This window comes from Sodiomyces alkalinus, assembly GCF_003711515.1.
Source record: "Sodiomyces alkalinus F11 unplaced genomic scaffold SODALscaffold_3, whole genome shotgun sequence".
Classification (NCBI taxonomy): domain Eukaryota; kingdom Fungi; phylum Ascomycota; class Sordariomycetes; order Glomerellales; family Plectosphaerellaceae; genus Sodiomyces; species Sodiomyces alkalinus.
Genome location: NW_021167081.1, coordinates 2,385,284 through 2,529,462, shown reverse-complemented (window position 1 = coordinate 2,529,462; position 144,179 = coordinate 2,385,284). Strand labels below are relative to the sequence as shown.

The window sequence follows — 144,179 nt, the reverse complement described above, 5'->3', positions numbered from 1 at the left end:
ATAAATCTATAAAAATATTAGAAAAATCATAAAAGCTACGATTACGTGAATTAAACGAGTGCACTATCCTTTATCGACGGATACTACAACCACTACACTACAAGGGCTATTCTAGTTATACTACTAGGATACTTTTCATTACATATAAGTCTTTAGTTCATTTACTAAGATTTCTATACCTGTATATTTTCCGACTATAGAATCCTATATAAATACCGTGTTTTCTACGCGACGGTGAATCCCCTCGTTTCACGAAGACCTATTTTAGTATCCTCGCGAATATAGGAATTATACCGGCTTTACCTTAGACCCGTTAGCATAAAGGAATACTATCTTTAGAAATAAAGGAATTCTGTTATCTACACGTATAGGTATTATTTTCTTTATCTATAAAACAGTTTTTTCCTCTTTTAGAATAAAGCACTATATACCGGCTCCTTTTTAGACCCGCACGCATAAAGGTATTATTATAGTAACCACCCGTATAAAGAATAAAGATAAGAATAAAGAAAAGGACTATTTTCTTTATTTATATTATAACATCGTTACTTCTTATCTAAAATAAATAAAATAAATACCGTTTAAAAGCTCTTAAGATACCCGCTTAGGCAGAACTCAAAGATATTAACGTGATGAAGCTTAAGGGTACTTAAGACTATATCAAGGAATAGGCTATAATACCAGGGAAAAGATATACTGTAACGGATAACACTTTTTAGACTCAATAGTCGTATATTATTAAGACTTTAACTTAAGAAGGAAAAAAGAAGACTTTTCCCCCTTTACGCTAATATAGTAATCTTAGTCTTACCGAGTACTCGGCGATCCAAGCGTATCTCCGATCCTGTATAATACTAATCTACAGTGCCACTTAGTTCCTTATACTACCCCCTCTCTAATAGGGCTAGTCACTTAGGCCCGTTTAACCCCCCCTACCAGGTAAAATATATATATAACTCTAGCTTTATACGAATTCCACTATCTAGTTAGCGCTTATAATTAGTCGGCACCGGTAAGGCTATATACCTCCTTCTAAATATCATGACTTCTTTCTACGTATTATTAGGTAATCGGCAAACTATCGGCGGTAATTACGTAGCCGACTCGCTTACTAATTATTAGTCCCTTTTTAGTATCCCACGTAATAGCGGGCGATTACTCGCCGCGTTTTATCATATCACGCTTATCGCTATACCTTCCTTTATTATCGTGGTGTATAGTATTACTAAATCTATTCTTATTATTCTTTATACTTACTCCTTCTCTGGCCGGATTCGTAACTAAGGCGATTATTCGCCTCGTAGATAAAAGTTCTTATAGCTCCCCCGTAGTTATTTTTCTTTTCTTCCTTTTCCTTATATAATCTTTATTCTGTATATTACGTTTTAGTTTACAATACAATTATATTTATATCTATATTATAGCCGAGTAGTCGCTATTATTCTTATCTTATTACCTAATATCGACTACTCGCTAATATATCTCTTCCGCTTAGTATTACCCGAGAGTTATATCGTATACCCTATACTACTAATAATAGATAGTTACGGAGCTTCTCTAATAATTCGCCTTACGGCGTTATATAGCTTCCCTAGCTACCGATATTTGTATAGATTATATTAACTAATCTAACTCTAACATATATAGGTATATCGTTTATCTTTACTTATACTCGGCGTATATATCTATAAGTTTGTTCTTACCTTCGCCGAATATTCGGCTTTTAAAGTATTTAGATTCCGGAGAGTCTTTTAAGAGCTACCTAGACTATTTAGAATATTACTACTAGTATCCTTTAGAAGGAGGCTCACGAAGAGCTAACGCTAATTAGTCTGCGCCGCTTTTATTTACGGCTTTAGGCCGTATATAAATAGTTCCGTAAAGCTTTAGATAAAACCGTTTATCCTCCCGCCGCCGCTAATACTAACCGCCTTATACTCGATAAACTATTATCGATTCGGTCGTTTTTAACTATTAACCTAATAATACGGGTTTATACTTATCTTTCGCTGTGCACTCGGCTTATACTAACCTCTTTTAGGTTAATAACCTCTAGGCTAATAAGGCCTATTCCCTTATTGGAATAGTTACGCCCCCTAGGGGTCGTAGCCTTATCACTTTTATCACGCTATAGTATACTATCCGTGAGCTCCGGGGCGCGGATATTAAGGAGTATCCCGATAAGCGTACGGCTTAAGCCGTCGGTTATAACTAGCGCGGTATAACTTCGTTCCCTTATCTATAAGGTCTAGCCGGTGCCCTTAGTAGTATTAATAAGCCCCGCCGCCCCCTTATATCCGCCGCCTTTACCGGCCGCCGTACCGCCGCCTATAAGCCCTAAGTGTATATCTAATTAGACGATAAGGATAGTCCTATCGAGTAGTCGCCGTCTTTTACCGCTAATACCGCCTCCCCTACTGCCTCCCCTACCATTTTACCCGCCGCGCCGCCTACTATTAGTATTACTAATAGCGTTAGTAACGCTAATAGCGGTAGTAATATTAGCGCCGCTAAGTAATCGCCGTGAATCGTGTAGGCCGAGGAGTCTAAGGATAACGTCGAGATAGTTAACTCCGTTTATTCGGCGGAGGATATTAATCCCTCAGAGGAGGGTATCGTTATTAGTAGCGATAACGACTCCTTAAGGGTTTCAATAATTAAGAGGTAGAGATTCGGCGGCCGTAAGGCGTTATAGTAATAGGGCTAGGATTTACTTTTCTTATAGTCGTATTTCGGTAAATTTTCCTTATACATAGCCCGCGCTTTTACCTTATTTACTATTTCGCTATATAAGATAGTATTAACTTCCGAACCGATATTTAATTTTATATACCGGTCGTTCGGCGCTAATAATTGTCCTACTTCTTATATATATATTTCTTTTACTTCTAGTAATATTATATAATAGCTAAAGCGTTCCCTAAATAGTCCTCGGGCTCCTAGGTATTCTACTCTACTAGCTAGCCCGCCTACTTTACGAGGTAGAATTTCTATCTTTATTCCTCCTTATAGACTATAGTATCTTTAACTTCCTACTCGTTCTACTCTTCTATAAGCGGTAGTAGATTATTCGCCGACCCCTCGGCTATAAGCCCGTCTCTCCACGGGTTTAATAGTAATACTAAAAACATATTATATATCCTCGAGTATTATAGTAGTAGCCGAACCCTATACGTTAGCTCGCTAATCCGCTCTACAATCTTTACCCGGGTATACCGCGGTATAAGTTTTAAACCGGCTTTAAATAGGACATTAATAGTAATAAGCCCTATAAAGTCTCCTTTTTTTAAAACTCCTAGGCTTATACCTCTTATTATAGTGCTTAGCCTTGGTCTTAACCACTGCCGCCTAATAGGCGCGGATCTATTAGCGGACGTCCGCTAACTATTCGACGCGTTTCCTAATGCCTTATACCGTGGTATCGTCGCTAGGTTTAACGTACTCTACTATCCTCGGGTAATACCCGTAAAGTGCCTTATATAAGGACACCCTAATAGAATTATATAGGCTATTATTATACGCGAACTTAGCCTCTTATAACTAAATCGGCTAATAATCGGCGGCCTTTATACCTATTATCCGTAGGAACTTAAGTAGCGTCTAGTACGTCTATTCGGTCTACCTATGTATCTAAGGGTAGAATATAGTAGATAATCGGTGAGTAGTCGCCTTTTCGCGGTAAAACTCCTCCTAAAAACGACTCGTAATAAGTTTAACATATCGCTTATAATGCCCGTTAGGCTTCCGAAATAACACTTAACCTTATTATAGAGAATAGTAGCTAATTAGGGTACTACAATTATATTATAGGTTAGTATAAAAAGTATATACTTCGTTAAGCGGTTAACGATTACTAGCACGGCGTCATAACTTTAACCGTCCCTGCCCTTCACGGGTAGGAAACCCGTGATAAAGTCTATAGCGATCTTTTAAAATAGGTGCGACGGTAATAGTAGTGATTATAGTTATCCATGCCATTTATACCTTAGTACCTAAGCGCCTTAATAAGCCGAGTATATAGCGACGTATTTACGAATATCGTATGCTAGGTTAACCTAATAAAACTTCCTCGATACTACCTTTAGTATTTTATTTATACCTATATATCCTGTATAGGGGTTATTATAGTATTAGTATAGGATCTTTATCCGAATTATTGCCTTCTCGGGGATTACTAGTCTTCCCCTATAATATAGTATACTATTTTCGTTAAAAGAGTACCCCGCTCTTTTTCCGGTCTTTTATTAAATATTCGCCGCTAAAGATATATAATTAGGGTTAGTAGTCTATAGCGATTTAACTAATTACTTAAACTCTTCGCTAGATATAAGATAATTTACCGTTTCGCCCTTAGTAAGCTCCTGTATTATAAAGTGTAGGATATACTAATCCGGGATTATAGTAACCCTAGCCTTAGTCTCCTCCTCCGGCGTATAGTCGGCGGAGGCCTGCCAGGCCGTTATATTAGTACCGCGGGTCTTCTTTACCTATATAGTCGCCGCGATAGCAATATAAAAGGTGCCGTCTACTAGGCTTAAAGGTAGCTATTACCCTTATCGCCTTACTTTAGAGCTTAGCTACGCGATATTTTCGCTTAGCGGAGTAACCCGTTATCTCTTAGGTCTAAGGTCCTCCTCTCAGAGTAACCTCCGGGCGGCCTATACGTATACGAAAAAGACCGCCTTATCTCGGGCAGCGTGGATGTATGTAATCTATTAGCGAATACTCGTGTATATATTATTAATTAGACTAAGCTTACTATAGAGGGTAAGGAGGATATCGCTATAGAGTATTTCCCCCCCTATATAATCTAGCCTCCTAGATAGACTATCCGCTAGATTTATCTTCCCCGGGCGATAGTATACTTTAAGATCGAAAGATATAAGCCGATACACCTATCTAGTAAGCCTTCTAGAAAGGTCTCGCGCTAGCGCCTATAGCACGCCCTTTAGGGCTTTAGAGTCCGTTAGGACTATAAATACCTACCCTATACCTTTAAGGTAGTATCTCTAGTACTCTAAGTTTTCCACGATAGCTAATAACTCCTATTATCCTATAGCCTACTATTACTGTATATTAGTAAGCTTTCACGAGTAATAGGCGATGAGTCGCTATTACGAGTTATACTTCTAACTTAAAATTCCGGATACTGCTTTATCCGACACGTTTATCTTAACTCTAGAATCCAGCACGGGGTTTTAATAGCGTAGGATAGGCGCTAAACTAAAAGCGACCTTTAATCGTTTAAATACTTCTTAAGCCTCCGGCGGAAAATACAATAATCCTTTCTTTACGCCGGCCTTACTACCCTTTAGTAGCGCGGATAAGGGTATTAGAACTTTTATGTACCCCTTAATAAATCTCCTATAGAAATTCGCGAATCCTAGGAAACCTTATACGTTCTTAAAAGGTTCTAGCGCCGGCTGGTCGGCTACCGCTTATATTCTTTTGAAATTTATTATACTACCCTCATAGCTTACTATAAACCCTTAAAAGTCTACCTAATCCCTATAAAATTCGCACTTCGATAGTTTAACGTATAGTTAGTAACGCCGTAACCTTTTAAGGACTTATTATAGGTGCTTTATATATTCCTCCTTATTACGGGAGTAGATTAGGATATTATCGAGGTATATAATATAGTAAATATTAAGTAAACCGGCGAGTACCTGGTAAATATACGCCTAAAATATCGCGGGCGCGTTTATTAACCTAAATAGTATAACCGTTTACTTAAAATACCTATATCGTGTTCTAAATACGGTTTTCTAATAGTTCTCTTTCTTAATCCGGATTCATACGCCTCGGAACCCCACCGGGTACCGTGGGCGTACCTTAGAGGTACTAGGGTATATACTATAGCACCCATGGGGTATACTATAGCACCTACGAGGTACACCACGGAAGCTATAGTGTATACTAGGGTATCCGGAGAATTATATATATAGACACCGAGGATCTTACGGGGTTTACCCGTGGGTATATTAGTCTAGGGGCGCGCCCCCTTTCTAGCTTAAAGAAGATATCTTTATTATACCTTATTTACTATAGTACAGGTTACCCCTTTAAATCCTGGGTTTCCTTGGTCTGATAGTGCTAGCTAGCTAGAGTCGTGCCCGGCTAGGGCATATTAAATCCTAGATCCTTTAGGTCCTATAGTACTGGCTGGCTAGGGATTTACCTGGCTAGGGCTTATTAAATAGTAGTAACTAAGCTTTTAGGTAAGGTTCGTATACTACCGCCCGGTATAACCTGCGAGGACCGCGCCTATACGGACTACGCAGGCTCACTAGCGAACCCGCTAGCGTGTTAGGCGAAGACGCCTCCCCTTTACTAGGTTTAGGCGTGGAGTATATAAGGAATCTACGGTCGCTAGCCACGGTATAGGAAAGGCGCCTATACTAACCTATATTATAGTATTTACCGCGGATCCTAAGCTCCGATACTATAACCGACGTCAACCTTCCTAATAATTATCCTCCCCTCCCGCGATATGTAAGGGTAGCCTAACCTCTCCTAAAGTTTATTAACGACTACCCGCGCCTCGCGGAAAACGTTCTCCTCCCGGAGTAAATCGTATTACTCGTTATTATCTAATCGGCTATAAACGTGCCGGGGAACCCCGAAGCTAGTAGCGCCGTAACCCTAATAGGAAGAGCGTGGAAGCTAGTCTCCACGCTTAAGGGCGTGTATCTAAGAATCTAGATAACCTATCTTAGTCGTTTCGCCGTAGCGTTCGAAAAATAGCTTAGTCGTAAGCCGGAATATAAGGATATCCTAGTAAGTATACCGGAAACCGATAAGAAAAAGGGTAAGTAAGTCGCTAAAACGCTTACCACTAGTCTACTATCGCTAACTACCTCGGATAAGCTAAAGGATAGACTAGCAGAACGCGGTCTAATCGGGATAAGTCCTACCGGACCTATATCCGCTATACCCTTTATTAGTCGAATAACTATAGCGGGACCTAATAGGCTATCGCTCGATTTAGCGGTTTTAGGTAAACCTCCGTTTAGTAATATAGAACCGACTACGCTCCTTATCCGTTTTAGTGTAAAGATAACGGACGAGGAACCTATTATTAAGGAAAAGGAACTAATATACTCCCTGAGTAAATCCTCCTTATACTAATCGCTTATATCCTATATCCCTCCCAATAAGACTATTATCCACTATACTTCTACTATAGATCGCTAACCTTTTAACGCTCTTAGCCGCGCTTTCTTAGCCGATTACCCGGTTAATACCGAGAGCACGGCGTTTAGCGCGGGCGTACCCGGACCTAGCCGCGCTAATACCCGCTAAGACCGCGGACCGCCGGATAAGATACCTCCTCCTCCTTTAGCGCTAACCTAACCGCCCCCTATAGGCGGAGACTAAACGTATATACGCTAATCCCACTTACTCGCTATTATCGGAGAGCTTTAGCGCGGATTATAGCCGTAGTAGTCTTAGGTCCGTTTTAAGGCAGACGACCTCGGATATTTCGACCCGCCGGAGTACTTTACCGCTACTTAAGACGTTCGCATAGAAGGAACTAAGCTTATCTTCCTCGATATATTCCGCTTTACGGACGCTATAGAATAATACGCTAGTATAAGCCCCGGGTATCACGAAGCCCTTATACGTGGTATCTCCCGTTACCTCTTAGGTAAAGCCTCTAAATAGTTAATAACGATAGACCTCGGACTCTATAAATAGTATAGTAAGGAAGCCACTCCAAAGAATTAGAAAGACGGCCTAAAGAGCCGATTCTAGCTCCTACGCGAAGAAGCCGAGTATAGACTACGTAAAGAAAGGTATACCCTAGAAGATATCGTAAACCGCTATAATATCCGCGTGTTTACTAATAGTGTAGTCCGACTCGTTAAGGCCTTTAATAAACCCAAGGAAAAGTCCCTATCTATTATCTAGGATAAGCTTAACGCTAACCTAGCCGCTACTGTAGTCCGCCCAGGACCTAAGGTAAAGTAAGCCGACTTTATAAACTCCCTAGCTAGCCTTATACTAGGGTAGTATTAGAACTATACCTAAGGTGTATAGAAGCATTATATTAACCGATATAACCTGGTCAGGGCTAATTGAGGAACCCGCGGATCTTATAGTTCTATACCGCCTATTATAGTGGTATAGTAAACCGCTTTAAGGTACTATAACCGCCGGTCTAGTTCTAGACCTAAGTAATATTATATACCGTAGCCGGACCGCTATTCCCCTAGCCTTAGCTAGTTCCGTCGCTAAAGCGAGAACCGCGCACTGCCTATACCTAGCGCTAACCGCTTTACTAACGATAAGGGTTAACGACTCCTAATCTATAACGCTAATAAATAATCCTACCGTCGATACGGGGACTATCCTAAGGACCGCCCCTAAGACTAGGTAAACGCCTCCGCCGAAAAGACCGCCGCGGAACCTATATCCGGAGATAATACCGATATAAAGCCCGAGAATAAGTACTACTACGTTAAGGTAGACTCTAAGGGTTTTATAGATCCCGAGGATAATAGTAGCGCGGGTAACGGACAGAGCGACTAACTATACTAGGTCGCTAATAGACCCGGATATATAGCTAAGTATTCCGATCTCTACTAGGTACGCTAAGAGTATAGTAAATACTATATAACTATAAGATTTAACACGAAGATTATTTACCACGAGAAGTATTATCGCTAGCTATACTTACCGGCGGACTAAAATGGACAGGACTCTCTCCTAATCGATAGCGCTTTCTAGGAAGTACGGGATCCCGCTAAGGGTTCCTACGAGTATATATACGCGCGGATCTAAGCCCGTGGCACGCTAATAGGTAAGCCGTTCGAAATCTATATCGACTCAGGAGCCTCCCGCTATATAGTAAGCTAATAGCTCCTTAATCGATTTCCCGATAAACACGTCGATTCCACTAAACGCGCCGTTCTTTAGGGTATAGGATCGATAAAGACCCTAGGATAGGCTACCTTTACCGTGTTAGTTTATAGTATAGTAGGTAAAGATATATGGATCGGCCGCTTATACGTAGGAGCCTGGATTATTCCTAGGCTTAACGTTAGTCTACTCCTAGGATAAGAGTTTAATTATCCTAATAGCCTAGATATCCTTAATACGCGGAACGCTATTCCCGTTAGCCCCTATTAGGATCTCCTAGTATTAGCTCGAGTATTCGCTAAACGCTTACCGGTTTAGCGGAAGCTTAAATCCGCCGAGAAGACCGTGATTCTACCCCGGTAGTATAGATTAGTTCCGATTTAGAAGCCGGACGTTAATATTAACTCTATAGAGTTTACGCCAGATATCGCGAGATCCCCTAATTTACTCCTACGGGATTAGTTAAGTATACTAATCTTTAACGCCGGCGACTAGCCCTTAATTATTCCACGAAACGCTAGACTAGGCTATATTAAGCCCTTTTACGTAGACGGGTATTTCTATGCCGAACGCGATAATACTCGCGATATCCTAATAAAGCGTATAAAAGCCGTAGAACTCCCGGCGGAGGCAGCGAAAGGCGATCTCTTCTAAGGGTATATTACGCCCGAGGGGAAACTCGGTATCGCTAAAAGCCCCGATACTCCTACGGAGACTACTTAGGAAGGCGTGACGATCTACCGCTATAAGGGCCTGATTATCCGCCGTTTCGCTAAGATTATAGAAAAGTACCCTAAGGTATAGATAGACTAAGGCGTTATCGATATACCCCCCGAGGAATATATACGGATCCCCCTAATTAACAGGTAGTATAACTAAAAGATTAGTTAAAAGGTATACTCGCTTAGCCGTGACGATAAGTAGTTCCTGGATAAAACCCTTTACGAGCTTTATAAGTAAGGACGTATAGAATAGCTAACTTAGCCTACGCCTTTTAGGGTACCCGTCTTTATCGTGTAGCGTACCGTAAACGGTAAACGTAAAGGTAGGATAATAGTCGATCTTTATACCCTAAATAAGGTTGTAATCCCCGACGCGTACCCTATACCATTATAAGATAAGGTTATCCGCCGCCTTTATAGGAAGAAGTTTATTTCCGTGGTTAACGCCTAAGCCTTTTTCTATTAATTCCCGGTATATAAACCGTATCGCGAGTGGTTTACCATCGTCTTATACTAAGGATAAAAGCGCTCTAAGGTCGCTCTTATAGGTTTCTGTAACTCCCCGGCGCACGTTTAGCGATATATAGATAAGCTTCTTCGGCTATATAAGGATTTCGCTATAGCCTTTATTAACGATATTATAATCGCCTCGGATTTTAAGGATAAGCACGCTACCTACTTAGAGTCCGTTCTATCCCTCTTTAATCGTAAGAGGATCTCTATTTCCCCTACTAAGTCCTTTATCGTGTACCTATCGGTTTAGCTACTAGGATTCGAGGTTAACGCCCTCGGCCTATTGACTACTAAGGAATACACGGCGGCCCTCCGTAAGGTATTACCCCCGAAATCTCTTTAAGCTCTCGAATAATAGATCGGCATAACGGGTTAGGTTTAGCACTTTATCCCGCGGTTCTCCTACTGTATTAGCCCGTTATAGCGCCAGAAGACCGCTTTTCTCGCCGAGGCATAAAAGCTAGGAAAGTATACAGGCTAGGCTTATAAGGTATATACTAGGCGTGCCGTGGTTAACCTAACTACCGAGGAATTAGCCGCGTTTAAGGATATCACGGATACGCTTACCTCTAATATTTATCTTTTTTACTATAATCCTATAAAGATCCTCTTTATCTAGCTAGATATCTCTAAGGAACACGGCTTTTCCGCTATATTTTTCTAGCTTATTAACGAGTCTAAATAGCTTACTAAGGGAACCGTCCGTAAGACCTTAGTCTACCCGGTGCTTTATATTTGTAAGGGGCTTAACGCCGCTAAGCAGAAGTACTAGCCGATTAAACTAGAGGTCGCCTGCCTTATCTAGGCTATTCGTACGGCTTAAACTATTATTTAGTCTGCTCGCCGAAATCCGACCGTTATCCTAATAAACTATACTACTACTATAGGAATTATAAAGTCCACGGCGCTAGCTAGCACCGATAAGACCCGGTTAAATATATAGCTTATTCTCTTTTCCGAATTCCTTAGCTAGTTTGAGTTAGATTACTATTATATCCCTAGTAAGATAAATATAGTGGCCGATACCCTATTAAGGCTCCTTACCACGGATACGGTAAAAGAAGGAGGAGATAAGGGAGAGCTAGAAAGGATTTAGTGCGATTAGGTGGTCTACTACTTTAGCGAGCTAAGGATAGATCCGGATAAAAGATAAAGGATCTATAATTATTACGCTAATAATCTATAGTAGGCTCCTTTACTTACCTAAGTAAAGGACTATTCGTCCACGATGAAGATTCCTTTCGAGGAGGATAATAGCCTACTATATTATATAGAGTAGAACGGTAAACGCCGTCTCTATATACCGTTCGCCCTATATTAGGAATTTATTCGTGCTACCCACGATAAACGCTACCACTTTAATACTAAGCATACCTAGTATAACCTCGTTACCTAGTTCGCTATTCCTAAGCTACGTGGGGAGGTAGAGTCTTATATCGCTAATTATTAGATTTACGCTACTAACTAAACTAACCGCTAATATCCCCTAAGCGAAATACAGCTAATCCTAACACCGCTAATCCCCTTCTATACCGTTACTATAGATTTTATTATTAGTTTACCCGAGGTTCCCTTAGCCGGTTCTCCTTAGTAAAGGGAGGGCTTCCCTTTATTCGACTCGCTTTTAACCGTTACCGATAAGTTTACTAAGGCCACCTTGTTTATTCCGGGCTATAGCACGTATACCGCTAAGGACTAAGCCCTATTACTACTCTAGGCGCTCTAGTTAGGTAATTAGGGTATCCCCCGATCTATTATCTCCGACCGTAACCCTAAGTTCCTCTTAGTTTTCTAGTAGACGCTATAGAAGGCCACGGGTATAACGCTAAGGTTCTCCACGGCGTAGCACCCTTAGATAAATAGTCTATCCGAACGGAAGAATTAAACGGTCGAAATCTCTATCCGTATATTCCTCGCCGATAACCTAAAGGTTCTATAGACTAAGGTAATCGTGTCGCCATAGTTTAACCTTACTAACGCCTTTAGCGAGGTACTCGGCTACGCACCAAATAAGATACTATACGGTATAAAGACTAATAGTCCCCTTAACCTTATTGGTAAAGCTAGTCCCTAGGTCTCCCGCGAGATACTCTAATAAGACGCTAAGCTCGCTATCGCTATAGCCTAGATATATATAAAGCGGCTACACGATAAGAAGTACCGTAATATCCGGTTCGCCCCGGGTAACCTTATAAATATTCGGCTCGGTAATAGTTATAATCTGCCTAGTAAGCCTTCTACGAAGATTAGCTAGTAATAAATAGGTCCATTTAAGGTGCTAAAGCAGGTAATGCCGTTAGTATACCACCTTAATATACCTAGCACGCTTAATATATACCCGGTAATTAGTATCGCCTATCTACTACTAGCGAAGGACTTAAGTAAGGACTTATTCCCCGGCCAGAACGTCGACGGAGGCCCGGTAAACGCTAAGGATTAGGACGATAAGCGATAGCGCGACCCGTATAAGTACTATAAGGTTAAGGTTATTCTAGATAAGAGAGTCACCCGTAAGGGACGAAGTTAGCCTTATACGGAATGCCTAGTATGATAGAAGGGATAGTTAGCTTACTAGAATATATAGATACCGTAAAAAGCTATAGAGGCGTAGGCGCTAATTAATATCTTTAAGGAGAGATAAAAGACCTTAGGTGATCTAAGGATAGCCTTAAAGAAAATGGAGGCTCCGAAGGTATTATAGCTAGGAAACGTTAAAGGACTAAAGAAAGCACGGTATATACTAAGGGTTACCGAAGTATTACGAAACGCGCTAAGGGCGCGGTATAAGATAAATATTACCGCCGCCCCGCGTAACGCCGAATATATAGTAGGAATAGACTCGTAACCTATATATACCTTCTATTAACCACTATAATAGCCACGGTTACCACGGCGTTCCGCTAGGTAATAGAAAAAATAATATCACGCCTATAATACTCGAGTTATTTTCCTTCTTCTTTTCTCTTTACTACTATAACCGTAAACGCTAACGTAGTAAACGTAGTCTATTAGTCTTATATTTCCCCTTACTATTCTTCGTCGTTTTAGTACTATATACCCTTTTCCTTTTCTATTTATATAGGCGCGAGCTATCCTCCTTTAACGCTTCCTATAGTAAGCTAACGGAGAATACCGCGCTTTCCCTATACCGCCTTAGCGAACTAGACCCGCCCTGCTACTTACCTATTTCGCGGTACGGGCGCCGAGTTCCTATTAGCCGTCTAAGGATTAAGATTACCGTGATTACTTCGAACGCGCCTTTAAGAACCCTAAGAAGCTAGGTGCCGGCTTTACTAAGGCTGGATATTACTAAGCCGTTACCCTCTACGGCAGGGAGGAATATCTAGAATATAAGCTAAACGCCCTCGGTAAGCGGTTCGTAGCGTGGAAAGAGTCCTACTAAGGTAAGCTCCGGGAACTCCACGTATACGCGGAAGTATAAGGCTACCTCCGCCTAAAGACTAAAGACCTTGATCGTACCGTCTTTATACCTATAAACTATCCTAAGGAGAATATAGAGATTACCGAGTATAAGGCTAAAGATATTGTTAGATAGTTCCCGTAGCTAGATTACCTATTAGAAGCTAATAAGGAACTCGCCTTATAGGACTATTCTAATATCTTATTTAAGGACTATATCGAGATAGGCTATAATACCGATACGCCCCGCACCGCCTCGGGGAAGTTTAAGAAGACGCCTTAGTCTACTCGCACGGTTAGCTTCGATACCCCTAGCGTTAACTCGGCCCCCCGGTCTACCGTATACGTTAATTTAGAAGCCGAAGTTAGCCTAGTAGAATCCGCGGCGGGACTATTATCCGCCGGTGCCCTATAGCCTAAGACTCCTATAAGGCTAGAAAGCGCCTAGGTACTAGGGTTTATACTCTAATATATTCGGGACTATACGTATCTATCTAAGGCGGTTTATAACGTTATTCTATCGAAGATAGATATAGACTAAGTGTACCCGGAACTTAAGGTATACCTTATAGATCATACTAGGTAAGCTAATAATATTAATAAGCTTATCCGTAAGTATATACACGGTCTGCCTACTATTAAGGGTACGGAAGTAACGCCCGTTATACTCTCGGTTAAGGACTTCCTGGCTATAGTACGCACCGGCGAGGAACTAATAATAACGCTACCGATAAAGCGCCCGGCACCCACTAAGCCCCCTATTAAACGCCCTGCTAAGCGCGTTATCGGCTCCTCCGATATCGAGAAAGCTATATAGGGTATCGTAAAAAACTTCTCAGCCCGGCTAAGTATCGCGGGCGCTAACTTAATCGAGGAAGTCGTTATAGTGCACGACTAGGAGGTATTTATTATTAAGTAGCGCGGCTATAGTATAGCCCTACTATACCCGGCCGCTAAGTTTATCCTATTAGTACTCCGCGAAAGTATCGTACGGAATAACTTATAAAACGCGGTAGATTACTCCCTACTCCTCCGCCTTTAGCGTATAGGCCGTATAATCGCCCTTATACCCCTTACCGATAACGGGGACCTTACCGACACGCGCCGAGACACGCTATTAGCCCTCCTTATATCGGACCACGAGAAAGCCCTCGCTATTATCTAGTACTATATAGCGCTTCGATATATCTAGGCTAGCCGTCCGCTTATTAGCCTAGATAAAGTATACGTGCCTAACCGGACCGAGTTAGAAGTTATAGCTACCGAGGTTATTATAGAAAAAGCCGCTAAGGACTTATACACGCCGCTAAAAGAATAGGGCATCCTTACAGGATATATAGAACCGGCCGCCAAGGACGACGAAATTACCTTACTAGACTAAATCCGTGTAATAGTAAGGAGGGTATAAATTATATAGCGGAATCCTATAGCACGCGGTGGTTTATACTAAGATATAGTATATTTTCTTTTATTTCTTTTCTTTTCTTTCGTCTTACTCCGCTCTCCCGTTCTCTTTTTCTAGCCGGGATATACCCGGCGCCTTAGGTAGTAACGATAGCGGTCGCTATTAGGGCGCCGCTAAATATATACCTTTCCTTCTATTATCCCTAACTACACCACGGTCTACTAGTATAACCGTGATAAGCCTTTAGTAAGGTATCGTAGTTATCGGGGAAGCCCGCGGGACGCAGGGCTTTATCGCCCAGGGCATTTAATACGCCTCGGAGCCCCACCGGGTACCGTAGGCGTACCTTAGAGGTACTAGGGTATATACTATAGCACCCACGGGGTATACTATAGTATTTATAAGGTATACCACGGAAGCTATAGTGTATACTAGGGTATCCGGAGGATTATATATATAGACACTAAGGATCCTACAGGGTTTACCCGTGGGTATATTAGTCTAAGGGCGGGCCCCCTTTCTAGCTTAGAGAAGATATCTTTATTACACCTTATTTACTATAATAAAGGTCACCCCTCTAAATCCTGGGTTTCCCAGGTCCGATAGTGCTGGCTAGCCAGAGTCGTGCCCGGCTAGGGCATATTAAATCCTATATTCTCTAGGTCCTATAGTACTGGCTGGCCAGGGATTTGCCTGGCTAGGGCTTATCACAGATCCTATAATAAGTATCTCGGATATCGACCTTTGAAAAGTACTAGGGGCCCGAAAGGCGATCTAGTAATTCTCTAATTAGTAGGAGTAAGTACCGGTTTTTAATTATAACGGCGTTTAGCCTATGATAGTTAATATATAGGCGGAGGCTATTATCTTTTTTCGGCACGAATAGGACTAATAACCCTACTAGGCTAATTGATTTCTAAATATAACCGCTCGCTATATATTTAGCGATATACTGTTTTAGCTCCTTAAGCTATATAGATAATAGCGGGTATAAAAGCCTAAATAGAGGCTCCTTCCCCTCTAATAGGTTAATAGAATATTCTACGTCCTCTAATAAGGGTAGTTCCTTCGCTACTTCTTCCGAAAATATATCTTCGAACTATTATAGATTACAAGGCAAACTTACGTTTTTAGGCTATAGTTTATCGTTATCTACTAATAGAATCATTATAGCCGGAGCGTTATCCGTAATATCGGTGGCTACTATAACGTATATAATATACGCCTTCGTGCTTTATTCTATTACCTCCTGGGCCTAGGCCTTAGGTTCCGCGATAAAGAGCGGCCTAAAACCGAATATTTAATTAGCCGTGTTAATTAAGATACTCTCTAAACCTATTCTATGATTTAATAATATTAAGTAACTTGACCCCTTAGGCCGGTCCGTATAAATAAATACTCTCTTTAAGAGTTAGGGCCTCTCCTTAGAGTCTACTTATTAAAAGGCTAAGCCGTATACTCCGTGACTACTCGCCGCTTAGCTATTAAAGCCTTTTAGAGCCGGGGCCTAGATTCCGGCTAACGGCTATAACTTTAACTATTCTACTAGCGGTAGGCTAATAATATTAATTTATATACCTGTGTTAAGGTTAATGGTACGCTTATCCTCGCGCCTTTCTCGGATAATATACACTATACCTCGGGCGACTTCGCCGATTAGGACTTATTTCGGGGCTTTTACGGATATAGTGCTTACCCCTTATACTACGCTAATCCGTTTCCCGGGCTACTAAGGATCTTAGTAGTCTATATATTACTATTAAGGGCTAAATCCCCCTCAACCTAAATATTACTTATATTAGCGTTTTTCTCCGCTAAGCCCTTACCGCCGTCTTTACGGTTTTTACTATCATAGTCCTTAAACCGGTATCCCTTTTTATTATAATTATAGTACTCCTTATTAAAGGGTTTATCTAACCTAGCGGTCTTCTAAGCGCTAGGCGTGGTTATCGACGATAAAGCTTTCTTCGCTTATTACTACCCGTTTAAGGTACTTTCCGACGATTTAGTGGATAGATACTATCCCCTCTACGACGGGTTATCTTTCTAATAGTAAGAGTAAGACCTTTTCCGGCTATCGGATCTATTATTCAAGTTGTATATCTCCTAAAATAACTACGCCTCCTATACTACTATATAAGCCTTTTTAAGCTTAACCCGCCGCTCGCGAAGCTTATCGCAGAACCGTGCTGGTAATCGTTAAAAGTTATTATACGTATACGCTTCGCTATTATACGTCTTTTACCCTAATAGACGGTAGTAATTATTCTATTATTCGAATTACTTTATCGGTATTATTTCGCAAATAATATATAACTTCTATAGCTCCTCCTAGTCATAGAAGTGCTATAAGTTACGGGATAAGTAGTCTCGCCGAATAAACGCCTTAAAATTATCCTTTATAAGCGATAAGAGCTTCCGCTTATAGCTCCGCTATAATATCTAGTAGGAGTATTCTAGCTTAGTTAAAGCCTATTTAATTAGCTAGAGTACGGGGGCCTTTACCCGAAAACGGTTACCGGCCTTAACCGCGGATACCTAATTATTAATCTTAGTACCGGTTATAGTGTCTCCTAGTATCTTATATTTATAAACCGGTAGCTTCTCGTATTCTCGCTGTATCGCCAGTTATTTAATAAGCCTTTATAGGGTAGCCTTATTCTACCTTTTTATCTACTAGTTAAACTGTTACTACTACTATATCCAACGCGCTAGCAGGGCGAATAGGTTCTTAGTTATTATCGGGTACGGTTCCCCTATATAATCGGAAAACGCGTAGCTCACCGACTATTCGGCGCTCCTTACCCGCTTAATATTAAGCCTCCGTGGACGATTATCCACGGATAGCATCCGCGTTTATACTAAACTAAGGCATAATAATAAGGCCGTAATATTATTATTATCCTATTAGTTCTAACGCTTTTCAGTGCCTCGAATAGGCTCTTCCTATTACACGCCTGTATCCGCCCACTCGGCATTAGTAGTGCTTCGTAAAGTCCGCTTTAGTAGTATCTTCGGCCCGGTAACCTCGTAGGTATAAAAGTTAAAGAATGTATTAAGGAATAGGCTATGATACCAGACAGAAGATACACGGTCACGGATAACACTATTTAGACTTAATAGTTGTATATTATAAAGACTTTAACTTAAGGAGGAAAAAAGGAGACTTTTCCTTCTCTACGCTAATGTGGTAATTTTAGTCTCGCCGTGTACTCGGCGATCCGAGCGTATCTTTGATCCTATATAGTGCTAATCTATAGTACCACTTAGTTACTTATAGACTACTAGACCTAGATAATAGCTATATATACCTACTGTATATATAAGGGAAAGCTTCTCAAAGAGCGTATAAAACCCCCGCTTTTAAATACCTTTAATAAAGTAAAAGAGGAAGATTCAAAGACTATTAGAGATTTACTCTCCACTTTATAAGATGGGCCCCTAATATAGGTTTAGGACCTTAATTTTACTTTAGAAATCTAGGAAAAACTTCAATCTCTATAAGAGAAAAAGGGTTTTTAAGTAGACTATATTATCCTTACGTTGTTTTTTAACCTAGATATCTCAGAATTCCCCACGCTCGAGGACTTTCTATATAAGGTCTAAGAAAGACTAATGATTCTTTAAGGAAGGGATATTATACTACTAGATAAGGTGGTTTTTACCTGGACTCTAAACCGCCTAAATAAGCATTACGACGTAGTCACCGAATAGATTACGTAGGCTCTTCGGCACGATATCGAGAGTTATATATTCGATAAAATTGTTACGGAACTAATAAACGCATCGAAGAAAATCGACTCTTCTACCTCGAAGGCCCTGCTTATAAAAGCCCAGAAAAATCAGAGAAATCAGTCTAATAGAGGTTTGAAGTGTCGAACAGACCACAGTCTTTTCGGTTACGTAATGGGCAGGATTGCTAAGGGTATAATCCGGGTGGACGCGTACAGAATCTGCACCATATGAAATACGGTGGTAGTGGTTCCCTGACGGTCTGAGACAGTTATAATTATACATAATTACCTTAATTAATTTTAACCTATTTTATAACGATTGTAACTACGCTTTATCTGATAATTAAGAGTCTTAATTACTAAGTGAACCACCTACCTTTTTACCTCTACCACTACTACCGATTTGATACGCTATCTAGCTACGCCAATATAGCGTGTTAATCTATAAATAACTATTAAGATATCGTATCTTAGCCCTATTACGTATAAAACCCATAAGGATTAGGAGCTCTAACGACGCCTATACGAATCGGTTACCACCTATAATAACGTGTAGAGGTTTCTCCGCCTAGTCGATCCGACTTAGTCCCCCGAGGAGCCTATAATACCGGATTACGGCTCTTTCCCCTTTATAACACCTAGGCGTACGCCTACGTAATATCTCGACCTAACGGACACCGGCCAGAAGGCGTACGATATCGAAATCGCGCGCTGGAAGATTCTATAAGCGTAATACGATAACTACCTAAAGGGGATTAATGCTATACTAACCTAGCAGGTTAATACTATCGACTAAAGCCGTAGATAACTACTACGAGGAGGTATACCTCGTAAAGTATACGAAACCGTTAAACGCGATACGGATTAGTACCTAGCCACCCGCTAAACCGACACCCACGAAGAGTATATCGAGCATACTCGTTATCCTGCAAATAGCCTTAAGAAGCTCGGGGAGTAGTTAGATAAGTAGTAGCTACTGCTATAAAGCTATAAAGATACCGGTTTAAAGCCCGCCGCGTATATATAGGTTATAGACTTCTTTAAAGGCATACGCCCCTATACCGGCCGCGATTAGACTAAGGCCGAGGGCCGCCTAGTGGATAACTAGGTAGTGGTACCCGAAGACCTTTACACCCTCGGTCAGAAGTATATTAACACCAGACTTAAAGACTAAGGTAAACGCGGTAGCTACCGCACTATAGTATTCCCTACACTATATACTGGAAGCGAAGAGGGTGAAAATACCTTAGAGACCACGGCTAAGCCATATAAGAAGGGCGGCCGTGGGAAGAATAAAGCTAAAAATCCCACTACCGCGGTATCTACAGCCACACCTTCAGTTCCTTTAGCTGCTTTACCTGCTTTAGCTAACTATTCCTCTTCTAAACGCCGCTAATCTGCTCTGCAGAGAGGTTAGATCTGCCGCGTGTACGCTATACCTGGCCACGATATTAACGCCTGCTTCTATCTATTCCCGGATACGGTATATAACGATTAAACACCCTTCGGGAGCACTAAAATAACCGTCTAACAGATCCTTAAATATAACCCCTCGCTGCGCGCGGAAGTGGAAGAACTACGCGCCGTAAAGAAGGTGAAGAAGGATATAAGCCGGGACTCTATACAGCTTAAAGAGGCGTGACTTAACTATAGCAGCGTCCGTAACGGCGTCTCCCACGCAGCCACCTTTACGGCTGGCACTACTGCTAGTTACCCTCTTCGAACCTCTGCTGTCCTTAATTCCGGCGCCACTATTTATATATTTAATGATTTTTCCCGTTTTTCTGAATCTATACCCGCCACGCCGGGAGACTACGTGGTCGTAGGCAGTTTATCCCTGCCTATTAAAGGTTACGGTAACGTGACTATAAGATTAAACGGACTAATAGGAGGCCTTGATTTTAGGCTATTAAACGTCGTATACTGCGAGGATTGTACCTATAATTTAATCTCTAACTAACGCCTACGTCTTCGAGGATACTAGTAGGATTAGAAGCCACTAAGTAACTATATTCGGCGTTCCGATAGATCTATACTATGCTAGCTAAGTCACCGCTTCGATTAAACCGTTATTAAATACGTGCCCTCTAACCGATCTACGGCTGCTTTTCTAGACTCTTCTTCTTCTTCTACCACCCGAGAAGTCGTCTATAAATCGACGGTACGATATCTAAGCACTGTAAAGGGTATCCTATAGTATCTGCGGCTAGGGCATATAGGCCCTAAACCACTTCGGCACCTAGAAGAGCAGACGCAGGGGGTTAAAATCAAGGGACTAATAACTATTAACTACGAGGCCTATAAGCTTATAAAGATAAAGCGGCACGTTAGTAGGCACCCTTGTAGCGCACCTACTTCTGCAGGGGAGCGGTGGGCGATTAATTTCACGGATTTTAACCGAACGTCCGACGGAGACTCACGGTTTATATTTTTCACCGACCGTTATAGTGGCTTTACGGCCACCTACGTTATAAAGAGTAAGCTAGCAGTGGATATCCTTATAATAATTAAGGAATTCCTCGCGTGGGTAGACCGCCAGTTAGGCTATAAGGTGCGCGTTTTCGAATCTAATAATAAGCTAACTTAATCCCACGATATCACCTAATTCCTGCATAAAGAGGGCATCCTTTTAGAGGCCTCTACTACCGATACTTAAGCGTAGAATAGGGGTGCCGAACGCGCTGCTACCGTGGTTATTTCGAAGGGTCGTGCGATAAATATCCACGTAAAACTACCGCCGTTTATATAGCCTAAGGCTATTCCCACGGCCGCGTACGTCTATAACCGAACGCCACGAAGGCAGTATAATAATAAGGACTAGAAAACGCTATACGAGGTCCTCTTTAAAAAGAAGCCGATTTTATCACACCTTCGAGCCTATAGCTATAAGGCGTACGCGATAATAAAGGACGCCTAAAAGGCGGCTAATAAGCTATTAAATCGTATTGCTCTACGCGTATATATCGGCTACCTTATCGGCTACGATTCTACTAATATCTTCCGTATCTGGGTGCCTAGCCTACGCCGCTATAACCGCGTTATTCGAACGCGCGATATGGATTTTAACGAACGCGCCTTCTTGAACGGCGATATCGCCACCTTTAAGGACGACCTCCGTTAATTAACCGAGGAGTAATTAGAAGACCTAATTAGTTAGATCGAGTAGGAGAGGGCTAGAGATTCACGGCCGTTTATGGACGTATAAGCTAAAGACCCCCCCCTTTATATAAATGCTTATTTTAAATTATTAGATCCGGGGATAAACGCCCCTGGATCCCCTTCCTCGACGGCTTTACCGTTAAGGTTATAGTCCGTAATACCCGGCCGTGAGGGGGTAGAGAAGGCTATCTCGAGTTAATCAGGATAAGATTTAGGTCACGAATAGTGTGATTTAGCCGGTATAGCGCCTAATCACCGTCTATATCCGCCCGATCTATTACTTCCTACTCTACTAGTAACCCCGCTATCGATTATAGCGCTAATAGTAGCCGTTATATTAGGAAACCGTGATACCCCTACGGCCGTAGGGTTCTAGGATAATAGAACACGGTAGTACGATGCCCCTATAGCTACGGCTATAGGGCTCCGATTAAATAAAGGAGCGTAACTAATTCGGTAAGGAGATAGCTGGAAAAGAGACTATTAGGTTATAGTATTTAACGCTAGCCGTTACGCCCCTAATATATATATATTAAATAGGACTCTGCTAACTAAATTATGGTTAAAAAGGTCCACGCCTATAGCGTTATAACGACGCTTAATAATACCCTACGAATCCACGGCCCCGGTAATAGCCACTAGAAGTATATCTCGGGAGGCTATCTCGGGAAATATAACTCCGGCGGTTACCCCGGCGGCCGTAAAGATCCACCGTAAAGACCTCCTTCCTCCTCCGAAGAACCCTCGCGATATACCCTCGCACCCTTACAGCCACCTATTCCGATAGGCATAAGAAGACTTCCTACGGAGCCACGAGGAGATAGGGTCGTGGATACGGGTACCGGCGTCCGTAGTAGATAGATATCAGGTTCTTAATTCGATATAGGTGATAATATATAAGTTCGATAAACATAGATTTCTATATAAATATCAGGTAAGGCTTGTGGTACGAGGAGATTAGTAGTATTAATCCTCGCTCGAGGAGACGTACGTAGTAATACTAGCCGGACGGTTATTCCGCGCGTTAATAGCTATCGCCGCCCGATTTAACCTTACGCTATTATAATTTAACGTTATAAACGCGTTTATACACGCGCCCCTCCCCTATAATATCTTTATATACCCGCCGCTAGGCTTGCTAGCCCCTAAGAGTCGTTTACACCTAAAAAAAGCGTTATATAGACTTAAGGAGTCTCTACTACTTTAGTAAAAGCACTTTTCGGCTATCCTTTTAGCGGACGGCTTCTAGATAGTGCCGTAAGAACCGTGGTATTTTCTACGCCGCGGTTTAATCCTGTTCTTCTACGTTAACGATATCGTTATTACTTATAAGGAATATTATAAGGCGTAGATAGAGCAGGCCGTTAATAACCTGTAATGCTACTATAACCTATAAGGTGGCGATCCTCTATAGTGGTTCCTCGGTATTAAGGTTATTCGCGACCACGTCGCCCGTAAAATCTAGCTATTATAACGCGACTATATTACTAAGTTAGAACGCCTATTAAAGCCGAATAGTAAGCATAGCAGTAACTATCACCTAACGCACCTAATTAAGGTTATAGAGCTACTACCCTATTTAGGGACCTCGACTAACGTTAAAAGCTATTAATAGAAGATAGGATCTATACTATACGTAGTAGTGATATCGCGGCCTGATATCGCGTTTATAGAATCTAGGCTATACCGGTTTAACGTTAAGCCAGGGCCTATTTACTATAAGGCCGCCAATTATCTAATCCTCTATCTAATTAATAGCTAATCGTTTACGTTAGAACTAGGGGGTAGCGATACTATCGAAATCTACACTAACGCCTTATTTTCGGATAATACCCTTGATCGAAAGAGTAGTTAAGCGTACGTGATACGCTTATTTAGCGGTTTAATAGCGTGGCGCGCTAATAAGCAGGATACGGTCACGACGTCTATAATGGAAGCAGAGCTATTAGCGTTAGCATAAGGTATAAAAGAGGGTATCTTTATATAACGCCTATGACTTAGTATAGCAGTGGAATTTAACGATCCGGAATTAAGGATCTTATACGATAATAACTAAACGATTCGATTAGTTAATTAAGAGATCAGCACGTTGATAACGCGCCTCCGCCACGTCGATATCCACGGCCACTAATTACGTTAAGTAAAGGAATAAGGGTAAATACTCGTAACGTACGTTACGAGCGTGGAAATAGTAGCTGACGGATTAACGAAAGCGTTATACGGCGAGAAATTTAAGATATTCAGGTCCTAGGGGGGCGTGATGGATATACGGGAACGGTTATAGCAGAAATAGCTAGAGGAAGTCCGGATAGAATATTTAGAGGACCTGGAGGATGAATTTAAGGGCGGATACAGCGAACAGATTATATAGCTAGATTATCTACCAGTTACGAATAGCTTTAATCGCCTAACTAACGTTTTAGGGCGATTAGGAGGTATATCGAACAGACCATAGTCTTTTCGGTTACGTAATAGGCCGGATTACTAAGGGTCAAATCCGGGTGGACGCTTACAGAATCTGCACCATACAAAATACGGTGGCAGCGTTTCCCTGACGGTCTAAGACAGTTACAATTATACATAATTGCCTCAATCAATTTTGACCTATTTTATAACGATGTTGACTACGCTTTATCTGACAAGAAGAACCTTTTCTGCAGTAACTGTAAAAGGCCTGGATATCGGCCGATAAATTATTATTGTTTATACCCTAAAAAAGCCCCCGTAGGTTAGGAGCGTTTAGATTCATCCAAAAACACCTAAAATCGGGTAAATAAAAATAAAAAGCCTCCGAAGAAGACGGTACCGTCGAAGGTTTCGTTATAAGAGACTAAAGTACTTAATTTCTTCCGTTAATACGAGTAATAAAGGCTCCTAGGGAAAATAAGTAATAACGAAACTATTACTTTAGTTTATAATATACCGTGTACGGAGGAGCCTTTTTCGGAAGAAGAAAAGAATCATAAATAGAAGAGGAAATAAAAAAAACAAAAAGAAATAGAAGATTAGGAAGAAGAAGAAGAAGACTCAGATAACGAGATTCTTTTTTAAGATATGCCTATTATGCCTAAGCCCTTACGTCTCCCGGACCTCTACGCGGAAGACCTAATAGATATAGAATAGATATGTATCCTTTAAAATAAACCGTAAATAAATAAAACCCCTATTAATATAAATATAGGACGGGTAATAAAAAGACTTAACAGGATTTGAGATATTAAATTGAATTTGAATTTTTATATTGATAGTAGCACTATAGTATATATAGTAGTGAATAAAACGCTCTTTTCTACGTGTAAAACTACTTAAAGTTTTGCTAGTTAGGGTAATATACATAAAATAAAAATAATAGGTACTCGTGACTACTATATTAAATTCAGGGATTTAGAAAGAATATTATTACTTTAGAACTGTCTATATATTCCCGAATTAGGAACTAATATTATCAGTCTTCCCTTCCTATATAAAAAGAAAATCTACGGCCTTACAGGAAATAACCAGCTTATTCTATTCCAAAATAACTAAAATACAACCACTAACGTTTCTACTAGAGCCGTTTTATATAACGGCCTTTACTAGGCTTCGGCACGGGCCCTAACGTACGGGGGGTTAATAGGGTTATCGTCACGGTCCTCGTAGCCCTATATTGCTATAAATATAATAGGAATAAAAAAGACTATTCTAGATAAAAGAAAAGGAAAAAACAAACAGCTTCTAGGAGTAAAGGAACAGATTTCACGAATAAAGGAACAGTCAGGTATAAAGAATACGGTCATAGAAAATACCCAGTTAAAGACCCACCTTTTAGCGGTATAGGTCGTGGAATAAACAAAAGAATACCCGGTGTTATAAAGAGAACCGATAGAATAAAGAACAGAATAAAGAGACCGATATAACCATCGGAAAACAATAAACAATAAAGAGAGTATAACGCTATGGCACTATACGATAGGTCATATTAACCCTATTACTGTAGATATATAAATAAAGATACTATAAATATATCTAAAGAAGATATAGTAGAAATACAGAGCTATAAAGGATATAGAAAAGCAAATTAGCCACGCTTACAAACAACGAATTTATAAATAAATATAAGAATTTTTCCTAAGTTAAAAAGGTTTACATGGATTTATACGGGCCTATAGACCCTATAACGTATAATAGAAAGCGTTGGATTCTATTTATAATAGACCGTTCTACACAGTATCTATAGGTAAAAACTGCTTATAGATAAATTAGAAATATCTGTTATAAACGCTCTAAAGGAGTGGACAATCCCCGTGGAAAATAATAAATATAATATAAAAATAAAAGAAGTTAATACCGACGGCGGGAAAGAATTTACGAATACCTTATTTAAAAGACTGTTCGTCGGTGTAAATCATAATATAAAACCCCTAGATACCAATAAGACTTAAGGCTCGATAGAACGGGTTATAAGGACTATAATAGATAAACTCCGGTATTTTCTTTTCTATTTAGGCCTACCTAAATACCTTTAGCGGGAAGCGGTTTATTCAGCTATTTATACGTATAATAGAACACCTAATTTTGTAGTAGCTCTTAAGACGCCCTACGAATTAGTAGAAAATCGTAAACCTAATATAAATAATATTCTGTTATATATTATGAAAATAACGACCCGAAAACAAAGAAACTGGATCCACGAGCACTTTAGCATGCTTTAGTAGGTTATAACGATTATAACTATAAAGTATATAATCCTTGATCTAGGAAGACTACCTGGTATCGTGACGTATATATACTAGAAAATCAGTTTCTCACTTCTTCTTTAGATACTATAACTAATACAAATAACCCTATAACCTATATAAATAATAAGTCTCCTACTTTAAATATACCGTAGGCAGAACCGGTTTCTAACCCCGAGTCTTACCTACTCGGCGAGTACTATAATAATACTAAACGTAGGTTTAGGTCTATCTAAACCGAAGAAGAAGATAATAATAATAATAAAAGACGAAAGGGTCTTCGAGCAGCGGGTGGTATTATTCTAGCCGAAAACACCGATAATATAACTATAACCGACCCGGTTAATAACGGCCTTAAATCCAGGTTAGAAATTTAAATCGCTTCTAAAAAGGAAAACCATAACGATTATATATCGTACGATAGTAATAAGCGCTTATTATATATAACTAAAGATACTATACTAAGAAACCTATAGCTTTAAGACAATCCCCACTTTCTTTTAACTGTAAATTCTTTACAAGAACCAGCTACTTATAAACAGGCTATAAACTGCTCTGATAAAAATATGTGGATAGAAGCTATGGTAGCTGAAATAACAGAACTTGAAAACAGAAGTACCTGGGATTTAATAAATACAAAAGATACGCCTTAATATAATAATAAGAATAATAATGAGGATAGAAATACCTTGAACGTCTTAGGAGGCCGTTAGGTATATAAGATTAAATATAACAAGAAGAACGAGGCTATAGAATATAAAGCATGTTAGTGTATATATGGGTTTAATTAAGTACTCGGTATTGATTATTTAGAGACCATTTCTACCACCTATAGACCCGAGAGCTATAGATTAGCTTTTATACTAGGCGTATTCCTAGGCTAGAATTTTAGATAATTCGACGTAAAGACCGCTTTCGTTTACGCCGATATAGATACCCACATTTATACTATATAACCTATAGGCTTCGAGGAAAAAGAAGGCTCGAATAAATTAGTTTATAAACTAAATCAAGCTTTATACGGTGTAAAATAAAGCCCCCGGCTTTAGTATAACTTTTTTATAAAAGTACTCCGCGAAATCGGTTACCTAGTCTCTGATTTCGATAACGTTATATTTACTTTTTATAAGAATAAAACAGACCGTGCTATACTATTATGCCACGTAGACGATATAGTGGTACTAAGCCCTTTATATATAACGATACAGTATTTATTTACTAAAATATCGAAATAGATCTCTCTTAAAGATCTAGGTCAATTATATATCTTTTTAGGCCACGAAATCACTATAAATAAATCTAATAAGACCTTTTCTATAAATTAGTTACCTTATACGAATAAACTCCTTGATAAATATAATACACGAAGCCTTAAACGCGTTAATACCTCTTATATAAATAAAAAGGTCCGTATACTAAATCAGGAATAGGTATTAAAAGCCGATATTAAAATATACCAACAGAAAATCGGTGCTTTCTTATATTTAGCCCTACACTTAAGACCAGATATAACTTACGCTATTAATAAATACGCTCGATATATGAGTAATCCGTCTTAAGAGTACTCTATAGCTTTAAATCGAATCTAGGCCTATATAAATAGTTTTCCTGATATCGGGCTTTTATATAACTATTTAAATGAAAAAGACCTTAATATATACGGTTATTCTGATGCTAGTTTTCCAGATTTAATCAAAGACAGGACTTCTACGTTCGGGTATATATACTATATAGGTGTAAATAATTTAATAAGCTAGACTTCTACTAAACCGAAAGTCGTTACTTTACTTATAAGAGAAGCAGAATATATAGCTTTCACCGAAGCTTCTAAAGAGAGAATCCATATATATCTTATATATACAGACCTAGTAAATAACCGAAGGTTGTCTACTGATATAAACTTTGGTTTATATAATAATAATAGGAAGATACCGATTCCTACTATATGAATAGACAGCGAAAGCGTAAAGAAGCTTTATGAAAATCCTGAAATTTATAGACGGGTAAAGTATATAGACTGTTAGTATCACTACTATAGATAATAGCTTTAAAATAGTAAAATAAAGGTCTCTTATATAAATACTAAATTTAATATAGCCGATATAATAACTAACGGTCTACCTAAAGACCTATATAGTATACTATACGGTTATATAAATTTACGCTATAAAATTAACACGTTACCTAACTACTATATGCCATCTTATACCCGAATTTAAGAACTAAAGTACTAAGGTCTATAATAGAACGAGGTTTCTTATCTTCGGATTTTGGTAGATATAAATACTTATAACTAGGGTTTTTACCTACAAGCTTTCCTAGTATTATAAAAAGGGGCTTTCGAATGTTCCCCTTAATAAGACATTAAGGGTTGTTAATATTTTCCCTTAGAGGTTTTATTCTTTCCTCTTCTAATTAGTCCTAGTTGGTTAACTAGGGTTTCTACGCTATAACTATATACCTATATATACTTATTCTAAGCTACTCCTTCTTATATAACAACTAGCTTACGGGGGGGGGTATTAATATTACTATTAATATCCTCGGAGTACCTTCGTACTCGAATAAAGGATATCTTCCCTGTAACCCTAGATAATAGATTACGTTATTATTACGATCTCGATCCCTTTATAAAGAAGGAAAGAATAAAGGATATTAACCCGTCACTTCGGTTCGGTTCTTCCTTTCTTTATTCTTCTTCTTTATCGCTTTTACACAATCTATACGCGCGCAGAAATCCTACCTTACAATCCCATTATTACCTATATATTTTTCCACCGCTTTTCGTGACTTCCGTCCCTTCCACTTGTCCGCAATCTTGAAAAGTTTTTAATAAAGTTAAAGTAATATATTAAGTAAGAGATCAAGTATATAGACGATAAAGATACTAAGCACTTCTTTAAGGATAAGGACCTTAAGTACGTCCCTACGCCCGGAGAAAAAAACTTGGCGAAGCCTAGTTTCTCAGCCTATTTTAAAAGCTTAGTGGAAAAGGTAGTGGCTTGTCGCCTCGGCGACTAGCTCTAATGGCAGCAGGAGTAGTAGCAGTATATTACGCCGGCCGTAGTCTCCGCCGCCCCTTAGAGGGAAATTATTACGCCGGTTATTAAGACTAGCGCGGGTGGTGGTGGTGGTGGTGATGTTATTACTCCGAGTACTCCTAATAGAGTATAGTAATAGCTTTTAGATTCTCCTGCCGTTTATTTTTAAGTTTTAGGGTTTTGCATTTTAGCTTAGGCGTTAGGTTAGTACTATAGCGAGATACTATTAGTTACTTTTCCCCTAATCTTACTATTCCACCGGCGCGCGGTACGCCTCCGGCCCCTGACTTTTAACTTTAACTTCTCCAGTCCACCGCCTCTATACACTCCTTATATTAGAATATACACGGAAGATCTCGAACTTTTATCGTCGGAGTGCCTTCGTTAATCCGTCTACCGGTCTAAGGCTTATAGCTAAATAGACCAGCCTAGAGGTCCCTTTACTATACTCCTATTAAAGCTATAAGCGTTAAATATCCATATATCTAAGCCGGGTTTTAATCCTATGGTCGTTATCTACTATAAGCCTAATAACTTAAGTATTATCGTAAGTAATATCCTATAGAGATTCGGAGTCGAAGCGTATCTCTACGAATAGACGCTGTAATCCTATTATTTCCTTCACGACTTACTCTAGAGCGAGTAGCTCTGCTTCGGTTATAGACGTCGTAACGGTTACTTACCTAGTTATTTTCTATATAACTAATCCCCCGAATAAGGTAATAAGATAGCCTTATAAAACTCGTCGTATATTAATATCGTTAGTAAAAGAGGCGTCGCTCGCAATTACTATAGCCTATAAACTAATACTTGATCCGTACTGAATTACGAAGTCCTTAGTTATATATAAATAATGGATAGCTTAGTCCGCTACGTTATAATACTTCGGGGAGGAGTTTCTAAGAAAGCGGGAAAGGATAGATACCGTAAAAGCTATATTAGGATATATTATTAGTACTATATATAGCACTAATCCGGCCTTTTCCTAGTACGATTTGCTTTCTTAGACCGTGGCTTTATGTTCTCTTTTCTAGTATTCCATAACGGGAACGAGAATTGCTAAGTATATATTAGTAGTATCTAGACTAAATCTAGCTACGATCCTCTCGATATATAAGTCGTGACTAAGCAGAAGCTTATACCGGGGACGATCTTGGGTGATCTTAATCGCTAGGAACTATTCTACGTTACCTTTTTCTAATACTTCGAACCTTTTATTAATACTGTTAATAATCCTAATGGTATTTATAGCCGTGTTTTTATAGAATAAGTTAAGGATATTATCTATAAAGAAAATACTAAATATATCCTAAGCCGCTATATAAAATAGGTATATCTCTTCTTTACTAGCCTTTATCCCTAGATTCGATAATATCGCTATAAAGGTCTAGAACTATTATTAAGGTGAATCTCGTAAACTATAAAATGCTTTATCCAGCCCTAAGCACTTATCTAGCTGCTTAAACATATCTAAAAGCTCGTATATAATAGGCGTACCTCTTCTATTCCTCTCGGCGTTAACGAAGACGTTAACGATATCTAGTTACTTAATTTCTAGGTTAAATTAAACGGCTAAAGCTATAATAATACGAAAAGACCTCGTAGCGAGCGTTACTACGTAGGTTCCCTTAATAGTTAAGCTCTTCTACGGATTCCCTCGGATATATAGCCTTATCTTATATCTCTTAAGATACCCGCTTTAGTCGAACTTATAAGTAAATACCTATTTAAGTAGAAGAGGCTTAGACTTCGCCGTTACCCTATTAATATCCCTCCACGTGCGTTTCTTAATTAGCTTATTAACCTCCTTCTACGCTGTGTCTTTAAACTAATCGCAGACAGGGTGATTATAAAGCTCGCTCTAATACCTTAGTATAGCCTTAAGGTGGTTATAATAGACCCTGCCGTCGAGTAAGGACTTCGGTTCCTCCGTTATTTTTAAATAGGGTTTTATATTAATATCGGCTACCCCGAATATCACTAAGTAAAAGGATAGGAGCCCTTATACCTTATTGTCGCGCACTTCTTATTAATTAAGTAGGAAGAACGTGTACGTTACGGGCATATTTAGCCCTACCGCGTGCGTCCGTGGATTAATCCTAATAGTCGTCCCCTAAGTATATTAATCTATAATTCGGGCGCTAACTCTTATTATCTCCTTAACCTATATACTCCGTTTATATTAGTGTGTGGTTACCTTACGGTTACTAGTTCGGGATCTAAACGTAGAGGGCTAGTTAATACTATAACCTGGATTAGGTGTAGCTAATTCCCATGCCTTAGTCTACGTGTTCCTCGCTCCTTCTTATTACTCCGGATTATCTATATTAAGCTCTAGTGTATATAGCTCTAGCGTGTTTATAGCAGTATCTCCTTTGGGTACCGCCGTATATTATAACCGCGTAGATGCGGCGTTAGTGTGGTGTCGGCAGCCGGTCACATGACCCCCCCTTTTCAAGGCTGCGGGATCCGCCTCCCACTTATATATTAAGGACAGGCTCTAGATATCCCAATCGAGGGACGATCATTCAATTATCACCATCTTTTGCGATTACTTATTCTACGATTAAGGTATCTTTCCAGTTCAACTTACGTTGCCCCGATCAGAATAGTGACTACCGATCTACTTCTTCGCTAAAGGTTATAGCGGTGTTAGTTATGTTTTGGTTATGCATCGTGGTTTTGCTGGACTGACCTCTTTGTCTGATCTTTGTCTTAACGATCTAGTGCCACTACGTCTTTATCCAGGTATAATATATATAAGATAGCTTAATTCAGAGTTCCTCCTCTAATAGCTACGGCCCGGCGCCTTAGTTCTAGTTATTCCGGCTCGGCGGATTAGGTATAGCATATAGGGTCTAGAGTCCTATTAGCACGGGCGGTTCGGGTAGCCTATTATTACTATTAGTGGTTATATCAGTATTTAGTAGTTCTAGCGCCTCCAGAATAGTACTAGCTACTCTTACTCCTAAGTCTAAACCCGTAAACTTTGCTTAATCTTTAGAAGGTACGCTACTAGATAGGCCGGCGGGGGGTTTAACCTATAGGATAAATTCGGTATCCTTATCTTCGTAGTCTTCGTATGTTATAAGCTAGTTCCTTGCCTCCGACTCCGTAATCTACTCTGGTTTTTCGAGCTTTAAGTTATAAGAAATCGCCGCTTATTAAACTATATATTACGTGTCGTTATAACCTTCTAAAGCTATGGGATCTATATCCGATAGATATTATAGGTAACGTATACTATAAGATACCCAATATAGCCCCTAGGTTAAATGTTAGATATCTTTCTCTCCCTTCTAGCCTCCTTATTCCTATTTAAGGGATAGGCGCGGTAACCGTAAGTATAAATACCACTTTCTGTCTAGCCGTAGGTCGGTGGAATACTCTCTTATCTTAAACGGCGCGTGGTTTTTAAACTATAAGTCTAGCATCTCTATTAGAGACTTTTAACCTAGGCGCTACGATAGACTTATATTATACAGTTACGCCGCTACTCTTATACTCTCCAGCTATATAAAACCCAGAATACCTACGCTATTTAGTATACTATTAGACTTCGTGACGATAGCTTCGCCTACCCTCTTAATAACGCTATTCGGTTCGTGAATATATAGAGGCGCGATCTCTATATAAATACTTTTCGGGCGCGCCTATAGCTAGGTCCGCAAATCCCCTACTATATACACGATTAAAGGCTTATTATTACTATGTATTTTATAAACGTATAGGTTAAACTAACGCGTAATCTATATCATAAACGCTTTAAGGGCGTTATAGACTATAACGCTATTTTTCGACGTTAAAGGCAGTATATAAATCTAATCGCTATACTCCTCCTTAATAGTATAGAGATAACATATACTGTTATAACTCTCCGGTAATTTCTATAGGTTCTAATAGATACTCTAGAACAGTCTAGGCGGGCGGTAATCCATTAAGCGATAAGACACTACCTAGTAAACCTATATTTAAGTATAATTCTTATACTTAATCCGCTTAATGCCTTATATTAACACGTTCCGGGCGTTATAGACTAGTGCTTAAAGAGCTTCTAGTCCTAGGTGGCCGGCCCTTAGGTGCTATAGTAATATGCCCTGACTAGGTATATATCTGGCTAGCTAGTACTCTTAGACCTAGGAGCCAGGCTTTTCTAAAGGGGTGACCTTAGGGTGCCGTAAAGAGTAGTAAAATAAGATATATTCTCTAAGCTAGAAAGGGGGTATACCCCTAGGACTAATATACCCACGGGTAAACTCCGTAGGATCCTTAGTATCTACGTATATAATCCTCCGGATACCCTGGTATACGCCACAGCTTCTAAGGTATACCCCGTGGGTGTTATAGTATATACTATAGCACCTCTAAGGTACGCCTATGGTACCCGGTAGGGTCTCGAGGCGTATTAAATACCCGGGGCGAAAAAGCCCTACGTCCCGCGGGCTTCCCTAGTAACTACGATACCTTACTTAAGACGCGTCGCGGTTATACTAGTGATCCGCGGTGTAATTAGGAGATAATATAAAGAAAATAGTGGTTCTCTACGGCGCCCTAATAGCGGCCGCTATCGTTATTACCTAAAAAGAGTAGAATATACCGGGTATATCCCGGCTAGGGAAATTAAAAATAAATAAATCCTTAAGCTAAATCTCGTCCTACGTTACCCCTAGTAGAGGTGATCCGGCCTAGCGAGCTATTACGCCTAGTTATAGAGTTACTCTAGAATAATAACCTTATAGTCGTCGTTATCCTAGGTGGAGGGCTTAATGTTATCGGGGAAACCCTACTAGTTAAGATTAGCCTATAGAATAGTGGCCGCGTCTTACACCGTTATCTTATTCGTTAGCCCGTTAAGGCGTTTAGGGTCAAGGTCGGCGAAGACTATTAGCCCGGATAAGCCATACTTAGTATACTAATATTAGAGAGCCGCGCATGCGAGTATAGTATAGAGGGAGAGTTCGCGGTCGGTGGTAACGTGCTTAGTAAACTAGTTAAAGTAAGCCGGCGATAACTACCGATTAACTCCTAAAGGAGTTAGGGGAATCGCCCTTCTAAGGCAAAGATAGCACATGACTTAGGTAAACTCTATAGCGTTCTAGCTAGTACTCGGGGCCACGACGTCTCTAATAAAGCCGTAAAGCTAATATCCCGCTAGGACGGGGAGTATTATTCTATAGTCGCGCTAGCGTATAATTACTAGAGTCTATATACCAGTACCCGTCGAATTAAAGGAGGGCTATTACCCGTTATTCCGTAGCCTAAGACTATAGCTCTTAACTATATCTAGGAGTATCCTTTTCTTAAAGCCTTTTATAGCTATACGCTTAGCGGGGGTAGTGTTAGGACCGGCTAGGCCTAGCGCGGGCCGCTTAGTTATCTTAGTAGGTGTGGCGAGACTTAGCGCGCCGCCTAGGCGTAGCTGGCCTAGAAACTCCGTGGCTAAGAGAACGTTAATAGACTATTCCTCCGGCTAGTTCGAGCCCGAGGTTACTCCTTTAAGGTATTTACGTGCTAGCTTATTATATTTCTCGGTTTCCTTAGCGTATTTCTATAACTTACGGCAGAACTCCTTATCCGTGATAGTCCTACCCCTTTTACCGATAAGGTTATATATCGCCTACGATAGGAAGGTCTACTCCTACTAGTAGTTAAGTATAAACCTAGGAACTAGCACGGAGCGACATATACCCTAGGAATCCAAAGCGATAGCGGGACTACTACTAGCTTCCGTATCATTTATAAGGTTAACGTATATAGTAGAGCGGGGGCCGGCTATAATAGCGGGCGTATCGGTATAAGATGTATAGGCTTCCTAGCGAGCCTTTGTATACTTCACTGTATAGTTACAGGGTATATCGGGGTTACGGCCTATCTCTAAGTAGTCCTTATAGGAAATATCGGGGCGTTCCTAAGATATAAGCTCCGCGTTAGCGTCTAGTAGGTAATCGGGCTAGGGAAATTACCTAACAAGTTCCTTAGCTTTTTACTACGTAATCTCGGTATTTTCCTTAGAATAGTTTATAGGCACGAAGACGGTGCGATTAAGGTCTTTAGTCTCTAGGTAGAGGTAGCCTTATACTTCCGCGTGTACGCGGAGTTCCCGGAGCTTACCTTAGTAGGACTCTTTCCACGCTACGAACCGCTCGCTAAGGGCGCTTAGCTCGTACTCTAGATAGTCTTCCCCGCTATAAAGCGTAACGGCGCGGTAATATCCGGCTTTAGTAAAGCCGGTACCCGGCTTCTTAGGGGTTTTAAACGCTTATTCGAAGAGATCGTAGTAATCTTAATCTTTAGATAGCTAGTAAAATCTCGGCGCTTATACCACGAAGTATATAGGTGGTAGTATAGTCCTAAACCGTCGGGGTAGTATAGGGAAGATAAGAGGGGATAGTTTAAAGTATATAAATAGGAAAGATAGAGAGGTATACATTATAAAACGATAGAATACGTAAGGGGGAAATGGTAAAAACTAGTGAATTATATTAATAATCCTAGTAATCAAGGTTATAGTGGTAAAGAAAAGAGGGGAGAGAAGGGAAAAGGAAAATAACTTAAGCGTAGTAGGCGTAATATTATTTTTTCTGCTACCTAACGGAATACCGTAGTAACCGTGGTTATTATAGTGGTTACTAGAAGGCATATATAGGTTATAAGTTTATTCCTACCATGTATTCGGGGTTACTCGGGGCGGCGGTAATATTCGTCTTAAACCGCGCCCTCTACGCGTTTCGCGATACCTCGGTAACTCTTAGTATACGCCGTGCTTTCTCTAGTTCTTTAACGTCTCCTGGCTATAACACCTTCGGAGCCTCCGTTTTCTTTAAGGCTATCCTTAGATTACCTAAGGTCTTTTATCTCTCCCTAAAGGTATCGATTAGTACTTACGCCTCTATAGCTTCTTACGGTATCTGTATATTCTAGTAAGCTAACTACCCCTTCTATCGTACGAGGTATTCCGTATAAGGCTAACCTAGTCCTTTACGGGTAACTCTTTTATCCAGGATAGCCTTAGCCTTATAATACTTATACGGGTCGCGCTATCGCTTATCGTCCTAATCCTCGGCGTCTACTAGGCCTTTATCGATATTCCGGCCGGGGAATAAGTCCCTAATTAAGTGCTTCGCCGGTAGTAGATAGGCTATACTAATCACTAGATATATACTAAGCGTGCTAGGTAAGTTAAGGTGGTATACTAGCGGCGTTACCTACTTTAGCACCTTAAACGGGCCTATTTATTACTAACCGATCTTTATAAAAGGCTTACCCGGTAGATTATAACCGCTACTAAGCCGAATATACATAAGGTCGCCTAGGGCGGACCGGATATTACGGTGCTTCTTATCGTATAGCCGCTTTATATATATCTAGGCTATAGCGACAGCGAGCTTAGCGTCTTTATAGAGTATCTCGCGGGAGTCTTAAGGACTAGCTTTACCAATAAGGTTAAGGGGACTATTAGTCTTTATACCGTAAAGTATCTTATTCGGTCTATAGCCGAGTAACTCGTTAAAGGCGTTATTAAGGTTAAACTATAACGACACGATTACCTTCGTCTGTAGAATCTTTAGGTTATCGGTAAAGAATATACAAATATAGATTTTAACCGTCTAATTCTTCTATTCGGATAGACTATCTATCTAAGGGTGCTACGCTACAGAGAACCTTAGCGTCGTGCCTATAGCCTTCTATAGCGTCTACTAAAAGACCGAGAGGAATTTAGGGTGGCTAATACCTTAGCCCCCTTTATTCTATAAATATAGTAACTCGGGGAGGTAAGTGCTTTTACCTATTACTTAATAAGATACAATAGAAGGCACGGCGGCCCTATAGGCCGTAGATATTATCCTATACCTTCTAAAATCTTCTAATCCTCTTTCTATTCTTCTCTAGCTATTATAATAACCTTGGTTTTTAGGTTATAGTAGGTAAGTTGAATCCCGGCTATAACGCTATTAATCTTTTATCGCTTCGAGCGTCGATAAAGATTAGCGTCCTTATATTCCTTAGTTATAAACTCGGCGTTATATGCGTCGTTAATAGTTAGATATTAGCTAATAGCTATTAGGGATACCCCTAATTAACTAATTCTCTTTCTCTTTTTATAATACTATAATTCCTCCTATAAGGCCTCCTTTACCTTCTCTATACTCTTATCTTTATCGGGAGACTAACGATTTAATAGCTCGCTATTCATTCGTCAATATACCTCCTAAAACGGCTTTAAAGAATACCGCCGCTATTAGCGCTAGTAGTAGTGCCCCCGCTGCGGGTAGTAAGCGAAAGGCTAAGGGTGCTACTAAAAGGGCCCCTAAACGCGCGAAGACTACTAGCGGTGGTGCTACTATTAGCGGTAGTAGTGGTAATAGTACAACGTTATCGCCCGCTAATTCCTTAAGAACTAATAATAACTCTACCACTTCCGTTCTTACTACTCCTAAGATAGTTTTAACGCCTATTCCGCTTATAGCCCCCCTTATTACGCCTTTAACCGCTCCTCCTACTACTCTATTAACGCCTAATAATCCGATAACTACTCCTTAGCCCGTTATTCGCGGAGATATAAAGGATATAGGTTATAGCGGTCCCTTATAGAAACTATACGACTATTACGCCCGCTAGTAGTATACTAACACTAATTTTACTATTACCCCTATCGTTTTCCGTTTATACCGCTTTACCGAAAGTAAGTTAACCCTTTAGTAGTTCCTTAGCGAGCGATAGCTAATATACCTATATTCGTAGAACGATCTGCTAAATATAATTACTACTAGATATAAAGCAGTAAGCCTTATAATAAGGTAAGTCCTATACCCCTTCCCTGCTATAACCGCTCCGCGGCCGACTATTAAGTTATAGTTACCTATTAATACTCGTAAATTAGCTCGATTAATACAGAATAATATTATAAGAGTATTTAATAAAAACCGTAGCGTTATACCAGGTAAACGGCGGTTATTAACGGAAGCCCGGGCTCGGCTTAGGGCATTTATATCTAATTAAAGTATGGCCCGTAATTAAATCCCCCGGGCTAAGCGGTTAGTTTATCGGCAGCGCGAGGTTAAAGCTAACTCGTAACTAAAAGCTTCTAAGGATTATAACTACCTTTTAGGCTACCTTATAGTAGCTATAGAATAACACGTTATAGAAAGTTATATAACTAATAGTTTATTATAAGAGTTAGTTTAAAGTAATAAGGATTTAGTTAATAAGCTAGCGGTTATCGTTAATTAATCTAGCGGTAGTAGTAAAGAGGTAGGCGGTAATAGCTAAGGCGGCGGGTTAAATATAAGGGTCGAACTAGATAATCTCCTAGCCACTCTACCGGCTTAAAGGAATACGGTTTACATATAGTTAATTCGGGGTTAGCCGCTTTAGTCCCCCCTTTTATATAGTTTTTTTATTTTTATTTTTTACTTCTGGTTTTTTTTTCTTTTTACTTATTAAGGATAATAGTAAGGAGAGGCCTATTAGGTAATAGAATAAATACCTTTTTTATACGGAAATTAATTATAAGTCGGCTAGTTCCTAATCGCTAACTAGTTATATATTCTATAATAGTAGCGATCGAGAAGATCGTTCTGTAAATTCCTCTTCGGTTCTTACGTGTTTTCCTTATAGCCGTAGTCCGCCTCCTGAATAAGATATTATCGGCGATTACCGTTATAACGGTAGGCGAGGATATCTTCGACCTTATATTTATCTAACTTTTATAGTTTAATATCTATATCCTTAGGAACCGGCGATTTACTATCACGGGACCGCTAGGGTTCTAATAGAGAAACTAGAAATATATCGTGGATCTTTAATTTTAGTATTAAGTCTAGTTTATATACTAGGGCGTGCTAACTAATTACCTTAGCGATATAGTAAGGTCCTAAGAACTTATAGGATAATTTACGGTTAGGCCGCCGCTAGCGAATATTTTTAGTGGAGAGTAGTATATATTTATCTTTATTAAAGCGTTTCTAAACACGGCCCATATTATAATAGCGCTTATATTAACCTATACCTTCCGAATCAGGGCGTCTATTACTTCTCGGTTAGCTAATAAGTATTAAACTCGTTATTCTATAATAGCTAACTTAGACTCCGCTTTTAGCTAAGATTATAACTCATATAGCCCGCGTAGATTATGACCTATAAGTATGATAGCCGGCGTATTATTTATAGTTAAGTGCTAGGAGGTATTATAGACGAACTAGGCGAGTAAGAGCTTATCTACCTAGTCGTTCTGCTTAAATATATAAAACGTATATAGGTAATACTTAAGACTCTAGTTTTAGCGTTCTATCTAACCGTCCGTTTATAGGTGCTAGGCTATTAATAGCCGCCTATCTACCCTAAGGTATATATAAAGTATCTTCTAAAATCGGCTTATAAATAGTAATCCTTAGTCGGAGACGATACTATTAGGTAGACCGTATTTACTAAAGATATACGTCTATAGGGTATCTGCTAGCCTATTTACGGTTAATTTACTACTAGTTAGTATATAGATAGCGTACTTAGTATACCTATATACCGCTACTAAGATAGTATCTCGCTTATATCCGTTATTAGTAACTAGTGAAAGACTGGTAATAAAGTCGATAGATATTTCTTAGAATAGTCGGCGTAGGATAGGTAAGCTTTATATTATACTATATAGTCTATAGTACGGGGCCTTTATACGCTAATATATAAGATAACTAGGGATAAACTTCTTAATATCGCGTTATAAGTAGTCCTAGTAGTAGACGTCTCGAATACGTTATATAGTCTTAGCGATACCTAGATAACTAGCGGTTAGACTATTATAGGAGGCCTATAAGATAGTATCGCGTAAACCCGAATAGTTAGGGATATAAAGGCGATTCTTAAAATAAAGGACCCTATCGTTATCCTCGGACCACGAGTTCTATAAAGCTAGGCCGGGCGGTTCTATAATAGCGAGTTTATTATAAAAAGGATCCTCCTTGTATACCTCGATAGCCTAGGACTATAGGTCGGTTTATAGTTAGCTATTATCGGCGCTTATATTAGCGATAAGATACTGGGTTACGTATTACGTACGTAGTTAATATACTAAGGGCGAATTTATAAGTAAACGCTTCTACTAGCTTAGCATATTCGGCGTTTAGGGCCGCGGTATCGGGTACGAACTAAGGTTTACGGGATAGACTATCAGCCGGATTATAAATACACGGTCGATACTTAGTCTTAAAATCATAGGCGGTTAATTCCTTAAGCTATCGTGTATATTAGGCTTTAATACGTGGTTTATCTAAGAGAGAGCCGTGATTAAGATGGTTCTTTAAGACTTCGATATAAAACCGACTATAGACTATATAATAGCGCTAAGTGCGGAACGCTTTATATATAGCTATTAACTCGGTGTCCGGTATTATATAATTTAACTTAGCTCCTTTAAGCTTACGCGAAAAAAAGGTAATTAGGTTTTAATAGCCGTTCTCTAACTAACTAATTATAGCTCCTAAGGCGAAGGTAAAGGTATATAGCTTAACGCGAATAGGAAGAGTTAGATCGAAGTGTTATAGGACGGGCGTATCTTAGAACCGGTTATAGAGTTCGACGAACGTAGCTAGTTAGTCGCTGGTTAAAGTAAAGGTACCGGTTAGCCTATCGCCTTTTAATAGGTTTATAAGGGATACGATAATCTTAGAGTAGTTTTTAATAAATCGGCGGTAAAGACCCGTAAAGCCTAAGAAGACTTAACTCTTACGTATCGTATTAGGGGGTTCCTAGTCTCGGATTACTTTAATATAAGCGGGGTTTATATAGATACCGGTTAGATTATAGATAAATCTAAGAAACTCGATTTCGGATATCTTAAAGATATATTTTTCTGGGTTTATAAATAGAGACTATTCTCTAAGACGTTATAATACCTAATAGATACATGGTCGGTAAGTAGTTATATACGAACTATAAATTAAAACATCGTTAAGGTAAATAATATAAATAGTATCTACTAGACTAGCTAAGGTATAGTTAATATACTTCTGGAAACTAGTAGGTGTATTATAGAGGCTAAACGGTATAATAAGATATTTAAGATAGCCGTATTTTATTCGGAATACCTTTTTTCACTCGTCGCCTTCCCGTATTCCTAGGCGATAGTACGTATCTTTAAAGTCTAATTTAGTATAGATAGTAGAAGAGGCTAATCGATCCAAAATCTTATAGATTAACGGTAACGGCGGGCAGTCTTTACGTATAATACAGTTAAGTGCCTAGTAGTTAACGTAGAGTCAAAGTTTACCTCCCTTGTTTAGTATAAATAAAACGGGCGCCCCTATAAGGCTACTAGATACCCTAATCCACCCTTTCTCGGTAGCCTTATGGATATATTATTATAAGGCTACTAGTTCTGCTACAGCTAACGGGTAGATTAGTCCGGGGGGTAGCGCTTTATTATCCTATAGCTTAATAGGGTAGTTCTATTTATAGTGGCCTAGTAGTTAGCTAGCTCGTACGACGTTAAAAACGTCTACGTAATTAAGGTATTAGGGGGGTAGTTGTACTAATTACCGCGTTAGTTAAGGTCCTTCTTCTTATACGTCTATATAACCTAATTATAATATCGACCCTCTATAAGGCTTATCGATAGTTAGCGTTAAAATAGCGATTAACTCCTGTACGGTCTTCTTTAATTACTTTCTTAAATTAACTAAAGCTAATTCGTGTTATGTAATTCGATATATCTAGCTACTATCTTATTAGTTAACTATTAGGTTAATTACGGAGAGCCACGGCCGGCTAAGGATAATTCGCGGCCCCTTAGGGTCAAGGTCTAAGACGTGAAATTCAGTTCGGCGTATCTTAATAGGTCCCTAGCTATCGGTTAACCGGAGAAGGCTAGCTATTATTCTATAGGTAGATATAGTCCTATCTTTTACTAACCAGGAAACCTAGTATAAAGGCCTATCCGATACCTATCCTTCCTATAAAGTAAATCGATCTATAACGTTTATATCCGCTCCTTTATTAAGGATAGCCGTAGTATAGACTTACCGCCCGCCTTACCTTAACGCTATAAGAGCTTCGATTAGCCTATAGCCCGAGGGCTTAGTATAAGACGGGGCGTTTTCCTATTACTAAGACTAGTTATTAGATTAGGTATAACTAATATTCGACCGTCTACTAGCTATAGGTTATCAGTTAGGGTTTAAGGTAGAGGTATTATAACCGCTATTATTATCCTTTAGTTCCGGGTAATTATTATAAAGATATCCTTTTTAGTAATAGTAATAGTACTCTATATCCTCTAAACGGCGTCTTTTCGGTTAGTTCGGGGTTATCTTTTATCTAGCGGAGGTCTCCGTATCTTCTAGGGACGGGCTTCTCTTAGAATTACCACCGGCTTAGTTTATAGCTGCCGAATAGTTAAACTGCTATAATTATAAAGCCGATACCTTATGCTTATCTTCCGCTCTATCTTTATTTCGAAGTATCCTAGCCTTCCGTGCTATCGAATAAAGCTCGGCGTAAGTTTTAAGTAATCTCTTAGCAATTATATAATCGCGAATAGGTTATTATAGCTTAATGATTATAAGCTATATACGCTAGTTATCTTTAATAGGTGTAAGGATTATATTAAAGAATCGATTAATCCGGTTAAGGAAATAGTTATATTTCTCCCTATCTCTCTACTTAGTAAAGTCACTAAATAGTTAGTCCGCGGCGGTTAATATACGGGTATTATCGTTAACGATTTACCCCGAAAGGAAATTCTTTATTTCCTACTAAGTCGCTATAGTAGCTCTAGGCATAGTAATTAACTATTATTAGAAACGCTACCGCGACCTAATAGCCTAAGGAAAAGCGTTACTAGCGAAATAGACTTTTATCTTATCGCTCTGAAAATTAGTAGAATTAAGGTAAAAACGTTCTTCTAAGTCCTTAATAAACGTTTTATACTAATCCCACGATTAACTATCCTATTTAGGGATAGGGTAGTCTATCTTAGCCTAGTCGTTACGGGTTAGCTATTAGGTATCTGGGGAGCATAGTATATCCGCGGTATTACTACTATCTCGTAAAGCTTAGAGTTATCCGGCTAGGTAGTATAGCTCCTAGTCTAACCTAAAAGCTTTAACCTATTCTTATAGATATTCTACTATTAAAAGGCTAACGCCTATAATAGTATTAGGGGGGTAACGTCTAGTATCTAATATCGATTGGGCGGGTCTATTTACTGATAATCCTTAATAAGGCGGAACGTATAGCCGGGTTATCTAAGGTTAGTCGGTGGGTATTTCCGCGGTAAAGGTCTATAAGGTTAGCTTAAAAGAGATAGGTATTATAGGGGGGGTCCGCGGTATAGCGCTTAGATTGCCGGTTCCAGGGGCTATACCGATAAATACCTTAGCACTATAACCCGTAGTAAGGTAAGAGTTAGCCACTTATTAGGCCGTCTTAGGTGCGTTACCTTACTCGGCGCGTAGCTTATTCTACTCTTACCGCTACGGCTAAGGATTAACCTCGCTATTACGGCTAGGCTCGGTATCTTCTATCTCGAACTCAGAGAGTAGTTAGTATAATAACGATATACCGAGAATAACTAATTAATTCTCCGCTTAGGTAAGTCGGGCAGAAACTTTATACCGGTCTATACACCTAAGTAAGGTAAAGAATAAATAAAATATTAAAGGTATCTTTATATAGAGTAATATACTAATAATTAACCGATACGTCCTAAGTAACTAGTGGTTCGTCTATAGGTAAGGGGTCTTAGAATACTTAGATTATTCGTTACCCGCCTTAAAAAAGAGGTCCCTAAGGCGCTCCTTTTATAGCTATCCGGGGTCTAATTAGAATCCTCCTATCTATCCCCGCCTAACTCCCTTAATATAAGACTATTATACCTGATATCTTAACCTTTATCCTCCTATTAACTCCTAGTAGTCCTATCTCTAACTTCCTATAGCCTAATATCTACGAATCTAGATATAGCCTTAGCCCTTCTAAGTCGTGGTAATATCCCTCGTGAATACTATCCCGTAGCTATATAATAGCGATACTAAGGCGACGACCTATTAATTCCTAGTATATTCGCTACTAGTAGGCAGGCCCTTTAAGGTCATAGATATAAGTCTTATAGATACTATCCCTTAGCTATATAATAGCGAGACTATAACGACGACCTATTAATTCCCGGTATACCTGCTATTAGATAGGCCCTTCCAGATCGTGGATATAAGTCTTATAGATACTATCTCTCAGCTATGCTATCGAGATACTACCGTATTAATAACCGGTTAGTCCGTGATATGTCTACTATTATTAACCCAATAAGCTAAGTAAATCTTATCGTCCCTTACTTAGTATATCCGTGACAGTTAGTTGTTAGATCCGTTACGTTATTTAGAAAGGATATATATTCCCTGCATCGTCCCGACTATACTGCCTATAAGATAGCCGCTACTACGTTAACGACGCTACTAGCTATACTAGGTATATTAGATATAGCTGGTTAAGCTATATAGGCGAACTCTTCGGCTTTGGCTATTAGCCCGAGCTAGCTTTTAAGTAATATACCCCGACTCCTAACCTAGCTGCTACTACTACTTCTATCATGACTCCCTCCTATAATTCGCCTAAGATAACGGGTTTTAAGCCTATTAATAAGAAGTGGACGCCCGTTAACGCGCTAAAGGGACCGAAGACGCCGAAGACGCCGAAGACGCCGAAGACGCCGAAGACGCCGAAGACGCCGAAGACGCCGAAAACGCTGAAGATGCCTAAGGCGCCTAAGACCCCTTAAACGACTAAGTAGAAGTCCCCTTCCCCTGATTAGGGACTAACTAAAGTCCTGGCATTCGATAATAATAATAGTGGCGCGTTCCTAGAGCTGGGTAACCTTAAGCTTACTACCCTTAAGTATAAGAAGGTTATTAAGGAAAGCACGCCCTTAGCTACCGAGCCCTCTCCTATTATAATACCGCCTAAGTCTCCGGAGGACTAAGCCCCTATTAGGTCCCCTAATCTGAAGAAGGTTACGCTAAAGGAGTAGTCGAAGCCGTAGATATAGTAACCGTAGTTAGTCCTAGTTAAGATTAACTCGGCTACTGGCTACTACAAGCACGAGGGAGAGGACCTCGTTAATTTTACCGTGAGGACCGATATATAGAGTAAGTAGGAGAAGGATTAGGCGTACTAAGGTCGTGGTCTATAGATATCTCGTAGGCTACTATTTTATAGGCTAATCGAGATAGGAAATATACCGTTTAGACTAAGTAACTATAGCCGAGAGGATTAAGTCTCGTCGTTTAATAACCCCTATAAAGCCGCCTTATAGGATACCGCTACTAATAGTAATAAGTATCTTCCGCTATCGCGAGTAGTGGAGTAGGGAGGCTAGTATTATTATAATACCGCTATCGAGTAGGAGGTAGATAAAGCTACTACTAATTAGGAGGCTAAGAAGGCTAGCGAGCCTAACTATATAGTTAGAGGAAGAGCCTTACGAAAACGTAAGTAGAGATATATATAGGATTAGATAAGTGACGTTTTAAGGAAATAGCTAGTAAAGATAGTAAGGAAACGGTATATATGGCGGAATAGGAGCTAAGAGGATCCCTAACTAGGTATACGTGGAGGACAGGGTAATTAGAGGAACGTGGGTGTGCGATAGCTGTTTACTTACTTTATTTACTTATACCTGCTTATTTTGGGGAGTTCTCTACGCTACGAGGGCGTAGGATGATAACTAGAGCCGTATTATAACCGCGTAGATACGGCCGTAGTGTGGTATCGGTAGCCGGTTATAAAACCCCTTTTTTAAGGCTACGGGATCTACCTCCTATATATATATTAAGGACAGGCTCTGGATATCCCTATTAAGGGACGATTATTTAATTATTATCCTCTTTTATAATTACTTATTCCACATTTAAGGTATCTTTCTAGTTTAACTTACGTTACCCTGATCAGAATAGTGACTACCGATCTACGTCTTCGCTAAAGGTTATAGCGGTATTAGTTATATTTTAGTTATGCATCGTGGTGTTACTGAACTGACCTCTTTATCAAATATTTATCTTGACGATCTAGTGCCACTACATCCTTATCCAGTTATAATACTCGGGTTAGTCGTTTAGCTACTCCGGCCTATTAGGGTCGAGGAAGGCCTAAACCTCTATATTCTACGTGTATAACTTAATATAGAAGATCTACTCGGCCTATTACCTAGTAGACTCTAGCCGCGGGATACTAAGCGCTTTAGTGGTGACTTTAAGTTTCGTGGATATAGTTTATAGTAGGGGTATAGCGAATAAGGGCTTTTCTAAGCGAGAGAGTAGGGTTTATAGATACTCCTTAATTAGCTACGGAAGTATACGTAAGATAAACGTAGATAATAGAATAGCTAAAAGTTACTAGTTACTGCTACTACCCGGGCGTATAACTATTATATTAACGGGCGTGTGATCCGGCCGGAGCAGAGAAGTAATAGATATATAATTATCTTTATTATATAAAGGCAAGGAATAACAAGAAGGTGTGGGTGTTCTAAATACATCTACCCCGTTTCCAACGAGGAATATGGGTCTAGTAATAACTAATAGAAACACAGAGAACAGGCTTATGTGTTGTTAGTGCGATATAATAGGAGGCTTTACCTTATAGATAGTGGGTTTGGCAGCGATATTCGAGGTATTATTACCCCTTTTAACGGCGAGAGGTACTATCTTTAAGATTTGCCTAAAATATGGTAAAGGCGGTTATCCTTAAACGAGCGGTTTAACCGCCTCTACGTGGGCTACTATAATACCATTAAATGTATTTTTAGTATATTAAAGAGGTCTTTCTGTATCCTTGGTAGGAAAGCACCTGAATATAGCTTCGAAAAGTAAGTGGAAATCGTGTACGCGGTAACTAGGATCTAGAACTTCGTTAGAGCTATACGTAGCTAAACTGTAGTTAATAAGGAGTTTAAAGAGGAGGAGACATTATTATAGCTAACAGTGGAGTATACCGACTATAATATTAGTAATAAGGGCGGAATAGAGATACAATACTAGATATGTAAGATACTGGAATAGTAGTAGTAGTTATATAGGATTATTATTATCAAAGTAAAGAGGATCGATATATTGATATTTTAAATACTATATAGATCATAGTAGCTAAAGGAGTATAATAAGATAAAGCTCTACTCTATACTAGTCCTTCTCCGATAGGTGGTAAACACTCCTAGCTAATTAAATCCACGGAAAATAAAGCTTAGTCAGAGTCTAGATCCACCCAAGCCCTACGGCTGCCCTTAACACTATCACTATTATCACTACTATCACCACTTCTATATATAGTCCTTTCTTTTATAAACCTATGCCTCTTTAAACAACCTCTTTTCCTATCTATTTTTAACTGGTTAAATAGCATTACCTTAGTAGGATTTTAAGTTAGTAACTCTGCTACCGTAATAACGTTATTAGCACTACCTAATTAGTCGCTAAATTCCTTATCGTAAGCGGTAATTACCTATATAAGGATAGGCTTATTATAGCTTACTGCTAGCGTAATTAATCCAGTTATTAAAGGACTATTGGCTTCCTTTCTATAATACTGCTATAGAGCGTTATCTAAAAGGTCGTTATAAGAGATAGATAAGCCTTTACTGCTACTAATATTAGGATCCTATTATTACTTTCGACTACACTTATAAGCTAGCAGTATAGCTATCACTAGCGTTAACTGCTAATATTTAGAGTAATCTAGCTCGTGTACGTGGGTGATATTCTAGCCTATAGCGATAGTCTTAGGCTAAACCTAATTTAAAAGATTATCTTCCTAATATACGCCGTCCTTTCTACGAATAAGTCTTCTAAACTCGCTATATTTAACCTCGAAGATGTCCTACTATTTCGCCGTCGCCTCTATTATACCGGTTTCGTCGTCGTAGTTATTTATACTAGACTTACCGATATGCGTAAGAACCGCTCGTAGCTGTTCTCCCTTATTATCGAGCCTTAATATTATCGTCTTAACTATTCGATTAGCTATAGAAACTACTTTTCGTATCTTAGGTAAGAGTCAACTTAAGGCTAGTATCCTAGCTAACCTCTTATTACTAGTCGTACATAGCGTATAATCGCGACGTACAGTAACTATACGTTTGAAGAGATCACGTTCGATAGTATTGCTCTAGGCTACCTGGGTGGACTATTTACCGGATAAGGAGATAGTAGTTTAGAGCGCTAAACGATTTAGTAAGTTAGTTTTCTGCGTATTCACGTTACTTTCGAATACCTCGTCATCGGTAAAAGGGTCGGAATCGATAGTATCCTTCCCTTGAGTAAGACTTTAGGTAGGTTCTAAGTCGATATCTTATAACTATAACTCGATATCCCCGGAGCTAGGGTTACGTATATTATACAGGGATCCTCCTATAACTTACTCTACGCTAGTAGAATCTAAGCCCGCTATATAGATATATATAGGAGTCGCCACGGTAATCTATAGTAGCAAAAGAATAACGACTTTGTATTTAAAAGACGTAACCCCGTATTCCGGATCGGTTCGATATTTCCCCAATATGACCACTTTATAAACTGCATAGAATGTTATATCAAGGCTAAGGGCCGGCGTTAAAATATCGTCTTAGCTAAGTTTATCACTTATATAAAAAAATGGAAAATCGTTAACAGTTATTAAGATTGTCGAACGGGGCCTAATTAAAGAAACAGAGGATTTCGTTAATAATTTAACGTAAATAAGATAGGTATATAGATTATGCGAAAGTATCCAGGTATAATCGGAAGTGGCAGCGGCTGGTATTAGATGCTATTAGTAGTGCCCTAGTCGAAATAACTAAGTGCCCTAGTCGGACAAACCCCACCCTTTACAAGGGACGCCCTCTAAGTTTATACTCTATAGCCCAGATTAACTATTATTTTAGGACCTGCTAGGAAGCCAGTATAGGTAACTATTTTGCTAGTAAAACAGTGAGGCCCGCCTAGTATAATAAGCTACCTAAGTACTAGCCTATTCTATATATATACTTAAGTATCTAAACACATAGATACAGTCTCTCTTTCTAGTTAATCTACTAGTTTCTTATACACCGTCTCGTTAATAAAAGCATAATACTATAACCACGATATACGCAACCCACTATATAATAGCTAAAGAATAATAGCGACCTTACGGCTCCGGCCTACCCTGTAAGGTTTATGCCTTATATAAGCAGGACTTCGAAGCCCTTATTCCTTATTGCCTATGCCTACTCAAACGTGAAAATAGAGACTATATCTATGTGTTTAAGTAGTGAAGTGTATGTATAAAATAGGTTAGTACTTAGGTAGCTTATTATGCTTAGCGGGTCCCACTGCTTTACTGGGAACATAGTTATCTGTACTCGCTTTCTAGTAAGTCCTTATTTTAGACACCTATTTTCACACGTTTTTAACGTTATCTTCGGGGTCAGTTTAACCACCTGTTTTACAAGGCTATTTAACAAGCCGTTCCACTATTATATTAATATCTAGGCTTTATTTTACTCTAGATTTACGGCTTCAAATTAATAACTAAGGATATCGTCAATTAAACGAGTAACGATATCGTTAATTAAACAAGCGACGATATCGTTAATTGAACGAATAAGGAATAACATCGTTAATTAAATATATCTTAAAAGTAGGGTAGGCACGGAGATTATATAGAAGTATCTAGATACTATTAGAAGTGATAGCGGCTGGCATTAGGTGCTATTAGTAGTGCCCTAGTCGGAATAACCAAATGTCCTAGTCGGACTAACTCTACCCCTCGTAAATTGCCTTAATCCACCTAACTTAGGGCCTCTATCCCGAATAGATGTATAAACGCCTTGTGTTTATGCGGTGGTAGTACCTTAGTCTGCCTATCCCTGTCTATCTCGTTGGTGGAGATCTAGTTAATCGAGACGGTCCCCCTTTAAATAGTTTATCGGATTTAAAGGACGTAGGTATCGAGATACTGTATTTTTAAGGTTCCGTATCTCGAAGATATTATTATAGTGGGAGACGTATTTGTCGTATAAGGAAGGGAGGTCAACGGTTACGTGTAGGTCTTGTGCTTATAGAGGCAGGCGTTTGAGAGATTAGCTGTGGAGCAGAAATAATAGTAGTAGTAGTAGGAATAGACGAGCTTAGCAGGTTGCCCTACGGGCAACGCCGCCAAGCCTGCCCCTCCCCCCCCTTTGGGGGGGGGGGGGGAAGGCCTAGTTATATAACCTACTCTATACCACTAAATAACCGTAAATATCCGAAAATAACCGTAAAACTCCTGCTTTTATTTTCGTTATTTCCTTCCACGCTATAATGACCTTTTTTCAATATTTTGCGATATCACGATAAAGCCGTCTTTTTTTTAATAATTAAGCTTCGTTTTACGATATTAAAGATATACTAAATAATCGCCGTTTTCCTCCCTTCGTCAGAACCGTTTTTGTTTATTCCTTTAACGATATAGTTCTCTATTTTCCTCCCTCCGTTCCGTAGCCGTAAAGAGCCTCGTCGCTAAGTAAGTAATAGGCATAAATAACCGCTTTATTCCACGCGAAGGCGTTAATACTAACCGTATACTTATAGTATACCTCGCGCCTTTTTTAATTCCGGCCGCCCCCTTCGCGTTACGTTTATTTCTAACTGCCGTAACGATACTACCCCCCCCGCCGCTAACGAACACGAAGACCACGAAGAAGCCCATAACCGCGCCCTAAGCCCCGCTAGATCCGACGGTTTATCTATTAATTCCTTATTCTTCCGTATTCCGGGCATTGGCTTACCCGTTAAAGATAACGATAACGCCTATAACCCCCCCTCCCCTATACTCCTACGCCCGCCTCCCGCCGCTAGTCCCGCTAGCCGCTAACCTCCGCCTCCTCCTCCTATAACGCCTCCTCCCGTAATAACGCGTCCGCCCCCCCGCCTCCCGTAGTAGCCTAGTCTTTTAGGGCCCGTGTTTAGAAGACGATAATACCCGCGAACCCCGGCTACACGATCCCTAAGAAGGACGTCGTCGACCTAGTCTATAATAGCGGCTATAGAGATACCCGTAACCTAAGGACGATACGTAATATAAAGGTAAGTTATTAACTATTCCTCCTATTAATTTACGCATTCTATATCGTATACTAACATTAAATAACTATAAAGGCCCGTTAAGATTTAGCGTAGCGGGAATAAAAGGACCTTGAGTTATCGCGCGCGGCCAACCGAGAGGCCGTGATCATAACGATTATCGGTCTAATTAATACCACTACCTATAAGCAGTATAATAATAAAGATAGCCCCTTCGTTAATCACGTTTCGCTTCACGGGATTGCCTCCGGCAGTTACGGTAACTACTATTATAACTCTAAGGGTCGTAAATACTCGCTACACCCTGCTAAGACGCCCGGATCTGCCGCTAAGGGTAAGAAACGCGCGGCTATAACGGATCGTAAGTTAATAACCTATAAACGTATTCCTATTAGACTTATACTTTATATACTTACTAATTAATTTACGGCACTATAGCGATTACTCCCTCTTTATCGAAGAAGACGAAGACCGCGCCCTCCTCCGCCGCCGGCCCGTTAGGAATAAATACCGCGACTACCACGCCCGCTCCTACTACCACTACTACTACCGCCACCGCCACGCCCACGCCTACGCCCGCTACTCCCGCCGCCCCTATTACCCCCGCTACCCCCGTTACCCCCGTTACACCCGTTACGACTGCTACTCCCGCGGCCGCGCCCACGTATACTATACCGGAAAGCGTCTTCCTCCCCCTGCCGGCCGGTATAACGACGGTGTAAAAGAAGGAAGCTATATAGATATTAAATAATATAATAGCAGCTATTAAAAATAGTATTCCCGTGGAGGAACGTTAGTAGTTTACGGGTTATTTCTTATTTTTATTTATTTATACGATAGGATACGGCTTGTTTTTTTTCTTTTACTATTTCTTTTACTGCTTTTGCTTTTGCTTTTTGCTTTTTGCTTCGTTAGCTAGTTACCTCGGCCGTAAAGGCTATATAATACACGATTTAAACTGCACGCTTTTACTACCTCTACTACGCGCGCCCGTAAAAGTGACTATTAGAACGTTTGAATTAAGACCTCTGGGTATACGATATTAGGTACACGCCTGCTATCCTATACCGGCTAACCGTCCTGCGCCGGTAATAATACTAATAGGTTCCTAACGTCCGTAACTCTTAATACGGCCACGTAAAACTAACCGTGTATAAAAGCGTGCTACCGGAAATCCACGCTAACTATACTAAACGACTACCCTTACGACTTATTAATTATTATCGCGAAACAGAGCCGTAGAGGGAATTAACGGCACCGTATAATATACGGGTAGTCTTCCTTATTAGAATCTAAATAAATACGGGGGATAAATACCACCTCGCTAGCGTGTATTCCGGACAGGACCTTTACCTCTAGCGTATTACGCGCTATCAGTAAAACAACTATACGTATACCGTTATATAATCCCTGCCGCGGGCTAAGGTTCCGTATAAGTATAACGGGCGCACCGACCTTTAGCTTAAGCCTTACGGGCGGGATAGATACGGATTTTAACTATATTAGAAAATCGGGTGCTAGATCCGGCGTAGGCCTATTAGTATCCTCTGCCCGATTAGCGACCGAATTCTCGGCTAAGTAAACCTACGAACGGCTAGGCAGTCGCCCTAGTACTTACCTATTAATAGCCGTGATAGTGGTATTACGAGTGGTTAGAATAACGTGGTTAATAAAGACTATATAGTCTAACGGCGCCTGCTATAGTAATTTAGTCAGGTAAATACGCCCGTATAGATAGGCGATATCGTAAATAACCGCGATAGTAGGGAAAAGGTCGATTAACCCGTGAAGATTGATATCGTAGGAGAGGTCTTATAAGCACTAAATAAACGCCCGATTATTAGGATCGGTAGAGGTAACTCGTATATTCTTCGTTAAGCATAGGATACTAAGTTACGGCTAGATAGAGGACTACTAGAAACAGGCGTGTATAACCTACGCCCGACTACTATTACTAATAACGGGCAGGATCTAAGCAAAATCGCCCCCGAAAATAACCGGAATACCGCCGAAAAGGTCGTTATAGCTTAGTATATCCCGTAACGTATAATTAACAGCCTCGACATCGTACTTATACTGTATAGGAACCTTATCCTAGATAATAAGAACCGTCTCCCATAGTAACGTTATAAAGGTCCGAATTCTTTAGCACGTTATAGGTCGAGGCGTTAGTCGGATATAAAGGGATCTTAAACCACGAATAGGCCGTATAGCTACCCTTAAAAAGAACGGCCGCGATGCTAGAGGAAGTAACGTAGAGGATAATCAGCCTGCGCGACTAGAAATACGCGTAGAGACTATAATATACGAACGTCTTACCTATACCGCCGGGGCCCTATAAGAAGAAACGGGCACCGCGGCGAGACTTAATAGTAGTTATAACCTGACTAAATACCGTAGCCTGGCTTTAGTTAAACCGGCCGTGGATATCTTTATACACTGTAGCCTAGGTATCTTAATTATAAGTCTCCGTAACTAATAGTATATTACCGGTCGCACGGCGCTAATCGTGTGAAGGCGCTAGTAGCCTAAACTCCGTAATAGTCCTGCTTACCTTAAGAAGCCGCGAGTGTATAAGATACAGACCGTAATCGATGTACGGGCGTTTTAATTCGGCAGGATATCGGAAGCACTACCGCTATAATGTATAAGGAAGGTTACCGTATATCGACTCTATAAACCTCTCCTAGATCGATGACGGGCCGGAAACGTCTCCGTAGAAAAGAGCGACGATAAATAGCTCCCGTAACGCACGCCCGGTCTTCTAAATAACGGCCTCCTTAAAGCAGGTAACCCAGTAATAGTTATCGTGTAGAAGCCTGGCCGCAACGTAGGCCTCGCGCAACGTATCGTAGATAACCCCCTCTACTATACGAAGGTCCATAAAGTAAGTCGGCCCTCGAACGGAGACTATGAGTAAGCGGAAATAGTTCGGCTCTTTAGCCGTGGGGGGCACGTACCGTAGACGACCGATCTAAAATCCACGCTACCTTAGCTGCTAAGTAAACTGCTACGCTTTCCACGTATAACGGCTAGGAAACTAATAATATAATAACTCGCGGCTATCGGCGTTATCACGGTTATAGTCGAAAAAGGCTATTAGCTAAGTCTTCCGGTCCTGTAGTATCCGCTCGACCTAGCTTACGGTCGCGTCCTCGCCGAAGTATATAGGCTATTATCCCTTAAGGTAAACCGGAAAACGCATAACGGGCGGATACTTACGGTGTACGGGGAACTCGAATAACTAAATAACGGCCTCCGCGGGACCGATATAATGGCTCTAGAGATAGATATTCACCATATTCTCGCCCTCTTCGCCCCATATTAGTGTAGTTAGACGGTCGCTACCCTTATAAGCGTACTTATGCACGTACTTAATAGCCTGATATTAACATTAATATATAAGCCGTAACGGAGGCAGAGATATAGGCTATAGGGTATAATAAAACGGTTATTAAGGGGGACCTCTCCTATACGGCCTCTCTTTATAACGTGCAGGCCAGAGTTACGGCGCCTGTATTTCGGATGACTATCCTCGCGTATAGCCGTTTCTGGGTAGTACGGCTTAGGGAACCGCTTAGAGCACTTTATACGGTTCCCGTTATTAGGCTACGGCTATATACACGGCGTAAAGGGCTTATTATCACTATAAGGACCGTGTATTATATTCTTACTAATAATATTAAAAAGACGGCTAGTAGGATCCGACTCGCGGTCCGGTAGCTCCGTAGAGATAACCTTATCGATATTTACGGGATCCTTATATATCTTAGCCGCCCGCGGCGTAAGGAAAAGAAGGATATAACGGTATAGAAGACCGCGTTTCTAATATTCCACGGTCTATATAATACCCGTAAACTCACTAAATAAACTATCCCGTAGCTGCTATTCTAGGTCGCGCGATTTTAACTCGAATACACGGCCGACTAAATCGAGCCGGTCGCTAGCAGTCTAACCTGGCTAAAGCTCCCGCACGATCTCTAGCCACGTAGGATTAGCCGTAAAGGTAATAAAAAAGGTCGGTATACCGAGAGCCCGTATAATTACTATAGAATCCTAATAGCATTATAAGATAAACCGCTAGCCACTAACGTAATTTAAGGGTAAGACGATCCGTCGGCTAATATTACTAGTATCGCCGTTAGCCGTATTAGCCTAATCCCGTATCCCGTTATATATATTAGCCCGTATTTCGTTCTAGTAACGCTAGATCTAATTTAGCTTCTTCTAATCGTAAGATACCTATAAGTCTACTCAAAACTACTAAAAATGACGGCTATACGCGAAGGGAATAAACCTCTACTAGTATCGCGGGTATAGTATATAACGGTAGAACTAACGGAACTTTACCTTGGTATTCTGCCTTTAACGGTTATAAATATCCTGTAACTATCGCTTCTAATGATATCCGGTGCCCCCTCGCGGATATATTAGCGGGTAAAATAGTAGTAGGTAGGCAGGATACTCGTAGTCTATCCGCGATAGGCCGCTAACGCTACCGTTAGATAGTTTCTTTACGATAATAATATCCCTATAATAAGCCTCACCCCACTTATTAGGTATAATAGCCGTAACCTCGTCCATAACGGGCAGATTCTCGCGCCGTATATTAGCACCTTGCTTAATAACTAATTCTATTCGGGGGTTTAGTATAATACGGCACTACTCGCGGAGGGAGTTAAAGCGTTCACGGGCCGTTTTATATAGGTGGACGAACGGGTTATACTCGTATAGGAAGTCCGAAATCTCCCCTAGAATATTACGGTTAAGCGTGGAGTCGAGGCTTTAGGCATTCGTAAGGCGGTGGTCGGTAGTAGCCTACGGGTCGTAAAAGTATAACTAAGTAAAGAAGGGAAGTCGACCTATAGTATTGAACGGCCCCGTATAGTAGTAAAGGGTGCCGTGGATCTAGAAGGCTATTATACCGCTGGCGGTAGCACCTTAACGGCTCTTAGTATATTATATAGATATAAACGAAAAGGTATTATTATATTAACGGATTCTCTTACGATAATCTGCGGCTTAAGCGGTATCGGTATATAGTAGGCGTTAGAAGAAGTCGGGTAGCGGCTCGATAACGGGAACGTCGCCGTCGCCTTAGTTATAATAGGTGCCGAATTTCAGGCTTATAGGTGATAATTCCTATATAGAAGATAATAGCGGCTAGCTAACGGTTAATAACACGGGATAGAATAACGCGGGATAGAAAACTAACCTATAACTTCTCCCTAATCTAATAGAGCGTAGCGTAGTATTCACACTCTACCCGTATTAATCTAAGGTCGTAGTAATCGACCGTAATACCCGGCTAATACTACCCTAGCGGGCTATCACGAACCACGGGGCGCTCGGGTTACGGGCGTGCCCTACGCTAGCTAGTAGTAATAGCCGCCCTTTAACGCGTCCTGCGTTCACCGTAGTTATTATAGGTATTATAGGGGGCACTATTTCGGCGCGTACTAAAAGCGGCCGTTATAAGGTATCGGTTATAGGCAGTATAGTAGTAACCCGCAGTGGACTAGGGAGTGTTAGGGTAACGGTTACGGCCACGGCGACGACCACCCCTTTAAGGAGCGGGCGTAGAAGGAGGGTCTAATAAAGGGTTACCTATTAGAACGGGTGGTTAAGGAGGTGTAGGGGGGAGTTATAGTAGAGGGTGGCCGGTTAGAACGGGTAGTGGAGGAGCCGTAGAACGTATAGCTAACATATTACGGGCGGCTTAACGGCTATTTCGGTTAGCTATATTTATCGCTCGATATAGTATATAGGTAGCGTAAATACGACGAGCCCGCGGATAATACCTAAAATCAGAAAACGGCTTAACGGTATTATAGCTACGGTAAGGCCGCGGCCCCGGATTAGGCTAGCTAACTATCTCGACGGCGCGATATAACCTTTAACAGTGTTAGAATAGCGTAGGAAAATTCTTACGGGCGCCGTAGAACTATATAAAAGGATAGTCTAAATGTTAAAAATATAGGGGATCCGCATAGAACGCCCTTAATTGATTATAACCGTATTTACTATAAAACGCATATAAAACGAAAGTATAGGCACTTTACGACTTATAGAGCTATATACTGTGAAAGCATATCGCCCGAAAAATACCGTAAAAAGACGAAAAACGGGCCCGGGCGGTAGTACTACTACGAACGCCAGGCTGCCAAAAAGTGCCGAACAATAAAGTAGGCCAGCTTCAGTATAGTATAGACTCAACTGCTTACAGATTAGTAGATTAAGCAGTATTAGTAGTGGTAGTGGTTAGTTCCTCTTTAAGAACCGATTAATTAGGGGATAATAATTCTAATATAACGGTATTATCGGTGGAGGTATCATTGTTAATTTACTCCGAGATGCTCTTTATAGCGGTGATCGTGGGAGGATTGTTATTTACCTGTAGAGGCGATAGAGGCGTAAAAATAGGCGTTATCAAAGAAGAAGAGGTTATCAAAAAGGGCAAAATTAGTGCCGTTATTAAAGAGGAGGGTAAAATAGTAGTTAAAGAGGGAAAGTCAACGGCAGACATAACGGTAGATACAACGGTGCCTGCCGTGGCCATAGTAGCCGTTCCACGTGATGCCTCTTGGTTAGTAGCCTCTTGATTTTCGGCGGCGTTTTCGACGGTAGCGTTAGTAGTAGTTTTTCATTCTATACTACTACCTGCGGCTACCAGCCTAGATCTTAATAATGGAGGCTGTTTTTAACGCTCCCGTTCCTGTTATAAAGCCTTTATCGTGAGGTTCTGCTGCTATTATTAGTACAGCTACTATTAATACTATTAACTCTGTAGCTGTTATTAATACTGCCGCAGGCGTTATAGCAAACCTTTGGTTAGTTTACGGGCGTATTAGCCGTTCGCATTACTTAACTGTAGGCAGGTACGTTAATCTATTAATAAGATACCTCTGCCGGTTATAAAAATAGCTTTCTAATCCTTCTATAACCTAGGTGTGGCTAGGAGGGTTAAGGGATATCCTTCTATAAGTGCCATGTTCTTTAGTATAAGGGTGTAAGGACGACCTTTTATATCTATAACCTTAAGACATAGCCTGCCGTATCCCTGTACTAGATTAGAGGTGCTACCACCTATGTAAAATGTAACGATAGCGGTACTAGCCAGCTAACAGTCTTTGAGTAAGTGGCGTTAATTAGTTATATACCGTGGAGACCCTGAATCGATTAAGAACTAACTACAAAGGTCGCTGCTAACTAGCTGCTACTTTGCTTATAGGAGCGAGGATATCGATAGCGAGGTTAGCGATAATCCAGACGACGAAGATCTAATTAAAGAGGCCTTCGAAGCCATGATTAAAGAGATATTTAATACTATATTTTTACCTATACAATTAGAGACAAAATATATATCGTAAGAGTTACTATTAGAGTCCTCTTCCTTATTATTATAAAATTGGATACTTTCTAAGGCTGATCTTTCTCTTATAACTTAGCTTTTGCCTTCTTTTTTGCCTTCTTAACGTTCTTTTTAATGTCCTCTCGAAATCTCTTTTAGTGACCTTTATCCTAGGACTTAATAATAAGGTCGTAGCGTTCTACTATCTCTTTTAAGGGCGTAAAGCCATCCTAGCGGCGTGCAGGGCTAATATTCGGAGAATTCTGTCACGGAGCGTAGTAGCGAATATTTGTTTCTCTCTTAACGTAGTCGTAGATCTACTCTCTCGTTATTAGTATTAAAGAAGCCTCCTTTATCTCTTTCTCTTAATCTCCCTAATCTCCTGACTATTACTTACTCTCCTTCTCTTTTCCTAGGAAGGTCGCCATATAAGACGATAATGCGATAGGCTTCTTATTAAGTCTATAGGGTTGTCTATACCATAGCTAAACCGTATATTCGATGATAATAGCGTTAATAGTAGGTTACTAGTCCTCCTTCAGCCTTAAAATCTCTATAAACTATGCTTCTAACTACTCTAGAGCGATACTTCTAATAGGCCCAAAAAGCTTATCGAGTTAATCTTCCTTCGTATCGAGTGTCTGTATACTATATATCACTGAATCTATGTATAATTCTATACAGTCTTAAAGCTAACGATTATAGGGTATCCGCCACACGTTTTATATACATCCTTCCTATTATGGTTTAATTAGTGATTTCTGGATAGCGTTAGTCGGTTGAAGGTGATTCTTTAAAGTAAATACGATATCCTTCGCCTCTTTTTGCCCTGCGTACTAATCTTTAAGGGTAGGGTCAACGGTCTCTATGATATAGTCGGGGATAGGAGCGAGGCCGCGCTGTTATTAATAATAGCGATTCTTTTTAACGTGCTATATCTTAAATCTACGACCCTATATAGAGCCTGTGTTATCGGTTAGCTCTAGAGGTTCTATTAATTCGAAATGTTAAGGTTATTTAGATTCTTCGAGGTATAGATCTATTAGATCGGCGGTTCTATTAGTATAGGCTATCTGTATAATACCCTCGAGCTAAGGATGCTAGTGTTACGGGTTAACCCCGATATAAGGATCCGGCTATACTCCGGATCTTCTAGACTCCGCGCTTAGTTAACGGACCTATATCGCTAAGTTATCATTACCTTATAGCTAGCCTAGCATTATAGGCTTTTCTCCTTTTTCCTTTTTCTCTCCTTAGTTCTAGATAATCTATTATTACGACCTTATTTAGTACCACGACCTATAACTAGTCGTTTATATATCTAGAACTTAGCGACGCCTACGTATTGCCCTAGCGATAGATTAGGATCCTAACGCTACCACCTAGCGACCTATTAGAATTAAATAGGTCGCGGAGTAGAGAAACTAACGGTTCGAAGAAAATAAATAGGTCCTAAACGTAAGGCTAGGTCCTCTCTATATACAATAGACCGATATTAATATAAGGCTTACTCCGATATAAGAATATTACTCGGAAATACACTAGTTTATAGACCGATAACGTGCGAGAGAAGAAGCTAATAAGCGATGACGCCTATTAGTCGAATAGCTTATAGCCCGGCTCCTAGGATCGCTTACTCTAAAAACGTAACGCCGCCTCACTTAAGTATTTCGGCTCCCTTATAGACCCCGATAATCCTTATACTAGTAGAATCTACCCTATTACCGGTTTTATCGCTAGCGTTATAGCTAATAATAATAGCGGCCGCCCTGACCTTAACGGCGGTACCCCGTAAGACTATTAATAGCCCTACGAAGTTCTCGGGGAAGCGAGTATACTATAGTATATAGGCCTACGTGATACGGTAAAAGCTTATAATCGATAGCGACCTATTCTACTATAATATACGAGCTTAGTATATAATCTATAGTTATTTAGGGCCCGAAGTATAATAGGTTATATCGGCCTACTATAAAAATAACGGACCGGGTAAGCTTATAGACCCTAATAGCTTTATAGCGTATCTTAATCGTACCTACCTTAACCCTATAGAATAATCGCTAGTTGCCTAAGCCTTACGTATAATTCGTTAATAGTCTAATAAGTCGTTTACTATTGTCCTATCAGATTTTAAAAGATAGATCGCCTTTACTGGCGGTACTAAATAAGAAGCTACTACGTAGATTGTATTCCTTAAAGGAGTAATTACCACGCGATTTAGGGATAAGCTTATCTCCACCCGTATCCCTACTAACCACTATACTATATAGGTTAACGGCGTGTAAAAGATCGCCGGGAAACTTAAAGGTTATTAGTTCGAACGGAACTACGATAAATAACCTTAAGACTATATACCTACGAAGAAGGAGATCGATAGCGATACGAAGATAGGCGGAGTAAACCGTGTTAGTAACGAGAAGGCGAAGTAATAGACTCGGATATACTATAACTATAATAAAAAGGGGTATATTATATAGAACTATAAAAAGCTAAAGGAAAACTAAGATATAGTCCGGAAGGTTAAAGAGACTCGCCTAAAGGATCGCGATAAAAGCGGGGACGAGTCGACTAATAAGGACGACTCGGAAAAAGAATAGCTCTAATATAAAAATAGGCGTTAAAGCTAATAGCTATAATACGGTAAGATTAGGGGGCGGTTAAAGTATATATTAGTAATACCCCGGTATTTATAATAGCTAAAGTAAATAAACAGCGTATCCTCGCCCTTATTCATACTAGTTATAACTATTATACCGCTATAAGTGAATACTTTACCTAAAGACTCTAATTACTACTAGCCGATAAGACGAATCGATTACTAAATAGCTTCTCGGAAGTTACCGGGACTATTAGTAGCGCGGGGATCGCTATCTATAAGCTTAAGATTAGCGGTTACCCGTAAAGGATATTCGTATATATAGTGTCCGGGCTTAATTAAGATATATTCCTTAGAAAGCTATAGATAGAATATAATAATATAATATATTACGCTAAGGATAAATAGCTTTATTTTAGAGTAACCGGATTAAGAATCCGATTTTATTACGAAAAGGAACGTATTAGAGTATAAGCTATCCGCGACGCTTATTTAGTTATTAGATCCGTGATCGCGGGTATTATCCGATCATTATAACGGAAGGGCGAAGAAGTCTTAGTTTAGGGAGTAAGCTTAAGGGATATCGAAAAAGCGTTATATAAGAAGTAATTAATAGACCCGAAGGACTTTATACCTAAAGAGCTATTATAAGAATTTAATAACCTATTTACGCCCGATAAGGCTAACTAATTACCGCTATACCGATTAACAGTCGACTATAAGGTAAACCTTATAGCCGGAAGCGATAGTAAGGAATTATCGCTCCTTTAGGGGCCACTTTCTAATATATTAAGGGAAGAACTCTTAGTATTACGGAAAACACTTACTAACCTAATAGATACGGGATTTATCCGTGCTACTAGTTTAGAAGCCGCGGCTCTTATTATCTTTATAAGGAAGCTGGGTGGAGGGCTTTATTTTCATTATAATTATTAAGCGTTAAACGCGATTATCAAGCGAGACCGTTACCTATTCCCTTTAATTGCTAAGATATTATAGAACCTAAGCTAAGCGAAATAGTTTTCAAAGCTTAATATAGTCGTTACCTTCTATAAGATTCGGATAGCCTTAGTATACGAATATAAGACTATATTCTAAACTCGGTTTAGGCTTTTTAAATAGCTTATCTACCCGTTTCGCCTAAGTAAAGCCCCTATAACTTTCTAGCGATATAATAAGAAGACGCTATAGCGCTTCCTAGATAACTTTATTACCGCTTATATCGACGACGTCTTAGTCTACTTTAGCGGGAGTCGGGCCGATTATAAGGCGAAGGTAAAGTAAGTACTCCGCGCGCTCTCGGATATAAGGCTAAACCTAGATCCGTTAAAGTACGAGTTTAGCGTAAAGATAGTAAAGTACCTAGGATTTATAGTTATTACGGAAAAGGGCGTATTTTACGACTTAGAGAAGTTATAAGCTATCCGCGAGTAAAAAGCCCCTATAACGGTTAAGGGCGTATAAAGGTTTTTAGGGTTTATAAATTATTACCTAATCGTTATTAAGGACTTTACGGGGATCTCTACCCCGTTAATAATACTTACTAAGAAACACTACGCCTTTTAATAGGGTCCTAAGGAAGAAACGGCCTTTCGCGAGCTAAAGGCGAGGTTTTGAGAAGGACCGATACTATAATAGTAGGACGTAGTAAATAAGATATTTATTAAAACGGATTACTTAGGGTTCGCCCTTAGGGGTAGCCTAATATAAGAAAACGTGGACGAAAATTAGTATATAGTTATATACTACTCTTAAAAACTTAATAGGGTAAAATATAATTAGTTAATCTATAATAAGGAAATATTAACGATTATAGGTTATTTAGCGATATAATAGGCCGAGCTTATTAGCGATAGGTAGTTTATAGTCCTCTCTGATTATAAGGCCCTTAAGTACTTTATAATAAAGCGAATATTTACTAAGCGAGAAAGCTAATAGGCTAGTAAGCTTATATAATTCGATTTCGTGCTTAAATATCGGAAAGAAAACGATAATATAATAGCGGACGCCCTCTCGCGTTAATAGTAAGATAAGCCCTAAGATATAATAAATAAGCGAGAGTAATTTTATTCTATTTAGTTAATCCCTAATACCGCGATTCTACCTAGTATTCGCTATATTAATAACGGTTAAATAATCTTTAAAGCGGATTAAAAATTATAGCGATTATAGGATAAGACGCTTATAACCGATCAATAGTATTAAGAAGCCTTATCCGCGGTTACTAGAGAAGAATAATAATTCCTACTATTATTAGAATTAAAGCTATAAATAGCCGAGTACTCTATATTTACTGTCGGGTTATTATTATTCCGTGACCGAATTTAGGTACCTAGGTCTACTAAAGGGTTAACGCTATAAGGGAGGATTATTTAGTTAATTTATAATTTAGTAATTAGAGGATACCCCGGATATAAAAATACTATCGCCGTAGTAGCGCATCGCTTTTTCTAGCCGAGGATAAATAAGGATATCCGATAATTTATCTACAACTATAATATCTACGGAAAGGGGTATATATAAGGAACGCAAAATAAGGCCTTTTATACCCCCTCCCGGTATTAGAACGAATACGGAGTAACTTATTAATAGACTTTATATCGGACCTGCTACTAGCCGACGAGAAGAAGGCGCGTTACCTTTAGGTTATTATAGATGCTAGCCTTCCTAGCCTTTTAGTTAGCGGTAGCTTTATCCGCCTCCCACCTAACCCCCGCGTTATATCGAAGCTATCTAACTAAAGCTATACCGATTAAAGTAATAGAGATAATAAAAGCCGAAGCTTACACGGAATAATTTCTATACTACTATTTCCGGTTTTATAGAATACCTAGGTTAATTATTAGTGACTAAGGTTCGAACTAGATAAGTAGGTTCTAGAAGTATTTTTATAAGCTTATATAAATATCGCGTAAGCTTAGTATAGTATACTACCCCTAGACTAATAGAGTAATAGAGCGTATAAGCTAAGAAGTATAAGCCTATTTATAAGATTTTATCTATTACGCCTAAGATAACTAGGATCGCCTATTACCTACGGTATAACTAGCCCTTAATAACTATAAGAGCTCTATAATAGGGTTTAGTCCCTTTTTCTTAGAATATAGCTACTATATTCACCCGATCTAGATAACCGAGGAGCCCCCCTTAGAACTTAGAGTATTCGCGGCCTATAGCCTACTATAACCCTTATAGGAAGCGACTAAGTTCGCGTAAGCTATAAACGTATTAATATAATTCCGGAATAAGGAGTTTACTAACTAATATTATATACCGGTCGAATATTTTAAGGTTAACGACTTAGTCTAGCTAATATTAGCTAATTACTCGACTTAGCGACTATCCTATAAGCTTAATTAGCTTTACCGTAAATACCGAGTTATAAAGGTACTTAGCCTATATAGAGTTAAGGTCGCCGTACTATTATAAATCTACCCTTAATTCTATGTAGACTTATTATATCGCGCGGGCGATAACCCTTTTCCGGGATAAGTAGTAGATAACCCTTAATTACCGCCTATTCGAGAAGTAACAAATAGTAAAGAATAGGAAATTAAGGAAATCCTTTACGCGAGGACGAAGAGGCGAGGTAGAGGAGTAATATATAAGATATTAGTATAATAGGTAGGATACTATAAGCCTATATAGGAACCGCTAGAACTATTAGCGTAAACGCGGGTACTTAATAAGTTTAAAAGGAAATACGGCTTAGTAATAATAAATAATAGCCTATTAGATACCTTCGCGCTATTATAATATAGGAGCTAATATATAAATAATCGTATCGCGATAATCGGAAAGGAGTAAGAGTTAGATTTAGTTTAGGCCGGATAGGCCCCGCGTCTTAGCCACGCTTAATATAAGCCTAGATCGATATCCTTAGCCTCGAAGTTATTATCCTTAGGATTATCGACTTCCGTAAAGGTCTTACCCTTATCGCCCCGCTATAGGTTAGAGTCCGTCTCCTTAATCTTATTATCGTCTTTATTATCGCTATTATCGGGGATTATAACCGTATTAGTAATAGTTATACCCGTAAACGTAGAAGCCCGCCTATACTCCATGTAGTATTAGAGTTGGGAAATTATACTATTAGCGTGACCGAGTATAAGTATTTCCCTAAATAGCCGAGTATACTCCTTTAGCTCTATAAGACTAAGGCACTTAGAGTCTTTATCTGATAATATTAACCCTAATAAGGGAGTAAGAGTAGTAGGACGGGTATTCTTTTCCGCTATAATATTAGGAGGGACCGGGCCCGAAACTATTACCTCGCTTATAACCGTATAAGGAGGATATAAGGCTAGCTATTCCGCCTTAGTAATAACTTCCTCCGGAAGTACTACGTTTAGTCCTAATATTATCTTTTCTATAACTTTAAGGGGAAGAGAAAAGACTAGTGTAATTACCTTATTAGCGACCTGTATTACCGGAGGACGCGAGACTAGTTTAGTTACCTTATTAGCGACCTTAGGAAAAGGTAATAAGGCTAATTACGGTATTACCTCTTCTTAGACCTTCTAAGGAGGAGAAGGGGCTAACGCGATTACTGTGCCGGGAGCCTCCGTGGGATATATAGCTATAGGTACTATTACTATTATCGCTTCCTTAGCTATAAGAGTATCCTACAACGCCGCGTAAGCGCTAAGATACGGTTCTTACTCTTAGAAGAAACGTTAGCGATACGGTTATAATCTTAAAGGGGGAGGAGGTCTTATGGGGGCGTTCTTCTTATTATTATTAACAAGGGTAGCCGTCTTGAATAACCTTTACACGTAGCCTTTAAGGTATATTAGGAAAGGAGTATAGTAGTATAACTTTATAGAGTATATGTAGTATTTCTTCCCCTAATTAGTTTAGCTATAATAAAGGCGTTTATACTTTTTATTAGCAATATCGCGCGTGTAAAGGAGGTATAGCTTAGTATAAACGCTACCGGGAGGGTATTTAGGAGGCCGACTACCCGCCGATTTCTTCTTCTTAGGGGGCGGGGATAGCGTTAACGCGAACTATTATACGGTTAGTATCGCCTTAAGACGTAAGAGTATTATCCCTATATTATCGTCGGCGGCGCGCTTATTACTATTTCTAGGCCTATTATCGCCGGGGGCTAATACCGTCTATAAAATAATATGAGTTAGAGAAGGGGTTTTTACGAGAAAATCGCGGGCGATAAACGGCTTACCTTAGACGGGGAGCTTTTAAATTAAGCTAGTATTACTAAATACTATCCGAGGACGGGCGAGTTAGGAGAGTTATTACTATAAGGAATAATAAGTATATACGGAATCACGGTTACTATTATTATTATGATTAAAGGTAGGGAGAAGTATAGAGGAAGAGGAAGCCTATAAGGAAAACGGGGCCGATATATCTACAGATAGGATTTACGCGAGGGAGGCCTATATTACTATTGTAGGTATATATATAAAGGTTAGCTAATAACTTAAGATTTCTTTAATATTAAGGTAAGGGCGAGGTAAGATAAAGGAACGCGATTATTCCTTTATTACCGTGACGTAAGGGGGAGCCGAACTACGATAAGGACGCGCGGTTATATAACCCCCGGAGAGAGAAGGGGACGGATAATATTACGGGTTAAGCCCGATATAAGGATGCAGCTATACTCCGGATCCTCCTGACTACGTGCTTAGTTAACGGACCTATATCGCTAAGTTATCGCTACCTTATAGCTAGCCTAGCGCTATAGATTGTCTCCTTTTTCCTTCTTCTCTCCTTAGTTCTAGTAATCTATTATTACGATCTTACTTAGTGCTACGACCCATAACTAGTTATTTATATATCTAGAACTTAACGATACCCACGCGCTACGCTAGCGATAGATTAGGATCCTAACGCTACTGCCTAATAACCTATTAGAATTAAATAGGTCGTAGAGTAGATAAGCTAACGGTTTAAAGAAAATACCCGAGCCCTAAACGTAAGGCTAGGCCCTCTCTATAAATAATATACCGATATTAACTCGAGGCTCACTCCGATATAAGACTACTACTCGAAAATACGCTAGTTTATGGACCGATAACGCGTAAGGGAAGAAGCCGATAAGCGATAACGCTAGTTAGTCGAATAGCTCGTAGCCCGGCTCTTGGGATTACCTGCCTTATAGAACCTAACACCGCTTAACCTGAATATTCCGGCCCCCTCGTAGACCCCGATAATCCTTATACTAGTAGAGTCTACCCTATTACCGATTCTATCGCTAACGCTATAGCCGATAATAACAGTAGTCGCCCTAACCTTAACGGCGATACGCCGTAAGACTATCGATAGCCCGGCGAAATTCTTAGGGAAATAAGTATATTATAGCGTATAGGCCTACGCGATACGGTAGAAGCTTATAATCGATAGCGACTTATTCTAGAATAATATATAAGCTTAGTATATAATCTATAATTACGGGCCGCCTAAGCCTTACGCACGATTCGTTAATAAACCGATAAGTCGTTTACCGTCTTCCTATCCTATTTTAAAAGATAGATCGCCTTTACGGGTAGTACTGAATAGGAAGCTATTATATAGATCTTATTCCTTAAAGGAGCGATTACTTCGCGACTTAGAGATAAATTTATCTCCGCCTGAACTCCTATTAAGTATTATACTATATAGGTTAACGGCGTGTAAGAGATTACCGGGAAACTTAAAGGCTATTAGTTCGAATAAAACTACGATAAATAAGCTTAAGACTATATAACCGCGAAGAAGGATACCGATAGCGATATAAAGATAAGCGGATTAAACCGTGTTAGTAATAGGACGGTCATGTAAGAGACTCGGATATCCTATAACTATAATAAGAAGGGGTATATCGCGCGGAATTATAAAAAGCTAAAGGAAAACTAAGATATAGTTTAGAAGGTTAAGGAGACTCGTATAAAGGATTATAATAAGAGTAAGGACGAGTTAACTAGTAAAGATGATTCGGAAAAAGAATAGCTTTAACGCGAAAATAGGCGTTAGAGCTAATAGCCGCGATATAGCGGGAGTAAGAGGCATTTAAAGTATATACTAGTAATAACCCGGTATTTATAGTAGCTAAAGTAAATAAACGGCGTATCCTCGCCTATATCAATACTAGTTATAACTACTATACTATTATAAATAAATAGTTTACTTAAAGACTCTAATTACCGTTAGTCGATGAGACGAATCGACTACTAAATAGCTTCTCGGAAGCTACTAGGACTATTAATAGCGCGGGGATCGCTATCTACGAGCTTAAGATCGGCGGTTACCCGTAAAGGATATTCGTATATATAATACCCGGGCTTAATTAAGACGTATTCCTCGGGAAGCCCTGGATAGAATAAAACGATATAATATACTACGCTGAAGATAAACGGCTTTACCACGGAGTAGCTAGATTAAATATACGACTTTATTATAAAAAGGAACCTATTATAGTATAAGCTATCCGCGACGCCCATTTAGTTACGGGATCTATATTCGTGGGTATTATGCGATAACTATAATGGAAGGGTAAAAAGGTCTTAATCTAAAGAGTAAGCTTAAGGGATATCGAAAAAGCATTATATAAGAAATAACTAGTAGACCTAAAGGACTTTATACCCGAAGAGTTATTATAAGAATTCGGCGACCTATTCGCGCCCGATAAGGCTAATTAATTACCGCTATACCGATTAAAAGTCGACTATAAGGTAAACCTTATACCCGGAAGCGATAGTAAGGAATTATCGCTTCCCTAAGGGCCGCTCTATAATATATCGAGAGAAGAAGTCTTAGTATTACGGAAAATACTTACTAACCTAATAGATAAGGGATTTATCCAGGCTAGTAGTTCGGAAGCCGCGGCTCTTATCCTCTTTATAAGGAAGCCGGACGGAGGACTTTAATTTTATTACGATTATCGAGTATAAAACGCGATTACTAAGCGAGACTATTATCTATTTCCCCTAATCGCCAAGATATTATAAAACCTAAGCTAAGTAAAATAATTTACGAAGCTTACTATAGTCACCGCCTTTTATAAGATTAGGATAGCCTTCGGATATAAATCTAAGACTGTGTTCCGAACTCGGTTTAGGCTTTTCGAATAGCTTATCTGCGTATTTAGCCTAAATAGGGCTCCTATAACATTCTAGTAATATATTAATAAAACGCTATAGCGTTTCCTAAACGACTTTATTACCGCTTATATCGATAATATCCTGGTTTACTTAAATAGGAGTTAGGCCGACTATAAGAGGAAAATAAAATAGGTACTCCGTATACTCGCGGATACCGGCCTAAACCTAAAACCGTTAAAGTACGGGTTTAGCGTGAAGATAATAAAGTACCTAGGATTTATAATTACTACGGGAAAAGCGTATTTTACGACCTAGAGAAATTACGAGTTATTTATATATAAAAAGCGCCTATAATAGTTAAGGGCTTGCGAAGCTTCCTAGGGTTTATAAATTATTACCGAATCTTTATTAAGGACTTTTCGGGGATCTTAGCCCTATTAATAGTAGTAACTAAGAAAGACTATACCTTTTAATAGGCTCCTAAGGAAGAAACCGCCTTTAGCGAGCTAAAGGCGAGGTTCTAAGAAGGACTAATACTATAATAGTAGGACCTAGTAAATAAGATATTTATCGAGACGGACTATTTAGGGTTTACCCTTAGGGATAGCCTAATATAAAAAGACACGGACGGAAATCGCTATATAGTTATATACTACTCTTATAAACTTAATAGGGCGGAATATAACTACTTAATCTATAATAAGGAAATACTAGCGATTATAAGTTATTTAATAGTATAGTAGGCTAAGCTTATTAGTTATAGGTAATTTATAGTCCCCTCCGACTATAAGGCCTCTAAATACTTTATAATAAAGCGAACGCTTACTAAGCGATAAAGCCGATAGGCCGGTAAGTTTATATAGTTTAAATTTATACTTAAGTATTAAAAGGGAAAGGATAACGTAATAGCGGACGCCCTCTTACATTAATAGTAACATAAGCCCTAAGATATAACGGACGAATAGGTGTAATCTTATTATATTTAATTAATTCCCGATACTATAATTCTACTTAGTATTCGCTATATTAATAGCGGTTAAACGATCTTTAAGGCGGACTAAGAGCTATAGCGATTATAGGATAAGACGCTTATAACCGACGAATAATATTAAGGAGCCCTATCTACGGTTACCGAAAAAGAATAATAATTCCTACTATTATTAGAATTAAAGCTATAAATAACCAAGTACTTAGTCTCTACGACCGGGTTATTATTATTCCGCGACTAAATTTAGGTGCCCGGGTCTATTAAAGGGTCGATATTACGGGGGAGGATTATATAGTTAATTCACGATTTAGTAATCGGAGGATACGCCGGACACGAAAACACTATCGCCTTAATGGCGCGTCGCTTCTTCTAGCCGAGGATAAATAAGGATATCCGATAATTTATCCGGAACTACGATATCTACGGAAAGGGGTATATATAGATAAATACGAAATAAGGCCTTTGATACCCCCTCCCGGTATTAAAACGAATACGGAGCGACTTATTAATAGATTTTATAATAGATCTATTACCGGCCGGCGACAAAAAGGCGCGTTACCTTTAGGTTATTATAGACTATCTGACTAAGCCTATAATATTAGAAGCGATAAAGATAATAGAAGCCGAAGCTTACGCGGAATAGTCCTTATATTACTATTTCCGGTTCTACGGAATACTTAGGTTAATTATTAGTGACCGAGGCTTAAACTGGATAAATAGGTTTTAGAAGCACTGTTACGAGCTTATACGGATATCGTGTAAGCTTAGCACGGTATACTACCCCTAAACCGATAAAGTAATAGAGCGTATAAACTAAAAAGTATAATCTTATATATAAGCCTTTATCTATTACGCTTAGGATAACTAGGATCGCTTACTACCCGTAGTATAATTAACCCTAAATAACCGCGAGAGCTCTATAACGGGGTTTAATCCCTTCTTCTTAGAATATAGCTATTACATCGATCCGATCTAGATAACCGAGGAGCCCTTTTCGGAACCTAGAGTATTAGCGGCCTATAACCTACTACGCCGTTTATAGGAAGCGATCGAGTTCGCTTAGGCTATAATTATATTAATATAGCTTAGAAATAAAGAGTCCACTAACTAATATTATATACCGGCTAAGCGTTTTAAGGTTAACGACTTAGTTTAGCTATTATTAGCTAACTATTCGACTCCGCGACTATTATAAAAGCTTAACTAGCTCTATTATAAATACCGAGTTATAAAGGTAATTAGCCTATATATAGTCGATCTCGCTATACTATTATAGATCTGCTCTTAATTCTATATATACTTATTACGTCGTGCAGGCGATAACACCTTTCCGGGATAGGTAGTAAACGACCCTTAACTACCGCCTATTCGAGAAGTAACTAATAGTAAAGAATAGGAAGTCGAGGAAATCCTTTACGCGAGGATAAAGAGGTGAGGTAGGGGATTAAGATGTAAAGACTAGTATAATAGATAGGATACTATAAGCCTATATAGGAACCTTTAGAGCTATTAGCGTAAACGCGGGTACTTAACGAGTCTAAAAGGAAATTCGGCTTAGTAGTAATAAATAATAGCCTATTAAATACCTTTACGCGATTACGATATAGGGACCGACATATAAGTAATCGTATCACGATAATTAGAAGGGAGTAAGATTCGGATTTAGTTTAGGCCGGATAGGCCCCGCGCCTTAGCCACGCTTAATCCGAGCTTAGATTAGTACCCTTAGCCTTAAAATTATTTTCCTCGGGATTATCGATTTCCGTAAAAGTCTTACCCTTATCGCCCCGCTATAGGTTAGAGTCTATCTCCTTAACCTTATTATTCTCTTCGTTATCGCTGTGATCGGGGATTATAACCACGCTAGCGATAATTATACCTATAAGTGTAAAAGCCCGCCTATACTCCGCGTATTATTAGAGTTCGGAAATCACGATATTAGCGTGACCGAGTACGAGTATCTCCCTAAGTAGCTAAGTATACTCCCTTCGCTCTATAAGACTAAGGCGTCTAAAGTCTTTATCCGATAACGTTAACCCCGATAAGCGAGTAAGAGTAATAGGATAGGCGTTTTTTTCCGCTATAATATTAGGAGGGACTAGGCCTAAAACTACTATTTTACCTATAACCTCGTAAGGAGGAGATAAGGCTAGCTATTCCGCCTTAATAACGACCTCCTCCGGAGGCGATATATCTAGTCCCGATACTATCTCTTTTACGACCTTTAAGGGAGGAGAAAAGACTAGTGTAATTACCTTATTAACGACCTTTATTACCGGAGGAAGCGAGGCTAGTTTAGTTACCTTATTAATAACCTTAGGAAGAGGTAATAAGGCTAATTAAGATACTACCGCGTTTTAGACCTTTTAGAGAGGAGAAGGGGCTAGCGCAACTACTATACTAGGAGCCTCTACGGGATATATAGCTATAGGTGATATCGCTATTATCAATTACCTAGCTATAAGGGTATCCTAAAATACCGTATAGGTATTAAGATATAGTTCTTACTCCTAGAAAAAGGGTTAGCGATACTATTATAACCTTTTAAGGGGAGGAAATCTTATAGGGGTATTCTTATTATTATCGCTAATAAAGATAGCCGTCTTAAATAAGCTCTACGCATGGCCTTTAAGGTACGCTAGGAGAGGAGTATACTGGTATATCTTCGTAGAGTATACGTAGTATTTCTTCCCCCGACTAATCTAGCCATAATAAAGGCGCTTATACTTTCTATTAACGATATCGTGCGTATAAGGGAGGTATAGCTTAGTATAAACATTACTAAGAGGGTACTTAGGAGGCCGACCAGCCGCTGATTTTTTTTTCTTAGGCGGCGGTACGGACGATAACGCGAATTATTATACGGTTAGTATCGCCTTAAGACCTAAAACCGTTATACGTATATTATTATTAGCGGTACGCTTATTATTACTATTACCCCTATTATCTCTAGGGGCTAACGCCGTCTATACAAACGATATACGTTAGTAAAGGGTTCCTAATAAAAAGATCGCGAGCGAGAGACGGTTTACCTTAGACGGGGAACTCCTAAAGTAACCGAGTATTAATATTATTATCTAAGGACGGGGGATATTAGAGGAATCGTCGTTATAAGGAAGAACGAGTATATACGGAACCGTTATTACTATTATTATTATTATTAAAGGTAGGGAGGGGAATAGAGGAAAAGAGGGCCTACGAGGAAAACGGGGCCGATATATCTACGGATAGTATCTATATAAGGGAGGCCTATATTATTATGTCGGGTACGTGAATAAAGGTTAGTAGCCGACCTAAGATATTTTTAATATTAAGGTAAGGGCGAGGTAAGATAAAGAGACACGATTATTCCTTTATCACCACGACGTAAGGGGGAGCCGAACTATAACGGTAACGCGCGGTTATATTACCCCTAGAGGGAGAGGGGGGGATAGTGTTACGGGTTAACCCCGATATAGAAGACCCGGCTATACTCCGGATCTTCTTGACTATGTGTTTAGTTAACGGACCTATATCGATAAGTTATCGCTACCTTATAGCCAGCCTAGCGCTATAGACTTTTCTCCTTTTTCCTTCTTCATTCCTTAGTTCTAGATAATGTATTATTACGACCTTACTTAGTGCCACGACCTGTGACTAGTCGTTTATAGCCGTAAGGGTATAAGGGTATATCGCGAGGGTTCTTCGGAGGAGCAGGGAGGTTTTTACGATAGATCTTCGTCGCCGCCGAATTAACCGCCGGAGCACCCGCCGGAGCCGTGCTTCCCGAGGCTACCGCCGGGGTTATATTTCCCGAGATAGCTATTAGGGCCGTGGACTCGAGTAATAGTAATAAATACCGTTATAGCGTTATAGGGGTAACCCTTTTTAACCGTAATTCAGTTAGCAGAGTCCTAGCTATAATACGTATATCAAGAGCGTGGCGGCTACCGCTAAACGCAGCTATCTAATAGTCTCTTTTCTAGCTATTTCCTTACTAAATTAGTCGCGATCTCCTATTTATAGGAAGCCCTATAGCTATAACTATAGGGGTATTATAGCACCGTATTACCCTATCTATAAGGAACCTTACGGCTATAACCGTAGAGGATTCACGATTTCCTAATATTATGGCTACTATTAGCGCTATAACCGACGGCGGGGTTATTAGTACAGTAGAAAGTAGTAGATCGGGCTAATATAGACGGTGATTGGATACTATGCTAGCTAATTTATAGTATTCGTGACCTAAATCTTATCTAGATAGGCTTGTAATAGCCTCCTCTACCCCCTTATAGCCGGGTATTACTAACTATAGCCTTAACGGCTTTGCCGTTAAGGAAGGGCATCCGGGAGGAATTAGCCCCAGTAAAGGGTTAAATTTAAAATAAGCAGTTATATAAGGGGGGGGGGGTCCTTCGCTTATATATCTATAAACGGCCGTGAATCTCTAGCCCTTTCCTACTCGATCTATAATAATCCAAATACGGCGTTATAGACAAATATAAAATTTAAGCAGAAGATATAAAGAAGTGAAGATAATCTTTAGCTAAGGTATAAGCTCGCAGAGCTTTATAGTAGAGGTATCTAATATACCTCTACTATCTACTAACTTATCTATCTATAAGTATACTACGTATATAGCTATATACGTATATATATATAGTAATACCCTCCCCCTAAAATATAATCGTCCCGATCACTACGAATCCCTAGATAAGTCTATTAGTATCCTAAATCGGAGGTATATATAATAGATAGTAACTAGAAAAGTAAGATCCGGCCACGATTCTTTATATGGATCGAAGCTATAATATTATTCGGAGTTATTTAGCTTATCGTTATTAAGCAGCGTCTATTACTAGTGCTGCTAGTGCTAAGACTACTACGAAGGAGACCAGGTATAAGACTATAGCGGCTTTGGCTATAAGGACTATAGGCGTGGTAACTACGGCTAAGATTATATTTACTACGGCTATAATAATTATATCTAGGACTATGTTAGCGTGATAGTCGATGTTAGCGTGATAGTCGATGTTAGCGTGATAGTCGATGTTAGCGTGATAGTCGATGTTAGCGTGATAGTCGATGTTAGCGTATTAAGATTATCGTAGATTCTAGTAATATCCGCTATAGTAGTGCTCTATCGCGTCTCTACGTCTAGTATTCTCTATTCTATAACCTATAGCGTATTAGTTATCTACTATGCGTTCGTATTACTACGCGTCTTAGTATCCGTAAACTTTAGTAAATAGTTATTCTAGTAATTAGTAAAATTACGCCGTATAATTACCTCTAAGTTATCGCGCTTTTACTATAGCTATTTAATTTCGTCTATTAACTTATTCTTAAGATCGGATAAATCCACTATCATCACGCTAGGTTACGTTATATTTTATATTAGCATACATATCGTCTATACATTCATACTTATTTACGTAGGAGTACTTACACGAGTACTACCGGCCCCGCCGCTATTAATTATCCGTTAGCGTTTTAGCTACGTGTTAATAAAGTCGGTATTATCGCTTAGCGATAAAAGTCTTTTACGCTATTTATTACGGAAACCTATATCCTGCTATTTAACTACTTCCTGGATAATCTTATCCTGGTTTGGGGTGCTTAGCTAATTAACACCGACTATGCCGCCGTCTCGCAGAGCTAAAGCGATAATATAGTGCTTAAGAGATTTATTACCTGCTACTTTTTTAGCCTTAAGCCTATCTATTAAGTCGGTCTGATGAAAGAGTATAGATCTAATTAGTTAATTAACCCTAGTAATTAGATACTAGTCGATAGGTCTATTAGCGCTAGTAATTATAAATTGCTAGTCGGCGAATATTCGCTTAACTAGTTTATCTAAATACGATAGCGTACTTATAATAGTCGTATTTAAGGTAATAGCGATATTACTAGTAGCTAGGTTATTAGCGTTTGCCTATATAGTAGTCTACGGGGCAGTAATCTATAGTATTAGAATCTACGGTATAGCCACCTATAGCGTGGTAGCCTATAATATAGCGGTCTACGGTATAGTCAGCTATTACGGAATTGGCACTCTAGCACTATCTAATCTGTAGAGGCTATAATCGTTATCCCTATACAGGATCCTATTCTTATTATCCATTATAAATCCTCCCTTCGGTATCCTCCACCGTCTATTATCTATTAACGGTATCAGCTCCTAACTTATATCTATAAAGCCTATATCCTCCTAATATCGATATATTACTATAGCTACTAAAGCTCTCTTAAAAAACTATAAAGCATTCTTACTATCCGGTAAATAAGTTTTATTATTGACACGTTACTATACTATAGCCCATTTATCTTTCTATCCTATAAATTTAAGGTCTTAGCCTCTTATCTAAATATACTATACCACCTGCTATGTCTCGCGTATATAGGGGCTGAGTTAGTTTTTTTTAATATCTCGTATAAGATTCTATAGCTTGTTTCTGTTATTTCCGATGACTGTAGCGCAGTATCGATAGTTCTTATATAAGTATTTAGATATCTTACATAACAGTTCAATATTCGTCCTTAAAGTATTACAAATAAGATAACGCTTATTAATCATTACCCTATCTAGACCTAAAGGGTCGATTAGCTATAGCGCTATAACGCGGATTTCTACACAACTATTATTAGAGTCTAAATTATAATCGAAAGCGTTCGTCTACATCGTAGATAATAGTACTTATAGAAAGGGTAAGGGTGGTATATATATAGTATAAGTAATCTGGAATCGATTAGTATAATAGTTATTTCTTATTAATCCGCTTAACAATAGAAAAGACGTTATAAGGAAAAGAAGAATAGAATACGGAATTTGTAAAGCTGGACTTTCTTTACTATAACTATCCCCTGCATTACCGTCAAAGAATAATACATCTACTAACCTATATTAATAAGGTTAATTAGATATAGTAATATAAGATAGCCCTATATTAATAGTAGAGATCGGGATATAAATTTAGCGATACTAATATAGTATATAGTAAAAGGGAAGTAAGCAGGTTATAAAGAAGGTCTAAGAAGTAAATCTTAGCTATAAACGATTATAGTATTACTTATAAAAGGGCGATCCGTGAAAGAACTCCGTTTATAGTTAGTCTTAGACGACTTAATACACCTCGCTCTTATTAAAAAGCTTTATCGTTAAATTCGCGATAATCTATATTATCCGTTCGCGGCCTTCCCGGTATCTGCACTTAGACTCGTTTTTAGTATTTTACGAGACTCCTATCTACTAACCTTCGATTATTCAACTTATCTCTACCTCTAGTTAATTCCTCCGCTATAATAAGCTATCGCTATTTAAACTCGTAAATAAAATCGCTTATATTGTCTATTAAACGTTATCGCGGGTACTACTCGTTATACTAATCTGGTTATCCCCTCTATTGGATTAGGTATTCCATATACGGTTACCCTGCCCGTCTAATAATACGCCTCTTCAGAAGCTTTTCGATCTTATACCAAGACTACTCGTTATCGTAACTATTAATAACAATTAGACCCGGCTTTATTCGTTCTCTATTAAAAGGATCCCTAATAGGGGCTAGAATAAACCAAGTAATTAAGATAACTCTATACACTCGCTATAACTATAGAAAATCAAGCCTATAAGCTAGAGGACTTACTACTCGTATAATACGGAAAAGTCCTATACGCTACTAGGACTATTTTCGGGAATCGTTAGTCTAGCCTAATAGCTTATATTCTCTATAAAGATATAGATAGACGATCTTATTATCTTTAAATACATAAGGTCGCCTTATAGCGTGATACCGTTATTTTATATCTGTTATCGTAATAGTAGCGAGGTACTCCGCTTCCTACTAGTATAGCTAGCGAATATAGTGTATCTAATCCTTATCGAAGATCGGCTATATACCCGTATTCGCTATTATATCTACTACCGACTATAGCTTAAAACCGAATAGGAACTTATTAGGAGAGGTATCTAATATTACTATATATACCTGGTTAAGAGCGTACTATACTGTAAGAAGTATATCTGGCCACGGAATATCGCTTATCGATATATAATATCGTAGGATAATCTTAATAGCCTGATTCTTCCGCTCCGAGGAGCCGTTAGTTTACGAGTACTATACTATTACTAAAGCTAGTTAAACGCCTAAGCGTTTAAATAGCTCCTACTAAAGCTCTAATATATATTTCGAGTTCTAATCCGAAATAATATACACTAGTACACCCTAATCTATTAGTTAGAGTATCCGTAATAATAGTATAGCCTAATCCTTCGCGGTATAAGTCGAGTAGCCGGGTATTGGGATAGTCTTCTTACTAGTCTTATAGCTGACTATTAGTAGTGTATTAAATCTATTAACTAGCTTATCCTTAAAAGCCTAAAAGGAATACCAATATTCTATTAATAATAAACCGACAATACAATCGATTATAATCGTTAAAAAAGACATAGTAAGTAATAGGATCGGCTATATCTCGCCTAAAGACTTTTACCGATCCGTGGTATTTTCGAGATAAACCGGATAGTATCGTGCCTACTCTATAACTACGGATAGTTTTCTCCGAAAGCTAAATCTATCTAACACGTAGATTATCCGTTATATACTAAAATAATAGTTATTGTGAAAGACTATCTATAGGACTTTAGGTATTAGCTTCTAGAGAACTATTAGTTATAGCCTATCGCCTTTGTCGACTAGATAATACCTCGGGCTACTTAGTAATCTGTAAGAACCACTACTAGATACTAATAGAATTATAGTCTAGTTCGTAACATCTTATAGACCTAGACTAACCTATAACTCTTTAATTTAGTGGCCTTATATCGTGTCTTTATAGCTATAAGCTTTCTGGATAAGAAAAGGATCGGCTAGATTATATTAACTAGGATCTTACCTTTATCCTATAATACCGAGAGGTGGAAAAGGAATACGCTTAGTCCACTTCTACTAGTATCCAGATTAAGAAATATCCTTTAGTCCGGATTATAATAATATAGCCGTATCTCCTCTATAACCTGCTTCTGGATACTATTAAAGGCCTATTTCTCGATATCTATTAGTTTATATATTAGCCGGCTTATCTATCGTTACCGTAGATATTTCGGAGCTAATTATATAATCTAACCAGAATCCTTAGGGTTATTAAGTAGCGTAGTCTTACGCTTCTATAGCGGATGAACGTTAATATAGAACCAGGGAATAAATCGTCGAAGAAAACTAACCTTATTAACGTAGGTCTTTAGGTTTGATAGCTTCTCGGGTATTTTAAGCTATTATAGAGCTTTAACACGATTAGCGGTTATATATAGCCTAAGTCTTTTAATCTTCAAACCGAGTAGATATACCGAGTTATACGTATAAAAGGATTTAGCTAGTGATAACGCTAGTCGGATATCTTAAAAGAGCTTTATAATAATCCGTAAATACTCGAGGTACTCCTTAAATATATCGGAAAAGAGAATACTATCGCTAATATACGCTTTATAGAAATACCTATACTTAAATAGACGTTAATCTATAAAGCGTTATACGAATAGCGGGGAGTTACGAAATCCTATTAGTATAACTTTAGGTCGTTCTAATCCGTGTAGAGAGATAATAGTTATCCGATCCTTATATACTTCCTATACCGGTAGCTAATAGAAGAATAAGCTAGCATTAAAAGCGCTAAACCACTTTTTCCCTTATAGGCACTAGATAATCTTATCCAATAAAAGGATCGGATATATATTAGGTAAAACAGTAGCGTGAAGCTTCCGTAGATTAATAACTACTTTACCCTTATATATCCCGTTAATAATACGCTAAACGTTAAACGCGGGATAGGTAAAGGGAGTAGGCTTATATTACTATATTATTCTGCCTGCTTTATATATATGATTAAACTTACTATTAAGATAAACCCTATTATCGGCACTAAGCTAATACGTCCAAGAATATAGGCTTATACCTTACTAGTTATTGACTAGGTCGATGCGTATTTGCTTATCGGGTAATAGCGGAATAGTACCTTTATCGCGCTATATATTAAGCCCTTTAAATACCTTATAGACTTCCCGAGCCTTACCGGGCTTTATAGTATAAATATAAGCTCCGTCCCTTATCTTAACCTTAGGGATATTATCGGGCCGTTCCGGATTTATTATACTATACTTTTCTCTATCTGCCTTCGGCTTAGCCTACTACTATAGAATAGAGTCGGCGATACGAGAGAGCTTATATTAGGGGGTATTTAAAATACGCCGCGTAAGCTCCGATTCCTCGATTTCTTTACTTTTAGCCGCTATTAGTGTATAGGCGTCAGCCTATTCAATAGGCTCCGTATCGTTATCGTCCTAGGAGTTAGTAATATAGCCTACTCTATTATTCCAATAAACTATATGGTCTTTATCGTTACTATTAACGTAATAGACTACCTTAGGAGTATAGGCGTTATATATATAATATAGCGCGGTATACTTAGGATCGGGCTCGAAGTGGTATTTATGCCCTATAGGTAGACTAGTATAGCGTACTAGGATAAGAGTCGAAGAGAGCGGCGGGATAAATACCGTCTATACTGCTATTACTCTACGGACGTAATATCCTATAGACTTCTTACGATGCTACGAAATCTGGATTCTTATTCTATAGTATCCCGTAAGTTAGAACTAGCCTAAGGAATAAAGGATATCCACGCTATAGGTGCGAAGAAATATAGCTCCTAGCAGTATCTTAGCTTCTAGTTAGTCTAATATCTATACTATAACGGTAAAAGACCCTAGAATAGACACGTTCTGTATATAACCGTTAACGTAGAAGTTAAAGGTAGTAATTTCCTTAATAATAGTCTTTCCGACGATACCGTGTATTAGGCTTAGCTTTATAGCTTCGGCGAAACGCACGTTATAGGCATGACTCTATAGCTATTACCTATTAACTATAATTGTGGTATAGCCCGAATTAACGTATATATCTGCGGATAGTCCTGAGGGGGTGAAGTTAATCGGGATTTAGCAGTATATATACTAATCGATACTTTTAGCGATAGACGCCTAGGCGTTAACCACGTTATTTAGCCTACAAGCATAAAAACTATAAAGAGCCTCCGGCTTAAATAGGCGTTATAGTTATATATCCGATAAGGAGTGCTTCTCTCTATCTATAACTTCGGTCACGGGTTCCGGGGATATAATTAGGCCTTCTTCCAATAGTTTATTAGGCTATAGATATAAGGGTCCTGGCCGAGCTAGTTCCTCGACCTATAGATTTATAAACTATAGCACCGGCGGCTATAGATCTAGAGATACTAATACGAAGACGGGTAGCTATTAGTCGCTAACCCGATACGGACTTTATCCCTTAGGCTTTAGCTCTGTGTAAGTGTTAGAATAGATATACCGATAAAGCTAAGAGTTACTAGGGAAATATACAGTATATTTACGATATTAATATATCGGCGGTTTAGTCTCGGGATTTATAGGTGGCTTCGCCTATCTCGGTAAGAGTTACTTATAAGCACGTGTCCATAATCTCGCAGCTATACGCTCTAAAGTCGGATAAGCTATACAAAACGACTCTGTATTAAAAGGGAGATAGCCTATATAGCCTGTAAAATAAAAATGATAAACGTTACTTTTATCGGAAGCTAACTTATCGGTCTTATAAAAGTATATCTCTTCTCCCTCGCTTAAGACTTTATCGATACACTTAAAGCCCTTTACACGAAGCTTATCCTCGTCTCGTAGTCTATAAGGATTATCTATAGTAATATAAACCACCTACGTACTAGTATTCGATTATCCTAGTTTAACCTTTTATCGTTTATAATAAGTATAGGGATATCGCTCCTCTCTATAAAACCGGCCACCTCTACGAAACTAACGGCCTTTATAGTCGCGATTACCGCGGTTATTCTAATTCCCTTAACCCTGGCCGGATCCGAAACGGGTATCTATAAAACGATTATCTATAGAACGATTAGCTAACGGTTTATAGAGCCGCCTCTACTATAATAACTCTAATTAGCGGTATTAGAATCTGTATCTCCGTCTATTACCATATAGGTAAGGAGTCTATTATCCGGTAAAACACGATTCTCCAAAGCGGTAGAGGGACCGCTAAGTATATCTACGCGAATTATACTATACCGAACCTAATACCGTAGAGACTATTAACGGTTAGTGATCTAATTTTCGATAGCGCGAATAAAAGTATCCAGGTACTTATCTAAATCCGGTTAAGGGTAAATCTCAACAAGGGAAGGGTTAAGACGGTTCTAGACTTCCTACTATAAATCGATATTCGTAGGAACTATAGTAGCAGAGGCTCTATAATAAGGAGCCACCTAGTTAGCCTATTCTGTAAATAGCTCATTATCTAGAATATCGCGGGCTATGTAACGTATATCGCTTATCTTATTAGCTATAATCTCGGGCTTAATCCTTGAACGTCTACGGAGCAGAGCATATATATTATTAAGACTACGACGAACTTCGTTCCGCTATGTAGCTATAATACTACTAACCTACTAGGTATTAGCTTCGGCGAAAAGAAGTGCGTCGAGATGAATATAAGACTCCTCCCTTAGCTTAGGAGTATATATAAATAGCTTAAGCTTCTCGATAAAAAGATCGACGTCGTGCTAGATAACCTTATCCCTAGAGACTATCTCTATAGCAGATAGGTTAAAGGGATAGGCTAGAGGGCTAAAATATCCGATAAGGGTTAGCTTATAGCGAAAGGAGGATCGGCCGTTACCTCCTATACTATTACCAGTAGTCTTTCCGTTCTTTACGACTGAAATAAGAGTACCGAAAAGCACTTAGAACTAGTCGTTTATTAGTATAACTAGAGGGGCAGGGACCTAAAGCACCGGTGGCTAATAAGGATATTAAGGCTGCGGGATAGTCTATAGATACTAATTTTAGGTCTACGGAATTATCTACTTATACTAATACTAGGTCTATAGAATAGATTAATACTATTAATACTAGGTCTACGAGGGCGACTAGCGCTGCTATTATTACTATACGAGATATCGCTATTTAGCTTATCGCTGCTAGTTAGCCCGCTATCTTTGCTATCTCTGCTATACTATATAGCGTCGCTACTCCTCTACTAACTACTATACTTTCTTTTCTTTTTCTTTTTTTATTACGCGTATACAGCCCTAAATCTATAGCGCGGCGCCCTTTGCCCTAAAGCTAAAGGCTATAATAAGCTAGTTTTAGTAAGAAACGGTAATAAATAAAGGAAATCCTCCGTAATAGTCTGCCTAATATCCCGTAAAAGAGGTAAAAAAAAACTAAAATAGATAACTAGACCGCAGGATCCGAGGTTTACGCCCTATACCACTCCGCTAAGGCTATTTTAGTAGCTAAAAGATAGGCCTCTAAGGCCTGTATACCTCTTTTAGTACCGAATAATAGCGGCAGAGATAGCAGTAGGCCTACTAGGGCTTTCCGCAGGGCTTTTCGTTCTTCTTTATAAAAAGGGCAGGAGAGAATAAGGTATACTATATCCTGTATAGGGGAGCCGGAACAGGAATAGCGGTCGTCCACGCAGTTTTAGGCCCTTTTTTAGTGGGTTTTTAGGTAACTAAAGCCGGGTTTTAACTACGGAAAAGCCGACTTTACCCACCTAGGGCCTTATGTTAGTAGTGGTTTTTAGGAGAAACGGAGGTTATCGTGAACTAATCGCCTATATAGATAGCCTAATCGAACCGATTTACCTTTTTTTTCCTCCTCTTCTTCGTGTGTCTAAAGGGTCTTTTGGTCTTAAATAAGGGCTTTATGTACCCGGCGTTTTAGGTGGCTAAGGGTAACTAAGCTAACGGATTTAGTAGCTTTTTCCGGGTTTAACGCCCCTTTAGCCACCTTATCCGCTAGTTCGTTCCCTTCTATCCCTACGTGCGAGGGGCACCACTATATAGAGACCGAAGTGCCTAGTTATTTAAGGCGGGAAATAAGGTCTTTAGCTTCTATAGCCGACTATAAGATATGCTGAAGCTTCTGAATAGCCGCCTAGGAATCACTAAAAATATAGCACTCTAAGGGCTTAGGCGTCTGCTCTAGGGTAGCGTAAAGGGCCTGAAGAATAGCGTATAATTCGGCGTCTGTAACTTCGGTAGCGGCCCCTAGGTTAAAGCCTATAGCTTTATAGGGCCTTCCGGTATTAGACCACTGTATTATAGCGGCTATAGCCTGCGAGAGTCTACTAGGGGGCCTAGTAGGGTGGCCTAGGGAGCCGTCGGTATAGAAACTAGCCGTCTATTCCCCTAGGCCTTATTGTATTTTAGCGAGGGCTTTAAGGTGGGCTGTTTTCTAATCGAGGGTATCAGGGCCAGGATTAGTGGCTATAAGAGGCCGGTCTTTAGGGAAAAGGGCCTTAGATCCGCTAAGGGTTCCGAAGCCTAGGGGGCCTCCTACCTAGCCGAAGGGCCCTCGATATCCCTAGACTAACCTATTAAAGCCGCTATTTCTAGGCCTAGCCTAAATAGCTATATAATAGGCAGAAGGTTCTATAGCCGGTTAAGGCCTTCGTGGTTTTCGCTTAGTAGGAGATAATATCTAATAGGGTGGTTTGGTAGGAATTTTAAGGTTCTAAAGACATAAAGCCTATTAGACCTAGTTAACCGAACCGCCGCTAGGGGGACTGCTGCTTCGAGTTCTAGAGGCCGTAAAGGGGCCCCCCTAAAAGCCCCTAGTGCCCTGACTATAGCGCCGTACTATAGGCGTTCTAGGCGGTCTATAAGTTCTTTTTTTAGTGATTTAGGGTCCTACTAGAGCTACGAGCTAAAATTAGCTACGGAGGCTATATAGGCTATATATAGCTGCCGTAAAGCCTTAAAGAAAAGGCCTCTTTACGCGCTAGCTAGTCTATATAGCCTGTTTAGAGCCCCTAAAGCCGAATTTAGTCGTTTTTTAATATAGGGTTTAAAGGATAGCTTAGGATTTAACCAGACCCCTAGCCACCTAATAACACCTAGCGCAGGGTTAACTAGGTGCCCCCCTATAATAACCGGAGTGTCTTCTTTAGAGTGTCTTCGATAGAAGTGAATAAGCTCTATTCTTTTAGGGTCGAAGAGGACTTAGTTAACCTTTACTGCGTCGAAAAGGGAGGCTACGGCTTTTTCTAGGGTTTGATAGTTTTTCCTAGTCGACGTAGACGATATAGATAGCTGAAAATCGTCGATATAGGATAATTAAAGACTCTGAAAATCCGATCCCGTTATAGCCTTCCTAATATAAATCAGGAAAAGGATCGGGGAAACCGGGGAGCCTTATAGAACCCCTATATTTAGGGGGGTAGGTTACTGGACCTGCCCCTCGAAGGCTAGTTGGATTCGCCTGTTTTCTGTAAAGGAGGCTACCTATTTCACTAGGTTCCAGGGTAGTTAGAGTTCCTAAAGGTTCCTAAGTAGCTAGAGACGGGCGATATAATCGAAGGCTCCTTTAATATCTAAAAATAGCGCAGAAATCATAGGATGTTAGCGTGACTTACGCTATTTTTCGATATAGTGGAGGAGGAGAAGGGCTATATCAATAGTAGAGCGTTATTATCTTCCCCCTATTTAGCTAGGGTGTAGAAGGTTATCGCGGGTATTAGCTATAAAGCTAAGCCTAGTAGCTATAACCCTTTCGAGGACTTTACCTAGGCAGTTTAGAAGGGCTATAATCCTATGGAATTCAGGGTTACAATAGTCCTTCTTTCTCGGCTTCGGTAAAACGACCCCTAGGGCTTCTTTCTACTAGGTAGAGTAGTGGCCTGCTCTAAATAGTGCTGTATAGGCTTATAAGAAGAACCCGGGGATAACCATATAGGCCCGCTGAATCGGCTTGAGACTAATCCCATTAGGCCCTGGGTCTTTCCCCTTAGTAGTACCGAATATAGCGCGTTATAGCTCGGCAGCCTAAAGGCTAGGCCACTCCCACGGTCTTCTAAGGCCCTTACTGCGTAATCTAGTTAGGCTCTAGGGACTAGTAGAAGGGTAGGAGGGGCCTGGGCCCTCCGAAGGGCCCCCCGAAGGGCCTATAAATATAGGGGCTTTGGGGGCATTGGTGGCGGAGGGAAAAAGGGTGTAAAGGCGTTGTATTTATCTTCGAAGGTATAGGCCTTCTGTTTTATAGGCGTTTAAATCAGTGGAATTTTCGCGTTAAGGCCGATTTTCGTATAGTTATAGGCCTTGAAAACTTCGGGGCCTTCGGTGTGGGCTAGGAAGGCCTCCTAGTGGTCGTTTGTCGCTGTTTTTACTGCCCTATAGTAGGCATTCCGAGTTTCTTTCTAGGAGGTTTTTAAAGACGCTAGCTATGTAACCGAGGCCCCCTTTTTAGACGTCTTTCTAAATACCCTAAAAGCCCTGGTAGCTGATTTTCGTAGGGCCTTTAGCTCTTTAGTCTACCACAGTTTCGAACGCTCTACTACCCTTAACTTAGACACTATAGCCTAAAACGCTAGGGTAATAGTGTCCGAGAAGCAGCGACCTAAAGAGTCCTAGTCCGAGGCGTTAATAGCCTATTAGAGGTCCCGATTAAGGCTAGGTTCTAGGCTCTTTAGGGTATTAGTAAATAAGTTCTAATCTACTAGCTTATATTTATAAGCTGGCGGGAGAGACCTATATATAGGACCTTTAGAGTCTAAAATAGTAGCCGAAAGGAGAATAGGGCGGTGTAAAGAGGTGGTGTTTTCGATATACTCCTACTTATCGAAGCGGAGACGATTAAAGCCGGGCGTGTAAAGGGCTAGGTCTATAACCGACTCTTAACGAAGATTAGACCTAAAAAAGATCCCCCCGTTTAGGTTAACTTGTTAGAATCTACTAAATAGGTGGCTCTAAGGCTATCTAACTAGCCTACTAAAGCCTAGGCCCTAATAGAAACTTAGTTAGTAGCAGCTCCGTTCCACTACTAGTGGTTTCTATTAAAGTCCCCTATAATAAGGGTAGGCTTAGGGACCTATAGGCCATATAGCACTCGGTCCTCGGTCTAGGGCCGGCTTCTAGGGCCTGAAAAGGAGGGGAAAGAAGAGGAAGAAGAAGAAGTGGAAGAGGTAGAGCTAGGGGGCCGCCCTCGGCCTATTGTTTCGGGGTTCTATTCTATCTAATTATAAACGTGTAGAATATAAAAGGTCTATAGATAGTAAACCTCTATAATCCACGCGTCTATATCGTCTCGAAGATTATCGCGGTGTGAAAAATCAATACTAGAGCCCTTTCTTATATAAGTAAGGACCCTAGGCTTAATAGGGAACAACTAGGTTTTCTAGGATATAGGTATAACGGTATAGAAGGCAGGGTGGTTCCGAAGAAACCACCCTTCCGGTTTCGAGACGTAGGCTAGTTCCAGAATAAGGACTATATTAGCCGAGGCTTCTAACGCCTATTCTAGGATAGCCTTTCACACCACGGCCTATTTATCGACGTTATACTAAATAAACCGGATATCTTTCGAACTAAAAGGCCCTTTATATACAGAATTTAGGGTGTTATAGCTTAAAAGACCACGTAGTCTCTGCTAAAGGGGGAGTGCTCTTCCTTATAGTTATAGCACTTATAGGTCTTATATTCGTAGTCTCCGTATTCTGTATACTCGTTATAGTAGTGGTATTCTTCGCCGTGGCCTTTAATAGCGTAGATAGGGCAGGTAGCTAGGACCTTATAGGTCCCTCGTGTATATCCAAATTTCCAGTAGTTAGAACACTGTGTTCTAGGGGTTATAGGCCTATATTTATAGACCTTTTGCCGCTAGCCGACTATATAAAGCCTCTATTTTAGACAGTACTTCTATTCTTCCGTGGAGGGCATAGAAAGAACTACTATACCATAAAACGCGTTTAGGGCCCCTAGCTACTAAGGCTTCCCTATTACCCTAATAGGGTTAAAGGTGCTGATTTCGGTGGCTAGGTCCTATAGACCTAGGCCCTGTTATAGGCTTCGGTTTAGGGCCTTTTACGGCGGCTCGGAAGGGTCGGTTAAAGGGGTATCGCTACCTCTAGCTCTAAAGGCTCTAGAAGGCACCTATTTAATAATAAGCTTAAACTAGTCGCCTATGGGCTAGTGTCGCTAGAGAGGGAGGTTTAGCTCTTTAAACCACTGGTTCTACGAGTCTAGGAGCTATTAAACGCTATATTCCGGCCCTGGGGTTACAACCAGGTTCCCGTTTGTTAATAGGCTAACAGCCGTAACTATAGGGGTTTTTAAGGCCTTATTAAGCCTATTTCGGAGCTCGAGAGGGTTAAAGTCTTCCCTGGGGATCTAGTCCCCTACCGTAGGTTAAAGAACAGCCTTAGGGACCTTTTTAGGGTTAGTTTGGAGGGGGACCGGGGGGGTAGACGCGGGGGTAGGGCCTAAGGGTGCTAAAGCCCCTAAAATAGGGGCCTGAGTTACCGTAGGGCCTTTTTTCCCCTTAACAGCCTCGCTATAGAGAGGCTTAGGCTATTCTATAAGCCTACGAACTGCTTAAGCTAGTTCGTCGACTTTCTATTCGAGTATAAGAGGCTAGGGGCTCGGGGTTCCGTTAATAGTAGATTTAAGCCCTTCGATTAGGGCTTGAGTCTAAGGGGCAGGGTCGAGGGTATAGGCCTATTAAAGTAGCTAAAGGGCCTATTAGAGTAGTTTCTTAGCCTATACCTTACTAGCCGAACTAGTCGACTTCTAGGGCGTAGCCGAGGTTTCCCCAGGGGTTTTAGCTATTTTAGGCGCCCTTTTAGCCTATGTAGAGCCTAAAAGGCTCGGTTTTTCAGCAGGGGGCAGCTAGAGGAAGGGGGGCCCTAGAGGGCGTTTCGAAAACGCCTTCGACTTCCGAGTCCGAGCAGGATTCGATTCGGGTCCTAGAAAATCGTCTAGGTATAGTTGTCGAAGGACTAAGGTGCCTTTTCGAATTTAGAGGCGTAGCGAGGGTTAAATCCTCTGTATTAGAGGTATTACCTATATCCACCTTCCCTAGGCCCTCTATAGGTATAGGGGCCTTAGGGCGGGGGGCGTTAGGGGCGTTAGGGGCGTTATTATAGCTAGCGTTATGGCTAGTGGGTTATTGTTCGTGGCGTTGTGGTTAGATGGAGGTTATATCGCATGGGCAGGACCACGACGTGGTCTATAGGGGATCCAGGGGGAGTCCACTCCCTAACTAAGGGCTTCGGACCTCGGGCATCAGGATATAACAGGGGCGGATACTAGAAAAGACCGGATAGGATCCAAATAATATAGTACCTATAACGGAGTCTTCACCACCTGAATTAAGGGCATAAAGGACTTACACAGATATAACTAAGGATAATACACACACACGAGATTTCTGCTCTACTAAGTTAATCATCCAAGTGCTATTTAACGTGCGACAGGTCAGGGGTACGGCTCTGCGCGGCTAAGCCTCCTGCTTTATTAGCGTAGGCGCACGGGCCACGTCAGACTTTTCCCCCGTACACGGGGGAGCCGTATGCCTATTTCCAGGCATTTTCGCACTCGAAATACGCCTAAATTAGCGCCTCCGCGGTACAGGGCTATAGCTATGCATATAGAACCTGAAAAGAGCTATCGATTGATATAGGTTTTGAGTGGTTTCGGGCGTTTACGCGTAAAACGTAGGTCCCCCCACGTAAGTTGTCCGAAGTCGGCTATACCGGCTAAGTCGAATTAATATCTATATCTGTAGAATTCTGCAGGAGAATAATAAGGTCGGAATTAATATTAGTAAACGTTTTATAAGAACGATATGGAGGAGGGAAGGATTATATAGAATTAGAGTCTTATAACTACTTAACGCGAGGATATGATCTAGCAGAAATTTACGAGCGTGGACTATTAACTAAATTTATCGGGGATAGACGAGTAGAATTAAAGAGTAGTCGATAACGACCGTGAATAGTAAAACCTCTATAATCTAGAAGATAAGGGTAAGGAGCGAAGCGATATAAAGAATTCGAATGCTAACGCCTATATACCGATATAGGCCCCGTCCGAGAAGACTATAGCACCTTAACTAGGTATCAAGGAGGGATTAGCGGTACTTTAATCTCTGGCTAGGAGGACTATAACACTTTACCTGTTTATAGAGGAGAGATTTATATTACTCCTCGCTCTGGCTAAGGTGACTAGGAATAGGACGACTATAAGACTTTAGTCGGTTAGGAAGGAGGAATCTATTATACTTCGGATTCCTGCGGAAGAAAAATAGGGGGTATTTCGCTAGTCTATCGGGAAATAGCTTTACTAGATAGTCTACTCCTAGTAATATTAAGAAATTTTAGAACCGCGGTTAATATTCCTCGTACCTACTACTAATCCGTTAGCTAAGCTATAGTAAAGGTTAGAGTATAATTAACTAATTAACTCCTGCCGCGGCGTCTAGCAGATCTTATAGTTACTTAGGCTTACTGATATTCGGCTTTAGCTCTCGGCTATAAGAGGGCGCCTTCCTATGTAATTATAGATAAACTACTGTTAGGCAGATTCTACTTCTATGCCTAGTCAGGGTATTCGTAGATAAACTTATGAGTATAGAATAGCTCCTTCTTTATAGGTAATAAAGGGTCTATCTCCGACTAGTCGTAGGTAGGGGAGGGGTAGGAGGAGAAATAGAAAAAGCAGGTATATTAGACTATAGCTGCAGGATAATAAACGAAGGAAAAGGAAACTACAGCTAGATAAGAGCAGCGGCTAACGTTAAGGTTCTATAGTAAAGGCGTGACTATCGTATAGCTAAGTGTTAATAACAGGATAACGTTAACGAAAAGAGGGGTAAATAACGCTTTTAGCTCGTAAATACGTAGAGAACTAATTTACGTAGATAAAGAGCTTTAGACGGCGTTTAAACGGCGTCTAACGGCGTTAAGTCGTTCGAGTAAAATCGGATATCTTTCGTAGCTACCGGGAAGAGGTTATTAATAGCTATAGTTCTATAGCTTAGCGTTAAGAATTTATAGGGTTATAGGGATATAAGATACGAGTATATACCGGGGATCTACTAGGATAAGATAGATCAGATAATATTATTGAGCGCTCTAAAATATACGGAAAAGTAGATATATAAAATCAGAGAAGGGTATAGTATAGTAAATAGTCGTAATAAATAGTTAGTACTATTTATAAGCCGAATATGGCGTTATAGATAAATATGAATAATTAGAAGATGTGAAGGAGTGAAGATGATCTCTAGCTAAGGTGTGAGCTCGTTGAGCTCTGTGGTAGAGGTATCTAATATACCTGTACTATCTGCTGACTTATCTATATGTGAGTATACTACATATGTAGCTATGTACGTATATATTTCTAGTAATCTAACTAATTAATTCTTTTAGTTATTTCTCGGTTAATTAACGGAGGTTATCCTTAAAGGCGTTAATATCGCCGTTAGAAGAGGCGTGTTCGTTAAAATCCATATCGCGCGTGCGAATAACGAGGTTATAGTTACGGCTACGGCCTAGCACCTAGATACGGAAGATATTAGCGGAATTATAACCGATAAGGTAGCCAATATAGATATAAGGAGCGACACGATTTAATAGCTTATTAGTACCCTTTTAGGCGTCCTTAGTTATCGCGTACGCCTTATAGCCGTAGGCTCGGAGGTATAATAAAAATCGGCTTTCTTTTAAAAAGGACCTTATATAGCGTTTTCTAATTCTTTAGCTGCCTTCGTGGCATACGGTTATAGACGTATACGGCCGTGGGACTAGCCTTAGACTATATAAACAGTGGTAGTTTTACTTGGATATCTATAGTATAACCCTTGGAAATACCTATAGTAGTAGCGCGTTCGGTACCCCCGTTCTACGCTTAAGTATCAGCGGTAAATACCTCTAAAAGGATATCTTCATTACGCAGGAATTAGGTGCTATCGTGGGATTAAGTTAGCTTATTATTAAATTCGAGAACGCGTACCTTATAACTTAATTAACGGTCTACCCAGGAAAGGAATTGCCTAATTATTACAAGGATATCTACTGCGATAGTACTCTTTATAACGTAGGTGGCCGTAAAACTATTAGAATAGTTGGTGAAAAATATAAACCGCTAGTCCTTATCGGATATTCGGTTAAAATCGGTGAAAATAATTGCCTACTATGTCCTTGCGGAAGCAGGTGCGTTACGAGGGTGCATTCTAATATAGCGCTTTATTTCTATAAGCTCGTAGGCCTTATAGTCGATAGTTATTAGTCCCTTTATTTTAACCCCCTGCGTGTGCTCTTCTAGGTACCTAAGCGGTTTAGGGCGAGTATGTCCTAGCCGTAGATACTATAAAATACCCTCCGTAGTACTTATATACCGTATCGTCGATTTATAGACGCCTTTTCGGGTGGTAGAAGAAGAAAAGCGTGGAAAAGCAGCTGTAGAGTAGTTAAAGGGCATGTATTTAACTATGGTTTAATCGAAGTGGTGACTTAGCTACTATAGTATAGATCTATCGGCACGTCTAAGGCGGTTACTTAGTGGCTTTTTATCCAACTAGTATCCTCGAAGATATAGACGTTAGTTAGAAATCAAATTATAGGTAAAATCCTCGTAGTATACGACATTTAAGAGCCTAAAGTCAAGGCCTCCTATTCGTCCGTTTAATCTCACGGTCACATTACTATAACCTTCAATATGCAGGGATAAACTACCAGTAAGTACGCAGTCTCCCTGCATAGCGGGTATAAAATCAGAAAAACGGGAAAAATCGCTAAAAATATAAATAGTGGCGCCGGAATCAAGATAGCAGATACTCGAAGAGGGTAACTCGTAGTAGCGGTTCCTGCTATAAAGCTGGCTACGTAGGAAACGCTGTTCCGGACGCCGCTACGGATACTACTATAGTCGAGTCATGCCTTTTTAAGCTATACGGTGTCCCGACCTATATCCTATTTAACCTTCTGTATAGCGCGTAGTTCTTCTACTTCCGCACGTATTACGGGGTCGTATTTCAATATCCGGTTAACGGTTATCTTAGTGTTTCTATAGGGTATTTAGCGGTCGAACGCTATCTCCGGAAAGATATAGTAATAGGCGTTAATATCGTAATACGGCGTAGCGTATACTCGATAGGTTTCCCCGTATTGGAAGGTCGATTAACGTGTTCAATAAAAAGAGCGGTTTGTTAAAGTAATAGAACGTATAGCTATAGATACCGCGGTAGTACGATTCTTAGCTTTATTTATCCCACTGCCGCCCTTCTTACGGGGCTTAGCCGTAGTATCGAAGGTATCTTCGCCCTTTTCGGTTTAGGTATATAGTATAGGGAATACCACAGCGCGGTAGCTACCGCGTTTCCCTTACCCTTTAAGTCTACGCTTAATATATCGTTAAACAAGGGTATAAAGTTATTCGGGGAGTAGTACTTTCTTATGTAAAAGGCGTCCCTCGGCTTCAGTCTCATCGCGACCAGCCATTAAACATATCCCTCTAAAGAAGTCTACTATCTAGATATATATTATAGGCCTCGATTAGACCTCTTTAAGGCGTACTAATAGCTCTTACTATGTAGATAACCACTCCTATAGCTTCTTTAGGGTCGTTAGCGCTACGCGGACGTGTGTATTATAGTCTTTATAGGTATTAACGCGGCGGGTGTTTATATAGAGAGCAGTATCGCGTCGAATAGCTTTAAACACCTTTCTAGGCGTTAGACTATAGAGTAGTAGCTTAAGGCCTTCGTTAATAGTATTAGCCTATTAGCTTAAAACAGCTCTAATACCCTTAATATACCCGGTGTAGTTATCTCTCTATATCTTATAGCGTTATATCGCCGAATCGTAGACGCGCTGCCTAGTAAGTACTAGACCTAACCACTACGAGGGCGTAGCTTCTCCTTATAGGGTTACGTGCGAAGACGGGACGCTAGCGTAGGAGGGCAAAATAGGCTTTTAAGGTGGGGGAATAGGATTATTAGGGCGTAGATATTCCTAGACTTTATTATTAACGGCCGTAGCTTTATAGTGCTTACTCTAGAGCTTCTAATCGTGATAGGTTTTATAGATAACCGGCTTATATTCCATTATCTTAATAGTTATTTTTACATTAACACGCTATATCGGCGCGGCTAGATAGCTTCTTAATCGGTAGTCGTAAAGGTAAAGGTAAGTTATTCACTTAGTAAGTAAGACTCTTAATTATTAAATAAAGCGTAGTGTCAGGTGCCTGCAGTAGTGGTCACAATGGGTCCCTAGTATAAGCCCATGGGGGTCCAGGAGTGCCTAGTCTAAGACCCCTCGAGGCATAAATAAAGTAGTTATCATATAGTAAACAGAGTAGTCCCTCAAAGTAAATAAGGTAGCCCTCGAGGAAGTAAATAAGTAGTCCTCGAGGAGTAGCAGAATATAGTCTTAAGGAGCGGAGGAGCCTCCCCTTTAAAGAGGGAGGCCAGCGATTAATCTAATTCTTTAGCTGTACTCACGTTCTGATGCTATCGTGATCCTACCTGGTTCCTTACTTAACCCTACCTTTTTTACTCTTTACGACTACCTATTTAACACGTAGTTAAAATCGTTATAAAAACGGTTAAAGTTACTTAAGTTAGTTATATATATATTATAACTCTATCGGACCGTCAGAGAATTCCTGCCACTATAATGTTAGTGGTGAAGATTGTGCAAGTGTCTACCCGGATTATAATCTCGGCCATCCGGCCTATTACGTAACAGTAAAAACCACGAACAGGCCATGGTCTATTTGATATAAGGTGGCTGTGGGCATCTGACAGAACTCAATCGAGGCTTTCTCATTCCATAAGAATACAAATAAAGTACGCGGATTTATATATGTATTTATCTAAGTACAGTTTATAATACTTTATAGAGATATCTAACTATAAGGAAAACGCAGGGGAAATAACTATGGATATATAGAATCGAGGTACTCCACACGTCTAACATAATATAGTTTATCACACCTCGATAAGCTGGCTATAGGTATCTAACACACCCCCTAGAATTGTAGGATTAATCCTAACTGTTCTGCTCGTTGAATTAATGCTTAAAGTCCAGGGTAAATCGGGTCTAGATATTAATTAACAGCGTTATAGGCATTAAAGCTAAAACATCTGTTTAAAAGTGTTAAAAACAGTACCTAAATAATAGTCCATAAGGGCATAAAAACACTCTAAATAACGGCCTAATTAACCGTTTCCCTTTAATGAAAAGCTGATAAAAGGGCGTTTTCCTATATTAATTGCTTTAATCTAATTTAGTTGGGACCTCTATATTAAGTAGATATATAAACGCACTATGTTTCTACGTGGGTAATACATTTATATGGCTATCGCTGACTATGTTATTAGTGGCGATCTAATTAATCGAGACGGTCTCTTTTTAAATGGTTTATCGGGTTTAAAGCGCGTGGATATTAAGATACTTTAATTCCGAAGTTACCTAAGGGCTAGGTAATTCTAGTAGTTACTTAGTTTTTTAAGTATCGTAGTATACTATTAGTGGTTCCTCCTTAAAGGTTAACGTTAGGTCCTTTATTAAACGCCTCGTCGCGATATACTGCCTAGTAGTAGCAGAAAGTGCTATAAGCTCGGCCTTAGTATTAGATATCACGACATTTATTGACTTATTTACTATTTAGTTTATAGGACCCCCGAATAATAATATAATATAGCCTTAGAAGCTATACCGAGTTTTACGGTTATTAGCGAAGGCGGCGTTAGAAGTATAAAAGAGTACAGGGTATTAGTAGTCTTTACGTGGTCCGAAGTAAAGGCATAGTGTTTTTATCGGGCTAAGATACTCTAAACACCTATCTATGGTATTATAATACTATCTTAACGGGTAGGTACTAAATTCAGTAAGCCTCGAAGCGGCTTTAGGGATATTAGGCCGGGTCTGATAGGCAGCGTAATTAATAGAACCGACCTTCCCAAGAGATAGATATATTAACTCTTCGGAGGCTTATTAGTCGGTAGTAGATAGTTCTTAAATATTAGGATAAGGAAGAGGGTTTTTAGCCCTATAGCCTCTATAATCTACCTATAACGCCTTTATCTTATCGGTGATATAGTTCGTAAGGGAAAGCTAAAGCCTACGTTATTAGCGATCTTAAATATCCCTAATCCCTATAAACCACTTAGTTACGCCTAGATCTCTAATCCAGAAGTGCTGCTATATCCGTTATATAAGGTTATTAGCAGCGGATTAATATTCCTTTCTGTAGATTAAAATAATATCGTCTATATAGAAGAACGCGATTAGTTCCTTGCTTTTAAAGATATAATCGTCTTTAGTTAATTATCTTAGGTCGTACGTATCTACAATAGAAGAGAGCTATTCGTGCTATAGCTTTACAGAATAGCGGAGACTATATAACGCGCGATGTAGTCTTTAAATCCCTCTACGTTGTTTAGAGATATATATAGATTACTTTAAAACGTCCTCGAGCTAATCGTAGGCTTTAAAGCCCGTAACCGACTAAAGTAACTACTAACTAGGGGGGGTCCTTAATATAGATCTCTTTATTAAGCAGGGTATTAGTGAATGCGTTCACGGCGTTAAGTTACCGAGTTTAGAGATCGAAGTAGGCTACAATACCTATCAGAGACCTAAAGGTCCTTGTAGTAAGGGTAGAGACGTAGGCGTTAAGGTGGTTATTTAGTTATTAATCCCCTTAAACGTATAGCCGTGCCTTAAACTTATTAACGTAACAAGTAGGATTAACCTTATACTTAAAAATCTATTTAAGGTCTAGTAGCCTTAGAACTAAGTTAGGCAGTCCCGAGCCGTGCCTTTACTAGTAGGACTATTCCTATTATTTAAAGGTGCTTATTAGCCTAAGCGTGCCGCCTTCCTATAAGGTGGTCTTAATCCATTCCAATTTATAGAGACTCTTTAGTATTTAAAACTAGTTTAGAGGTTCCTTAGACTTATAGAGGCGTAGCAGCGGCTTCTTCGGTATCTTAATCTAGTTATAGAAGGTATAAAAAAACGAGGGGTATAACGGTCGGTCAGACGCCTACTACGGGCAGGCCGGTCGGTAGCGGCTATCGGAATACCGGGAGGGCGGCTTCTTCTACTTAAGGAAGTAGGTTAGTTAGTTATAGTAGTAGAAGAAGAGATTTAAGCAGACTTAGCCGTATTAGGAGCCGTACATGCCGGATTAATAGTAGCAGTAGTGGTAGCCTCCGCTATAGCCTCTCTTATAGTATTCTGCTCTAGTAGTGGTTAAAGTAGAAGATCGGTAACGTTAGTAGTACTAGCGAGAGAATCGTGCAGTTAATAATCCACCGGCAGATTTAATTACTCGAAGATCTCTTCGGTAACCGGCGGCTCTATATCGCGATGTTTATATAAGAGTTTTCGTTAAAGGTAACGTCTCTCGTGGGTAAGATCCTCCCTAATTTAGGCACCTAAATTTGGTATATATTAGTGCTCTTATAGTCGATTCAATACTCGATATATGCTTTTTCGGCTAACTTAGCATTATCGTCGCGACCTTGCTAGTAGTTAGCGGTTAGAGAATACGCTCTATAACTATACCTCGGTAGGTAGCTAACGATAGATTTCGGGAGGATCATCTTCAGCCCTTATTTATTAATCTAATACTCTATTTACCCTTAAGAGGTTTTCCACTAGAGGTCCTTCTGGGGAATAAGGTTACACAGATATACTATAGCAGCCACTAATCCTGGCTATATATCCTAATAGATACCTAAGGCCGTTACGAGAGTCCTGGCGATGGCAAAGATAATGCCGCCGTGGCGTTCTGCCTTCGGATTCTATGCCACCATATATAGCGATAACCTCTTAATTAAAATCTCTCTCTTATCGGCCTATATATCGAAGCCTTTTCAAAGGGATCTTTCTCTATCCAGGCGGATTACTGTAATTATATAATGGTATTACCTTTATAGGAAGAACTTACAGTTTACTAATATAAGTAGTGCTGACTTATAGTTACGTAGGAACCGTATAATAGTTTATTGAGTATAGGGATCGTATAAAAGCATCACGATTTTTATACTACTATAGGCCTCGTTAACGCTAAAGAGGTTAACCTCTACTCTATACTACGGTATCGTCGTTTAGTGGTTAGGCAACCTTCTCGAGATAACCTTCTTTACTTTGCTAAGCGTATAGGCCTTATAATCCACTATAAGAGAGCCATTTTAACGTCCTTTAATCACGCCTCTAGTAAGGGTATTTTCTATATTTTCGAGGGTAGTAGCGCTGGCGTGCCCTAGCCTCTCGTGCTATGTGCAAGGGTTAGCCACGTTTATAGCAGGCGTTATGGGGCTATTAAAGAAGCTATTTAGTAGGTATTATTAGCGATGCAGTAGAATAAGGGCGCATTAGTCGCTAACTTTATTAAGAAGTAGGGCTATCAAGCCGTCTCTAGAGGCTACCTTTAGCACTTCGAGGCCGGAATTAAAACCGATACCCTATTCCTTTTATCTTCTGGTCGCGATTAAGATTATTAGGGAGTCTTACATAAAAGTAACGCGATTTAGCACTAGATAAAGGGATTACCGTGTTCGTTATCCACTTCTAATTATATCCTACTATAACCCTTAACTGGCTTAGACTCTCCACCACCCATTTAAAAACGACGCTCTTTAATTGTAGGTTCGAAGTTCTATAGTAAGTGCTATTAGTTAGGAATAAGCCTAGAGGTCCCAGAGTCGATTAGTAGTTAATTAAAGAGGTTACTGTTAACGCTCTCTTTTCCGTTTATCTATAGGAGGGAATATATACTATAAGATCTCTTATCGGAATCCTCCTCTTAGTTATCCACGAAATTAGACACCTCCGTTAACGATTCTTATAGCTATAACTTCTGAGACTCGTTTTTAGCACCCGTTTAATAGCTTTTAGCGTACTCGATCCGAATCGGCGACCTAATAATATTATAATTTGAAAGGAACTACGCTTTATAAGTATATATACTTTTAAACATATTTTATATTTGTAAGTACTTATATTAACTAGATTGCTTCCGAATACCCCGATATACCGGTATATATACGTGTTAAGGTAGTAAAGCTTATAAATATCTTCTATTCTCCAAGTTCTACTATTCTAAGATAACTCCTTAACTACTCTAAAAGATTAGTAAGCGAAGATAGTAAGTAAAGGAATTTTTAGTGCCGAAAAAGGCGCTTAGGTAAGTAAAGTATATTAAGGTTCTTAAAGTTTATGCTAATAGTATCTTAGGTAGGCTCGGGCATTAAAAGAGAGATTTAATCGAAATATTACTTATACTAACTAGGATAAGACGTGTATTCCACGGGTAGACTCTATAAGATTCTATATAAGTATTATATCTAAATTCATTTCTTATGTAAATATATTCCAAATTAACTATAGTTATTTATAACCTTTGTATAATATCGTGTAGTATACTAGTATTAGATAATCGGTGATACGACGTGTTACTATATTAATACCGTGATTCTAACAATTTTCTACGATTATACATATATAAACTTTTAAGTCTACGGTATACGTAATCCTACCCGATCCGGATAAGACTTACTATTGTATCGCGTTTAATCGTAGAAAACGGAAAATATATAGTGCGTTTATCTAGAAACGATTCGGAAACGATGCGGAAATAATTCACGTGATATCTTCTAATATCTCCTTATAGATAAAGTTCACCCCTCGGGCGCTAGCCATATTCAACGGCGAAAATATAATATCGAACTTAGATTTTGTATTTCTTATAATTTCTAGATAACTTTGTAGGGTATTATAACCTGATATAGATTATCCGCTTACCCTCCACTATAGGCTTTAAAAGCCCCTATTTAGGTAGTAAAAAGGTATTTGTAGAGTGCTTATAAAAATCAATAATCCGAGCTTAAAACTGAACGTCTTCTTGAACTTAAGCGAACTAAAAGAGTTTATAGCCGAATATAAAGGTAATGTAATCGCAGAGATCTATACTAGTTTTATAAATACTAACTACCTCCGCTACATTATTCGTAAATAGCAGATCATCCTTTTCCTATAAGGTATTTAAAGTCTTACTTTAGCTCTTAAGCAGACTAAAGAGTTAAATAAGCGGGAATATATAAGTTCACTCTTATATCTTATCCTTAATCGATATTAATATCCATTAATAGTATATCCAGAACTTATTCGAATCCTAGTATAATTATATAGTAAATTCTTTTCTTAGGAATCAGGCTAAAATATAGACGTTTCCTGATATATAATCCTTTTTTATCGATACTAACTATAAATATATTAATAGTATAGACTAAAAGGAAATTATTTAGGCCTAGTATAGTTATAACTCGTAAAGAGGTTTAGTTTCAAATCGTTTCCAAATCGCTTCTAACTATATCTAATACTGCTTTTAGCACGATACTATATACACTTAGAGATAACGGATATATAGACCTATATATTTCACTAAGGTTTCTATATCCTCGACGATAAGTATAATATCTAAGTTAAATAGAAATATCTTTATAGAACTAATCGTCTTAGAGTAACCTTAGACCAGGCCTTACCGGCGATTTAAGGCTTTAGTAGACACTTTAAGTAAAACGTTTATCCGACTAACACCTAGGAAAAATAGATATCTTACTATATGCGACACTGTAGTTTATTTCCGAAGAGGTGTTAAGAGTATTCTAGGCAGCGATTAATTAAGAGGAGAAGCCTTAGCCTATTATTTTGTAATATCTCTGCTTAAATACTAGACTTTATAGAATTATAACTATCTTTATAATAAGATTATACGTGAGTTTAATACAGAAACGATTCAGAAACGATTTAGAAACGATTTAGCAAGCTTACCTATTTTGTAGCAGAAATACTATAGTTCCGTGACTAGGCGATATATAAGCGACTTCTATATATTACTGCGGGATTCTGTTGATCAGCTTTAAATATTCTACCAGGGGATTAGGTATTAATCTCTAATAACACTAATATAGTCGAGATTATACATTAAGTCTTATACGAATAGACTAGGCGATATACGTATATGCTTAAGATTATTAAAGGGTAAGCTTATACCTAAGTTATAGAAAACTGTGTGCTAACCTTTCTAGATATAAATAGTACGATTAGATACTGCTTATAACTGATTATAATATCTATTCCCTTTAAGGTCCTAGCTTATAGCGGGATACTAGAATAAGCGGTCGGTATAATACTATTCTTAGTCGGAAGAATAAGTTTACTTTATTCTTAGTAGATAAAGGAAAGGTTACGAACCTAATACATACAATCTTAGAGATAAAACGTCTCCGGGTAGATAACGATAGCGAAGATACTAGCCGTAGTCGATCACGAAGCCGTATTTTAATATTAAGCCGATTAATTTTAAGATCACCACTAGACCCTTTAGATGGTTTTAGAGTATTTAGTAGTTATAGTACTGATTTAGATTCACGAACTTCCCCGGTAAGAAGTATAAGGAGTGTATTATTAAGCGGCGTCCCTCCTGGACGCTTATAAGATTATCGTCTAAACCCTCCTACTCTATAATAGTAAGCTTCTTAAGGGTAAGTCTATACTTTATCAATCTCTTTATTAATTAAAGAGTAAAGTCTTACTCTTAAGGAACGTTAGCGGGAAATAGCTTAAAAAGATCGTGAATCGGAAGTCTAAATTAAACCGTAAATGATAGAAATACAGGCTGAGATTATAAGAGATAGGAAATAAGCTAATTAGTAATTCTAAATGCGACTAGACGAGATCAAACTAAAGAGAGAGCGATTAGATTATTTAGGATAATAGAATATATATAGCCGGTAATACCTTAGTTATTAGAGTTATTCATTATTAATATTATTATCTTATAGTAACAAAAAGAAGTGTATATACTATATAGATATTATATACCTATAAAAAGAAAGCAGTAGTTATTTAGAAACGTGTAAAAAGTGTTTCCGGCTAAATTCGTTATTACTTAGAAGTAGGAGTAGAAACACTGGCCTTAGTAACCCTATAGTTACGAGGAGGTGGGCGGACGGGACTAGCAAACTTTATAGAATATATTTTTAATTAATATTATTATTATTTATTACTCTGGTCTCGCTTAGCTAAGCTAGGCTAGCCACCTGGGTAATAATCCTTCTCTGATTTTCGAGGGGAAACCGTTAATAGATAAAAACCCCTACGCTCTTATTATATAAGTAGTTCTATCGTGCGTGGCCGCTACGGTATTACTTTACGGCCCCGTTTTTATCGCTATTCGAAAACCGGATCTTACTTCCGGGCTAATAGCTAACGGGGGTTAGCTAGTTAGTTTATTAGGTGCTATATCGGGTTATACGCGCCCTTAGTACGCTATCGCCACGGTCCCTCGCCGCCGTCCTTTCCTTTATTCCGGATCCGGGGAGGTTATTCTCCCCTCGCCGCGGCACCCTTTATACCCTCCCTCCCTTTTATAGGGGGGCGCGCCTACCCCCCCCCCCCCTTTTACTCCTTCCTTTATTTATTATTTATTCTAAAACCTCCTTTATATACCTGCTATTTATAGTGGCTCTTATTTAGTTATATACCTCTCTTACTCGCGCTACGTAGGCTCTCCGGGGTAAGCGCTATAGTATAGGCCGGGCGTGGCTACTATTCCCTGGAAGGCGTGGTGGCTTATAAGGCTAATCTGCCGCTCTCTTTTCTTATAAACCTCCCTCTTTTCCTCTCTTTTCCTCCTTTCGTCTTTTCCTCTTTTCCTCCTTTAAGCTATTATTCTTAAGGTAAGTTTTACGTGGTCGGTACGGTGTAAGTACGGCCCTAAAACACCCGTACGGGATACCCCGGTGCTGTTCGGCTATATAGTAGGGGATTTAACGGGGTCCCGGGTTATACTGTCCCCGTGCTACCCCTGCTACGCCCCCGTAACGACCGCCTTAGTCTAACTCCCCTACCCTTTTAAATACCTAGTAATAAGACCTTTATCACTAAAGGGGGAGCCGGTACCGGCGCCTATAAGGGTAAAGGGCCGGTTACCCCCTAGCCTTCTACTATAAGTTCCCCGCTCTATTATTATCGCGCCCGCTTTACGCCCCCGCTTTATATTCTAACCCGGTATAGTCCGCCCCTACTATTCGCTTATCGCTATATACCTCTTACGTTATATCCCTTACCCGTAATTACTAGGTAGCTCCTTACTAAAATCCGCCCGGTAAGTAGTCGTGTTATATTCCCGCTACGCTCCCGCTACGCCCTTATTATATCGCTTTTACTAACCCGACTTAGGAGCGGGCGCTTATTATATTAAGTATATTAATAGTAACCGTAATCGTAGCTACTACGCCCCGGTTTATCCGCGCTACGCCCCCGCTACGCCCTCGCTCCGCTAATCCTCCTATTAAGTCCCCCCCCCTATAATAACGCCGTTACCGCCCTTATCGCCGCCCCGACGCCTTTTATAGATTTTTCCCTTCTCCGTCGTACCGTATACGTTACATCTTTATGACTAATCCTATTATAGAATATCCGTAAGTACTAATAGGCGGTTACCTATTAGACCCGCGCCCTCCGGGTATACCGCGCTGCCCTCCGCCGGACTAATAGTATTAGTATAGTCGCCGCCCCCGCCGCCGCGCCCCCTTAGAGTTATAGTAGTAGCTATACTTATAACGGCGAGATATTACAGCTTATCCTCGCCTATCTTATAAGTTACCCCGTGCCTCCCCTATATCGACCCCGCTACTAACGCGTATTATAGGGTATCCCCCTCCCCTCCTTTAAGGACCCTACTACCTTTACTACCGAGGATAAGGCCGATAAGGATAAGGTCGTCCTAGTTGATAGTAGAGTAATTAGCTCCGATAACGCTGATAACTCCGATAAGTATATAGATAATAATATAAAGGAGTAAGTAAGTGTGCCGTAGCACGGCCGTAGCGTAGCCGTATAGCAGCTATTAATACATATTATACTCTCCCTTTACTTATCTTCGTAATCGTTTATACCTCCCCTATGTATATACCCGAGGTTTTAGCGCTACGGGGACTTTACTACCCATCCGATATTAATTATTATGCTAGTCTAAAGACCGGAAGGCGTCCGGTTTATAGAAACCACTTCGCGATTTTCCCCGCGGTCTCCTTACTCCGGAGCGCTAGGAGCTAGTTCTATTTTATTAGTAGGCCCGCGCCTATACCGGCCGCGAGGCGCTTCTATATCTCCCCTAACATATCCCGGTATTATAATACGATATATTCCGCTATCTCCGGCCCTCCATTAGCGTATTAGTAGCGCGGCGTTACCGTGTCCGGCACGCCTTTTATAAAGAGGAAGTAGCGAAGGCCTATCTTCTCTATTCGTACCTAGGTATGAATAAAACTCTATAGTTTTATAAGGCCCTTATACTTCCTAAGCGCTACGCGGTTAAACTAAGGCGTTCATACTATGGCTACGCTACTATATTAGCGTAGCGAGGTATACTTTTACCGGTATGCTTATTTCTTTTAGAGGCGCTAGGTTAGTTCCCTCCCGAGGAGCTAGGACTTAACTTCCTACTTCTACACCCCCTAGGACCTTAGGTAGGGCCTAACCCCTCCCCTATATTTTCTACGCTATATAGCCGCTTCGGTTACTTATTATACCTAAAGTATCGCTTACTTTATTTAGGTGCTTTTTACTCGTAGCACCGCTTACGTGGTTAAGGCGTCATAGTATTAATTAAAAGGGGGGACCCCCGCCTTTATCTTAACTACCTTTATAGTAATAGCCCGATACACGCCGGTAATAATACGTAAGCACTACGCCTATTTACTAGCTAGTCCTTTTAAGACTCCGCTCGGCTTCTCCCCTTTTCCCGTTATCGTGTAGAAGGCCAGGGCCGTGTATAGTATAGCGCTCCGGACTATTATTTAGTATAGTTTACGCGCGTCCCTAATACGGTAGCCCTATACTAACGCTACGAGGCGCGTAAAAGCGTATTTTAAGATAAGGAGTTTAGCTTTAAGCTTCCGGATATGGGCGGAATATAAGCTTCTAGTGAAGGATAACCCCTAAGACCTCTATCTCTTTAACTTACCCCGCCGGTACGCCGTTAAGGCGTAGCTAGAGCGGTAACGGGTCTTATTTTCTCGTAAAGTGGAAAAGCTTATATTTTTATAGCTTAAATCGCAGTTCGCTCCCTTATAACTAGCTCTAGTAGACCTATTATACCCGTTTAAGGTACGCCCGTAGTACGGCCTTATTATATTTAAAGGCTACGATATTCGTGTTATTAGTAAAGCCGACTACTATAACCCGCCGTATCCGAATTAATTCTTAGTAAAGCGTTCCGATAAATAGTATAAAAAGAATTAGGGAAAGGGGCGATCCTTAGGGGACTCCCGCCTAGATATCTACCCTATACGCTATATCGCTATTAAAGCGTAGGCGTACCGTACGCGCTATAAGGTATAACTAGGTCTATTTTATAACCTAATCCGGGAAGCTATACTAAGCAAGGATATTAAGCAGTGTTTAGTATAGTATTATATTAAAGGCGCGCTGGATATTAAGCTTTAATTACGTTATAGCCCCGCCGCGCTCCTACACGGCGTATATATCCTTTATAATAGCCCTAACCGCTATTATTATATCGCGGTATCTTCGATTACCTATTTATCCGGTAAGGAGGAGTTAGTACTCCTCCGCTATAGTTATAATTCTCCCCGCTATTATCTTCTTAAGGACCTTCCCTATCGCGCTTAGGAGTAATATCGGTTATTACCCTAAGGCTATCGTGTAAGCTTCCTTTAATTTACCCGGTTTCTTAAGTATTACTACTTTTATAGTACGGTATCGTTACGGCAAATATACGGCCTTAAGGCTCGCGGAGAAGAGTTATACTAATCGTCTATAGAGTAGTTAGCTATAGGCGAGTAGGAATCTATTCGGTAAGCCGTCCTCCCCGGGTACCTTTTACTTTACTATTTATTATATACCCTATTAGACCTCTTTTTCTATAACCTTTTACGTGAGTAGTATTACCTCCGTCCTTAGCGCGCCGCCGATACGCCCGCTTTCTATAGGGTATAATAAGAGGAAAAACTTCGTTATAAGGATTATCGCTTTTCCGTTATATATTATTACGACCGGTCCGCCCACGCTACGATATAAGGGCGTGATAGATAGGAGGTCTAGGGGTAAGTGGCTTACTATCCGGGCCTAGTATTATAGTACCTAAAGGCTTTTCTAGTCCGCGGCCGTTATATTAACGGCGCCGCGCTAGCTTTTCCGCCTTTTTACCCTAACTAGTATATCGCGATATTTTTCTACCTCCTTAAGTTTATCCTACTTACTATACGACCTCCGCCCGTAATAGCGCCGTATTAGCCTTATTACGTCCCTATTCGCTTTTACTATTTCCTGCGTTTATTATAGCGGTCTATCGCGGAAGTTAGCTAGCTTACGGCGCGGCGCTATAGCGTCCACGATATTAATAAGGTCCTATAGTATCTAGCTTACGAGCTTAGCAGGTTGCCCTACGGGCAACGCCGTAAAGCTCGTCCCTGCGGGAGGCCCGCCCCCCCCCTTAGGGGGGGGGGGGGGGGGCTTGTCATATAACCTGCCCCGCTATAATCAAATAACCGAAAAATAACCGAAAATAACCGTTAAACGCCTGCCTCCTGTTATTTTACTGCTATTTACTGTTTTCTATACCATAACGACTTTTGTATTACGGTTTTTTTGGTATCGGGATAAAATAGTTTTCCTTTTATTATACTAAACGTGCCTATTTATAGAAGTAAAGCCGTTAATTAATCAATCGATCGTCGTTATCCCTCGTATCGCTGCTAAGTAACTATTTTCTTTCGATTCTTTTAACTCCCTTCCCTCTCTTCCGCTTCCGGTCGTTAGAAGCTTCGCCGCTAGGTAAGTTACGGGCATAAATAGACGCGTTAACCCTATAGAAAGCGACGATACTAACCGCTATCTGTAGTATGCCGCCCGTACTATCCGATTCCCCTATTAGCTCGCGGGACTCGTAGTCGTCCTCGCCCTCAGACGCTCCTATTATAGGAGAAGAAGAAGAATTCCTGCACGAACTGCTTTTCCCGGACGGCACCCCCTCCCGCGCGTATAGCCCGTTTAACCCGCACGCCAATAACCCGCACGCCGATAACCCGCCCGCTAGCTCTCCCGCTAGCCTCTCTCCTGCTAGCCTCCCTCCCGCTAGCCTCCCTCCCGCTAGCCTCCCTCCCGCTAGCCTCCCTCCTCCTTTAGTAGCCGCGTTTAGAAGACGATACCTGTAAAGGATAGTTATACGGTCGCCCGTGTAGAGGTAATTAACATTATTTATATCGCCGCCTATAAAGACTCTAAGGCGCTAATAACTATGCGCGGCCTTCGGGTATGTTACTAACTGCTGATTAACTGCTATTCTACGCGCTAACGGTTACCGTAAACAGGTTAAACAGAACCTTATACTACGTGAGGATAAAACCCTTAACCTTAACCGCACGGCTAACCGCGAGGCCGTTATAATAACCCTAGTCGGTAATATCCAGAAAGACTATAAGCACTATAGTAATAAAGACGGACCGTTCGTAAAGTGCTTTACGGTCCCTATTATCGTTAACGGCAGTTATAGTAACTACCACTTTAATTCCGAGGGCAGTAAGTGTTTATTCCGCGCCGCCGCCACCGCTAATAGTACTCCTGCCGCCGCTAACCCCGCTACTCCTATCGCTCCCCCCCCCCGCTACTCCCGCCTCTTCTAAAGGGAAGAAGCGTGCCGCGCCTATAGGTAAGCCGGAAATAGCCGTAACGTTCGTTTTCCTATACTAACCAATAGATTTATAATACTATAGGAACTCCCACGCCTTCGTTAAAGAAGGCTAAGAAGACTATAACTACCGCGCCCCCCCCTCCCCCCCTTCCCGCCACTATAGCTAGTCTGTCTAGAACGACCGTAATACCCGCGCCCCCCTCCGTTAATACCGTAGCGCCGCCCGTAACGTACGCTCCCTCCGCCCCCCCCTCTACCGCCCCCTCTACCGCGCCTACGCCCGCGCCCGTTACTTTCGGTAACGTTAAAGTGCTAGGCGTCCTGCTCCCTACGGGTATAACGACGGCGTAAAAAAAAGATATAATATAGTTCTATAAGAATATTATTTCGGCTCTAAAGAATAGTATCCCGGCTGTAAAGCGTTAAAGTAGCACGGTCGCGGGTTTATTACTAGGGTTTTTATTTGTGTTTTATTTTTTCGTCTTTTTTTTTTTTGGCTTTATAGAGGATTCACGGTTATTTTTTTGCTTTTGCTTTTAGGTGTTCGTGGCTCGGATATAGTTAATTTGCTTCGTCCCGCCTATACTATACGCTATATAATAAGGAATTCTGACTACGAATACTACGACTATAATCATAACTATTAATATCGTGCCCCCGTAAAGTGACTATTAGAACGTTTGAATTAAGACCTCTGGGTATACGATATTAGATATACGCCTGCTATCCTATACCGCCTAACCCTCCTACGCCGGTAATAATACTAACAGGTTCCCAACGTCCGTAACTCTTAATACGGTAACGTAAAACTGACCGTGTATGAAGGCGTGCTGCCGGAAATCCACGCTAATCGTACTAAACGATTACCCTTACGACTTATTAATCGTTATCGCGAAACAGAGCCGTAACAGGAATTAACGGCGCCGGATAATATACGGGTAGTCCTCCTTATTAGAATCTAAATAGATACAGGGGATAAATACCACCTCGCTAGCGTGTATTCCGGACAGCACCTTAACCTCTAGCGTATTACGCGCTATCCGTAAAATAACTATACGCGTGCCGTTATATAATCCCTGCCACGGACTAAGGTTCCGTATAAGTATAATAGGCGCGCCGACCTTTAGCTTAAGCCGTGCGGGCGGGATAAAGGCGAACTCTAACTATATTAAAAACTCTGGTGCTAGTTCCGGCGTAGGACCGTTAGTAGCTTCTGCCCGATTAGCGACCGAATTCTCGGCCTAGTAAACGCGCGACTGGCCAGGTAATCGCCCGAGTATCTGCCCGTTAATCTCCGTAATAGTGGTATTACGTGTTATTAGAATAACGCGGTTAACGAAGACTGTATAGTCTGATAGGGCCTGCTCTAGTAAGGTAATCGGGTAAATACGCCCGTATAAATAGATAATTTCGTAAATAACCGTGATAATAGGGAAAAGGTCGATGAACCCGTAAAGAGCGGTATTATAGGAGGGGTCCTATAACTACTAGATGAACGCCCGATTATCGAGGTCGGTAAAGGTAACCCGTATATTCTCTGTTAAGTAAAGAATACTAAGTTATAGCCAGATAGAGGACCGCTAGAAGCAGGCGTGTATAATCTACGCCCGATTACTATTACGAATAATAGGCAGGATCTAGGCAAAATCGCCCCCGAAGATAACCGGAATACCGCCGAAGAGGTGATTATTATAGCTTAGTATATCCCGTAACGTACGATTAACGGCCTCGAAACAGAACTTATACTATATAGGAACCTCGTCCTAGATAATAAGAACCGTCTCCCGTAGTAACGCTATAAGGTCCGAATTCTTTAGCATATTATAGGTTAAGGCGTTATTAACCTGTAAGGGGATCTTAAACCGCGAATAGGCTATATAGCCACCCTTAAGAAGAACGGCCGCGATGCTAGAGGATACCACGCAGAGTATAATCTGCCCGCGTGACCGGAAATACGCGTAGAGACCGCGGTATACGAACGTCTTCCCTATACCGCCAGGGCCCTATTAAAAGAAATAGGCGCCGCGGCTACGAGATTTAATAATAGCTATAACCTGGCTAAACACCGTAGCCTAGCTTTAGTTAAACCGATAGTGGATATCTTCGTACAGTATAGCCTAGGTATCGTGATCGTAAGTCTCCGTAATTAATAATATATTACCGGTCGCACGGCGCTAGTCGTGTAAAGGCGCGGGCAGCCTAAACTCCGTAATAGTCCTGCTTACCTTAAGGAGCCGTGAGTATATAAGATAGAGGCCGTAATCGATATACGGGCGCTTTAGATCGGCAGGATATCGGAAGCACTAGCGCTATAACGTGTAAGGCAGGTTATCGTATATAGACTCCGTAAACCTCTCCTAGATCGATACTGGACTGGAAATATCCCCGTGTATTAGAGCGACGATAAATAGCTCCTATAACGCACGCCCGGTCTTCTAAAGAATAGCCTCCTTAAAACAGGTAACCTAGTAACGGTTATCGTGTAGAAGGCCGGCCGTAACGTAGGCCTCGCGGTAGGTATTATAGATAGTCCTCTCCACGGTACGAAGGTCGGTAAAGGAAGTCGGCCCTCTAACGGAGACTAAGAGTAACCGTAAATAGTACGCCTCTCTAGCCGTTAGGGGTATATACCGTAGACGGCCGATTTAAAATCCACGCTACCTCGGCTACTAAGCAAACTACTACGGTTTCTACGTATAACGGCTAGGAAACTAGTAATAGAATAACTCGCGGCTATTAGCGTTATTATGGTTATAGTCGAAAAAGGCTATTAGCTAAGTCTTCCGCTCCTATAATATACGCTTAATCTGGCTTACGGTTACGATATCGCCGAAGTATATAGGCTGCTATCCTTTAAAGTAAACCGGAAGACGCATAACGGGCGGATACTCACGGTGCACGGGGAACTCGAATAACTAAATAATAGCCTTTACGGGACCGATATAGCGGCTCTAGAGATAGATATTAACCTCGTCCTCGCCCTCTTCGCCCGATATACGCGTAGTTATACGGTCGGTGCCCTTATAAACGTACTTATAGACGTACTTAATCGCCTAAATAGATCCGTAAAAAATAACCTTAGTATATACGCCGTAATAGAGGTAGATATACGGGAGAAGATAACTCACCTTAATAGATCCGTAAATCTTAATATTAATATAGGTACCGTAGCGGAGGTAGAGATACGGGCTATAGGGAATAATATAACGGTTATTAAGGGGGACCTCTCCCGCGCGGCCTCTCTTTATAATATATAGGCTAGAGTTACGGCGCCTGTATTCGGGATAACTATCCTCCCGTATAGTTATCTCCAGGTAGTACGGCTTAGGGGATCGCTTAGAGCACTTTATACGGTTCTCGTCGTTAGGCTACGGCTATATACACGGTGTAGAAGGCTTATTATCACCGTAAGGACTATATATTATATTCTTACTAATCATATTAAAAAGACGGCTAGTAGAATCCGACTTATAGTCCGGTAGCTCCGTAGAGATAACCTTATCGATAGTTATAGGGTCCTTATATATCTTGGCTACCCGCGGCGTGAGGAAAAGAAGGATATAACGGTGTAGAAGACCGCGCTTCTAGTATTCCACGGTCTATATAATCCCCGTAAACTTACTAAATAGACTATCGCGTAGCTACTATTCTGGGTCACGGGACTTTAACTCGAATACACGGCCGACTAAATCGGGCCGGTTACTAGTCGTCTAACCTAGCTAAAGCTCCCGTATAATCTCTGGCCAGGTAGGATTAGCCGTAAAGGTGATAAAAAAGGTCGGAGTGCCGAGAGCCCGTATAATTACTATAGAATCCTGATAGCACTATAAGATAAACCGCTAGCCGCTAATATAATTCAATGGTAAGACGATCCGTTAGCTAATACAACGGGTATCGCCGTTAGCCTTATACGCCTAATCCCGTAAGCCGTTATATACATTAGCCCGTAACTGGTTCTAGTGCTGCTGGATCTATAAAAGCTTCTTCTAATCGTAGGATACCTATAGGTCCACTAGAAACTGCTAGAAAAGACGGCCGTAGGTAAAGGGTATAAACCTCTGCTAGTATTATAGGTGTAGTATATACCGGCAGAACTAACGGAACTTTACCTCGGTGTTCTGCCGCTAACGGTTATAAATATCCCGTAAGTGTAACTGCTAGTAATATCCGGAACCGCCTCGCGGATATATAAACGGGTAAAATAACGGTAGGTAGGCAGGATACTCGTGGTCTATCCGCCTAAGGCCGCTAACGCTACCGTTAGACTATCTCTCTACGATAATAATATCCCTATAGTAACGTTTACCCTGCTCGTCCGGTATAATAGCCGTAACCTCGTCCGTAACGGGTAGATTCTCGCGTCATATATCGGCGCCCTGCTTAATAACTAATTCTATACGGGGGTTAAGTATTATACGGCACTATTCGCGAAGGGAGTTAAACCGTTCGCGGGCCGTTTTATATAGGTCGACGAAGGGGTTATACTCGTGTAGGAAGTCCGAAATCTCCCCCAGGATATAACGGTTAAGCGTGGAGTTAAGGCTTTAGGTATTTATAAGGCGCTAGTCGGCGGTAGCCTACGGATTATATAAGTATAGCTAGGCAAAGGCGGGGAGTCGGCCTATAGCACTTAACGGCCCCGTATAATAGTAAAGGGTACTGTGGATCTAGAAAGCCATTATGCCACTGGTAACGGCACCTCGACGGGTCTCCGTATATTATATAGAAGTAAACGTAAAGGTATTATTATATTGACAGATCCTCTTACGATAATCCGCGGCTTAGGCGGTATCCGCGTATAGTAGGCGTTAGAAGAAGTCGGGTAATAGGGAGATAACGGGAATATCGACGTCGCCCTAGTTATAATAGGTGCTAAATTTCGGGTTCGTAGGCGACGATTCCTAAGTAATAGAAGATAATAGCGGTTAGATAACGGCTAATAACGCGGGATAGTTAACTAACCTATAACTTCTCCTTAATTTAATAGAGCGTAGCGTAATACTCGTACTCCACGCGTATTAGTCCGAGATTATAGTAATTGACCGTAATACCCGGCTAATACTACCCTAGCGGCCCGGAACGGTCTAGACGCTCTTAACGGCGGGCATAGTTCGCGAGGCGCTGGCTAGCAGTAATAGCCGTTCTGCGATTCGCCCTACCATCACGGTAGTCGGTGCAGGTATTATACGGTGCACTATTATAGCGCGTGGGAAAAGCAGCTATTATAAGATAATAGTAATAGGCTACGTAATAATAACCCGGAGTAGACCGTAAAGCGTTACGCTATAGGATACGATAGCGTCGCCTACGTAGCCGCCCTCCTCCTCGGCCGGTTAGAACGGGAGGAGGAGGAGGAGGAGGCGTAGGAGGAGGAGGCGTAGGAGGAGGAGGCGTAGGAGGAGGAGGCGTAGGAGGAGGAGGCGTAGGAGGAGGGTAGCCTATTAGAACGGGTGGTACGGGAGCCGTAGGAGGAGGGTGGCCTATTAGAACGGGTGGTGCGGGAGCCGTAGAACCTGTATATAACGTATTACGGGCGGCTCGACGGGCGTTTCGGTTAGCTGCGTTCATAGCACGATATCGTATACAGGTGGCGTAAATACGCCGTGCCCGCGGATAATACCCAAAATCAGAAAACGGCTTAACGGTATAGCAACTACGGCAAGCCCGCGGCTCCGGATTAACAGGTTAGCTAACTATCTCGACGGCGCGATATAACGTTTGACGGCGTAGGTAAAGCTTTATTTACGGGGGCCGGGGGACGTAAAAGCAACACTACACGGCAGCACAGCCCAGCCGTTAAGATAAGAAAAGATCCGCACGGAACGCCCTTAATTAAATATAACGCCATTTACTGTAAATCCTATATAAAACGAAAGTACAGAGATTTTTGAAATTGTAGAGCTATATACTGTGAGAGCAAGTCGCCCGAAAAACACCGCTAAATGCCGTAAAACGGGTCCGTGCTATAGTAATAGTACGAAACGCCAGGCTGCCAAGAAGTGTCGACAAATAAAGCGGGCCAGCTTCAGTTAACACTTAGATAGCCTAGCCGATTATTTCCGGGGTAGGTGGTATTTCTCTATAGTCTAGCCTCTAAGGCTCTCTCTAGGCCGCTTCGCGGTCTAACTTCCTTTACCTTTATCCTTTACTAGTAATATGCTAGCACGGCTACGCCGTATTAATATTAATAACCTAGGCTATATAGTCTAAGCCTATTAGGTCTAGATTATCCCCTTAATACACGTAGGTTAGGTCTACTAAAATCTAAGTAAGGTTAAGCGCGTGCTATATTATTAATTAGTATCGGCTAAGGTCGTAGTAATATATCCTTTCGGGGTTATAAGGTTAAGTTAGTATTAGTGCGCGAGCGTAATAAAGTCCTCCGATTATCTATTATATCTATCGTGTCCGTCCTAAAAGGGGTTCTTTAGGTTAAAGTCTCCTACTAAGATAGTGCGTTACCGCTCCGGTTCCGCCGTAAGACTATATATCAGGGTCTCCTACTCTCCACTTTTATAATATAGTAAGTATACTACCTATATACTTATCTCCTACTATTATATCCCGACTCTAATTATAGCCTAGGCCTAATCCTTACCCGTACGCTACCTGAACGTAACGGCCTTATACCGCTTATATGTATAGAGTAAAGTATACCCGCTCCCCTATACTATTCTATAATTATATCCCCTCGGGTAAACCGGGTTCTTCCTCTTATCTAACCCTGGCTTTATTACCGTTATTATACTATACCCGTTATAGTTATAGAGCGCATGCTATACTCTATCCCGCTATCCCCCTATATTCTACTAACGATTCTAATTATTTATCTTAGACGGTTACGCCGCGCTCGTTTCGCTTTATAGTTACGCTTTAGGTATAGCCTTATTTGTAAGTGTTATACCTGCTTATTAAAAAGGTTAATAGTCTACTAATTATCGTAATAGAGCTATAGTTATTATTAATCTAACCGAAGCTTTAAATCTCTTATTATCCGACTAACGAATAATATCTCCTTAGCGGCTTTTATAAGAGCGAGTAGTTCCGACACTATTAACGATATCGTAACTATCGGTTACTTACCCGTCTGTTAGTTAATAGTGCCGCTAAAGAGCTTTATCGCGTATCCTTAGGAGCTTTTACGGTCTGGATTATCCCTAAAGGACGCGTCGTTCACGGTTAAGAAAAGTCTATCCCCACTAAATTCTAGGTAGTAGTGCCTTATATAATATAAGAATTGAAATATTTATTAAGCCCTCTTAAGGTGGTCAAAGGAGGGATTAATATTATATTAGGAAAGCTCCGAATAGACGAACACGATATCGGGTCTTATCACGATAGCGGTATTTAGGATAAAACCTATTATACCCTAATACTAGCGGACCTCCGGAATTAACGCGTATATACCGTCGCGTGGTATTAACGGCTCTATAGTTAATAATAGAACCTTTAGTGGTTTTCGGCAGAGGATATCTACGTAGGATTTAATCGCGATCTTCTCTATGTAAAAGGTTTATAATAGCTATAACCTATATATAGCTCTATCCCTTAGAACCTTAATTCCTAGGAACTAACGGACTTCATTACCTACTAATAATATATAGCTTCGTTAAAGGGTAGCCTTAAGGTTATCGGCGTTAGTCTTACGATCTTTATAGTAGATGAGTCTAATATCGTTAACGTAGAAAAACGGAATTAAACTATTGCAGATTATAATATAGGGGTTATTAGAGATAGCCGTACATCCTATCTTCTATAGCGTGCCGCTAAATTCCACTTACTATAATAGTAGCGATACCCTTAAATCGAAAAGGGCTTTCTGTAATAGCAGGACCTTACCTAGCACTTTGTAGCCTTACGGTAGCTTTATAAACACTTCCTCTGTAAGGCTAGTATTAACGAACACGTTAATAGCGTCGAACGTCCTTATCTCTAGGTTAAATCGGGCGGTGATTGCTATTAGTATATAGAAGGACCGCGAGGCTAACGTGGCGACGTAGTTATCTTTAGTCTCTAACCGTTTTTATTAATCACCTCGCGTTATAAGGCGTGCCTTATAATTAAGGAGGGTGCCCTCCTTATTAAACTTCTAGGTATATACCTATCTATAGGCGAGGACTTATTACTTAGCCTAATTACTATCTACCTCCTACTAGTGGCCTATCTATTAGTAGCCTTTAAGGTATTCCCCCTCGGCCTATAACTACCGCTCTTATAACGGGTGGAGGCGTATATCGTAGTAGTAGTTTAGTGGAGGTAAAAGATTCTTACGGGTTAGGCGCGATAGCAGCTATAAGGCATTAAAAGGAGAGGGATCTATAACGCCAATATCGCTATCGTTAATAACTTACTTCCTCGTGCGTATAGGGTTATAAGTCCTTCTAATATTCAAGAACGCCTTCTAATTAATATCATTCTATACCTTCTTAGTTATATAGAGGCTTATAATAGTTCTCGCGGTGGATAAGCGCGCGGGTAATAGGCGCGCGGCTAATATGCGTATAACTAATAAGCACCCCGTAGGGGTATCTATAGCTGCCTATTAGTGATTATCGTCTTCTTCTACGTTTACGCCCCGAAATACCGCTAACGCTATGAGGAACGCGCGCGTAGGATCTTCCGGGGATATTAACGGCATGGAAAACGGTTTAAGCCTCGTAGTAGTACACCATGGAATATCCGTAGTAATAGCGGTATCTGTAGTTATAATAGTAGCCTCTCTTATAATAATAGCGACGGCCTCGCGTTTATCCGTAGTAATAGCGGTAGCGTAGTCTATTTCTGCAGTAATAGAAGTATCTATAGTAATAGCAGTATCTGTAATAATAACGGTAGCCTCTCTTATAGTAATAGCGATAGCCTTACCTTTATCCGTAGTAATAGCGGTAGCGTTAGAGTCTTCCGACTTAAGTTCTAATACGTCTACGGCTATACCCCTTAATAGCAGCCTGTTCGCCGTCGCTATATCATTAGATTAAGTGATACGGATATATCATAGGCGCTCCCTAATTTCCTCGACGGAAGCTATAGCTTATGGCCTTTTAATCTTACTGTTAAAGGACTTATCTTCGTTAAATATCACGTCTCGTATAGTGATAATTTCTATTAGGTATAGCACCTATACGCGGAAGCTATTCAAGGAGCACTATGTAATATTATAACCGATCTATATCTTCGGTTCTAGCCTATATAGGCGGTTCCTTTTAGCTTAGGCATCGTGCGCTTTTATCAAGGCTTTATAGCCGTATACTTATAGGTGCCTAAGGTTAGGTTAACGGCCACGCAGGCCTACATAGCGTCTTCTACTCGTTAATATATCGTGGGGTTTTATTATATAGATATATAGTAGTCTTAAAAATCTTAGGCTAGATAGACGTAGGCAGATTAGCCCCTGTCCTTATCGCCCTCGCCCTTCTTTTAACGATACCTTTAATCTATTCTATAACATCGTTTTAATTCTATAAGTATAATACTAACGGCTAGCCTTCTCCCCTCTTAGTAGCAAGGAACGCAATGACTTCCAGGTGCTAAGATATCTTAGAATCGGCCTATAGGATATATAGCCTAATTCGAATCAAGTCTTAAGCAGGACAAAAACGTCTTTTAACGTATAAAAGATAGAGCCTTAATCTCTTTTCTATAGGTAGTAATCCCACGTATAACCTATAAACATATCTATAATAAATACAATAGACTTATATAGGCCGCCTAATAATTCCGACTCTTCTAGATCGTGAAACTTAATAGCCAGGGCCTTTCTAGGCTTTAACGGGTAAAAGGATAGTATCCGCCGGATCTATATAGTCATTTACGATTACCTATACGCGTTATAGTCGGCGGTACGCGGTTCTTTTATTCTTACTCTCTAAGTAGTTTTAACGATCCTTATAAGGGTATCTATATCGTAGTAGCCAAGGCATTTAAACTACCTTTATACTATAGTCTTCTGCGGTTACCGCGGCTATTATAATCTTCTATACGTATCGTCGCGTGGATACCGTGCCGAAGCCGTAAACGGGGTAGTGGTACCTTCCGTGTATTCGATTATATACTAGCCGTCGATATCTAGTAGCTTATAGATAGGCGGGTTATCGGCAGAGCTAATAATAGTATCGTTTATTGTATCCTAGCGGTAGCCTTGTAGGCATAGCTAGCGTTCTAAGACAATATTAGTAATAAACTCCTTATAGTATACGGTATCGTGTAGGTGTAGTAGTCTTTTTTTACAGGATTAGGATTACACGCGTAGCTTAACATCTCCGTACCCAAGGATAGGAGCCTTATAGGTTCATACTTAGAGTAATAAAGATAAAGTATTAGTAGGTAGTCTAATAGTCGTAAAACGGCCTTAATTATTAAAGACGTGGATTCACGATCCTAAATATAGGATCGCGTAGTATAATAGTGCTTTAGCTTAGTTAATAAAGAGGGATACCCCTTATTATAATCTTAATCTTATCGTCGTATAAGGGCGCGCTACCCCCCCTTCTTACGAGGGGTAGGTACCTAGTTACCCCGTCACGGTAACGGATAGGAAAACTATAGTTACGGCCGGCTTAGTAACCCGTCGATTTTATAGTATAGTAGTTATAATAGGCGTAGTATTATAGAGTTAATCTTCCTAGACCTCCTCTATCTTACTAGTAGTGGTAGTCCGTCCCTAAGGCTTCCTGCCTTTCTATATCGCGGTATGTACACAGATTTTAAAACTATAGTTATATAGCTTCTTTTCTATAACCTTCGTAATATCTTCGCGGCCACGCTAGGTATAAGGGCGTATATCCGGCCTTATATACTAATAGGCGGCGGTAGAATAGGTATTCGTATCTATCTTATAAGACCTCCTTATCGCGGGAGGGATAGCCCTTATAGACGTGTCGCTATAAGGAGGCTTCCTATTATCTTTATTATTAGCAGTATCCTTAGTATCAGGGAGGTTCCCGAGGTTATTAAAGGTGCCTTTCGCGACTCTAGGCTTTATACCGGCGGATTATAGGTTCTTTATATTACTAAGAACCGCCCTTAAAGCCTTTACGAAGTTATTAATCGTTAGCCTATTTTCCGAAATCTTATCGTAGTTATTTACTAAGTAATTATTACTCTATTCCAAGGCGATAGGTTTGATAGCTTTTAACGTCTTTTCCGCCTAATAGTCCACGCTTAATGGCTCTAAAACACCTATATACTTATAGTATATTACCGCTATTTTCTAGCTTATAACCTACACGTCTATATCCTTAAGTATAGCCTTTATAGGCGTAGTATATCGTTAATATAGGACTAGGGCTGTTTTATAGAGGTTTATAGGGCTTAGTCCTATATACGCGTAAAGGAGAGTAATCTAGGCTTATATATTATTTACGTTATTATCCTATAGTTATATAAGGAGGTTACGTAATAGATAGTCTTTTCGATATATAAGCGTACCTTATTAAATTCCTTTTACTACGCTTCGTAGTCTGCCTTATCCTCGCGGTATACGCGGCGACCTTACAGGTCACGCGTACGCCCCTTTTCGGAGAGGTTATTAATACATATAGGCGTCCTTATAGGTGGTTCTTTCGTTACGGCCGTAGCCTTCCTATAAGCGGTTATCTTCTTCTTACCGGCGGCCGTAATAGCCGTGGTAGCCGTAGTAGCCGTGGCGGCGGCGTCGTCGATAGTATCGGTAGCCTTATCGCCCTCTAGCGTGATAGTAGAAGATATAGTGGCCGTGGTCTCCTCCGCCGCGTCTAGGTCCACGATAAAGGCTTCGTATTTACGAATATTATAGAGTATAGGCTTAAGAAGCAGGTAGGCGTTAGCCTCCTTATCGTTTAGCTTTAGATTAAGATAATTATCTTAGTAGGAGGTAGATTTACCGTGTACAGCATGCTGCTATATCACCTAATCCCTTTAGTTAACGAGGGTAGTAGTGGCCGCTTTCTAATCGGCCTTAAATATATTAGAAGATATCTTTATTAGTTTATCAGTTAATTAATTAGTTAATAGGTAAATCTGTAAGTTAATTAATCGCTTAATTACTCTAATTAGGTTAATAGTAGTTATTTAAAGAGTATTTATAACACGTGATTACTTTTATAGTAGAATAGGGGTAGCGTTATTAATATCTATCGTTTAGGCGTTATAAACAGGCTTATAACTATGGTATATTAAAATAGCACTTATATAATTATCTTAATAGAGTAGAAATCTCGTGTATATATATTATATTAAGTTATATCTATATAAGTCTTTTATACCCTTAATTTAGGTTATAAAGACTCTATTATAAGTACTATATTATTTGGATCCTATCTGGTCTTTTCCGGTATCCTCCCTTATTATATCCGGATACCCGAGGTCCCCGAGATCCGAAGCCCTTAGTTAGGAATGGATTCTATAGGGACTATGTTATGGTCCGTGTGCCTATACGATAATAGTTAGCTAATAGCCTGGAAACGATTCAGAAACGATTAAGAAACGATTTGGAATCAATTCTAAATCGGTTCTAGCTATAATATAGAAATATACCTGATAATAATGGATAATGAAAAAAAAATGGTGGGAATTGGTTAAATTGTGATATGGGAAGAAGATAGTGATAGTCTAAAAATATGATCTGTGAAAAAAAAGAAGTAGTGATATTAGGAAGAAGGTATAAAGCTATAAAAGAGGGGAAGAATACGTTAACGTGTTACGTCACGACTCGTGAAGAGAGGCGAAACGTTCTAGCTAATTAGAGGATAGACCTATAGTAACCCTTAGCTTAACTTTTCGCCCCACCTATACCCACACCAACCCTTAGCTTAGCCATAGTCTTCAATGTCAGTTTATCTGTAGTCAACAACCCACTTCAACAATTGAAACCATTAACATGCAAACGCCACTGGGGAGGCCTGTGCAAAGCCCGCACTGAGAAGCGCTTCTAGGCTTACATCTTTGGCAATCTGCCCAATAAATAACCTTGGACGATCTTGTAGACCTTCTTATCATAGGGGTGCCTGCCCGCGGTTTGCGGGGTTAGCATCGATCGCGGTAACCAGCAAGACTATCGAAAGTCTCGGAACTTTATGTTGACAGAATTATATCTGTCCCGTCCTTGATCTTGTCATAAAGTTCTCTGTTCTGACCTGTAAATCCCCGCCCCAGGGCACCCCGTGCAAGTTTTCAGAAGACATTTGCGGAGAGACCCAGGTTTTGGGCCCAGTTTTACGGCTAAAGTAGTTTAAGAATTTACTGTTCGTGAGCGCATATTAAAAAGGGCTTTGGTTCTCTGAGCTGCATAGCAAAACGGGGAAGCCAGGCGAACTATCTTCACAGCAAGGCTATTCCCACGAGCCCTTGGATCTATGGTAGCATGAATAGGTACAGCCACAGGAGAGTTTTGATGAACCAGTTTGCGCCTGGTCAACCGACTCCTTCAATATTTTCTGCCAGGAAAAAAAAAATTCAGCATGCCGATGGAGGCCGAATTCTTGCAGGTATCTCTCCAGGTGTGCCTTCCGAAACCCGAGTACATTCAACTTGGATTACCCCAGACGTCATCCGAAATCCAGAGATGGACTTCAGTTGGTGCCACTGACAGCTAATCTACACGTCGTTGTCAGCCTAGGCTGATGCCAAAGTTAGCACCACGTTCGAATAACTTACTTCATGAGATGGTCCATGAAAGTTTGCAAAGAGACGTCATCGGTAAAAATAGTCTGCGCTGATTGAGCGCCTACGCCTCCATACGCTCCCGAGGTGTGTGTTGTCGAGGGATTCAGTTTTGATAGGAGAAAGCGTGCTTGGGATCCGCCTGCATCGCAGAGGATGAATCGCGGCAGAGGGAAGCGATCAGTAATGAGGTCCTTATAAAAAAACGTCAGCAGACTTATTCAACTCGAAGTGGGTTTTTTTTTCGCTTTCATTCTTACCCTGGCATCTTCCTTCGGCTGTTCCAAAAGCGCGGCAAAGTTCTCGTAGCCTTCTTGCTCATGGTAACCAGCCTTGCGCCACTCTGCCACAGTCTCGCCGTGGAAGATAAGAATGTGGAAGAAGGTATCTAGTAGCAGGATATGTGTCGGCTGTATGGACGTTGAATCAAGGAGTACAGGCTGTCCCCCTTCCTGGTCAAAGGTGTAGGAGTCCAGAGTGGGCTGGATCATGATGAGCGAGTTGCTGACATCCTCGTGATTCAGGACGTGACGATAGAATGCCGTCTCATCTGGTGAGTTGTTGAAGACTTGCAAGAACTGGCTTCTCCGCAAATGGAACATGAACTGTGGATATAGGGTGAAGTTCTTTTCCAATCGGAAAGAAGAAGGGTCATCTTTGCGATAGTCAGCGAATCGCGAACAGAGTCTAATTAGCATCCGATCAACCCAACGAAGGACGTCGGGGCCATCGTCGACTTCAGATTTGAAAACGGCGATCCGCGACATGAGGACTGCCGCTGCCTCCTGATCAAACGACTGGGCGATGGCGGGGTCTCCAGCAGGGCCGCTCAGATTTCTGGCTAGAGTTGTGACACGAAGGTGAAATTGGCCCGAGGAGTGCTGATAATATGTCAGGAACTGAATCATGCCTTTTTGCGCTGCCTGCTGATGTTGCGTGGGGCCACCCTGGCTAGCGATTTCGAAATAGACGCCGTAGCTTGAGGTCGGGTCAATACCACACATTTTCCAGGAGCAAGTGTTTCCAATGCCACACTCCGTCTCGCCAACTGAGGTTGATTTCTTGTTGAGGGACACGGCATGGCCAATGAGACCTGTGACTTTAAGTTCCTTGGTGGTCAACACTTCCAAGACAGCATTAAACCCCATGAGGAGGTGATCATCACCATCTTTATCGAAGACGCGGGTGAACGACTGTCTGAACATGGAAGAAGTAAAGCTGTCGGTAAGAATCATATGACCACCAGTCGAATTGCAAAGTCCTTTCATCTCCAGGAGGCCAACTTGATCAAGACACCCGGCGAATATGTCAATTACGTGACCGTTATGGGCAGTTCTTTTTGCCAGATTGTCATAGAACTGGGGAGAAGAAGCAAACCTGTTAGTGGCCTTTTGAGACAATAGATTTGTTGACGCACCTTTAACGCCTTCTTGTAGTACTTGACGTTGTCTCGGTCAATGTCGTGGTGTGACCGTATGGGTTCTCTCAGTTCAGGTCCCACAACCATCCCCGGGCCCTCGGTTGCTGGGCCGCCAGCAAAGACCATGATTCGGCCACCAGCGTTCTGGAAGGACGTTTCCAGGAGTCCGACGGCAACACTTAGAGCGACGCCACTGCATCGCAGGTTTCTGCGATCATTGGCAACTGGCCAGGGATCCTTTTGGAGTTGTTCCAATGCCTTTGTTAATTGGAACTCGCACTGTTGAACCGGAAGAAGGAATCTCGAAGTGGGACCCATCAGGGGCGAAGGCCGGCCTTGCTGCTGCATGCCCGGCCGCATAAGCGGAGACAAGAGGCCGAGCATCTCTTGGACCTGCTTCGCATTATACTCCTTGCTCCCTCGGAAGACGTATGATTTTGCACACTCTGTATAGCCAATCTCGTGTACCTGGACCTGTAAAACTGTCAGTCTCCTATCCCTGGTGAATATATCTCCTGAGACGGACCATAGTGCCGAATGTAATCAATCCAACAAGGGCATTCTCCGGCAATAGACTTAGACTCATGACAAGAGACTCCCTTAAAGCTGCGAGACTGTCTTCCTCCTGGCAGGTGTCGACGACGTAGAGGAAGATGGGGGAACTTGGTGCAGGTCGAGATAGCCGGTATTCAATTGTGGTATTGGATGGATGGAGTTCAGGAGGTATGGCGTTCTGGGTGATGTCCTTGTAATGAGGCGGAAGCGGATTTCTTGACAGACAAAATGGACATATCCAGAGACGGGCGCGAACGTCGACGGAGCTGCATGTCGCAGGTAAATCAGTTCTGAACGTACGAAGTGCAGTATAACGGACATACCAGAACGGATTAAGGACGGATCGGCAGGGCTGCTTGCAAGTCACTGGCTCAAACTGAAGTAACGGCGTCTCCGGTTTCTCCTTCAGAGGTGTGTAGAGTGCACCAATGGGAACAACAAGCCTTGAGGCTTCCTAAAACAAAAGTCAGCCTTGAATACAGTCTAGACAGGTTGACGGATTTAGAACCATACCATCCGAGTGCTCGGGAAGACATTCCAACTCAACCTAACCCCGTCACGGTCCTCTACCTCAGTCCACTGTTCTTTCAGCGCCTCGTAATCCATTCTGCCGCGTCGTCCAGGGTAATGGATGCGAATGTCAAATGTTTTCGCAGCAGCTGACCGAAAACACGGATATGGAAATGAGGGAATTGTCTGTGCCAGGGGACTGTAGGTGAAGCTGTAGACGAAATGATGCGGCGAGTCCTTCGTTGCAATGTGCAGAGTATTAAAGTCAAGTTGTTGCTGTTGTTGTTGGGGGGCCGGGGGGGGAGATTGCTGGTGCGTGGAAATGGTTAAGGACAACAAAGCCAGGTTAGATACGACGTAACCCAGCCTTCCTAGTAGCAGGGACACGATGATATAAGTGGATCCCATTAGCGATCATTTTACTGCAGTAAGGGTGTCAGCACACAAATAAAGGTACGCAAAAGATGTGTGTATACATTGAAGCAGAGTCCAAGGTACTCTACGGGAATATCTAACTATAGGGAAGACGTAGGGGAAATAAGTGTGGATGTATAAGAACGAGGTACTTTATACGTCTAATATAATATAGTACCTATAGATAGAGTGTATACTACCTAAATAAAGGGATAAGAGACTCTAATAGATATAACTTAGTATAATATAGATATATAAGGTTTCTACTCTATTAGGGCTACAATATACGTGCTATTTAACGTGCGATAGTTATAAGCCCGGTTTATAACGTCTAAATAATAGATATTAATAAGGCTACCCTATTCAACTATAAAAGCAATTATGTTTTAAGCACTCCAAAAATAACTACTATTAATCTAATTAGAGTAATTAAGCGATTAATTAACGTACCTACCTTAAGTACACGATTAAGGACGCCTATTAACTACGGGCGCGTAATAAGAGTAAAATCGATAAAACTATAAAGATAGAGATTATAACTACCGCCTCTCTCCCGGAATAGTATTAAAGCGGCACTATAATACCGGTGCTACGGTATAACCGGAAGAATCGATAAATAGCGTTATCCTGACCTTAACTATATAGAATTTATAATAGACCCACTTTTTGTAATATAGGCGCTCTCCCCTCCCCCTCCGAGGTAGGACGCCGCGCGGAACCGATAGAAGACAGAAAGGGGACTGCTAAGCCCCCTAGAACCGAGAGTAGCTAAGATTAAGGCCGAAATTTAGGCCTTATTAGCTAATAGAAATATAATTAAGTAGGTTATAGAGCTAGTAAAGGAACTAATCACGATATATACCCGTAACGCTACCGGTATAATGCTATTAGTATACCTATACGCCTTTATCCGCTAAGTTATCCGGGAGGAACTCCGAAAGGGTATCAGCGGTACTAAGAAGACTTAGGCCGATATCACCGCCTAGGCTCCTGTAACGGTACTACCGCGCGACCCCGCCCTCCCTAAAATAATCCCCGCTAAGTATTATTAAGAACTAATTATCCGCTAAGGAACCCTCCCCGAAGACTAGCCCCTTAGAACCAGGAACTTAAAAGAAATTATCTAAGCTATAAAGACTACGATTATCCGATAAAATACCGTAATAGTATAAAAGCTACCTAGCAGAGATATTTACCTTACTTTGACTAAAGGGGTATAATAATAGGCTACCTATAAGGAGTAGTAGATTAAGAAGGCCTATCGTAAAGGAGTTACCCTAGCTATACAAACTTACCCTATAGTACTTAAGGCTATGGCCGAGGTTCTAAACGCCCTATCCGATAAGTACCTACTAGTATCCTTATAAGAGACAAACCCCGAGGCTAAAATCCTCTAAGTATAATAGCGAGTACCCCGCTAAGGTACTAGTAGGATTATGCTTCTCCTGCTTAAATGGGCCTCCACGGAAAGAGTAGTAAGCTTTATCCGGAATACCCTCCTCTTTAAGTAGGGTAGCTATATCTATAAACTATACGATTCTAACCTTAGCCCTCTGAAGTACTACAAGCACGTATATTTCAGTTATAATGCTAGCAGCTATACTATAATAGAGAGGCTATACCCTGACTATACTAAGCTAGAATCGGTATACCCGTAAGGCCTAGGGTATTATAACGTAGCGGTGCCGGAGCGCCCCTACCGCTACGCCGCTTATACCAGGAACTATAACACCTTTAATAACTTCTACCGATTACTAAAGAAAAAGGCTAAGAAAACCCGGGAGGCGTATAAGTATAGAGCTAAAAACTATAATATTACCCGTTAAACCAAAACGGTATACCTATAGTAGCCGTAAATTCTTTCCTAGATTAATATCCCCTAAGACTAAGACTAACCCCTTTAAAGGGGTAATATCAAGGAATAGGCTATATTACCAGAGAAAAGATACACCGCAACGGATAATACTGTCATAACTTCATAGTCGTATATTATAAAGACTTTAACTTAAGGAGGAACAGGACGACTTTGCCCCTCTCCACTAATATAGTAATTTAGTCTCGCCGAGGACTCAGCGATCTAAGCCTATTTCTAATCCTATATAATACTAATCTATAATACTATTTAGTTCCTTATACTACCCCTCTCTAACAGGACTAGTCTCTTAAGCCTAGTCTATCCCCGCCTACTAGGCAGAACGTGTATATAACTCTAGCCTTATACGAACTCCGTTATCTAGTCGGCGCTTATAATTAGTCAGTATTAGTAAGGCTATGTACCTCCTTCTAAAATATAACGACTTCTTTCTACGTATTATTAGGTAATCGGTAAACCGTTAATGGTAATTATATAGTCTACTCGCTTACTAATTACTATTTCTTTTCTAGCGTCCCGTGTAATAGCAGGCGATTACTCGCCGCGTTTTATAATATCACGCTTATCGCTATACCTTCCTTTATTATTATAGTATATAGTATTACTAAATTAGCTCTTACCGTTCTTTATACTTACTCTCTTTTTAGCCGGATTTATAACTTAAGCGACCGCTTATCGCGTAGATAAATCTTCCTTATTCCCTCTTATAGTTAATTTCTTTTCTTCCTTCCTTTCACATAATCTTTACTTTTTACATTACGTTTTTTACTTCACTATATATTTATATTTATATCTATATTATAGCCGAATAGTCCCCGTTATTCCTATCTTATTTTCTAATATCGACTAGCCGCTAATATATCTCTTCTACTCGGCGTTACCTAAAAGCTACGCCGTATACCTTATAATACTAGCGATAGGTGGCTAGGGAGATACTCTAACGATCCGCCTTATAGTCGTTGTATAGCTTCCCTGGCTACCGATAGTTATATAGATTATATAAACTAATTCAACTCTAATATATATAGGTATATCGTTTATCTTCGCTCGTACTAGGCGTATATATCTATAAGCTTATTCTTACCCTCGCCGAATATTTGGCTCCTAACGTGTTGTTTAGATCCCGGACAGTCTACTAGGTATTACCTAGACTAGTTAGAATATTATTACTAGCGTCCTCTAGAAGGAGAGTAATAAAAAGCTAATACTGATTAATCGGCGCCGTTTTTATCTACAGCTTTAGGTCGTATATGTAAAGCTTTGGATAAAGCCGTTTATCCTCCCGCCGGCCGTAACTAGCGCGGTATGAATATATTATGTCCTGTCCAGGTATATCTCTGGCTAGCCAGTATCGGGCCTAGGGCTTCTAGGGTTTGGAATAGCGACCTTTAGATATAGAAAATAGGGTGTAATAAAGATATCTTCTACTAAACTAAGGGGATACCACGCCGGGGATATATCCCTTAGCTGGTTCGGCCTAACTATAATCCGTACTATCTATACTAACTATAGTCCGGGCGCTATACGTTCCTTATCCACGCGAATAATACCCGCGCTATCTATTCTATAGTAGGGCGGATAGTCCTAGCGCTAATCCTACGGAGGCTAGGTAATAGGGCGTATTATATACCCCGGGCGATAAAAGCCCTATATCCCGTGGGCGTCCTCCGTCACGGTGTAGAACCGGGCGCTTAGACTATAATATGCTATTATAGAATAGTTACCGGATAGTTACTTACTTAGTAACTATAGGCGCGGGATAGTGGTTATAATACGAAGGAAATAGTGGATAGCGTCATATAATATATTACGCCGATTAGGCGCTATTACTACTCTGTATAGGTAGTGCGAGGAAAGAGAAAAATAAAAAGGAAATAAACGACCGAGTAGTAAGTAGATAAGAAGTAATTAGGGGAGCGATTATATAGAAAAAAGAGAAAAGTAAATATAAACTTAGCTATATATCCTTTCCTTATACGCCTAATTATATTTATACGCGTATCCTATATACCTTCGCCCCGATACCTAAGCCCTATACTATACTAAAAAAAGACATACTATATCCCGCACTTCTAAATAAATAAATCCTTTATATTAAAACACGCCTATAGCGCGCTAACGCTATACTATAGTGGATAGGATATTTCGATTATAACGATTTCTAGCAGAACGGGGTTACTATCATCCCTAGACCGTGGTCTTAAGTTTAAGGATAGTAGCGATCTCCTTATCCTTAATATAGGCCGCTTACTCGATAATAATCGCCTCGGAGATATTATGGGAGACTAGGATACCCTTTTTACCGTGCGAGTCGTAATAACACGCGATAACTACTCTACACTTAAGAATAGTCTCCGCAAGTATCGGGTTATCTTAGAGGCGTTTAGCTAGCGTCTCTCTCTTTTTATCCTCTAGGGTACTAAAGATATTTAGCGTAGCGAGGTGGATATACTTCTTTATACGCTAGTATAAGACTAATTACTATAGGTCGACCGCGTTCTATAGCTTATCCTTAATCATAAACTCTATAATAAACCCTATAGCCTAGACCGCGACTAATAGCAGGAGTATAGTAGCGTAGTCGTATTACTTAACTTTATTAAAAGTCTAATCGCCGAATTTAAAGTCCCTAAGGTAAACTAGGGCAGAGGCCTTATATAGACGCTTAGCTAGACCCTTAGTTGTCTGCCTTTATAATACCTCCTCCCCGGAGCGGGTAAATAGTCTTTTCGCTAGGGGGGAAGCGGTATAGCCCTAATAAGGGCAATTAGTGCCCGTGGTAAGCGAGGGTATAGCTAGTATAGTAAATATAAGGATATTCTAGCCGCTAAGCTATAAGCCGGCGAGGATATCTATAACGCTATTTATAGTTAGTATAGGCCGTGGCTGGATATTTTGTATAAAGGCCTAAATAGGCTATACTCGTGGCTTTATATTAACTACGTAGTCCGTAGTATTAGAGGTATATTACTAGGGTATAATAACTCTATCGCGGACATTCTCTATATCACCGACTAATTCCTTATATAGGTTCGCTAGCTCGTAGATGTTCTATATTATGCTAGCAGGAACTAATATATCTAAGAGGTAGACGGTTAGGCTAACGCTAGGCGATAGAGTATTATTTCGGGCGATAATAGTAACGCGTAGTAGGGGCGAGCCAGAGGGGGTAATAGTAGGACCTAGGCGACGGCTATTAGGGGGATTAGGTAAAAACTCGCTATTCGTGGCCTTAGGGTATTATAATAAGCTATAGCGATATACTACTTAAACGTTTAGGTATACTGGTTTTAATTAGGAATATTAATATTATTATCTAGTAAGAACTAGGGTTAGGGGTATAAGGCGACGATTTATTACGCGATATTAACGGATACTACTTATTCTGCCTCTTTTATTAGGGTAAACACGGTTCGGTGTAGATAGCAGTTAAGGGGATTATTATAAGCGGTATTAATAGATTATTAGCGGTAGAATACGATAATAGGCTTATTATCGCGGCGCTATTAGTTAAATACTTTACTAATAGACTATAACCCTATAATTACGCTATTCTTATCTCCGAATAACGTGATAGCCCTAAAGTAGCCGTCGAATATAAAGCCTATACCTATTTTCCGTGTAGAAAAGTATATAGAGAATTCCTATATAAACGCTTAGTCTTTCCATTAATAGATATTTATAGGGTACTTGACTACGTAGTAGGTTAGGGGGCTTACTATAAACGGATAAAGAGTATTAGTAGTATTATTAAAGTAAGAAAAGAAAGGGTATATACGCGATATATCGAGATAATAATTAGGGGACTACTACCTGCTTACCTTTACGAGATATAATAGTGGTTATATACGAGAACCGGGATTCTAATACTAGTAAACAAAATAGCTATAATAGTAAAGAGTAGGAGAGAATTAGTAAGCGTGGTCGGGCGTTTAGAGAATTCTTTATACCTAGGAAGGAGGGCGGGCTAATCTAGTAGAATAGCGCGGTTTATACTGTTTTTATTATTATTCCGCGTTATTTTTCTTTTATATACCTACCATTTAAAGATATAACGACCCTTATACGTTCCCTTACCTAAGTTCGAGGTCGTTCGCTATACGTAAATAGCGCGTGGTTACCTTGGGTAACTTACTTTCCTTATTCAGCGCCGGGTAATGCTATAAGGCTATACTAGTATTCCTTAAAGGTCCTTTACTTCGAGTATCTTTTAATCTTCTAGCCCTTCCAATATCCCCTAATACTAGTACTTTATCTGCCTTTACTTCTTTTAATACTACTCGTAGCGTCTCTAAAGCCCTTTATTATTCCTTAAAGGTATTAACTATTTCCGGTACGTCTATAGCTTTTTTTAGCAACTAAACGTTATACTAACTAGGCTATCCCTTTTATCGAATTAGGTACTTAATATAAGGCTTACTATAGCATTTCTTAGTAACTCTTTTATCCAGGATAGCTTTAATTTCGTAGTACTCGTATAAATCACACTATTCGTGTCTATCCTTATCCGGATCGACTAGATAAATAGGCCCTTTATCGGGTATTTAGCCGGGGAACGGGTCTATACCTAGTTCCTTCGCCGGTTGTAGATAGGAGATACTAATAATGGAGTGGATATTAAGCATTATAGGTAGCTTTAAAAGGTATACTAGTAGCGAGCCTTATTCCTTAACGTTAAATAAGCCTATCCGTTACTAACCGAGCTTTATTAAGGGTTTATTAGACAGCGAGTAGCTATACCCGAGCTTAATAAAAATAAAGTCCCCGGGCTAGGTAGCCGCCCTCGGCCTATTATTTCGGGGTGCTGTTCTATCTAATTATAAACGTGTAGAATATAAAAGGTTTATAGGTAATAAACCTCTAGAATCTGCGCGTCTATATCGTCTAAAAGGTTGTCGCGGTATAAAAAGTCGATATTAAAGCCCTTTCTTATATAAGTAAGAACCCTAGGCTTAATAGAGAAAAGCTAAGTTTTTTAGGATATAGGGGTGACGGTATAAAAAACAGAGTGGTTCCAAATAAACCACCCTTTTGGTTTCAAGACGTAGGCTAGCTACTAAATAAGGACTATATTAGCCGAAGCTTCTAAAGCCTATTCTAGAATAGCCTCTTAGGACGGGGCCTATTTATCGACATTATATTAAATAAACCGGATATCTTTCGAACTACAAAGCCCTTTATTTATAGAGCTTAGGTTTTTATAGCTTAAAAGACGTCGTAGTCCCTGCTAAAGAGGGGGTGATCTCCCTCGCAGTCATAGCACTTATAGGTCTTATGCTCGTAGTCTCCGTATTCTTTATACCCGTTATAGTAGTAGTATTCCTCCCTATAGCCTTTAACGGCATAGATAGGGCAGGTAACTAGGCTTTTATAGGTCCCCCGGGTATACCCAAATTTCCAGCAGTTAGAGCACTAGGTTCTAGGGGTCATAGGTCTATATTTATAGACCTTACGCCGCTAGCCGGCTATATAGAGCCCCTGTTTCAGACAGTAGTTCTGCTCTTCTATAGTAGGCATGGAAATAACTATAGTACCGTAAAACGCGTTTAGAGCCCCTAGCCACCAAGGCTTCCCTACTACCCTAATAGGGTTAAAGGTACCGATTTCGGAGGCTAGGCTATATAGACCTAGGCCCTTGGAGTACGTGCATATAGGAGGCGTATTAGTATTCTATAGAGTGATTTTAGTTCCTCCGGCTACCGCTAGCTAAACCCGAGTTTACCCTATAGTATCACGTTATACCTGCGGGGACGGGCTTTAGCATACTATATTCGAAGCCTAGTTCTATAACATTCAAGCGCTATTACTGTAATGCTAGCCTAGGTCGGCCTATTATTTTTCGGTAGTATCCCCTATACTATAGTATATAACTTGTCTGCTTATTTGTTACCCTGTATTTCTATATACTCCGGGCTCTAACGTAGTTAGGCTAAGTTAATCGCTAGAAGGTTTTATTATCGGAGAATCTCCTTTACGCTACGCTTTATCAGATTAGGGAAAAGTTATATATTAGTTTTCTATCCTGCGTTATTAATAGTTAGCTAACCGCTATTATCTTCTTCTTTTATCTAGGAATCGTCGCCTATAAGCCCTAAATTCAACACCTATTATAACCAGGGCGATATTAATCTTCCTGTTATCTCCCCGCTACCCGACTTCTTCTAACGCCTACTATATACCGATACCGCTTAAGCCGCAGATTATCGTAAAAGAATCCGTTAATATAATAATACCTTTTCGTTTATATCTATACAATATACTAAGACCCGTTAAGATACCACGGCCAGCGGCCTAATCGCCTTCTACATCCACGGCACCCTTTACTACTCTACTAGGCCGTTAAGTGCTATAGGTCGCCTTCCCGCCTTTACCTAGCTATACGTTTACGACCTATAGGCTACCGCTAGCTAGCGCCTTATAAATACCTAAAGCCTCGACTCCACGCTTAAGCGTTATATCCTAGGGGAGATTTCGGACTTCCTGCACGAGTATAATCCTTTCGTACGAATATATAAAACGGCCCGCGAACGCTTTAACTCCCTCCGTAAACGGTGCCGTATTATACTTAACCCTAGGATAGAATTAGTTATTAAGCAGGCTGCTAATATACAGTATAAGAATCTGCCTATCACGGATAAGGTTACGGCTATTATACCGGATAAGTAGGGGGAAGTCTATTACCGCGATATTATCCTCGTAGAGAGACGATCTGACGATAGCGTAGACGGCCTTTCGTGGATTAACTACGAGTATTCTACTTACCTACTATTATCTTACCCGCTTATATATCCGCGTAGCGGTTCCGGATATTACGAGTAGTTATAGTTACGGGATATTTATAACCGTTAGCGGTAGAATACTAAGGTAAGTTCCGTTAGTTCTGCTATTATATACTATACCCGCGATACTAGTAAAGGTTTATGCCCTTTATATACAGCCGGCTTTTTAGTAGTTTTTAGTAAACCTATAGGTATCCTGCGATTAGAAGAAGCTTAATAAGATCTAGCGCTATTAGAATAAGATACTGGCTAACGTATATAACGGGATACGGGATTAGGCCTATAAGACCGACGGCGATACCCGTAATATCAGCTAACGGATCGTCCTACCCTTAAATTATATTAACGGCTAGCGGTTTATCTCGTAGTACTATTCGAACTCTATAGTAATTATACGGGCTCTTAGCACTCTAACCTTTTTTATTAGCTTTACGGCTAATCCTACCTAGCCAGAGATTATACGGGAGCTTTAGCCAGGTTAGACTACTAATAACTAGTCTGATTTAGTCGGCTATATATTCGAATTAAAGTCCCGCGACCTAGAATAGTAGCTACGTAATAGTCTATTTAGTGAGTTTACGGGTATTATATAGACCGTGGAATACTAGAAGCGCGGTCTTCTATATCGTTATATCATTCTTTTCCTTACGCCGCGGGCGGCCGCGATATGTAAAAACCCCGTAACTATCGATAAGGTTATATCTACAGAGCTACCGGACCGCCTAGCTAATCCTACTAGCCGTCTTTTTAATATTATTAGTAAGAATATAATATATAGTCCTTACGGTAATAATAAGCCCTCTACACCGTGTATATAGCCGTAGCCTAATAATACTAACCGTATAAAGTATTCTAAGCGGTTCCCTAAGCCGTTCTACCTAAAGACGGCTATACGCGAGGATAGTTATCCTGAATATAGGCGCCGTAACTCTGGCCTATATCTTATAAAAAAAGGCCGTATAAAAGAGGTCTCCCTTAATAACCGTTTTATTATTCCTTATAGCCCGTATCTCTATCTCTGTTATGGTGCCTATATTAATATTAAGATTTACGGATCTATTAAGGTAAGTTATTATATATCCCGTATCTTATATATTATTATTAATGGATCTATTTAGGCGATTAAGTATATACGTAAGTACGTTTATAAGGGTACCGACAGCACGACTACGCGTATATCGGGCGAAAAGGATAAAGACGAGATTAACCTCTATCTCTAGAGTCGTTATATCGGTCCCGCGGAGGCCGGTATTTAGTTATTTAAGTTCCCGGTGTATCGCGAGTTCCTACCCGTTATACGTCTTCCGGTTTACCTCGAGGAATAGTAGCCTATATACTTCGGCGATAACGCGACTATAAGCTAGATTAAGCGGATATCATAGGACCGGAAAACTTAGCTAATAGGCTTTTTCGACTATAATCGTGATAACGTTAATAGCCGCGAGTTATTCTATTACTAGTTTCCTAGCCGTTATACGTAAAAACCGTAGTAGTTTACTTAGTAGCTAAGGCAGCGTGGATTTTAGATCGGCCGTCTACGGTATATACCCCTAACGGCTAGAAAGGCGTACTATTTACGGTTACTCTTAGTCTTTATTCAAGGGCCGACTTCCTTTACGGATCTTCGTACCGTAAAGGGGACTATCTACGATACCTACCGCGACGCCTATATTACGGCCAGGCTTCTACACGATAACCGTTACTAGGTTACCTGTTTTAAGGAGGCCGTTATTTAGAAGACCGGGTATATGTTACGGGAGCTATTTATCGTCGCTCTAATCCACGGAGACGTTTCCAGTCTATTATCGATCTAGGAGAGGTTTACGGAGTCTATATACGATAACCTGCCTTATATATTATAGCGCTAGTATTTCTGATATCCTACCGATTTAGAACGCCCGTATATCGATTACGGTCTTTATCTTATACACTTATAGCTCCTCGAGGTAAATAGGATAATTACGGAGTTCGGGCTACTAAGGCCTTTATATAACTAGCGCCGTGCGACCGGTAATATATTATTAGTTACGGAGACTTACGATCGCGATACCTAGGCTATAGTATTTAAAGATATTCACCGCCGCTTTACCTAGGGCTAGGTTACCGTTTTTAGCTAGGCTATAGCTACGGTTAAGTCTCGCCGCGGTCGTTTCTTCTTATAGAGACCTAGCGGCACGGGTAAGACCTTTATATACTATAGTCTTTACGCCTATTTCCGGTCTCGCGGGTAGATTATCCTCTATATAGCCTTCTTTAGTATCACGGCCGTTCTTCTTAAGGGTAGCTATACGGCTGATTCGCGGTTTAACATCCCTTTATAGGTTTATAACTCCTTAATATATAGCGTGCTAAAGAATTCGGACCTTATAATGCTTTTACGGGAGACTACTCTTATTATTAAGGATAAGGTCCTTATATAGTATAAGTTCTGTTTCGAGGCCGTTAATTATACGTTACGGGATATACTAAGCTATAATAATCTATTTAGCGGTATTCCGATTATTTTCCGAGGCGATTTTACTTGGATCCTACCCGTTATTCGGAATAGTAGGCGGGCGTAAATTATATATACCTGCTTCTAGCGGTTCTCTATTTAGCCGTAACTCTGTATCCTTAGCCTAATAGAGAATATACGGGTTACCTCTACGAATCCTAATAATCGGGCGTTTATTTAGTAATTACGGGATCTCTCCTATAATACTACTCTTTACGTATCTATTAATATTTTCCCTACTATCACGACTTTTACGATATTATCCGTCTTTATAGGCGTATTTACCTGACTAATTTACTAGATTAGTCGTTATCGGACTATATAGTCTTTCTTAACCGCGTTATTCTAATAACTCGTAATACTATTATCACGGAGATTAATAGCTAGATACTCAGGCATTTACCTGGCTAGTCGTGTGTTTACCGGGCCGAAATTCGGTCGCTAATTAGGCAGAGGATACTAATAGCCCTACGCGAGATTTAGCCCCGGAGTTTCTAATATAGTTATAATTCTCTTCTATCCCACTAGTATATCTTAAGCTAAAGGTCGGTGTCGCACGTCAAAATAGGCATTTGAATAATCAACTTAGTAGAGCAGAAATCTCTTATATATGTATTATATTACGTTATATCTGAGAGAGTCTCTTATACCCTTAATTTAGGTGGTAACGACTCTGTTATGGGTACTAAGTCATTTAGATCCTATCCGGTCTTTTCCGGTATCCGCCCCTATTATATCCGAAGCCCTTAGTTATAGCGTGGATCCCCCCTGGATCCCCTATAAACCACGTCGTGGTCCGTGTGCCTATACGACATATCCCCTTAGTTAAGGTGGGTCTTCTCAGATTAACTAACCAATCAGAGGCTTCGGTTTAAACCAAATGCTCTTAACTTTTCCATCGTAAAATTAATAGTTAAGGGAAAACGCCCTCGTAAAAGGGATCTAAATCCGCCCTATCTAACCGTTTAATTTAATTCTATCTTAATTAGTTCCTTAATCCTGATTAGCCGGATCTGCTTAATCTATATCTATCGGATCTACTACGCCCTCGGGGGCTTTCGTGGTCGCTACGGCTTTAGCGCGTTCGATCTCTTCGTGTAGTCGTTTAGACTACTCGATACGATCCTTTTAATCCGTTAAATAAAGCTATTACTATAGTCCTTTAATCCCTGCCTCTGGTAATGCCTTCGTTAAACCGTCCGCGATTATCTCCTTCGTGTTAATATACGTGACCTTAAAGAGGCCCTGCTATACTGACTAATATACCTACTGGTTATAAATATCGACGTGTCGTAGCCTCGTTCGTAGGCGTTATACCTTCTTATTAATAAGGTTAATAGTCTGCTAATTATCGTAGTATAGCTATAGTTACTATTAGTCTAACTGAAGCTCTAAGTCCCTTAATATCCGGCTAACGAATAACGTCTCTTTAGCGGCCTCTGTAAGAGCGAGTAGTTCCGATTCTATTAAAGACGTCGTGGCCGTTAGTTACTTACCCGCCTTTTAGTTAACGGTTTCCCCGAAGAGCTTTATCGTATATTCTTATAAACTCTTACGGTCTGGGTTATCCCTAAAGGACGCGTCGCTTACAATTAGGAAGATTCTATCCCCACCGAATTCTAGGCAGTGGTGTCTTATATAGTATAGGAATAGTAGCACTTATTAAGCCCTCTTAAGGTGGTTAGAGGAGAGGTTAACGTTATATTAGGAAAGCTTCGAATAAGCGAACGCGATATCGGGTCTTATCACGATAGCGGTGTATAGGATAGAATCGATTATACCCTAGTACTAGCGGACCTCGGGAATCGACGCGCGGGTACCGTTACGGGGTATTAACGGCTCCATAGATAATAGGACGTTTAGTAGTTTTCGGTAGAGTATATCTACGTAGTATTTAACCGCGATCTTCTCCACGTAGTAGGATTATAATAGCTATAACCTACGGGTGGCTCTATTCCTTAGGACCTTAATTCCTAGGAACTAACGGATTTCCTCGCCTCCTAATAACCTATAGCTTTACTTAAGGGTAGCCTTAAGGTTATCGGCGTCCGTCTTACGGTCTCTATAGTATATACGTCCGATATTGTTAACGTAGAAGAATAGGATTAAACTGTCGCGGATTATAATATAGGGGTTATTAGGGACGGCTATAAAGCCTATCCTCTATAGCGTGCCGCTAAATTCCTCTTACTATAGTAGTAGCGATACCTTTAAACCGAAGAGGGCTTTCCGTAGTAGTAGTACCTTACCTAGCACTTTATAGCCTTATAGTATCTTTATAAACACCTCTTCTTTAAGGCTAGTATTAACGAACGCGTTAACGGTATCGAACTATCTTATTTCTAGATTAAATCGGGCGGCGATCGCTATTAGTATACGGATGGACCGCGAGGCTAGCGTGGCGGCGTCGTTATTCTTAGTCTCTAACTACTTTTATTAATCTCCTCGCACTATAAGGCGTGCCTTACACTTAAGGGGGGTGCCCTCCTTATTAACTTTATAGGTGTATACCTATCTATAGGCGAGGAATTATTACTTATTAGCCTGATTACTACTTACCTCCTACTAGTAGCCTATCTATCGGTGCCCTTTAAGGTATTCCCCCTCGGCCTATAACCACCGCTCCCGTAACGGGTAAAGGCGTATATCGCGGTGGTACTTTAGTAAAGGCGGGAGATCCTCGCGGGTTATGTACTATAGCGGCTAAGAGGTATTAGAGGGAGTAGAATTTATAGCACCGATATCGTCGTTAATAGCTTATTTCCTCGCGCGTATAGGGTTATAAGTTCGTCTAGTACTAAAGAACGCCTTTTAGGCGTTATCGTTCTGCACCTTCTCGGTCTTATAGATACTTACGATAGTTCTTATAATAGATAGACGCGCGGGTAATAGGCGCGCGGCCGACGGGCACCCCTAAGGGGTATCTATAGCTATCCGTTAGTGGTTATCGTGTTCTTCTACCTTAAATCCCCTAACTACCGCTAACGCGATAAGGAATACACGCGCGGGATCTTCCGGGGATATTAAAGATATAGGAAATGGTTTAAACCTTGTAGTAGTAAACCGTGAAGTGTCCGTAGTAATAGCGGTGGCCTCTCCCGTAATAATAGCGGTAACGTCTCCTTCGTCCGTAGTAATAGCGGTGTTATCGCCTTTACCCGTAATAATAGCGGTAGTATAGTCTTCTCCTATAGTAATAGTAGTATCCGTAGTAATAGCGGTGCCCGTAGTAATAGGGGTATAATCTATAGTAATAGTAATAGCCTCTCTCGTAGTAATAGCGATAGCCTCGCCTTTACCCGTAATAATAGCGGTGGCGTTAGAGTTACGAGGTTCTAAATCTATAGCCTAGGTATTAGGCTATAGATTTAGAACCTTATCTATAGTAATAGTAGTGGCCTCTCTTATAATAATACCGACGGCCTTACCTTTATCCGTAGTAATAGCGGTGGCGTTAGAGTCTTCCGACTTAAGATCTATTACGTCTACGGCTATACCCCTTAATAGCAGGCTATTCGCGGTCTTATTAGATTAGGTGATATGGCAGGTGATATGGATAGATTATAGGCGTTCCCCGATTTCCTCGGTAGAAGCTATAGCTTATAGCGTTTTAATCCTACCGTTAAATATCTCGTCTTCGTTAAAGACTACGTCTCTCGTAGTAATAATATCCGTTAGGTATAGTAGCTAAATACGGAAGCTATTTGAGAATTAATATCCTACGTGATAACCGATCTATACCTTCGGTTCCAGCCTTTATCGGCGGTTTCTTTTAGCTTAGGTATCGCGCTCTTTTATAAAGGCTTTATAGCCGTAAGCTTATAGGTGCGTAAGGTTAGGTTAACGGCTGCGTAGGCCTTTGTATAGCGTTCGCTAGTCGTTAATATATCGTGGCGTCCTATTATACAAATATATAGCAGTCTTAAAGATCTTAGGCTAGATAGACGTGGGCAGATTAGCCCTAATCCTTATAGCCCTCGCCCTCCTTTTAACGATACCTTTAATCTATGCTATAACGCCGTTCTAATCCTATAAATATAATATTGATGGCTAACCTTCTACCCCCTTAATAGCGAGGAAAGCAACGACTTCTAGATACTAAAATATCTTAGAATCGGCCTGTAGAACGCGTGGCCTAACGTCGAATTAGGTCTTAAGCAGGGTAAAGATATCTTTCAACGCGTATAGAATAAAGCCTTAGTCTCTATTTTATAGGTACTAATCCTACGTATAACCTTTATACACGTCTATAACGAATATAATAGACTTATATAGGCCGCCTAGCGATTCCGACTCTTCTAGATCGTGAAAATTAATAGCTAGGGCCTCTCCGGGCTTTAACGAGTAAAAGGATAGTATCCGCCGGATCCATATAGGCACTTACGATTACCTATACGCGTTATAGTGGGCGGTACGCGGTCCCTTTATTCTTACCCCCTAAATAGCGTTAACGATCCTTATAAGGTTATTAGTGCCGTAATAGCTAAGGCATTTATACTACCGCTACGCTATATTCTTTTACGGTTACCGCGGTTATCGTGATCTTCTATACGGGTTATCGCGGGGGTGCCTTACCGAGACCGTGAATGTGGTAGCGGCTATAGCTTCCGCGGGCTCGATTATATACTAGCCGTGGATATCTAGTAGCTTATAGATAGGCCGGTTATCGGCGGAGTTAATAATAGTATTATTTACGGTATTCTAGCGGTAACCTTATAGGCGTAGCTAGCGTTCCGAGACGATATTAATAACGAATTCCTTATAGTTACAATATTATGGAGGCGTAGTAGCCCCTTCGTGCCCGATAAGGATTATACACGTAGCTTAACGTCTCCGTATCCGAGGATAAACGCCTTATAAGTACCCACATAAAGGGATAAAGATAAAGTATCCGTGGGTAGTCTAATAGCCGTAAAACGGCCTTAATTATTAAAGATATAGATTAACGATCCTAAGTCTAGGATCGCGTAGTATAATAGCGCTTTAGCTTAGTTAATAGAGAGGGATACCCCGTATTCTTATTATAATCTTAATAGTATCGTCGTATAACGATAGCGCGTTACCCCTTAGGTTAGGTAGGCGCCTAGTCTCCCTGTCGCGGTGACGGATAGGTCTTTTAAAACTATTATAGTAGGCATAGTATGATAGAGTTAATCTTCCTAGACTTCCTCTATCTTATTAGCGGTGATAGCCCCTAAGGCTTCCCGTCTCTTCTGTATCGCGGTGTCGACGCGGCTTTTAAAACTATAAATACGTATTTTCTTTTCCGCGACCTTTATAATATCTTCACGGCCACGCCAGGTATAAGGGCGTATATCCGGCCTTACATACTAATAGGCGGCGGTAGTATAGGGGTTCTTATACATTTTATAAAGCCTCCTTATTACGGGAGGGATAGCCTTTACGGATATATTACTATAAGGACGCTTTTTATTATTATCGTTATTAGCAGTATTCTTAGTATCGGGGAGGTTTCTAAGGGTATTAAAGGTGTCTCTCCTAACTCTAGGCTTTATAGCGGTGGATTATAGGCTCTTTATATTACTAAGAACTGTCTGTAAAGCCGTTACGAAGTCGTTAATCGTTAGCGTATTTTCCGTAATCTTATCGTAGTTACTTACTAGGTAGTTATTACTCTATTCCTAGGCGATAGGTTTAACGGCTTTTAACGCGTCTTCTAACTAATAGTCCGCGCTTAATAGCTCTAAAACGCCTATATATTTATAGTGTATTATCGCTATTTTCTAGCTTATAATGTAGCCGTCTATATCCTTAGGTATAGCCTTTATAGGCGTAGTATATCGTCGATATAGGACTAAGGCTTCCTTATAAAGGTCTATAAGGGTTAGTTCTACATACGTGTGTAAGAGAGTAATCTAAGCCCGTGGGTTATTTATAGTGTTATCCTATAGCTAGGCGAGGAGGCTACGTAATATAGTATAAACGGTCCCCTTAATATAGAAGCGTACCTTATTAAACTCCTTCTACTACCTATCGTAGTCTGCCGTTTCCTCGCGATATACGCGGCGATCTTATAGGTAGCGTATATACCCCTTTTTAAAGAGGTTATCGATAAATATAGGTATCCTGGTCGGTGGTTCTTTTATTACGGCCGTGGCCGTAGCCTTCCGGCGGGCGGCCGTCTTTTTCTTATTAGCGGCCGTGGCCGCCGTGGTAGTAGCCTCCGTGGCGTCCGTGGCCTTATCGTCCTCTAGCGTGATAGTAGAAGACGGAGTAGCCGTGGCCTCCTCCGTGGCTTTAGGGTCCACGGCGAGGGCTTCGTATTTACGAATATTAGGCGGCGTAGGTATAAGGAGGAGGTAGGCGTTAGCCTCCTTATCGCTTAGCTTTAGATTAAGATAGTTATCCTAGTAGGAGGCGGATTTACCGCGTACGGCGTGCTCCTATACTACCTAATACCTTTAGTTAACGAGGGTAGTAGCGGCCGCTTTCTATTCGGCGTTAGATACATTAAAAGATATCTTTACTTACTTATCGGTTAATTAATTACTTAATAGATTGGTTAGTAGGTTAATTAATCGCTTAATTACTCTAATTAGGTCGATAGTAGTTATTTTAGAGTGCTTGTATAGATATAATTACTTTTATAGTGGAGTAGGGGTAGCCTTATTAATATCTATCGTTTAGGCGTTATAAACCGGGCTTATAACTATCGCACGTTGAAATAGGTCTTTAAATAATTAACTTAGTAGAGCAGAAATCTCTTATATATATATTATATTAAGTTATATATAGGAGAGTCTCTTATACCCTTAATTTAGGTGGTAAAGACTCTATTATATGTACTAAGTCATTCAGATCCTATCCGGTCTTTTCCAGTATCCGCCCCTATTATATCCAAAGCCCTTAGTTATAGCGTGGATCCCCCCTGGATCCCCTATAGACCACGTCGTGGTCCGTGTGCCTATACGATAGTCGGCGCCCCCGTTATACTTATTCGGAACCTAAGCCCGCGGTAAAGTTTATATAATAGTATATATATAATTATTTTATAGATAGCGCGGAATACGCTAGAGGTAAAGGTCCTATTAGGATTATACGCCGGCGAGGTTATATTTATCCCCCGTATCTACTTAGATTCTAAGAAGGAAGATTACCCGTATATTATCCGCCGCCGTTAATTCCCGCTATAGCTTTATTTCGCGATAATAATTAATAAGTCGTAGGGCTAGTGGTTTAGTACGGTTAGCGTAGATTTCCGGTCGTACGCGTTTACTCACGGTTAGTTTTACGTTACGATATCGAGGGTTATAGATATTAAGAATCAATTTATTTTATTATAGACCGATAACGGTTAGGGCGATAAGCAGGCTTAGCCGTAGGTTAGCTGGTATATATCTAATATCTTATACCCAGAGGTCTTAATAGATTCTTCTTAATAGTTACTTTTACGGACGTAGTAGTCTATAATAGTACCTAGCTAATCGAAAACGCGGTTAGGAATTTTAATATATAGCCTATACTAAGGGTAGACGAAGCAACGAAGTAAATTACTTATTCCCGCCGCACTATAAACATAAAAATAAAATAACCATCAACCCTTTATAAAATAACGAAGCAAAAAAAAAAAGAAAAAAGAAATTCCACCATACCTAAACATAAAAGCAATAACTATTAACCCTTTATAAGATAATAAACCCGGGGAAACAAAGCCCGTTTTAATCCTCCACTAGAAGGCTATTCTCCAGGGTAGCGATTATATTCTTATGGTATTAGATTAACTGCTTCTTTTACGCCGTTATTATACCGGCAGGGAGTATTATAGCTAGCACCTCGATAATGCTAAAGGTTATTAGGAGAGGGGCGCTAGGGGTAGCGGGGGTAATAGGGGCGATAGGGGCGGGCTAGGCGGGCTAGGCGGGCGTGGCGGTAGCCGTATTTATTCCCGAAGAACTAACGGTGGTTATAATAGGAGGGGGGGGAGGTAGGGGGCCGGTCGCGGGAGCGGGGGTACTCTTTGCCTTTTTAGAAGGCATTACGGTTCTTATAGTATTATAGATTAATTAATTAGTATAGGTCGGTATTCGTTACCGTTATTATTACCCGACCTACGGTCATATTTACACACTTCTTCCCTTTGGAAGCGGGAGTGGCGGTGGCGGTAGCGGTAGTATTGTTATTGGCCCCGGGGGGGGGGGGGCGGTACGAATATTCACGGCCTTCCTAATTAAAATAGCAGTTATTATAGCTACCGCTAGCGACTCCCGAGAATGTATAGTAACGGGCGAACGGGCCGTCTTTCTTACTATAATACTTATAGTCTATCTGGAGGTCGCCGACGATTATTATTATAATAG

The 144,179-nt window shown here is 40.3% G+C and overlaps 1 protein-coding gene across 1 annotated transcript; it reads right to left on the bottom strand.

The window, feature by feature from the left end:
* Nucleotides 1-121,806: 121,806 nt before the first annotated feature.
* SODALDRAFT_274512 (Sec23/Sec24 trunk domain-containing protein) lies at nt 121,807-124,397 on the bottom strand (the record flags this gene model as incomplete). The annotated part of the gene is made up of 6 exons (XM_028607946.1): nt 121,807-122,010; nt 122,077-123,174; nt 123,234-123,710; nt 123,763-124,057; nt 124,115-124,245; nt 124,305-124,397. 6 exons carry the CDS (start codon nt 124,395-124,397, stop codon nt 121,807-121,809), a joined length of 2,298 nt encoding a protein of 765 aa, XP_028467897.1.
* Nucleotides 124,398-144,179: the final 19,782 nt, after the last annotated feature.